Raw genomic sequence first — 128,769 nt, 5'->3', positions numbered from 1 at the left:
GAAAAAAAAAATTCAGCTTGGTTGAATGGGAAAGAGAGAATGAGGGAGGAAAATTAAAAAAAAAAAAATTAATAGAGGACAGTTTAGTAATTTTATGTAATATTTCTTTTATTTTTACTCCAATTTTAGGGTGAAAGCTTCAGTGGCCTCCATGTGAATTCTCTCTTTCCTAACAATTTTATCCGCCTTTAAAGAGGGCTGTCTTTTATAAATTTTTACCAAAATTTTAAGAATATTTGTCTTTCTTCATATATGTGATTGATATCTTAGGCATCTTCTTCCCATTATAAATTATCTTTATTTAATAATAATAATAATGATTAATTATTATTATTATTATTATAACAATAATAAGCATAGGAACCAATGACAATAATAAATAAAAAATAGTACAAGAAAAAATGACAATTATAATTATCATTGATATCTTTTGTCTATGAAAAGAAAATCTTAGTTGGGACCCAGTTCAACAGAATCTCAAATTATTTTGAAGTTGTTGGACTTTATTATCAATATATTTGATCATACATAAAAATCACACAAAGTGATGCATAACAATTACACACAAAGTAAATCATAACCGCGATCATAAAATAGATTCATGCGATAAGAATTAGGTGAGTAGAAAATACAGTTCATTCTAAGAAAAAGAAAATTCGGACACTATAACATTCAATTTATCATCAAGACTCATCGTTCTTTTAAACGGGCGAGCCTCAGCACGAAGTTATCGTTAATAGACACAATCCAACGTATACCTATTATACCTTTAATTGTGGATTGCCAGCTTATTAACCGGTAATATCTCTTATTACACAGTCGAACACATCATCGACAGATTATTGAAAAATTTTATATTTATCACTATCTTTTTACGGTATAAAAAGAAAAGGATTACAGTGTTAAAAATACACTATTCTCTAATACTAAAACTCTAAAAAATTTCTTGCATTCTCTGTACTTATTAATACTGATTTGAACGTCGGAGTGGTTGTAGTGGATATCCACTACCACCTCATATTTTTTTTCTTTGCATATTCTAGTCAATCATAGTGTAACTCCCATTTGACCATGTCATCAATCTAATATCAACATCATCATTTGATTCTGTTGCTGGTAATCCATTGAACTCTATCTGTTTATTTAGATTAAAACCTATCTCTTATTCCTTTTTATTCTAAAAAATGAATATTTCCACTCTAACTTCTCAAAATGGCCGGAATCGCACATGTCATTATGAGAGAGCCAGATAAAGGTAAAGGAAAAAATAAGCGCATGATAGAGGATGTTCTGCTTGTCCATTAAGAATCATAGACCAAGTAAGAGATAAGGTTCAGTCTTGCTGATAAGACAATTGAATTCTTTTAGAACGAACCGCTAGTTGTTAAGATTCTCCTGAACCAATACGAGATAAGACGGATACTTGTAGATATAGGTAGTTTTGTTAATATCGTTATCTGATAAAAGCAATTTTGTTAGAAGTTCCTTAAGTGGAATTAGAAATTAAGATCGTGGCAATACTATATACTATCATTTTTCTTCTGGTATTGGGTGATGAGAAACATAGGTGAGAGGGTATCTTTATTAACATAAATACTATTTATTTTTATTTTGTAAAATTATTGTATCCATAAATAAATATTATTTAATATTTAATATTTTAATAGTATTATAACGTTTGATATTCTATTTATTATCATTAAAATTTTAGTTTTGTAGAGATATTTTTGAACTTTTTATATTTTATTGGGCACTTTATTTTTAAATTTATGACAAGAATAAATAAATAATTTTACTAAGTAAATTTAAATATTCTTTAATAAATTAAATTAAATTAAATTTATTATATTTTATTCTTTATATGTTTTTGAAAATAATTAACAATAATTTATTATAATAATAAAATATTAAATTTTAATATTTATCAAATTAATATAGTATAATATATTCTATAAAAATAATAAGAAAAACAATATTTCAATGAGTAATCGATGCAAAAGTACTTTAACAAGTAATATAAATTTTTAATATTATTAATTTTAAATTTTATTGTAATAATAATTTATTGAATTTACATAAATTTTAATATTTAAAAATAATTAAATTTATAATGTAATATTTATTTAAATTTTAAAGTTATTGGACGAATATTTATATTTTTTATTTGTACATAAATAATAAAAAATAAAAATTTTGAAATAAGATTATTAATAAGTTTTAATTTGGATAATATATTAAATTATTAGATAATATTTTCAATTTAAAAAATAATAAAATTTCAACATAAAAAATATATATATAATAAATGATTCATTTTACTTCTCAATTAATTTTAATAAATTCAAATAAAAGAATATCTAAAATTAGATTTTAAAATAAAAATTATTAAAATAATATATTTAAATATTAACGAATTTAAAAACGTTAACCTTAAAAATTTATCTATTACTTTATAAAATCTCCTCCCCAATAAAATCTAAACAGATATTATTCACCAGTTAAATTGATATTCCAACATCACATCTCAATTATCTATTAAAAGAAATTTAATGGAAAATTTAAAAAATTAAAAATTTTTATTCCATGGAATGATTTCACATTTAATTTAAATAAAATGTTAAGAATAATTCAATTTCCATCATATTGATTACACACATCATCGAGATCAAAGACAATGGTGTATGCATGTGATTGTTAGTTAACCTCACTAACTCTCATTGGACACTGGCTTGTCAACTGAATTTAATAATCTATCTAGTTGGTGGGTTGGTTTCCCTTCACAGTTAACAGTTAAATGATTTGACCGTCAAATCGTCTATCATACTATACATGTTAACTGATCAAAATTATCAAAATATTTTTTAGATATAAGTTTTTTTTTTTTTCGAAATCCATTTAAAGACTGCTTGTGGTTGAAGCAGAGCAGCCTACGAAAGAAGGAAAATTTTTACAAGTATCAGAATGCATATACACTCAATAAATAAATAAAAAAAGATAAAGTAGTTAAAATTATAATAAATTTTGCATTCAAATCGATGACCGTTGAATTTCAGACATCTAGACTATGGTCGAGTGCTCATAAGAAAGTTAGGTCCAAAACCCATCAGAACCCATTACGTGAGCTTGTTTATTAGTATACAATTCCGCCACGTTCAAGGAGGCCTGGCAAATCAGGGTCCGGATTCAACAAAAAGAGATATAACTTATTTGACTTGATGGGTTAGTGAAAAAACCAGATCCATTTGTACTTATGATTTTATCAGCACGAGTGTCGAAAGAAATTATGATGGAAAAAGGGGGAGTATGTCCGTACGTTACATTCAGCTCTGTATGATAGCGATAGGTAATACTATAATAGCGACAGATGACACTGTAAAAGAATAACGGTTATACATCGCTAGAAAACAAATAAAAAAGAGAATAAAAAAAATGGCATGAATCATTCAAGTTAAGCTCACACAGATATATCAAAACTCTATTCTATCTTCTTCTATCTTAACTCATCACAAATTATTCTATTGGCCGAATATATATAGATTCAGCGTGTTTAAAAAAAAAAAGAACGATAAGATATGAATTTAAAATGACAAGGGTAAGGCATGAATGTGAAATGCCAAAGGCAACTCACAAAATTTTAGACAACCAGGGTAAATAATTTCTCAGTTTCGAATTTTTAAATTTATAAGATATATTAAGTATGAATGTTTATTTTTTTTTAATTTAATTAAAATATTTTTAAAAATATTCACTTTACAAAAAATAGAAAACATTAGAATCAAACAAATAACTGGCCATAATAAATGTAGGAACGGAGAGTGATAATGTATGTCCCCACTGGAATGTATGAGAATGGGAAGTATCCATCAAATGCAATGAACATGTTGCTTTCAAACTTAACTCTACAGCTGCACCCATCTCATTCTCATTCATAATTCCCTTTCCTTTCTTTTTCAACTTCATTTGCCCAATTGCTAAAGACAACTGCACGAGTGTATGTGTGTATGTATATATGATATTGTCCTTTACATCCATCAATCTTTTTTTTTAATAATTTGACCTCTCAATGTATTTGTCCTTTCCATGTCATTTCATTATATTTAAATTCTACGCTTTTTTATGTATGGTTGGTCTGTTCCGATCCAAAAATTAAGATTTATCCAAATTGATGACCGCTAGGTTTCTGCACCCCGGTCTGGGGCCAAACCCACGATACCAACCCATTATCTAAGAGACCCTCAAGCCTCATACACGCATCAGGTCCAGGCCGCTCAGCCTGGGAACCGGACTACGACCCATTTGCTCAACCAGGCCAGCCTAGTTCTTTGGGTCCGATGAGCCAATCCTCTCTGGGCTCAACCCACGTCATATCTTCTGATCCAGCCCGGAATCAGGAAGAAGACCAGTTCATCCTTCACGTGGGACCACCAATACGCGCATCCGGGAGAATCAGAAGTTGTTACGCATGGGGCAGTGATCTGATTCCTTTGTACGTCCGTATCAACATAGCAGGGACAGGTGGTCCAATGATACACGTTCTGTTGACATATCACTAGCAGACAAAAGGAAACATATAAAAGGAGAAATACTCTCCTCTAGGTCTATGTCTTTTTTCAGTTTTACAGGACTCATTGTAAAACCCTATTTTCTGAATCTCAGATCATCACAAATTAAATTTAATAAGTAAAATTTAGAAAACAAACTAAAAATTACACTTTTTTTTCAGAAAAAAAAAATTTAAATCTCAGAGAGGGTCCAATGTTAGCATCAAAATGTACAGTTGTATGGATCCTGTCCATGTCCATCAACAAGAGAAGATGACACATTTGAAAAAGACCTAACATTTCCACTACTCTATACCAAACATTTTATACAGTTGTGTGGATCATGTCATCTTATTTACCTCTAAATATATTATACTGCCCTGTACATATGGTGCCAAAAGCGCACGTTAGCTGCCAATCACTATGCAGCCTCCACTGATTATTTCACCCATCAACCGAAACGTTTAGTTAAAGTAAAAGGGATTCGTGTTATCACATTTTATATTTATTAACTTTTAATTATAAAATAATTTAATTCTTATAATGTGATAACGTGTGAATATCACGCGTTGATTAATTCTATTTGTGAAATAAATATAAGTGTAAATCTATTATAAAAATTCTTCCTAAGGTATGATGAGATTAATCCAGGAGAGTATGTCCAGTGTGCAGAGGGTGTTGCATTAGCATGGCATAGCTGCCTAAGTTGGTGGCCTATTTCAATGCAGGAGCCAGGAGGGTATGTATTGTCCAGTGTACAGTGTTGATAAGGTTGCAAAACTGCTGGCTTTTTTGCAAGTTGATGTAGGGACACTTCCATTAGGAGACTGCAATTCCTATAACTATACAGGGAGATCAATCTACCATAAGATTCCCAAAAGGAATAACTTCAACACCATCCATTTTATGTCTAGATTTAGCATTAGATCGAGTATTTATAGATGCTGAAATCTATAATGAGAAATAAAAACCATATAATGTGAAAATATAATTATAAATTTTTATTGATAAATAGTCGATAATTTTATCGTTGATATTTCAAATAATCAGTAAAAATATAATTACGATTTTTTATTACTAAACCGTTAGTAATTTTATCGTTGACATTTCAAATGATCTGTAATTTATTTTAACTATTATTTTTTTGGTAATTTAATTAATAAGTTTTATTATTGTTTTCTTCATTTTCTTGTAATAGGTTAGATTTATCTCTAAATTGAGCATTTTAATAATATTTTAAGGACAACTTTTGATCAAAATATAAAAATTCATATTTTATTATGGATATACAGTTTAAAAAAGGAAATTTAACCTCATAGTTTCTAACGAGGTAAAGAATGAATTTGAGGTTGAGAAATAATGTTGGTATAGAGTTTTAGTTTTATAGGTTGAATAATTGCTATTGAATTCTTTTATATAAATAATTAATTAAATGTAAATTATATTTTTATAATAATAAAATAAAATTTAAACCTACTATATTAACTTTAAATTAATGCTCACTATAATATATTTTTTATTGATTATTAATTAAAATATATGAATTTAATAATTTTTTTAATAATAAGTATAAGAATAATAATTGATGTAATATAACAATTCATAAATCGTTACTATACGATAGAATCATGTGGTAAGAATTTGATAAATTAATATACAGTTCGCCCTTTTCTGATTAGGTTGAGTCTTTATAAAAAGTTATAATATAATATATTTTATTATATTTGCAATTACGTGATTTTCGATTAATTAGCTGGTGAAATCTCCTTTCAATTAGTTGAGATCAATAAAATTTTTAAAAAATATTATAATTAATTCTATCTTATAATATAAAAATTAATTATTATAGATAATAAAATAAATATTTTTATATAATTATTCTTGAATTTAAATAAATTCTTACTTTAATTATTTTCTTTAATTTATTAACTTAAATGCGGATAATTATTATAGGCGCTAAATATTTTACTTTATTTTACTTTTTTTCTTATAAATTAATCAATTAGAGCCCGAATTTAGTTTGAAATCGCTATCTTATTACACGTGCAAATTATTGCCAGACGTTGACATGAAGAATGTTATTCTTTCTCATGGAGTAGCTATTTCTACAAATGTGTTTTGGAGGCTCAATTATATATAATTCTCGATCCTTCATAAAAAGGCATTTTTTTTATTAAAAAAAAAAATATTCACATGCTAAAGAGACATCAGACATCGCATGTTAGCGCCTTTAAGATGATCTCATGATGCCATTTATTTCACTTTTTTTTTTTGAAAATGAATTGAACTAAAAAAGAAAATCCACATTAAAAATATAATTCAAAGATTGAATTTTAATATTATTAAATTTTAAGAAATGACAAATTCCTTCCTTTTTAATCAAGCTTCTCGAGTTCAAATATTAAATAATGCATACTTTTATAACTTAAAAACCAACTTTGTATCCATTTAATAAATTGAATTTGAATTAACTTGAGTTGATAGATTTTAAATATTGAAAAATATATATATAATTAAAATAGCTTAGCAACTCAATTATTTATATAAATAATTTATATTTCGTATAAATTTATATTAAAAATATATTAATATGTAACATGCTTAACATTCTTTTCAAACTTAGTTTGGTATGCATTTAAAGATTTAGTCGTAAGTGCATCTGAATAAATTTGAGAGGTGTCACTTCTATTTCCCCACTCTCCGATTCCCATTTCTAAAAAAAAAAAAAAACTTAGTTTGGTATCAAAAGTTGATTGGATTGTATTATCCCTTGAAGCAACTCAAGAGGGGTGAATTGAGTTTATAAAAAATTTAAAAGCAAAAATACAAATTAGAAGGTAATAAAGAAGAAGATAATCAACACAAAGATTTATAAAGGTTCAGCTATCTCAAATCTACGTTCTCTCCTCAAGACACTCTTTAAGAGTTCAACTCTACTATCAAATCTTCTTTGGGTGAAGATTAAAACCCGTTACAATTTAGAACAAACCTTTGCTCTTTACAATTCTATTTTTCACTCAAGAACTGCTTAATACCACATAGACTACAATAGAATCACTCAACAACCTTCACTCACTCTTAAAAATCAACCAATTACAACTCAAGACAACCTTTCAAGAAATTAATATTTTGGCTTAAGATTTTGAGAGAAAGAGAGTGAAAAATGCTTTAATTTCAATAGATATTTGCTTAGATGGTTGTTGTAACATTTTCATATCAAAAACACATTATATTTATAGTTCAATCATAAATATGGCCGTTGTGGATGCATTAAATACAAATAAAGCCGTTTGTGTACAGAAATAACCGTTATATCGTGCTAAGAAAAACTCAGGTTCGGCGGCCTAAGCTTAAAGTTCGGCAGTCGAACCATTTGAGATGAAGAACATCCTTCTTATAAAAAGACTTTTGGCGGCCAAATATATGAGACTTTCCTCTCTGTCCCTCACTTTCGAAAGCCGAAGTTTTGACTTAGGAAGCATATTGAAAACTCACTTTGGGCGGCCGAAAATCAATGTTCGGCAGTCGAATATATGAGACTTTTGTCTCTGTCTCTCACTTTCGAAAGCCAAACATTTAGTTTAAGGAGTATCTCACCTTTGGCGGCCGAAAGTCAATATTTTGCGGCCGAACATATGAGACTTTCGTCTCTGTCCTTCACTTTCGGAAGCCGAACATTTGGCTTTAGGGGCACAAAAATGTTTAATTAAATTTTTGAAAAATCATAGCTTAGGTTATGAAAATCCATTTTTCAATCCGTTTGAATTTTTGTAACCCATATTTTTAGATCTTTTATTTTGATAAAAAATAATTTCAAAATCACTCCTTCTGAAAAATTTCATTTTGGTTCTTCAAAGACGATTCTCAAAACTCGGCCGTATTTAAAAAACTTTTAGAGTAAAAGAAATCTTGAGCCATCACAATTAATTAATTGAAATTCACAATGCATAAATTGACGATGCATAAACAAAAAAATACTTTCTAATTCCTTTTTTGTGGTATGCTTCCAAAATTGGCGTTTTCACTTTTGAGACTGAAGCAATTTCATTTTAGTAAGGGACCTACAAGTTTAATACAAACACTTTTGAAAATAATTAGTAGCACACCAATTATTTATTAATTATCAAAATAAGGATTATAACATTTAAATCCAATAGATTGTATATTGTAACCACCCATAAAATTATATAATTGAGCAAGTATTGAATTATTTCTAAATAATTATTAAAACAAGAACCATATGGTTGAAATTGGAAGGAAAAAATTGGAAAATAATTTGAACTTAAAAATTACTCATTGAAAAAATAAATAAATAATGAATGGCCAAATATATATAAAAAAGTTGAATTACACCAAAAACAGAAAATTATTATTTAGTTTTTTAATAAAATTAAATAATTAATTTTATATTTTTTAAAAATATATCAAATAATTTTATAATTTTAAAAATTCAACTAAAAGTTTTATATTTTAACTTTTAATATTGTCACTATTAATCTATACGGTAAAATATGAGAAAGAAACTAACGGCAACGATATTAAAACTTAATAGGTGTGACTTTTTAATTGAGTTTTTAAAATTATAAATATTATTTAAAATAGTTTAAAAAATACAAAAATTAATTCATAAAATTTGCCATACTAAATAGTAGTTTTTTAAAAAAAAACTTTGTCAATTTAATTATTTATGCACATTATATCTAGTAATTTATTATTATTTTTTGTTCTTATTATATTTCACAAATAAAACAAAATTGTTATGTATATATAAAAGCTTGGAGAGTTAGTAGACTAGACACAATATTGCTTTTCAAGTTTGTGGAGATCTCTAACATGTGAGTTTGGATTTGGTATTTGATTATTTGAATGATACTCATTGATCACACAAGTGAAGATGTTTCAATCGAAATTATTACAAAAAAAGACAACGTTTACATTATTATGTTCTTTTTTTTTATTTTTTTAATGAGTTGAATGTTTTAACTATCATTATTGATGATTTGAGATTCAAAATAAGATAAAGTTGTGATATGTGTGAGTGAGTTTAATTTCAATAGTTCATGTCTTTCTATTTTATTTTTATTTATCCACATATAGAGTCGTACATATAGATGTACGTTCATTCTCTTTATCGTTAGACGACTATTTAATTCCATTTCAACGCTTGTGCTGATAGGGTCATGGTATAGATTATTCTTCTCTCTATTAACTCATCACGTCATATGAGCTAGGTCCTCTTTGACGAGTCATGACCTTGATCAGCTTGATTGTGATTTGAGTTTTACGCGAATGGACGGTTTGCATAATGAGTTGTGATGGGTTTTAGGTCTAACTTTCCTACAAAGGTTTGATTATGATTTTATCGATGACTATATTCTGCAACTTAGCTATTTTATTATTTATTAACTATTTTAGTAGCTATTAACTAAATATTATAAAAAAAATTTTTTATAATATATTCTTTTAATTTTTAAATAATAATAATATTTTAACTAACTGTTAAAATTTTTGCTGAACTAAACCCATATATATATATTTTCTTTTTGACCTTCAATTATATCCAAATCAAATTTAAGGTACACATTCATCATGAAAATATATTGACCACAAAAAAAAAAAAAATCATTTTTGGATATTTAGCTATCATTTTATAATGCAAGTGGCTATAAAAATTATTGGTATGATTAAATGTTTTTCATTATAATAATTAATGAAATAATTTTCTTTTGGCATATTATAAATAATTAATTTATAAAACAAAGTAAAAGGAAATAGGAAATTATTTTATTTTGTTTTTATCATTTCACATATTATAAATAATTAATTTATATTCATATTCAAAATTAAATTTATATATAGCTATCTATTTATATAATATTATATTAATTTACCTTATGCAATGAGTGTGTTGAAAGCAATCAAAGTTCCATTTATATAATTATAAAAATTTCTAAATTAATAAAAATAGTAATTTTATTTTTCTAAAAAAGAAGAAACAAATACCGGTTTTGCAATAAATGAAAAGTCGGCGGGTCTCACAAACGTCCAAACACACTAATAAGCTTTCTTATGAATTATGAGCTGTAATGCTGACCGTTGATCTACAAGCCTTCCTACTACAACAAATCAACGCCCATGGTTATCGTGGAGTTAATTGAGTGAATTTTTAATTTATTTTTAGTAATATTATTTGATGTTACGAGATTCAACAAAAATATAATTTAAAGAGGTTGAGCGAGTTTGGTTCGGTCCTCCCCACATTTTGTTCATTTTCTCTTATTTGTTAGTGACGTCTAATGATTTTTTTACTACAATGACGTTCATCTCTATCAGATAGATTCGTACTTATAGAAATATCAGTTTTCTTATATAAGACGGGCATTTATTTTTTTTCAGTGTACATGCAAAAAGGAATTACAGAAGAACTGGATCGGTTCATTTATTATCATGTCGGGTCTCTGAACTCAAATACCACTCGGCTTGCTGAACATTTGGTGGCCCACATCTAAACTAATGGACAACCTTATCATAAGATCGTTCTGAGGTCTGAATTTAATATATTTTTATGGACCATGACTTAACATAGAAAAAAATAAAAAGACCAACTGTTATCATTATTAATTATATTTATATTTTTAATATATGTATTCCAATTATGAGCTGTAATGCTGACCGTTGATCTACAAGCCTTCCTACTACAACAAATCAACGCATATGGTTATCGCGAAGTTAATTGAGTGAATTTTTAATTTATTTTTAATAATATTATTCGACACCCTAAAATTAAAAAAAATAAGATTTATAGTAATTGAGTAAGTTTGGTTTGAGAGAAGTGTCTTTCTCTCCTTTTATTCACCTCCTCTTACTTGCTAGTGACACTTAACGGTTCTTCTACTACAGTGACGCCCATCCCTAACAGACATATCCATACATACAGAAGTGCCAATTTTCTCATTTAAAGCGGCCATTTAATTTTTTTTCAGTGTACATGCAAAAAAGGACTGCGGAAGAATTGAGTCGATTCATTTATCATCATATTGAGTCTCTGAGCTCAAATGTGAGTCGACCAGCTGAATATTTGGTGGCCCACATCTGGACTGATAGACAGCCTTACCTAAAATAATTATGAGATTTGAATTTGATTTATTTTTATGGACCCTGACTTAGCTAAGAAAATAAATGAGAGTAGCAACGGTTATAATTATTAATTATATTTATATTTATATTTTTAATATATATATTTTAAAAAATATATCCACCATCAAATTAAATAATTCCCATTTGTTCTTCGGTCCACACATGACGATCCGCTCTTACAATGGAACCAGTTCACTGACAGTCGATAGATTCAGGACTGAGACTCTAGAACTTAGCCCTCAGAGCCAATCACTGGGCGAATGTTGCTTTTAAAACTTCGTGCAAATTCTGTTTTGGTTCAATAGTTGCAATTTAAAGTAGTTTTAGTTTTGATTAGTTCCAGTCTAAAGTTCTTGAAATTATAACTATATTAATATTCAATACATTAGAATACATAAATTTATAATATTTAGATTATAATACATCATTTATTTAATTTATAATTTTAATATTTATAATAATTTAATTCAAATGAGTTAAGTTTTCAAATAGGAGAAATTTATCAGGATTAAATTATCTACTATTGAAAAATAATAACTAAATTGTCAAATTTTACTAAGTTTTTGGAATTATACTGTAAATATCCAATATTTAAAATTAAAAATAAAGAGACGAAAATACCCCTCTAAGATCACCATCCCTACTTGACCCAGACTTATGGGTGACATTGTGGTGCGCAAAACAACTGAGTTTGGATTTTGGGTCAATAGCTTTTTTAAGGGCCTGGGAGACTCTCTCTCTTCCCCCACGGTAACCTTGTAATAAACGTTACCTCAAGTGTCCCACCCTTTTCCATACTGCCATTCTTCCCATCTGACACGTGTTGACATAACATACCTGATTAGAACACGCAATGCTCTGGCTTGCATAGGATTTTAGGTTTGGTGTTTGTCACCGTCCACGTGGACTCACGTGAAACCCATTTCATGAAACAACCATGGTATCGCGTATATTTGACATTCATCCAAAGTAAACTTCTTTGGATGACTCTCTCGCTCGAGTACTTCTCTATTGCCATATAGTGGCGTGGAGCCCAGAACTGGACCTTTGCTTTGCTGGCTTTAAGCTCTCCATTGTTAGTCTTTTATGGGGCTTGTCTGCTAAGACCGGAGAGAGAAAGATAGAGAAGAAGTCAGAGAGATGGAGAGAGAGAGAGAGGGGTTTCAAGTTGGGCCATTCTTTTAATAAAGACTTTCTCTTTTTCTAAAAAGCAGACCTCCATTTTCACTTCCCTTCTGTGTTCTTCTTCAGCAATCTCATCATTTACAAAAGCACTAGCGAAAATCACCTAAAACCCATTTTTATTTTTCTCTCTTTTTATTTGATTTTGATGGATCCACAGATCTAATGCTTTGATACTCATGAAATTCTCCTTCGACTTTAAAAGTTAGTGCCTTTCAAAAACCAGTCAAATTTCAAGGTAAGCTCGGAAATTGTTGTAGTTAGTTGAATTTTAGTTATTGATGGATCATTTCGTTATTCTTGTCATAATAGTTTGTGAGTTTAATGTTTCAAAGGAAACCCAACTCTTTGTTGGGCAAGAAAACGTGGCCTTTGACCTCTCTTTTTTTTTTTTTCGAAATTTATTTCAAAGCTCCACTCTTGGGTGATTGTCTTGATATTTTTTCATTGCTAGTGGCCGTTGTGGTCATGGGTTTTCTTCTTGTGGGGGAAACTATGGTGGATTTGTTGTTACTGGCCTTGATTCCTTCTGTTTTCTTTGTGCTATTCTTAAGTGATTCTAACAGAAAAAGGCAGCTTCTTTACACCTTCAATTGATCTGTTGAATTTGAGAGTTATAACTTTTGATTTCTGAGTGAATTTTTGTTGATTTAATTCAAGTGCAAAAACTGTTTTTTGCTGAGAAGTCGAGGTGGATAGATGCAAAGTAGGATTTTTGGGTAAATTATTTTTTTGGAGCCCTTGCTGTATTGTGACTTTCTTATTTTTTGTTTATTTCTTTAGTATTGAATTTTTAGTTGTGGGATACTGTTATGAGGTGTTGTTTGAGTCCTTATTGTATGCTTGCTAATTTTGTTTCTCATTTGTTGATGTTGTAGTGCATACTCACTGTGTTAGAGAAGTATACAATTTACTGCTGGAGTTTCAGGTACAGAGGTTGTTTTGGCTGCTTATTAAATGTGGATATTTGGAGGTTTCTTTGGATGAGATGAGGGATGTTATCTGGGTTAATGAACTTTTTAAAGGCCTGTTTTCGGCCACGGTCGGATCGATATGTGCACACCAATTCGGATAGCAATGGTCGCCAAGATGGGCTACTGTGGTACAAGGACCATGGGCAGCATTTTAATGGTGAATTTTCAATGGCAGTAGTGCAGGCCAACAATTTACTTGAAGATCAGAGCCAAATTGAGTCGGGCAATCTGAGCTTACACGAGTCTGGCCCATACGGTACCTTTGTTGGAGTTTATGATGGTCATGGGGGACCTGAGACATCGCGTTATATCAATGATCATCTCTTTCAGCATCTCAAGAGTAAGTGATTTATCCTAATATAATGGATTTTTCTGTTTTTATTTGGGGCTCCTAGTTTATGTTACCTTCTTATGCTTGTTGAGAAGCCAAGATTTAATTTTAGTTAAATAAATAAAAGGCGTAGTATAAGAATGTTGCCTTCAGATACTTTTGTTAGCTGCAAACAGGGCACACACACATGCAAGTTGCAGGAAATTGGAGGTTTTCCTGTTATATATTCTTTTTTTATTGTTCCTTCTCAATGACTAATTTGTGGGTTTAATTTTAATCTTTAAAATTCAAGGATTTACTTGATGAATTTGACAGTAAAATTTCACAGCGGGATTTTGGATTTCTATGGACTGAAATTTTCAGGTTTAATACTTTTCTGTAGGGTTTAGTGCCGAGCAACAGTCGATGTCAGTGGATGTGATACGGAAGGCATTTCAAGCGACAGAAGAGGGTTTTCTCTCTGTTGTTACAAAACAATGGCCCATGAAACCGCAAATTGCAGCAGTTGGATCATGTTGTCTGGTTGGTGTTATCAGTGGTGGAATCCTTTACATTGCCAACCTTGGTGATTCCCGTGCTGTTTTAGGAAGAGCTGTGAAGGCAACAGGGGAAGTGTTGTCCATTCAGCTGTCATCTGAGCACAATGCTTCTAGAGAGTCTGTGAGACAGGAGCTTCAATCTTTGCACCCTGATGATTCACAGATTGTTGTTCTAAAGCATAACGTATGGCGTGTAAAAGGCCTCATACAGGTAATTTGTTCACCATGCAGAAACTGGTTGTTCCTAGTGCTCTTAATCATAATCATCCTCTTCTATTCTTTTAGAAAGGAGAAGTAAATTTCATGGCTGGTTAATAGTTATGTTATTGCTATCTTCTACCCCTCTTTGAAATCAAATATTTCACAAGAATTCAATTCAAGCAATTCTTCTGTTCGGATTGAAAGAATTCAATTCTTTTAACTTGAAAAAGCTTTAATTTAATTTAAAGAAGTAGAAATCTTGCATAATTTTGTAAGAATTTATTTGAGTTTTCTTTTGCAAATTGAATCATGCCAAACGAGGGACTAGAGTTAGCAGATTGAAATGGGATTAAGGCTTAATTGAGCTGAGTTGAGTAGATACTGTGATAGTAGGATTTACCAATTTTTAAGAATTTAAAAGCATCTGGTTGCTGGTGTCAAATCGAGTAGAGCAGATTGGAGGTTGCTGTTTTCCCCCCAATCCCCATCTTGCTTGATTTCCATCAATCTCTTGGAGAAAAAGAAATGTATAGGTGATTGAATTGGAATAGATTCAAGTAAAATTATGTAATATTGGCCTCTCAAATTAGAGCGCTATGCATGGAATCTCTTTACATTACAGAAGAAATTGAAGTAAACTTTCAATTCCTCAACAGCTTTATTGTACATCATAGGTGTACTGGAAGCATGCAAAATTTTGTAATTTTTAAATTGTCCTAGGATTGTAGTTCAATTCCTCAAACAGATTTCAATTTTGGAATCTCTGTACCTTGAATTTTCATAATGATTGTAGTTCTCAGGTTGTGCAAGGATAGCACACTTAAGTTTTTAAATTGTCATTAAATTTCATGTATCTGGGTCTAGTCGATGTTGAACTTGATTCTCGAGTTAGATCAGTGGTTCATTGATCGAGAGGAAAGGACAACTAGGGGGTTGTTTGCCACCTCTAACTGAATAGAAACTCTGTTGCGTGAAATGAATAGGCAATGGTTTTTCATAGGATACTTATGTTCCCAGTGGTATTTGTGTGGCTGATAGATCAGTGTAGGACCTTTTCATGCTAGTGCTTGATAATCTAGAACAACTTTACTGATATTTTTAGTGTATCGTGCATATTGATTCGGAACATTGTATTGACTCTCTCTCTCTCTAGGGTAGTTAAAAAAATGTATTATTTGACTTAAAATTGAACTCTAATTAGAAATTATTGACATATGCAATGTGAAGCAGGGTTGAAATATCATGGTGTTACACAAATTCAAATTCCAACAACTTACTTCGATAAGTAAAGAATATAAGAAGATTATCATGTATATGATGTTCGATTTTGACTGTTTGCATATTCACTTGCATTTTTTTTAATTATTATTCTTTTATTTTACTAATTATCAAGATCCGTTTACATTTCAGATCTCCAGATCTATTGGTGATGTGTATTTGAAAAAGGCTGAGTTCAACAGGGAGCCTTTATATACCAAGTTCCGACTTCGTGAACGTTTCAAAAAGCCAATATTAAGCGCAGAACCATCAATCTCAATGCAACAGCTGCAGCCGCACGATCAGTTTATTATATTTGCATCTGATGGCCTTTGGGAGCACCTTAGCAATCAAGAAGCAGTTGATATAGTACAAAAACATCCACGCAATGTAAGATATTTTTGTCTAAGCACTAACACAGTTTACCATATTTTTGGCTTCAAAAATCTTTTATTAGTTCACAGAAGCTAGTTCTAAATTCGTTGCTGTTTGATGTTAGAATTAGGAGTTCTATCTCTCCCTCGTTTGCATGGAAAAAGAAAAAAGTGATGTATGTGTTCACTTGTTTGTTCCAACCTTTTTGTGCAGGGAAGCGCTAGGCGACTTGTGAAAGCTGCTCTACAAGAAGCAGCAAAGAAGAGAGAAATGAGGTATTCGGACTTGAAGAAGATTGATCGTGGTGTCAGACGGCATTTCCATGACGATATCACTGTGATTGTTGTGTTCCTTGACTCGAACCTTGTAAGCAGAGCTAGTTCTGTTAAGGGTTCAAATATATCCGTGAGAGGGGGTGGAATCAATCTGCCTCCATACACACTGGCTCCGTGCACTACGCCAACAGAAGCTGGCGGTACCTGATTATGCTGTATGTCCTATTTTTGTCTCTTGTATTATTCTCATGTGAATACTAGGTAGCTTCCGGAAGAGCGAGAGGAGCCACCCTTCAATTCTTTAATGTACACTGTAACTTTTAACTGGGAACTAATACTTGCATTTAGCTTCTGTACCAAAAAAACTAGTACCGGAGAAGTACAAGATGACAGTTGTTATAGTTATTTCTTGGGAAGTTCCCTACTCCTCCTTTGTTGGTGTTTTTCATTGTTGCGAATTGTACACCTGGTAAATTAAGTTTCTCTTCCTGCTTTGTTGATCTTAATGTTAATTAACGGCGTTAACGTGGAGAAAGGTTTCGTCTGTAGTTGTGCGAGGCAGATCGTTGCATAGAGTTCTATTAGGTAAACGATGTCCAAGGTATGATGACAGTCTCGTGGAAAGTATTCTGATGTGGACTCCATAAAATAAAATTCTGAGTAAATAAAACATAAAAAGCTGATCAGAATCAATATAATTTATCAATGGGCTTTATTCATTGGCAATGGGGTTATCTTTCAGATTTAGAGGTCTAGTTTCACATGGTAGTTTTAGAACTCTCTAGTTCGAACTCAAGTTTAAACTAGTTTCACACTGCTAATTTTACACCTTTAACATGCTGGTTCAATTTTCCATGCAATATCAGCAAATTGATCATATTCTTTAATGGATGTGTGTGCATGTTTCTTTTTTGAATGTGCGTGTTTGGAAGGCTTCTTGTCTCTGCTTTTTTTGTTCCTCGACTGGTGAATGATGGTTAGGTGATGGCTGAGAAGTATTTTCTCATATAGTGCACCACCAACACCTTATTCGACAATCTTATTGGAAGGCTTTCCTTCTTTAACTTGTAAGGAGATCATCGAAGGCATTATTTTTCCTATCCATGGTTGCGTTCTTTAGTCAAGACCTCCAATTAATCTGATGATCTATGTGGTCGATAAGTCACAGGCGTTCCTCTCCTTGAAGACCTGGAATACTTAAGTTGTTTAGCTGTTAGTTTTAACATGTCTTTGTTCTTTGGTCTGTTTACATGCCCTTTGAGTCACTATTAGCAGGATAAATTTCCTTTCCATTGAGTTACCATCTTGCAAGGGAGCGGTGTTCCAGAAGGTCTTCGTAGGTGAGCAGCGCTACCGAAAATTTTCAATCGAGTTAGTTTCGGGTCAAGTGGCTGGGTCAGGTCTCTAGGGTTTTTTCTTCATAAGTTTCTTTTCCTTTTAGGCTTTATGGATCTTTTAGTATTCTTGATTTCAGCCCATGGGTTTATGGCATATTGTAATGGGCTTGCAATCTTTATTTTCGAATGACAAAAATTCATGTATTTTTGTCTCTATTAAACAAAATATATTGTAATAAAAAATTATTAATTAAATTAAAGAGATTTACTATTTAGTATTTGAGTATCATCACTATTAATAAATTAATTTTTATATTTTTAAAAATTTATTAAAATATTTTTATTTTTTTTTGTCAATAAAATAAATTTTTTATTATTTTTTTTCGTTAAAAATAGATGAAAAATTAAATAGGAAAGTTTTAAAATCTAATTTTGCCTTCAATAACCCTTTTATGTTTTCTTGTTCGTTCTTCTTGTGAGATGTTCCATTATCACAATCACATCCACAGTTTACTCAAACGCAAAAGCTAAGCCATGGCCACAATTTAGTCAAACGCGAAGAGAAAGCTAGAGGGATGAGCACCAAAAAGTTCAACAAATCCGAAAGGGCGATGTCGTTGCCTTGCCAATCAGAGTAGTTCAATGGGTTTATAATAACAAAAGGATTCCTCTAGTTTTAGTTGTTGATGACAACACTAACAATCGGAACAACCAGTTTGACCATACGAATACAGAAATAATACGATTTTTCAATAATAAATTGTGGATCGAACTATTTATATATTTCAAAAATTTAATATGAAAAGTTTCAAATCATGGTAAGTCAATTTATCATTATTTAATTCAAGACTGAAAAAATAAGCTACCTCTTTTCAGCACATGTAGACGCACAATACATTTTCAAATCGCGTAATGCAATGGTCGAATTGTACTTAGGATAATTTTATTACTTTAGTATTATAGTATTTTATGAGATTTAATTTAAATTAATTTGATCTAAATTAGAAGTCAAATTTGTGCGGTCCATATGATATTTAATGTAATCTAGATTTAACTATTTAACTTGATATCATTCTTATATTGTAATTACACCTTTCTACACTATAATTAAGGTCTGGAGACTATAAAAACACTTTTAAGATAGTAATTATGAGGACAATGAATAAAGATAATGTTATAAATAATATTTTGATTCTTCTCTATTATTTAGCAATTTATCAAGATCCAACCTTGTAGTGTTCTAATATGAATTTTTTTCATTTTTAGTTAACTTATTAAAAATTTCTTGTGGTGTTCTCAAAATTAAAATCGCTTGATTATTTATATTTCTAAGCACATTCGTTAGCTAGAGGTATAGTAGAACAACTTTCGCTTCATAATCTTCATTTTTAATCACATTGATGGATTAAAAGTGTGGTAAAATAATCTTCTAAAAAATATTTTATCTTGTTGTACGACAGAGTATTTTTTTTATCACATATTAACCCTAGATTTCGTATTAGAATGCCAAAATAAGGACCATATAAAAATCTATATAATGAATTTTCTATGCTTCTTCTAACTTAATTTTATATGTTAACTATTCCAGTTATTCTTCGTTGCTGGAAACCAGCAAGAAGAATTATAGAGCCAGAGAGGTGAATTCGAGAGAGTTGATGTGGCATGGACCCAAGCCAGAGGTCGAGCAGGCGGGAAAGAACTGAAAACGTGATTTCAGGCTTGAACGAGCAGTTGCTAGCTGAATCTTTCAACACCAACACTGGCCTTAAGAAGAAGAAAGAGGAGGAGGTAATTTGGTCTTTTAATATACTTTTCTATATTTCTCAAGTCGCTATTCATTGTCACTGTTAGAGAGATTTATTAAATCTGAATTAATTGAATAAAAAGATCCTAAAATCCCACTCGTTTCAAACAGAAAAAAAAGGCCAAAAGCCCATGCAGAGAGCCTCATATGGCCGAATGCCCATACACAGAGAACCCTGTGTCTAGTGGGTCATCCAACTTAAGAGACAAACCCAGTTCTTCCACCAACCACAGTGTCATACGCAGGGTTTTTTGCCCAATCAAGTTGATATATATAATTGGGTTGAATATATATATATGTGTATATATATATATTTTTACCGGTGCTATAGCATTTAATAAGGGCATTTGTCTATATACAAGAGGTTAAAGGTTAAAAATTAGTCAAAATAAATCAAATCAGTATTCACAAACCAATCAAAGAATAAAAAATAAATCAAATTAAAAATAAAACAAAAGAAAATAAATAAAATCAATAAATCAAATTAAATTAAATTAAACTCAGAAATCAAATGGTATAACATCAACACCTATATCGACTCTGCTGAATCGATCCACACAATATTAACGGCATAATATTGTAAAAACTAAAAATTATAACTTAGTCTCTATTTTTATAAATAATTAATAATTTAGTCCTTAAATTTTTATTTTATTAACAAAATAATCATACAGTTAAATTTACTATTAATCAACCATTAATTAAATTAACTCAAATTGAAGAGATTAAATCATTACAAAGATTAAGACTATAAAGACTAAATTGCTGTAGATTAAATATTTTTTTAATTATATTAAAATAAATATTAATTTAAGTGTTTATATTTTATTTTTTATTTTATATAATATACTTAATAAAAAAATTATATAAATTTTTAAAATTTATTATATCAAAATTACTTAATTTAATAAAATTATAAAATATTTTGATATAAATTAAAAATTAAAAATTTAAAGGTGGGATGAGAGTTTATATAGCAGAAGATATTGCATGTTAAACATGTAATTTTTTTGTCGCATACATCCAAAAAGCTTGGCCGAAGGAAAATCACAACATTGTTGTCTTGAAAAGGGACATTTGCTACCTCCAAAAAGGATTTAAACATCAAAGTTGAGCCAAGTAATATAGTCAGTTTGACTGTATGGAATCTTCCACCGCAGTGTTGAATTAAGGTTAATATTGATATCTTTTTAAACTAGTAACGAAATTCACTAGGTTTTGACTGTGTAGTCCGAGATGCTAATGATAAATTTATGACAGTTAAAACAGGCTGTTTTTGCAGTTAGATAGAGGTTAAGTGTACTGAGACAATGACTTTTCGAGAGGCGTTGAGCCGAATTAAAGAGTGCGGATGGGATTGAGTTCTTTTCGAATCGAATGCTCAGGTTCTTGTTGTGTTCATTAATAATGTTTCGTTAAATGATTTATTATATTTTGATCTTTTGATTCAAGATTGTAAATTGCTTCTATTCAGTTATGAAGAAACAATATGTGGTTTTATTCACAGGTCTACGAATAATGTCGCTCATATTCTAATAATATCGGCTCATTCTGAATCAGGTTAAGGAGTTTGGATTCATGTCTCTGCTCCTCATATAGTTTCTTTAATCGCTTTGAGTTAATGATATTTTTCTCTTTTTTAAAAAAAAAACAATATAAGAATGATATTAATATAAAATTTAAATGAAAAGATTTTATTTTATTATTTAAAATTTTAAATATAAATTAATATAAATATTTAAATTTTTATCTAATAAGCCTACTAACGATAATAATAATATTAATATCATTTATAAAGTCAAAATTTATTATTTTATTCTAAAAATAATTTAAATTTATTGAATATGAAATATCGCCATTTTATGAAAGATAAAAATATGTAAAAATCTCCCTTCTTCACATTCTCTCTTTTTGATTTGCTTTCTCTCTTTGAAGCTCAAAACCCACTTTTATTTATTTATTTATTTATTTTTATCTCTAATATCTCTCAACAAATTATCATTCTTTTAATATATATTTTTTGGTCTTCAAGATCAACAACTATTGACCTCTAACTGCGAACTTGTCCCACTATCATCACCTCTCACCATTTAACCAAACTCACTAAGCAATTTGTCGCTACAACGTTGTCCATATCCTCAAGGCTCAGCGTTGGGACTCGCACTCTATTTGGCTACCATTTGAGGAGGGAAAGAAAACAAATACTTTTTAATCTTTATTTATTTTTATTTATCTTATTTGAGAGAAAAATAATAAAAAAAAAACACTAATAAAGTGAAAACAAAAATGTATTATTTGATTTGAAAATAATCTATAATTTTATAATTTAATTTTTTATATAGATATGAAAAAATATAGAAAAAATTAAATATTTAATTCATATAAAAAAAATTATTAATTAATTTTTCTATTTTAAAGAATATATTAAAATATTTTGAATATTTTAAAAAAGTTATTATTTAATTATTTTATTAATTTTAACAGTTAAATATTTTTAAAAAATTTAAAATACTTTTAAAAAATTAATTAATAGATTTTTTAAAAATTTAAGAGATTAATTAATAAATTTTTTAAAATTATAAAAATTAAATATTTAAATATTTAAAATTAATAAAAAAATTAATTAATAAATCTTTTAAAAAATTTAAGGGATTAATTAATAAATTTTTTAAAATTATAAAAATTAAATATTTAAATATTTAAAATTAATAAAAAATTAATTAATAAATTAAAAAAATTATTATGTAATGTCTATGGCGTTTGAAAACTCACTAATTAATTTATCGAGTTTAAAAAATACATTAAAATTTTTTATTATTTTAAAAAGTTTACTGCTTAATTTTTCTGTTAATTTTATCATTAAATATTTTATTATTTAATTTTTATAATTTAAAAAAAATTATTAATTAATCATTCAAATCTTTAAAAAATTTATTAATTAGTTCTTCCCTATAAAGAATATTTAAAATTTTTTTACGATACTTAATAATTAAAATTAATAGAATAATTAATTAATAGATTTTTTAAAATATTAAAAATATTTTAATATATTTTTTAAAATTAAAATATAAATTTCTTTATATTATAAAAATTAAATAATATATATTTTTAAAAATTTTAACATAATATAAGAATAACGTAATAATTTTTCTAAAATATTGTACGGAAAATAACTCTGCGCTGCTTTTGCTTGAAATTGGTTAGATTACCGAGAGAATTATAAAGGTTATTTTTCTCCTCTTTATTATTTTAACCGTGAAAGTTTCTTTCCTCGTGTATTTTATGTGTACTCCCTTATTTATTTCAGCCCAAGTAGGTTGTCCATCTTGCTAATTTGATAATTATTTAATTTTCTTTTTTTCTTGATTTAGGCAAGAAAAGCGTTGGGAGACATAAACTTGGTTATATGTTGATTTACCGACAAAAATTTAGCTTTATGGATTCAAAGATATAAAAAAAAACTTTTTTTTTCATTAAATAACTATAAAAAAATTTTAAATTTTAAAATTTTAAAAATGTCTCACGATATACTTGAAGTCTTTAGAAGAGTAATTAAAATAATTTTGCAATATTCATACCTTAATGGTGTATTACTTGTATTAAATAAGCTAAAGTGAATAAGTGATAAATAAAAAATAAAATAAAATAATTACATTTAATAATGCTCCAAAGCCTCAAACTCACGTTAGTATGAGTGATAATCACCTTACTACTAGAAAATTGAAAAATATGATTTCCCTATTCAGGAAGTAACCATAACAATCATCTCAATTCTAACGATTTAATAGTATTCGGCGTACAACGGATACTCTTCAAACTTTCTCTTAAACATAACATATCTATAGTATCAAGTATATAAAATGGGCACCCTATCTTTCTCTCACATCATGTCAAGGGTATAGAATGTGTTTTGATCTAAACTTTTATAGCAGTCATATATGAATATATCCTATTATATCATGAGTGATAATGAGTCAGTCTAATATCCATACACAATAATAATTAAATATATAATGCATCATATTTGTTAACCTAATACAGAATAACCTATTCAAATATGCATGACATTTATAATATATGAGCATACTTAAAACATTTGATTTGACTAAAATAAGAATTTAGTTTAGTTCTACTCACCTTTTGTGGACACAAATCCCGCTCTCTAGTAGTTATTTTATTGTTGATTTTTACGGTCTCTCTAGTCCGATTTTACATAAATAGACCTGAATGAGTGATCATAACATTTACAATTCTTAAAACTATCCCCAAAAAGCCCTAGAAGCATAACAAAAAATATGCATAAAGTGAATTGAATAAATCATCTCATAAACCTCGTAAAGTCATTAAAAATACAGGAAACTCTACATGCATTGATATTACACTGAAGATAAAAAAAATGATCCTATTCTATTAGAAGCATGAGTATCAATTGTAACCCTCCACATGGAGAGTAAAAGAATAATTTCTCAAACTCTAAAATGAAAGGTTAAAGATTCATACAACACACTTAAAGCACAGAAGATGGAAGATGATAGAATCTTCCAAAAATCCCACAAAAGAATGTCTTTTAAGCTAAGCTTCCAACTTTAAAGTCAAACCTATTTCTAGAACAACAAATGTTTTCTTTGTGAGAAATGAAGGAAATTGCTTAGAAAATCAAAAGGATTTGAAAACAAAGGCAATAACCTGCGTCTGCCCGAAATGGAGAAAAACCTCTCTCTATTTTCAGGTTGAAAGCTTTTTATAAATGGGTCTGCCAGCTAATATTCCAAGGGGGTTCTGCGACCGAATATTAAAATTTCTGAAATCTTTCTTTTTTCTTAAAATACATACATTTTCAAATATACTTAAAAATTATTTTAGAAAACCTATTTTACCCTTCTAAAATTTTTGGTTCTAAGATTTTAAATTTTAATGGAAATTCCATCAAAAATTTAAAATTCTGATGCTAGAGTAGTCAAGTACACATTCTTCCCTCCTTAAAATTATTCATCTTCGAATATTAAAAAAACATGCCGACTCATGAAGAAACTAAGAATCAACTGCACCGATATCATAGAAATAGATCAAGTACATAGAACTTTCTAGATACTTACTTCAAAAGAGATGAGGGTATTACTTAAGTATTGATTCTCTAGTCTTGTAGGTACATTCTTTTATATTGTGGTAGTTCCATAAAACTTTCACCATCAGGATCTCATCGTTCCTTAATTTTTTCGATTTGCGTGTTCACAATTCGTACTGACTGATAAATATAAGTGAAATCTCCTGAGATTTCTACATTAGGCTCACTAAGAATCTGCCTGAATTTGACTTGAATTTTTGTAACATAGAGACATGAAAATCAAATTGATTTTTCTTCGTAGAACCAGATAAATCTAACTTGTAAGATACATTTTCAACATTTTGCAAGACTTCAAAGAGTCCAATGTATTTTAAAACTAGTTTACCTTTCATTTCAAAGCGAATAATTTCTTTCATAGGAGACACTTTAAGCAATACCAATTAAATTCTTACATCAAATTTTAAGTCATTTTCTTTAAAGAAATATTAATAGTCGAATTGTGAGAGAATTTTTAAATCTCTAAAAATACTCTAATTTTCTTTGTTCCTTACCTCTATATTATTGTTTGGAATGAAATGAGTAATTCTTTTTAGCTTAAAAAATTTACATTTTAAAAGAAATTGAAATCTTGTATTACATGAATTAATAAAAATTTATTTGAATTGTTTTCTTACAAAATGAATCATATCAAATGAAAGGTTTGTGATATGCTTCTCCCAAAAAGAAAAAATATCTTTGATTCGATGACATTCACCTTCGAGGGCTTATCATCATTAGAATTAGAGGAAGATGAAGAAGAATGAATCTTTTAATTATCTTATCCATATGTAATTCGATGGCTAATTCGGTCTCAGTAGCATGGTTAGCCATAGATATTCACCTTAAAAAGAAGACAATACATGTGCCTATGTGATAAAGCCTATATTGCAACCAGGTGATTTCATGTTTCTATTGAAGAGAGTAGGAAAGAGACTAATGGAGTAGATGATGTGTGTTTCTGATTCTAAACAGTATGATTCAATCACTTGGAATTACTTACTATGAAATTCAGAAAAGGGAAAAGGGATTGAAGGCTATGGAGAAAGTGAATACAACATGGGGACTAAGTATTATTTGATAGATAATTATTGATAAAATTAAAAGGATTTTCCTTCACAAATGGCCTATTTAGATTAAGAGTTAATGCTAAAAAAATTTTATACTTTTTATTTTATTACAATTATATTCTATACTTTTTTTGCCAATTAAAATTTACATTTTAAAATTGCTCTAATTTTACCGTGCAGTTGTTATTTATGCGATTAAAAAACTAATGTAATTGCCACGTCACCAAATCATATCAACAAAGTTTAAAATTAATTGTCAAAAAACCCTATACTTTATTTTTATTATAATTCTACCCTATACTTTTATTTTTTACCAATTAAATTCTATCCTTTTAATATCTGACTAAATGCACACTATCGTTACTTAGTTTGATACTTATAAAATTATTAAGTTACCCTTTTTCACTATAAAATATATTTAAAAGTTACTATTTATATTATTATTCAATTTTTTAAAAAATTTTATCAATAATTTTGTAATAACAATTTGTCTTTTATCTTATTTTGACTAAAATTATTATCAACTGATTTTTCTTAAATTTGTCTAATATGATTAACGTTTAGCATTATTTTTAAAACTATCATTAAGAAAATAACTTTATTAAATATATTAATTATGAAGTATTAAAAAATAATTTAAAATAATATTTAACATATTCAATTTAAAAATATTAAAATAATAAAATAATTTTAGGATACTTTTTTTAAAATTATTCTTTTAACTCTCAAATATAATGTTAATCCATTATTTTTTTTAAATTATATTAATATTTAGAGTAAATTTAAAAAATATATATATAAATTAAATATTTAATTATATAATCTCACTTAATTAAATGATAAAAAAATATAATTTATCTGAAATTATAAATTCAGTCTCAATTCCTTCATTTCTTAAAAAAATTATTAAAAAAACTCAATAATTTTAGTTTTATTGTAATTCTATCATTATCTATTTTATTTCAAATTTTACGAGACTTTTATCTTTTAACGGTATAAAATAACGATAAAATAAAATTGAAATAACTTTTTAAATTTTGAGTTTTAATTGATAAAAAATTATAAAATATAATTATAATAAAATCAAAAATATATATTTTTTTACCACCGACTCTTAAATTAATTATAATGCATCTGATGCTTATTCCTATTAGTTGTCATTTACGTTAAATGTCTATTAAAAGTTTGCATAATTATAGATATTGACAAGTAAAATGATCAAAAGGATTATATTAGATAATTTATTTTATATTAGAATAAGTATATAATTATTAAGAAAAATAATTATTTAATCTTGTGGTTTAGTAAAAAATAACTAATTAGTCCCTTTACTTTTAAAATTACACTAAATAATATTTAACTTTTTAGATTGTTAACTATTTAGTCTATTCCATTAACCGCAATGACTAAAAGGTTATTATTTTAAAATTATAAAAAATAAATAATTATATTTTATAAATATTAATTAAAAGTAAGGACATTTTAATTATTTCACATAAATTAACAATTTAAATAAATAAAAAAAATTAAATAATTAACAATTTAAAATAACAATAATTTATTTTTAAAAATAAAGAGACTACATAGTTAGTATCAATAAATTATGAAAACTAAATAATAATTTTTTTTAATTATTCAATTATTATATCATACAATTTATTTTTTCATTTGTAATTTTTGAATTTTTTTATTTAATATGTCATATTTATTTTATTTTTGTAATAGATAAATAAAAAAGATAATATACATATTAATAAATAGGTAAAATAACTTTTTTTTAATTTAATCTTCAAATAATATCAACTAATAGTCAACAACTCCGATTTTTTTCAATTTCTAGAATTATGAGTGTTGTCCCTTGAAGCAACCCAAGAGGGGTGAATTGGATTTATAAAAAATTTAAGACAAAAAGATAAATTAGAAGGCAATAAAGAAGAGAATGATCAACACAATGATTTATAGAGGTTCAGCTATCTCAAGCCTACGTCCTCTCCTCAAGGCCCTCATTGAGAGTTCAACTCCACTATCAAATCTTTTTTGGGTGAAGATTAAAACTCCTTACAATCTTAGAGCAAGTCTTTGCTCTTTATAATTCTCTTTTTCAACTCAAGAGCAATCATTTGCTCAATACCACACCCACTACTGTAAAATCACTCAACAACTTTTACTCACTCTAGAAAAGCCAAACAATTACAACTCAAAACGATCTTTCAAGAAATTAATGTTTTGCCTCAAGGTTTTGATAGAGAGAGAGTGAAAAAGCTGTAATCTCAATAAGTATTTGCTTAGATGGTTGTTGTAACCTTTTCATATCAAAAACTCATTGTATTTATAGTTCAGTCATAAATATGGCTGTTGGAGGTACATTAAATGCAAATAGAGCCGTTTATGTTCAGAAATAACCATTATATCGTGCTCAGAAAAACTCAGGTTCGGCTGCCTAAGGCTAAAGTTCGGCGGCCAAACCATTTGAGGTGAAGAACATCATCCTTTAAAAATGGACTTTCGGCGGCCTAAAGTCAAAGTTCGGCGGCCGAACATATGGGACTTTCATCTCTGCCCCTCGCTTTCGGAAGCCGAAATTTAGACTTCGGAGGCAGACTTAAACTCACTTTCGACGGCCGAAGGTCAATGTTCGGCGGCCGAAAGTGTGGGACTTTCGTCTCTATCCCTCAATTTTGGAAGCCGAACTTTTGGCTTAAGGGGCATACTGAAATCCCACTTTCGGCGGCCGAAGGTTAATGTTCGGCGGCCGAAAGTGTGAGACTTTTGTCTCTGTCCCTTACTTTCGAAAGCCGAAAGTTTGACTTTAGGAGGCACAAAAATAATATTTTAAATCTTTGAAAAATCATAACTTAGGTTATAAAAATCCATTTTTCAATCCGTTTGAATTTTTATAACCTATATTTTTAGATCTTTTATTTTGATAAAGAATAATTTTAAAATCACTTTTTTTGAAAAATTTCATTTTAGTCCCCGAAAGTCGATTGCTTAAAAAATTGATCATATCTAAAAAACTTTTAGAAATGCAAGAAACCTTAAACCATCACAATTAATTAATTGAAATTTACAATGAATAAATTGACAAAATATAAACCAGAGATTTTTTTCCGATCCCTTTCTTGTGGTATGCTTCCAAAATAGACACTTTTTGCTTTTGAAGACCGAAGCAATTTCATTTATATTAGTAAGGGACCTACAAGCTCAATACAAACACTTTTGAAAATAATTAATAACACACCAATTATTTATTAATTATCGAAATAAGAATTAGAATATTTAGGTCCAAGAATGAGTTTGAAAAACAGTTATTTGGTAGTTTTATTAGTTGAGTATAGAGTGGTTCTTGGGTATGTAATGAATTTTTTTTTAATGTATCAAATAGTATTATATTATTTAGTTCAATAAATAATTTATATTTAAAATAAATAAAAAATAATGTTATGAAAAAAAGAGAGTAACAAGTTTAAGATTTATTGAGCGATTTAAAAATTTTATTATTAATTTAATATAATTTAATGAAATATGATATTAATTATTTTATTAAGAGATCAGTAGAGCATATGAACTATCATATATCACTAAAAAATGTTAATAGAATATGAAAAAAAATTGAATTAAAAATAATAATTTATTTAAAATATTTTAAAAATTTAAATACTTTATTTAATATTTTTAAAATTTAAAAGATTTATATATTTTATAAAAATATATTTAATTTATAATTAAAATTTAAAGATTTTATTTAATATATTTAAATAGTTAAAAGATTTATTTGGATTAAAAAAAGTTTAAGAATGTATCTAACGGAATATACTTTAAGGTTAAAATTGATATTTTACTAAAAAAAGAAAAATAAGAAATTTAATTGAAATAATTAAAAAAAAAACTTAATATTAAAAGGGTTTAAAAGAGTTCCCCCTCCTTTCTCTTCTCTCTCTTTCTCGAGCCCCTACCTCTCCTTACCACCTATTGTCTCTGTCCACCCCTTTGCTCTGCCATCTGCTCTCTCTCTCTCTCTCTCCCCCTCCCTCTCTTCATCACCTTTGCTAATCACTTGTTCTGCTGTTTTTAAGTGGGTTTGTTCTTAATACAAGAGAGAAAATCACCCCTGCACAGAAAAAAGTTCCAGTCTTTCTGTTTAAAAATGGACTTTTTCCGTTAAAAAAAAAAATCTTTCTGCTGTCAATGTATTTTTCCTGCCCAGCCTAACCTCCTCTCTCTCTCTCTCTCTCTCTCTGCGCTTCTCTGCGGCCAAGGTAAGAAATGGGTTCTTGTGAAATTTCTCCGAGAGCTAAGTTTCTAAGCCGAAATACGCCTTTCTGCAACGAAAGATGAAAGTGGTTGCTCCGAAATTTATCCAAAAGCTACATTTCCAAGCTTTAATCTCTAGAACTATTCCTCACACACAAACAAAACCCAGCTCGGAAGAGCCCCACTTCCTTTTTGTCCTAAAAGAACACTCGGATTCTCTCAAAGAACCACCTTTCTCGCTTTTCAGTCTCCCGTTTCTCTAAAGGCAGCTTCCACGCCTATTCAAGCCGAAGAAACTCCACCTTTAAACCGTAGAAATCATGGGATGTGTTGCTTCCAAGCTAGAAGAAGAAGAAGAAGTGGTATCTATCTGTAAGGAGAGAAAACGGCAGCTGAAACTAGCTGTAGAGAGAAGATATGCACTTGCAGAGGCACATTGTAGATACTGTCAATCTCTCTATGCTGTAGCAGCTGCTATAAAGCTCTTTGTAGCTCGCCATTCTTCACCAACTTCACCGTTTCTCATCACTTTCCCTCCACCTCCACACCCTGTTGAACAAAATACGATTACAAATCCAATGTTTCTTCAACAAGGACCATCTGAGTCGACAACCCATGAAGCCATTGCCTGCGAGTCTTGTAGTTCCACAACTTCTTCAGATTCTGGAGAGGAAGAAGAGACCAAAGAAGAAGAGGAGAGAGAGGAGGAGCAAAGTTTTGGGTACTTTTACATGCAAATGCCACCACCTATGCCACAGTCACCACAGGCAGATTTTGGGTGGGATTTCTTTAACCCATTTGATACAATGAGACCTGAAATTATTGGTGGTTATATGAGAAGTTCTGATGATGACTTTAGGGTAGTGAGGGAAGAGGAGGGGATCCCAGAGCTAGAGGAAGAAGGGGCAAGAGAAGAAGAAGAAGAAAAAGAAGAAGAAGAAGAAGATAAAAAAGCTGTGGTCATGGAGGAGAAAGGAAAATCAGAGCTTGAGGAAAGTGGAAATGGTGAGGTTAAGGTGGTGGAAGGATGTGCTAATGGGAGCCAATGTGAGCAGAAGGGGCTTACAGTTATTGATACACCAGAGAGAGGTAGAGAGCTATTAGAGGCTTTGAAAGATATTGAAGACCATTTCATTAGAGCTTATGATTCTGGCAAGGATGTTTCACGGATGCTAGAGGCTAATCGAGTTCATTTGCAATCTGGCTTGGAGGAAATAAAAGGTCTATCTACTTTTCATGTACTTGTATTCTTTGTTAGTAAATATCATTTTCTTTCAGTTTTCTGCTGGAAACAAGTATTCTAAGAAACCAATGTTTCTTTTTCTTATTCTTTTTTTTTTTTTCATTTGCTCTATTTCCTCATCTTCAATGTATTTTTCACTTTCCATCCTTTTTTTTGTTAATTTCATTAATGAAAACTTTTCAAGTTATTCTTAACATATTTAAGAGTTTCCAACCCAATATGCTGAGTGAAACTACAGACTGTTCTGGAGGATTTATAAGATGTGATATATATATTTGTCTTTTTGGGTTTCAGGTAAAGATAACATACTCTGTGATTGCATTAGTATTAGTTAGTTTGGAACTGCTATATAGAATTTATTTGTTGGGTGTGAACATTTCCAGTATTGGTTCTTTACATGTTGCTTTTCCTTCATTTTGTTCTACTAATGTAAGTCAATAAATCTTGTCCTTTGTTCAGAAAGGTAGAATATTTGCTATTATTTACTACAAGAATCTTCTTCCAATGCCTTTAAATTGGTTATTTATTGCACATTATTATGCTGATTAAGCTACCAAACCCACTTTTTTCACTTTCTTGAACCAATTAGGTTTGGTATGTCAATTTTTCTTTGTCTCCTTTTGTCTAGGAATTCCTTTGTCTTATTCATTTTCTCTTTTGGTTTGCATGTCTAATTCTTCTCTTCTATTGCTTTGGATTATCTTTTATCTTCCACTGATATTATGACTTTTTAACTCCTATCTTTTTAAAAGATCTATGGTTGGCCTTTAGTTTCTTTTTCTTTCTTTAACACCATATTGTTAAGAAAATATGAATAAGCAAAAGTATATACAAGATTGATTAGTGATAGAAGTTGCGTTTTGCTGACAAAATTAAGACCATCTGCTACATTTGGTTTCTCTGTTATTCCTAAGTTATAACTCATTGTTTGTTGACCTTCTATCTGTATCATGCTTCTGTTTCTTTTCTGCTTCCCCATCTTTTCCTTGGTGATAATTTTGTGGATATTAGAGCCAATATTTCATGAGATATACCTGAGATTCATTAGTGAATTTACACTCTAATGATCAAATTGAATGTTTCTCTTGATTTCTTAGGCTGAGTTTATCTCTCTACTTTCATTCTTTCTCGAGTTTTTCTATCTGCTATTTATGCTATAATTTGTTGAATGAGCCTCACAAAACTAGCCCTTGTGATTTTTTTATTGCAGAGAACTCAACAAAACTCATTCAAGCTATTACATGGCATCGTTCCGCATCTTCATCTAAGCCTTCATCATGCAAGAGTCTTGTGGCTTCCAGTTCTAAAAGTTCATCAACTTGGACAGAATATAAGAATGATCTATTTGATGAATATGGAGGAATGGATTCAGGAAGCCATTCACTGACACTTGGGAGGTTGTATGCTTGGGAGAAGAAGCTCTATGAAGAAATCAAGGTAAATTAAATCACCGTAAACTGTCTTCATATTCTTTGTAATTTATTTTCAATGAGACTAACTTTACAAATTCTTGGATCATTAGTGAGACAAATTAACATGAAGTTGAGCGTCAAATGCTTAGAACCCCGAATGTAGGAGATTTGACAATATACAACACTGTTAGGGTGTGAACATAACATGTACATAATCATAGGCTAATTGATACTAATTGATTGATAGAAGATTCTTAGGAGTTGCCTTAACAAGATCTTGTAATTTGTATATAAACACACCTCAATAGAGAAAACACACAATATTACCCAATTGTTCCTTATCTTGTTAAAACAACAAAATTAAGTGAATTATCAATATAGTGTTTTCTTAGTACTACCACAGTCCTTTAGAGAATTTTTTTGATCCCAAATTATCTCTAGCTTTGAGAATTTCAAGATGAACTTAATTTTTATTTTTCAATTATACCCTTACTAATTTTCAAGTTATTTAATACTAATATTAGAAAAAAATATGACTATCTAAATGGTACTTCAGGCAAATTATTATAAACTTTTCTAAAATTAAGGCTATTAATTAGCCTTATTGTGATTTGGGTGAATAAACCTTAAACGACAGATATTGTGGGACAGAGGAAGTATAAATTGATTCATGGCATTGTGGAGACAACAGAGATGTGGGATCCATTAGCATTATGCAATTTGCATAAACAACAGATGCAGGCGCTTTGAGCAGCACTGTGAAAATAAACATCTAAGTTGGAGCAGAATGCATGTCTACACAGAAGCAATGAGTAAGCGAAAGAAAGAAGTGCCTAGAGGCTCAGCATCAGCACTGAGTCAATAAGCGAAACTCTATATAATTTAGGACATAACAGTGAAATTCATGTGAATGCCAACCCTATAATATTCTCCAGGAAGAAAAAAAGGTTCTATAAATTTCAACTCTGTACATGAGTTCTCTTGACAAATTTTGCCAAGAACCAATATCTTTGACAAACTCCATGGATCACAAAGTCAAATATGCAATAGATAGGAATAAAATTAAATATCCCTGACCATGCTTTTAAAGTTGAATACAAGAGGTTAGTTGGAAAAATACAATTTATGCCATTTATTGTTTAAACAGTAACCACATCCTATAGGGTATCAACTTTAGGTTTCCAGGGTGTTGCTAGAATTGAGTTTCTGATTCGGGAGAATTTGTCCTCTGTTTCTTCTTTCTATTAGTCTGATTGGTTATTTTATTTTCTGTACATCAGGCTGGAGATAGAACATGGAAAACTTATGAAAAAAAATGTTCACGGCTAAGTAACCAGGATGTTCGAGGAGATGATGAACTTGCAATGGACAAGACGAGAGCTGTAGTAAAAGATTTGTATGCTAGGATTTTGGTTGCAATTCGAAGTGCTGAGTCAATCTCAAAGAGAATTGAAAAGCTTAGAGATGAAGAACTACAACCTCAAATAATAGAACTCTTGAAAGGGTAAGTTACTAAGTTACCCTCAAAAAGGAAAAGCATAATCATTTTTCATTCTGGCTTTTCATTTTCTTTAATTTTATCTTCAATAAATGTGCAGCCTAACTCACACTTGGAAGGTCATGTTGGAATCCCATGAAACCCAAAACAAGATTCTCTTTGAAGTAAAATCTTTTGCTAGCCCTGCATGTGGAAAATTCTGCAATGATTCTCACCGGCTTGCGACGCTTCAACTTGAGGCTGAGATTCACAATTGGCGTGCATGCTTTACTGAGTATGTTGGAGCACAAAAAGCATATGTTGAAGCTCTCCACGGTTGGCTAACCAAGTTCTTAGTCCCCGAGGTTGAATTCTACTCGCGACGCAGCAGGAGTTCAGCAGCACCATATCGAGCCACTGGTCCACCATTACTTGTGATCTGCCATAATTGGTTATCTTTGATGGAGAACTTACCAATTAAATCAGTATCATTTGCATTGAGGAGCTTTTCAAAGGATGTGAGGGCTTTGTGGACTCAGCAAGGGGAGGAACAACAACAAAAGAGGAAAGTTGACAATCTTGCAAAACAATTTGACAGAAGAACACTGGCAATGCAAAAGACTGAGACCAAGTTTCTTGAATCCAAGCTTATAGAATTCAAAACCAGTCAAGAACAGGAACATCACAGTGACCACTTGACAGAGAAGAAAGATCAGTTGGACATAGTTAGAAAGAAGCTAGAGATCGAAAAGGAAAAACACCACAACAGCATGCAAGAAACACAGAGGATCACATTAAGTGGATTTCAGGCAGGATTTTCAACAGTTTTCAAATCCTTAACAGAGTTCTCCAAGGCTTCTATGAAAATGTACAATGACCTTGTGAACTGCAGTGAGAGTGCTGGGAAACTAGCTAACCTATCATATATTGAAGGTGCTCAGGTTGAAGAAATTGACAGTTGACAGAAAAAGCTTGAAGATGTGCTTCAAGTATATCAGGTATCTGGATTGCTTGTACATTATATAACGTCGAAGCAGCTCGCTTCGACAAATTAATTTGCATTTGTAGCAAGTCTTTTTCTTACCATGGATTGCTAATTGTTTATTGTGAATGGATGTTGTATTGTGTGGCCTACATTTTTGTTGCAAAGACTTGAAAGTTTCCTGATTTCTTGCTTCTTTATTAACAAGAAATGCAGAGAGGGAAATTCAAGTAGGCACTCCCCTTGTAAGCATACTCTAGTGTTGAGTAGTTTTTTTTTTTTTTTTTTTTTGGTTTACGTGTGTAATTTTATTGTACAAATCAAGGTAGATACTAGATAAGCTATTTCATTTTCTCTTGGACTGAGTTTTAAATTAATGATAGTAGAGTTACATATTTGGTGACTTTTATGTTGTGTTTGGATAAGGTGAAAAGGGGAGGAAGGAAAATATTAAGTGGAAATTAATATCCACAAGACATTTTCCCTTGTTTGGTTTAAGAGGGAAAATTTTTGGTGAAGAGAAAATATTACTTGCCTTTTTTTTAGATATTATTCCAAAATAGTGAGAAAGTTAACTCAAAAAGTGCACAATAAATTGAAAATTTTATAAATATCATTTAGTTTTTATTTGTATTTTTTAATGAGTAATTTATATAATAAGGGTAAATTAATAATTTTTTTCTTTTCATTTATTTTTTTTAAATAAAATAAATTTATTTTTCTTTCTATCTTTCTTTATATGCAAACAAAGCGTTACACTTGCATGTTTTGTTAAATGGTAGTTTTCTTTGAAAAAAAAAAAGTTATTTGCCAAAATAACAAATGGCGGATGATTATACTAAATATCAATTTTCTTTCTTTTTCTTTTCTAGGAATTAATTGGAAAATTCTGTAATAATGACTTGCATGACATTTTATGCCATCATAACTGACAGTTGCAGGATTTTATCTGAAAATAATGAATATTATTTTTCTGATTTGATGGTTTGACTTTTGTTTTTAGTTGAAAATTTTTATTCTCAATTCTCTATTTTTATTCTCTTTATCTTTTAATTTTTTAAAATTTTCTTAATTCTTCACTTTAATTTTTAATTGTCGAATAATCTAATTCCTATAGTATATTACTTAAGTTGTGAGAATAAAGTTATTCCACAATTTAAAAATTAGATAAAAATAAAAATAAAGTAAAATGGTAAATTCACTTCAAATTATGGTGAACAAATCTAGTATACTAGACTTTTGTGGGAAAAAATCTGGTATGCATGCGCTTACGGTATATACTGAAGAATCATAATAGAAAATTATTAGAAAGAAGTGATCCATCACATCAAAGGGCACAAAGTCTGATAAAAACATATGGCTTGCTCTGCAATGGAATTGATAGGTCTCCTAATGGCAACGAGCTTTAATTCTTCGCTTGCTTCTAATTATAATAAAACTGAAGCTTTTCTTCTTTTCCTTTTTTTTTTTTTTCAAATACATAATTTACCATCAACTTTTTATAAAAAATTATTTTATCCTTCAACTTTATTTTTATTTTATTTATAAATATTTTTTTAGTCTCTATTTATTTTAAAAATACTTTTTTTAAGAAAATTAATCAATAGAAAAAAATTTTCTAATAAAAAAAATTAAATTACTTTTAAAAAATAACTTCTCTTTTTAAAAGAAAGTCATTTTCTCCGTTTTGAAAATTTTATAAGAGATATTTAAATTTATTAATATATTTAATTTTTTTTAAAATAAAAATAAAAATAAAAATAAAAAATAAATTATCTAATTGAAAACTATTTTCTAAATACAAATTATTTTTCACGAACAAAACAGAATTATAAAAAGCCTTGCCTTTGGCCATAACATTACAAAAAGAGTAAAACAAATAAACTTTACTCAAGTTGGCAATCGAGGAAGTGGCCCCAAATCTTTTGGTGTAGTGTCCTGACAATTGGTATGCTCTGTTAGCCTTACAGACAACTAGTCAATGAAGCAGTATAAACTATTGAAAAGAACCTAATCATCTCATCCATGTACACTTCATGAATATAATATAGCTTTGGCACACAGTGACTATCAAAACATTGCAACTCAAGTTCGAAATAAGCAGGTAACTAAAGGAGCAGTCAGCTATTGAGTGTTTCATTTGTTAACAGCCTTGTGTTCATATTTTAGAGTACAGAACTCCCAAAAGGATTTGCATGTTTTCCATTTACATCAGTTTTCCCAATGTCCAAAGATGATGGATTTATCATCCTTAAAACACAAAAGAGAAAGTACATGTTTATTGCAATTCTAAAGCAGATTTCACAGATTGATCAAGTTTCTCTACATTCTATTATTAGTTTTGTACAATATGCAATGATACACATCCTAATAAAAAAAAGCTTGGGTATGATCATGCAAATGAATAACTACAAGTTTCACTGTTCAATTACAAGTACAATCTTCCCTTAATCATACCTTAGGTATAGGGAAACTAAGAATTGAGAGAAGAGAATGAATTCACTAACTACAGCAGCAGGAGAGTGTAAGCCAAGAAATGGCACCACGTCCACCTGCAACCAATTCTCAACTGCTGATCCCATCACAGCTCCAGCCACAAGCCCTCCCAAAGTTATTACAGTGGCCCTCCCTGCAGACATGAAAGAGAATCATATTAGAAGATATCCAATTTTCTCAGTCAATCTGAATTTCTAGAGAAATTGGGACTTTTCTAAATTTGTGCAGATCATGTAGCTTCTATTGTAACAAGTATCAGTATATTTCATACGAGATCAACTACTATATTGAAAATCAACCTTTCCTAATTTACAATTAGAGGAAGGGGAAACAAGTGAGAGATTCTGACTTCAGACAAGGTCTTAAACACAAGGTTTCAACTAGAACCATTAGTGCCGTATCCAACCCTTTTTTACATGGGGACACCACTTTAGCCTATGTTCCCATAGTCAACAACAAACATAGGAAAAGAAGGAAAAGAGGACCTTCAAGATGACAGAAAGATCTGACCTTGATGAGGCAAACTCATTAACAGACTAAATAATAGAGAGTAAATCACTTCTACTAAAAGAAAAATGCTATAAACCCCTTCCTCTGTTCATAGCCTGCAGAAACAGCAGGAGTAAGCTACTCAATTTCACATTAGATAAAGAACAATTTACAAAAGGATGTATTTAAAAAACATAATTACTAAAAAGAGGCGTCTAAAAACTTATTTACCAAATGAGGTTAGTTTGAATTCAATCTCAAAGTCATGGTACAAGGACATGAGGTGCAGATGAGAACAAGTTGTGGTTACAAACTATGACTTGACAAAACGCAACATCTTTGGCTTTGCACTATAGTCACGACTAAAAATGTGACTTACAAAGAATCTTTGCTACCACATTAAGAAAATAATGACTCTGCTATGTTGCTTCCTTACATACTCTAATTCTCCGACACTTCATTTTGTCGTGTCGTACCTATGTCAACAGGACACGGCATGGAATACAACACGGAATGTGTCCCACACATATTCATACAGTTGGCAAGTTACAAAGAGAGCTCGTTACCTAATTTCATATTCCTTCTGGTCATGAAGTACAAGGAAACCCCAAAACTTGTAGCTAATATCAGCCCAGGAACATCTGCCCCAGCATAAAGTGTCATCGATGATGTGGTAGCCCCATTAACATAAGTTAAAACCATCAAAGCTCCATAAACTCCTGCTTGTATTCCCAAATCACCAGTTGATGGTGTTTCAACTGAAATGGGTATATTTTTCATAGTTGTCTGCAGCCACTGAGGTACTGATCCCAACCCAGGGCCATTTAGGGGCTTGACATCGGCATACCGGATGGCACTATTTGTGACTTTTCCGGATCGACGTTGAGTTAAGCTTCGCATAAGCAACATATCATATGCAGCCTCAACCTAATACAAAATTAACAACAATATTGATAAGAACCTAATACAAAATTAACAACAATATTGATAAGAAACATAAATCATCTGAACCATTACTATTATTATAGTACTAATATCATCAATATACAACTTTCTCCTGACAAAAAAAAAAAAGCTCACAACAATTAACAGTATGTATTCAACCATATTTATGTTAACATAACGAAATTGCAACCAAAAGGGACTTCCTAAATTAACACGAGTTTTATAGCATGCAGGACTATAATGGGTTGGGTCTACATATAAGCAAAATATTGATAGTAAAACGGTAAAAATTAAATTTTTTTTTTTACACCTTCCAGCAGTTTTGATTAATGACATCAAGAAAACATTGCAGGACTGAGTGAGCTTCATACCATTCGACAATCTTCAAATAATAGACAAATATGAGATGTCAAATTTGGAGCTTAATAAGCAATAAAATCAAGGATATCAAGTTACAAGCGATAAATTCCATAAAGATCTAGTCAACAAGCTCTACAAATTCACAAGACAGTGACACGTTAAATCTCACAAAAGAACTGACATGAACTAGCTAGATAAAGCTGGAATTTCACTAATTCATACCTTAAACAATAGAATTACCCGTGTGAACCATTACACAAGACACAAGAAAACTACCTAAACAGTTCCAGGATCTAACTACTAGCAGCCTAATGAATCAAAGCTGAATAGATATAACAGATAGCAACTTCACTTGACATGTAAGCTTCAAAAATAAATCCAAGGCTCAATACAAAAGCCAATTATCCATTCAAATCGAACTACACACAGATGACAAGATAATTCCAATTATGCGTCAAACTCAGAATCAGATTTCTATCATTTTCTAAGCTAAAATATCAAAGCTCTCATTCTAATTGTACTAATCGCACAAAAATCTTGAAAGTTTCGAATTTAAAGCTAAGAAATGAAATTGAAATGTTAAACTTTAAAGGCACAAATTCAAAATTAACTGAAAGAACCAATTTCTTTTTATTAAGAAAAAGGAAAAGAAAACACAGAAATAACCTGTGCAATCGTGTCCTGGTCATCCTTACACGTAGCGAGAATGGCTTTCCTGGCGCGCAATATGTCATCGAAAGACGCGTTCTCGGAGACGCCGAGAAGCTTGAGAGCGTTCTCGACCGACATCTCAAACGGCGCAGAGTCGTCGGCTCGGGAAGCGGCTCGCACGCCACCCGCCGCAAAAGGGCGGCGCGAAGTGGGGACGATTATAGCCCTCCAAGGCTCATTTTTTAAAGACTTTATTTGGGTAGTTGTTACGGCGTAGTTGTGAAGGTGGACCGGTGGCCAGGGGAAGGGTGAGCCGGGAGGGATGTGGTTGGGCCGGACGGAGAGCGCGGCCGCAGCCATTTTTGTGGACAAAACACTTGGAAGATGTTATTTTCTCGCGTCCAAGCGCTATAGATTTTTTTTAATCGGAGAAATGTTTTGCTGTAGCTGCGGCATTGCTGTTTGTTCCATGTAGATGGCTTGATTATTTTAGTTGTGATGATAGATGACAGGCAGGAATAGCAACAATACTATATAAAAATTAGATAAAAAATAATAATTATTTAGTTGAAAAAAAAATATTATTAATTTACCAATGCTGAAATTTAAAAAATTTAATAATTAATTTTTCTAGTAGTTAAGTGTTTATTATTTGATTTTTAATATGGAGAAATTAATTTTTTAATTTTAAAAAAATATTAAAATATATTTATAATAAGACAAAGTATTATTTAGCTCATAAACTATATATAAAAGTTCATTTAAATTTTTAAATTTTTATAGGTATAAATAAATTTTTAAATTAATTTAAATATATATTTATTCAGATAATTATTTCTTTAAATAATTTTGTGTAATTTATATCTATTTAAATTAGTTTAGGAGTTTATTTGTAACTATAAAAAATTTAAAAATTTAAATGAATTTTTATTCAGGTTGTAAATAGAACCTTATATCTTATTATAAAAATATTTTAATATTTTTTTTAAATTAAGAAATTAATTAATTAATTAAATTAAATAATAAACAATTAACTACTCAAATCTCTAGAGGAACTAATTACTATTTTTTTTTTATATTTTAGCAACGTTTTTAATGTTATTTTTAAAATTGGTAAATTAAAACTCTTATTTGATATGTATTTCTTAAAAAAAAATTGAATTCTATTAATAAAATTCAATTATTTGAAATCAATCTAATTGTAATAGAATTTAATTAAACTCTTTTATATTAGATAAATTAATAATAAATTTAAATTAAATTTATTTATTTATATTTTTATTATTTTTAAATTAAATATAAATATTTATTTTTATAAATAACAATCATTTTTATCATATTTATTGAAAAATTATTATTAATATTTTATAACATTTAAAGTATAAATTTTACATAATATTTTACCATTAAAAATATAAAAAATATATATATATTTAAATTAATAAAATAATATAATAAATTTTTTAATATTAATTATAAATATATTAAATATTAATAGTCGATATTAAATTAAAATAATTTGTGTAAAGAGTAATTATTAATTAAAAAATAAAAATCAATTTAAAATTAAAACAAATAAAAATTAAAAATTAAAAGAAAAAGTTTCTAAAGGGCTAATTAAGTAATTTGATATAAATAAGTGAAATTATTTTTTACAAAATTATAACAATTTTAGGAAGATTTACTTTTAATTCAAAATCATTTTTCATAGAAATTCAAGGAAAATTAAACTTTTACACTATTGGTTTTTTAAATATAATTTATTTTTTTAAAAAATATTTTTTTTAAAATTTTTTAATTTTGGGCCTTCCAAATAAGAGTAAAATTATTGTAATGAAATTAGTTTACTGGTTTTAATAAATCCTGCATTATTATGTCCATTTTTTTTTGTGTAGCATTAATCTTAGTTTTGGACTATGTTCAAAATCAATTGTATAACATGATTATGGTTTATAAATGAAAATTGGCTAATTATATAAGCTGCTTGGATATACAGAAAAGAAGCTTAAAAGTACAAACATAACTTTGCATAACTTGTCCTTTCATTAAACAAATAGAAAAGAAGACAAATGCATACATATGTCTTTTACAATTAATGAGAACAAATCTCATACTACATGAAAAAAAGAAAAACCAATAAAATCCCAAGCCATTTTAATCTATAAAATCACAAAATCCCAATTCTCTAATCCACAAATCTTGAAATTCAATAAAATCTGCCATTATTTAATTAATTTAATCTAAGCTTCAATTGTCATTTTGATGAGTTGCATTACCTCCGATTGTGCATCTTTGCCACCCATGGTACCGGCCCTTCCATCTCTTCTACTTGCATTAGCTCTGTGGGATCCGCAGCAGTAACAGTGGATGTGGTTGAAAAGAAAATATATAATATCCTAACTATATACTATTAAATAATTTAGAGTAATTCCTTTAAGTTAAATAAAAAATAAATTTAACAAATATTTATATCAGTTTAGATGATACGGTTATAAATTTTTAATTGCAGGCATATAAATATAGTGCTGATTTTTTGATGTATTTGGTTTGTGCTTACGATGGTTTATTCTTCTTTCTTCTCCTTTAGCTGTGTTTTAATTGTACTATATTATAAGTGTTGATGACCACCGGGCTTCTTCACCCCGATACAAGGCCAAACTCATGATGACAACTCTAATCTAAGGGTCAAAGGACCTCTTCAACGAGCTGACCTAGACCACCCGGCCTTGAGGTCGGGCCTCCCGTAGACCTCAGTCTTCTCACACCTGGCTCGATTCTGAGGCCCAGGTTCTGAGACCCAGAGTGATAAGGGACAGCCGGCCCATACATCCAGCAGACTTGTTTACACGTATGCCAAGGAGGGAATTAAATAACCGTTTAACATAGAGCATGCATCTGGTATTTTCATACGTCTGTATCCGTATGATAGAGATAGATGACCCAATAGCAATAAGGCCATTAGACGTTATTAGCAGACAAAGGAAAAGAATATAAGGAGAGGGGATCCTCCTCTCAGACTAAATTTACTCGATTATTGTAAAATCCTATTTTCTCTGTATCTCAGTAATCTATTCTAAAGAGAGTTCTCAATGTCTGTTTAATAGGAGTTTTATTGCATGTGTGTGAAGATGGCGGCTTTGAAATTTCTACAGTCGGTTTATAATAAGTTGTAAGCACTCTTGTCGTCCTTTGAGCTGTGTTTCCTCTAGTGTATTTTCCTCTATTGGTTACCTTTTGGTGTCTTTTGGAGTCGCTTGCTCGATCATTGTTTACCTTGAATTGGTGGTGGTGGTCTGGACGGTATAGCTGGAATTTAGATGCAATTTTGCCAATGATTTTTATTTTTGGTTTTCGATTTTGGGTTGGTCTGAACTGGATTTTGTGATCATTAAAAACTTTTTAATATGTCAATAAATCTAACGATACAATTGATAAAAACTCAAAATTAATTTCAGAATTTAATTGATAAATTTTTAAATATAGAGTACAATTATAATTTATAATATTAAAATGTTTGATATTATTAGTATATGTATTTCAGTTTTATTAATTATTTAAGTGTACCAATTTATATTAATCCAATTCCAGACTAACCCACCTCATAAATTATCATTTTATGAAATCTATTCTAATTATTATTTTAATTAAAAATATACATAATTAACAATAAGATTGAAAATTAAAAAAAAAAGAAAGGCTTTGTAGAAAAAGTATATTGAAAGAATAAAATATATTGATAATTAAATTAGTATAAAATACAATTACAATTATATTGTTAATCATTTTTTTAATATTTTTTTACTTTTAATTATATTGCTAATCATGTTTTTTTAAACTATAATAATATTTATAGTGGATTTTAAAAAAATAATTTAGGAGGTAGATTAATATGAAATTGAATTAAGATAAATATGTATACTTAAATTATAGATAAAATTAAAAAAATACTATTGTAATAATAATATAAATTTATATTATAATCAAACAACAAACATCAATAAATTAAGAAAATTTTGACAAGTTTTAACAAAATTTCAATCAAATAAATGCAATGAATCACAAAATTACAAAAACTCAGAATCAAATAAAAAATCCAATAGATCTCAAAATATATAGATATAATAAAATCCAATAAGTAAAAAGATAATAAAATCTAAAATATAATATAATGAAAAGAATATATGATAAGTTGGAAAATCCACATCAATCTAAGAAGCAAACTCACGTTTTGATGATGGTGATAGGAAATTTGCATGTTTTAGAGAATAAACAGCATGAAGAAACGAGATAAAGATGGTCGAGGATGATAAGAATAAACTACAAAAATGAAAAAGAATACCTCAAGTGTCCACGTTCACTTCCTTACCCATCATTTATCTCCGTTTTGGCTTTGATTTTAGGTTGCATCTATATTACCATTTTCATGTGTGAATTCTCTTCAATTAGGCTTTTATGCTAGTAAGGTGATCTCCTCCATGCTCTCTAACGGTTGTGCAATCTGAAATAGTGGGATGTTGATGCGCGATTTGGATAAAAATAAAGAAGAAGTCACAATCTGATGTGGTGGGTTATTTGATGCGCAACTCTAAGAAAAACGAAGGAGATGTAACGACCCGGAAATCCGGACCGCTACCGGCGCTAGGATCCAGATCGGCATAAGGCCGCCGGGACCCGTAGCAAGCCTACTATGCATCCTGTACAGTCAGTATAATCCCCAAACATGATCCAACATTTTCATAAAACATTTAAAACTTTACCTTTAACCAGTTTGACCTGTGTATGCACTATGACTGAACTCATAGAACCCCTAGGGTCAGCATACCCTATGTCAAACTCGGTCCATCACATGAAACAACATAACATAAAACTCATGTACAAAGGGATCATCCAACTCGGGCCAAGCACAATACTATAACTCTGAACATATAACATAAAGTCATATTACAACATAACTCTTTTACATCCTTACATTACATCATGTCCACTACTATTCTATTACATAATCATGACCATGGACGTAACCTGCTGATCTCCTGACTATCTCTGACCCTGCAAACCTGGGGTTAGGGGAGAGGGGTGAGCTAAAAAGCCCAGTGAGTAGAAACCATAAAAGAAAACAGTTCATTTACAAGTATGCCATCACGGAATGCATCACATCACAAACATATCACATCAAGGATGAACTTGTCACCATTACCCTCTACATATCGAAATATGTCCAACTATACCAGGGGCGATGAGGCCACACCTAGTATTCGCTTACATAACTCATATCATAACATGTCCAACTACACCAGGGGCGATTAGGCCTCACCTAGTGTTCGCTTACATAACATAGTACCAGGGGCGACCTGGTCTTTCTATCTCATATCATACCATGGCATATCATATCATATTATCTCATCTCATACTGAGGGCTAAGGATCATCCAATATCCATCCACATCAACAACATATTATGCAATGCATCATATTCGTGGGTTCTAATGCAAAACAACCTAATACATATATCATGGCATGTTATGATGCATGGATCATGCTCTAAAAACATTTAATTTCTTAATTTAAAACATTAGGTTTAGTTCCACTCACCTCTGACTAGCTCTAGGCCGACTCTGCAACTGCTAACACTGCTAAACACCTTGGTTCCTCGGGTCCGATCCTACACAGGTGGACTCTAGTGAGGTGCCAAACACACTCTAAAGAACTCATAACAACTCCCCAAAAACCCCCTAAGGCATCACTTAAACATGCATAGAAAACACTCAAGAAAAGGCTGGACAGGACACTTTCGGCGGCACCTTCGGCGGCCGAAAGTCCTAGACAGAGACGAAAGTCAGGCAGGTTCGGGGGCACCTTCGGCGGCCGAACCCTCTCTCCAGAGACGAAAGTCAGGCACTTTCGGCGGCCGAACATTACCTTCGGCGGCTGAAAGTCTGCTTTCAAGCCAAAACTCAACTTTCGGGGGCAAGGTTAGGTGGCCAATCTCTGCATCATCAGGCAGGTTCGGCGGCCGAAACCACCTTCGGCGGTCGAACCTGAGTTCATCCAGAACTCAGCCCTTGTGCATTTCAAGCCTTCCAAACCTTCCATACACCCCAAAACAAGCACCCAACTTCTCAAACACATGCATACATCCTCAACTATGCACAAAGGAGCTTAATAGCTTGATTAAACTCCAAAAACAACATCAAAACATACCTAGATAGTTTATGACCCACATAGGCCAAAACCATCAAAACAAACCAAACCTCACATACTCTTTCCCAATCATGCATACTCTCTCCCATATGCTCAAGGGGCTTGAAAACTAACCTAAACCCCAACACAAACATCACATAAACATACATTATCATACTTTGGGCATGAAACCCACATAAACCCTAACATGCATATCTACCCATAAAACTCCCATAAACTCACTTAAAACTTCATTAAAACAGTAGAGAAGCAAGGATCTACACTTACCTCTTGAAGATCGAGGGTTGGTGTGACCCAAAGCTTGAGATATGGAGGACCCAAGCTCTACAAGTCTCCAAGCTCTCAAAACCTTGCTCAAAACTTCAAAACTTCAAAGCAAATGGTAGATCTCATGAAAACTTGAAGGATGGGTAGAGAAAAACATGAAAACGACCAAAGGAGGACCAAAACTCACCTGAGCTCGAGAATGGGGAGAAAACTCGCCCATTTTCGGTCTGAGGGGCTTTTATAGGTGGCCAGCCAAACCTCCTTCGGCGGCCTAACGTGCATGCAAAACCCCCCCATGTTTGGCGGCCGAACTTGAGGTTCGGCGGCCGAACCTGGTTTATTCAAACATAGCTTTCGGAGGCCAAAAGCACTCCCGAAACCAACTCATGTTCGGCGGCCGAACTTCATTTTCGGCGGCCGAACCTGGCAAAAACCTCCTTAGTCTTTTCTTTTTCAAAACTCAAATGCTTTTTTCATTTAAAACCATGAAATCAACAAAAATCATTTTAGAAATCACATTTTACACCTCTAGAAGACTCTGGCATCATCAAAATTCCATATTCCAACGGAGATTCCGCCGGAAGGTAGGGATTCCGATGCCGGAATCTAGCCGGGTATTACATTCTTCCCCCCTTTAAGAACATTCGTCCCCGAATGTTCAAACAAACAGGCACAAGCATAGACATAACATAAGCACAATCATAACAACACATAAACTCTAGTCTATAAAGAAACACGGTATTACTGGAGTAGGCACCCTCGGTCTCCCTGGTGTACTTTTCCATCTTAAGGTGATTCTAAGGGACTTTCACTATCGGGATTTCCTTGTTTCCACACTTTCTGACCTGTGTGTCGGCGGTCCGTACTAGCTGCTCAACATAGGTGAGATCCTCTACGATCTCCACCTCTGGTTCCTTTAAGAACCTCACTCGGACCCGACACGAACTCATATATCGTGGAAACATGGAAAAACGAATTGATCTCTTCCATTGAAGTGGGTAAATCTAACTCGTGGGATACATTTCCAAATCCTTTGCAGGATTTCAAAGAGTCCAATGTATCTGAGAGCTAATTTACCTTTTTGCCCATAACGAATCACCCTCTCTTTAGGAGACACCTCCAGTAAACCTCGACTTCCTCGAGAACCTCAACATGCTTCCGCTGCACACTCTGACAAAACTCTTCTCTCTTCTAATACTCTACATGCCTCATTCGGACAACTTCATAACTCTCCTGCTGACTCACAGCAGTTCTGATTCTTCTCATTCTTGGCCACTGACCTTCTTCTTACTGCACTAAGGGATGGGGTAAGCTGCTAAGTGGATTTCCGGTTGAGGGCATCTATCAAAATATCTGCCTCAGCCGTGATTGAACCTTGAAGTCATAACCACTATGCAGTTTTTATCCATCACCTCTTCCTTCGGTTCTTCTTCCTTGACTCAAGATGTGTCGCAAGCTCCTTCGATTTGTAAGGATCTACCCTCATACCTTATACAGGTATCGCCTCCACATCTTGAGTGTAAAGACCACCATCGCCATTCTTAGATCGTGTGTAAGATGATTCAACTCATGCTTCTTCAGCTACCTAGAAGCATAAGCAATCATCCTGCCATTTTACCTTAACACACAATCTAGTCCCACCCGGGATGCATCACAGGACACTGTGACACCTTCATTACTGGCGGACAGAGCCACCACCGGTACTGACATCAACCTTTCCTCCGGCTCTTCAAAGCCTTCTTCACACTGAGTAGACTACACAACTCTCTGGTTTTTTCTCGATCCGTCTGGCCACAGGAGCGGCAACTCTAGAGAAGTTCTAGATGAACCTCCATTAGGTAACCTGCCCAACCCAAAAGTCCCTAATCTTTGTCATTACCATGGGCCTGGGCTAGTTAGCTACAACTTCAACTTTCTCAGGTCTACTTCACTTTCTTTTCTCCGACACACCTGACCCAAGAAGGATATGCTCCTCGACCAGAACTCACAGTGGAGAACTAGGCATCCAAGCCATGTTCTCTCGGGATCTGCAATCCTGATTTCAGATGATGGGCATACTCTTCTGCATTTCTGGAATTCGCCGAGATACCGTCAATGAAGACAATAACGGAGTGATCCAGAAACCGACTAGTACTCTGCTTATGAGATCCATGAATGCTGTAGGGGCGTTTATTAACCCGAACGACATTCCTAGGAACTCATAGTGCCTATATCTGGTCCTAAACACTGCTCTATGAACATCTTCTTCCTTGATCTTAACTGGTGGTACCTGAACTTCAGATCTATCTTGGAAAGGCAACCAGTTCCTGCTAGTTGGCTTAAAATAGATCGTCGATCCAAGGTAACAAATACTTATTCTGGTAGTGACTTTGCTCAACGACTTGTAGTCAATACAAAGTCCTAGGGATCCATCCTTCATCCTCATAACAACACTGGAACACCCGAAGGCGAAGTGCTCAGTCAGATGGGAACCCTTAACTACCAACTCTTACAACTGATCCTAATAACTCTTTCAACTCTGTTGATACCATCCTGTGGGGAGGGATAGAGATTGGTCCAATTCCATGCATTACTTATGGTTTGAACTCTATCTCCCTGACAGGTGGTAGTCCTGGGAACTCATCTGGGAAAACATCTAAAACTTTCTAACAATGGGCACTGAGGCGGGCTCCCTGACCTGACTGCTATATTCTCTCTGAAGAGCTAGAACCCCTGACAACTTTTCCTGAACAACCTACGAGCCTATAGGGTTGATACTGAACCTCTAGGTATCCCTATTCTGTCCCTTCTAAGGACTACCTCTGATCCATCCTGACCTCTGAACCTGACTACCTTGTCTCTGCAGACTAGGTAGTACCACTAGTAGAAGAACCAATCCAACCCTAGAATGACGTCAAACAGTCAAATCTAGAACCGCTAGGTCAGCTGGAAGGCATCTACTCACAACACATACTCTGACTATACCGGCAGACTGACTCTGCCACAGATGGATCACACTTGGGTGCACTGACCCCAAGGGGATACTCTAACCCATAAGCTATCGACCCAACCTCACAAGGGCTCACAAGCAAACAAAGAAAAGAGAAACATCAGGGTTCATGAAACAGACACATCAGAACATACCAGAGTGAGATTACCTGATCCCATCGGGTTCGATGTGTTAGCCTCCTGCTGAGTCATGGCGAAGATCTGCGCTGGAGCTGATGGACCTTCCCCACGGGAACCTGCTGAAGAAGGGGCTATCCCTCTTCCTCTGCCTCTGCCCTGTGCCATGAATGGAGCTACTGGGTGAGCTACACTGCCTGAAACTGTCTGCTGGGACCGTGTCACCAAGGTCGCGGTGGGACACTCACGTGCCTTGTGCCCCTCCTGTCCGCACCTGAAACATGCCGTTGTCCCCACCAGACAGACTCCCTTGTGCGGCCTACCGCACCTCGTACATCTGGAGCTACCCGAACCAGAGCTCGAACCATCACCTAATCCCAGACCAGACTTTATTTGATCCCAGAACTTGCTCTTCTTCGATCGTCTGAGGCCTCTGCCTCCCTTCTTACTTTTTGTGACAGCCTCGCTCAGAGGGGAGAGATTAACCTCACTTGTCCCCGGGACTTTGGAACCCGAAGACTGTGCCACGTACTGCTTAACTGTTCCTTGAATGATGGCACTAGCCTCCATTTTCCGTGCCATATCCACTATAGCATGGAAACTCTCCCTTTCTGCTGCTTGAATCAACGAGGAATACCTGGAGTGAAGCTTCATGACATATCTCCTAGACTTCTTCAGGTCTGTGTCAAGACCTTGTCCTGCAAACGGCAACAGCTCCAGGAACCTGTCTGTAAATTCCTCTACACTCATCTCTTCCGTCTGCCTTAACTGTTCAAAATCGATCATCTTCAGTTCTCTGGAACTATCCAGAAAAGCCCATCCTGCAAACTCATTGGCAAACTGCTCCCATGATAAGCCTTCCAACCTGGGGTCCACATAGTTTTTGAACCACTCCCTTGCCTTCTTGCATTTCAATGTGAACCCTGCCATCTGAATGACTCTACTGTCACTTGCTCCTAACTCATCTGTTATCATTTTTACCGTTCTGAGGTACTCAAAAGGGTCATCTCCTGATTCAAACTTGGGGGCATCCAACTTTAGGTAGTCTATCATTTTTACTTTACCCCCAACCGATGAACCAGGTTTGGGTATCTGGACATCAGGGACTATTGGTTTTGCTGGTGGAGGAGGAGGTGCAGCATTTCCTGGGTTAGGGTTTGCTGGACCTGGGAAAAAGGGTGAGGATGGAAACATGGGGGTACTGTGGGTAAAAGGGAGGATAGGGCATAAAGGTGGGATATGGGTTATAGCTAAAGAAATTCGACGTACCTCCCATCGGATACCCTGGCCCTTGCGGGTAGGGTGGATACTGTGGTGGAACAAAACCCGAGGCCTGAGTGCCTCCTTGGGACTCTCCCATATCCTCTACTGACATACTCATGCCCAAACTACTATCTCTTCTCTGGTTATCCTCCTCTGTTTCCATCACATCCGCTGACATACCTTCATTAACTGATCTCCTCCGACCTGCATTAAAAGACCTTCTAAGGTCCCTTGCTGTACTTTCCCTGATCGTCCTACAAGATCTTGCCCTCTGCAGAGCAGGGGAATGGGCATCCATGCCCTCATTCTCTGGCGGAGCTCCAGTCAATCTTGTAGATCGACGAGTTCCTCTCATCTTGACTTCTGAAAGTATAACATAGCACATAAACATAAGCATCATATGGTTCATGTGAAAACACATGAACCTGCATCACACACATAACATACATATCGTAACATTAATGCACATGCTCATCATCATGGCATTTCACATCATCATGCAAGACAGGACTCCATATCCTATCCTAGTGGACATGATCCTCCTATTGTGCTTGCCCTACTATAACTTCTATGAGCCCGACACACTATAGGTCCGACCATGTGAACCTAGGGCTCTGATACCATTCTGTAACGACCCGGAAATCCGGACCGCTACCGGCGCTAGGATCCAGATCGGCATAAGGCCGCCGGGACACGTAGCAAGCCTATTATGCATCCTGTACAGTCAGTATAATCCCCAAACATGATCCAACATTTTCATAAAACATTTAAAACTTTACCTTTAACCAGTTTGACCTGTGTATGCACTATGACTGAACTCATAGAACCCCTAGGGTCAGCATACCCTATGTCAAACTCGGTCCATCACATGAAACAACATAACATAAAACTCATGTACAAAGGGATCATCCAACTCGGGCCAAGCACAATACTATAACTCTGAACATATAACATAAAGTCATATTACAACATAACTCTTTTACATCCTTACATTACATCATGTCCACTACTATTCTATTACATAATCATGACCATGGACGTAACCTGCTGATCTCCTGACTATCTCTGACCCTGCAAACCTGGGGTTAGGGGAGAGGGGTGAGCTAAAAAGCCCAGTGAGCAGAAACCATAAAAGAAAACAGTTCATTTACAAGTATGCCATCATGGAATGCATCACATCACAAACATATCACATCAAGGATGAACTTATAATACCCGACTCGAGTCCGGCATCGGAATTCCTGTAGTCCGGTGGAATCTCGGGTGTCGGAACCCTCGAGAAGGGTAATACATATGTTTTCCAAGGTAGTTTCACTTGTTTTCATGTTTTGACATGTTAAAAGCATTGAGTTTTGAAAGAAAAGCAACAAGGGAGAAATGCAAAGGTTCGGCCGCCGAAGGTCACTTTCGGCCACCGAACATTTCATGGTTGCGGCTTCACGTTCGGCTGCCGAAGGTGGTCTGGCCAGCCACCTATAAAAGGGCCAAGGGTCGGTGGAAGGAGGTTATTTCTCCTCCACTTGCAGCCAGAGGTGCGTTTCAGCCTCTCCCACGTTGACTTTCATGTTTTCCATGATTTTCATCAAATCTTTCAAGAGTTTTAAGAGTTTTGGTGACTTATGAAGGTTTTGAGCAAAAGAACCAAGTTTTGAAGCTTGGAGCTTTGGAAGAGCTTTTCTTCATATCTCCACGTTAGGATCCTTCATCCTCAAGTTCTTTAAGAGGTAAGTGAAGATCCTGAGCTTCTTTGCTGATGTTGAAAGGTTTTATGAAGTTTGTATGGGTAGTATGCATGTTTAGGTTTAGGTGAGGTTTTTGGTGATTTGTGGTGTTCCAGCATGGTTAAGTGTTATGTGCTAGGTTGTTTGGGGTTTTAGGGTAGTTTTAGACCCCTTTGTGCATCTCTATGTGTAGATGCTAGTTGGGAGTAGTTGCTATGCATGTTTGTAGGTTTTTGGGCAAAGTGTGCATGAAACAGAGCAGGGTTCTGCCCTTTGGGCAAAACCAGGTTCCGCCGCCGAAGGAAGGTTCGGCCGCCGAACCCCTTGTGGAGGCAGTTTCGGCTGCTAAAAGTTGCCCCCGAAAGCTAGGCTTTTGGTTTAGAAAGAGACTTTCGGCCGGCGAAAGATGGAGTTCGGCCGCCGAACGTTGGTGCGTTTCGTCTCTGGAAGAGACCTTCGGCCGCCGAAGGTGCCGCCGAACATGCATGAGTTTCGTCTCTGGAGAGGGGTTTCGGCCGCCGAACTTGCCGCCGAAAGTGCCCTGTCCAGCTTTCTTTAGCATGTTTTATGTGATGGTTTGAGGATTGTTTAGAGGGGTTTTGGGGAGTTTCTTAGAGATGTTCTTGAGTGAGTTTGGTCCCTCATTTGAGTCCACCTGTGTAGGTACGGACCAGAGGAATCAGGGAAGTCAGCAGTGAGTCCAGTGTCAGAACCTGCAGAGTCCGTTCAGAAATAACTAAAGGTGAGTGGAACTTAACTTGTTTTAATAGGACAACTGAATATTTTATCATGCTTCATGCATCATGACTATGCAATAGGGTGAGTGCATTAGAGTACACGAATATGACGCATTGCATGTATCCTTGTACTTGGCATGGCTCCTTGTACATTGCTTATGTGAGACGGCACGGACTTCGTGAGGATTCATTAGCCCTCAGAGGAAAGACTTGGAACAGCCCTACGGGGACCAGGCACAAAGACCTGGAAAAGCCCTACGGGGACCAGGCACATGGTACTCCGGTACCCCAGATGAGATAGAGGGAGTTTTGATCCGTCCGGCCGAGGTGCTGTGATTACTTGTGATGTGATGCATTCCATGAGAGCATGTTTTATCACCTGTAATTTTCTTACTATGCTACTCACTGGGCTATCGTAGCTCATCCCTCTCCCCTAACTCCAGTTGTGCAGGTTCAGAGGTCAGAGAGAACTCAGCAGGGTACAGGAAGAGTACAGAGTGGTGTAATAGCTAGTGTGGACATGTAAATGTATAGAGATAGTGTATATGGACAGTGTATAGAATAGTGCTTGACTTATAAGAGTTGTAATCCCTTTGTGGAGTCACATGATCAGTTTATGTATGTTTCTTTATTGTTGTATGTTTATGAGCAAAACCAGGCTTAACATTATGAGTTTGATCCGCCTAGAGCCATGAGGAGCTCTAGTAGGGATTAGTAGAGAAAAGAGAGAGTGCATGCACAGGTTAAGCCTTGGAATGAAGAAAAGTTTTATGTTTTGACAGAAATGTATGATCATGTATGGGATTTCACAGGTATACAGATAGGATAGCAGGCTTACTACGGGTCCCGACGACCTTAAGTCGATCTGGATCCTAGTGCCGGTGGCAGTTCGGTTTCCGGGCTGTTACAGATTGGTATCAGAGCCCTAGGTTCACATGGTCGGACCTATGAGAGAGAGTTGGGCTCATAGAGAGGTTTATCAGGTCAAGCACCATAGGAAAAACATGTCCACGAGGATAGGATGTTGTGCTGATGTGCAATGCCATGAGTTATGCATGTGCAGGTTTTTGATGTGTTGCTGATGTGTTATGTGATTTGTTGTTTTCCAGAGAGTGAAGATGCGAGGAACTCGTCGATCCGCGAGATTGACTGGAGTCCCACCTGTAAGTGAGGGTACAGCTGCTCGTCCACCTGCCTTGCCAAGGGCAAGATCTCACAGGTCAAGCAGGGAAGGAACGTCACGAGACCCTAGAAGGTCTTCTGACGAGAGCAGGAGAGGAGTAAGCAGAGGGGGAAGGTCAGTAGAAGAAAGAGGTGTGATGGAAGAGGATCAGAGTAGAGATGTAAGCATGGGTGTAGGAAGGTCAGAAGAAGGTATGGGGGAGTCCCAGGGAGGCATGCAGGCCTCGGGGTTTGGCTATCCACCCTTTCCTCAGGGCCCAGAGTATCCGATGGGAGGTGCGTCGGATTACTCCAGCTTTGCCCCATATCCACCCTACATGCCATATATGCCCTATCCTTCCTTTTATCCATCATATCACATGTATCCACCCCCACCTGTTCATCCAAGTCCAGTACAGCCTGTAGTGAGGGAACCAGTGCCTCCACCACCACCTCCTGAACCAGTAGCCCCTGTTGTGGAAGCACAGCAACCCAGTTCTTCAGGGGGAAGTAAGGTGAAGATGACCGAGTACTTAAAGTTGGATGCTCCTAAATTCAATACAGGAGATGATCCCTTTGAGTATCTCAGTGCAGTCAGAATGATAACAAGTGAGTTGGGAGCTGATGACGGTAGAGCCATTGAGATGGCAGGGTTCACTTTAAAGTGCAAGAAAGCTAGAGAATGGTTCAAGAACTATGTGGACCCGAGACTTGAGAGTATGACATGGGAAGAGTTCGCCAACAAATTTGCTGGATGGGCTTTTCCTGACAGTTCCAGGGAACTAAAGGTTGTGGAGTTTGAGTAGTTGAGACAGACGGAGGAGATGAGTGTTGATGAATATACAGATAAGTTCCTGGAATTGTTGCCATATGTCGGTCAGGCATATGATACAGATCAGAAGAAGGCAAAGAGATATGCCACAAGGCTTCATCCCAGGTATTTCTCTTTGATTCTTCATGCGGAGAAGGAAAGTTTCCACTCTATTGTGGATGCTGCTAGAAAGATGGAGGCCAGTGCCATAAGTCAAGGTGTAGTCAAGGCACAGTCTTCTGGTGTTAAACCCGGTTCCTCCTCACAGAGTACAGCAAGTGCAAGTAAGAAGAGATGGGAGAAATTCAGAGGAAAGAGAGGCAAGTTCTGGAACAGGCTTAAGTCGGGTCTGGGCATGAGTAGTGGCTCCAGTTCTGGCGCAGATTTTCCAGTGTGCAAGAGGTGTGGCAAACAGCATAGAGGAGCTTGTCAGTTGGGATCCACCGCCTGCTATAGATGTGGGCAGGAGGGACATTATGCACGAGAATGTCCTCAGGCGACTTTAGTTGCACCATCCCAGCAGATGAGTACGGGCAGTGTAGTACAGCCAGTAGCTTCAGCCATACCACCAAGCAGTGGCAGAGGAAGAGGAAGAGGGGCAGCCTCTTCATCAGGGATGGGTTCCCGAGGTGTAGGTCCGTCAGCCCCAGCACGTATTTTCACCCTGACTCAGCAGGAGGCAGACACGTCGAACATGGTGGTGTCAGGTAATCTCATCATTGGGTGTTCAGAGGTGTATGCTTTAATGGACCCCGGTGCTTCTCACTCTTTCATTTCTTCTAGAGCTGCAAAGAGGTTGGGTCTGATGGTGTCTGAGTTAGAGTGTCCTCTATGGGTCAGTGGACCCAAATGTGATCCATCTTTGGCAGAGTCAGTCTGTCGGTTCAGTCCAGTGTGCATAGAGGGTAGATACCTTCCAGCTGACCTGGTGGTTCTAGAGTTGACAGATTTTGATGTCATTCTAGGGATGGACTGGTTATCTACGTATGATGCTACCCTGAACTGTAGAGACAAGGTAGTCAGTGTCAGAGACCAGGATGGGTCAGAGTGTGTCTTCAGAGGAGACAGGAGAGGGACACCTAGGGGTTTGATATCAGCCCTCCAGGCTCGTAGGATGTTAAGGAAGGGGTGTCAGGGGTTCCTAGCTTATGTGAGAGAGCTAGACAGTCAAGTTAGGGAACCATCCTCAGTACCAGTTGTTAGAGATTTCCCAGATTTGTTTCCTGAAGAGCTTCCAGGACTGCCACCGGATAGGGAAATAGAGTTCGAGATTGAGTTGATGCCCAATGCCAGACCGATCTCTATTCCTCCCTATAGGATGGCACCAACAGAGTTGCGAGAGTTGAAAGAGCAGTTACAGGATTTGGTAGCTAAGGGTTTCATCCGCCCGAGTACCTCACCCTGGGGTGCTCCAGTATTATTTGTCAGAAAGAAGGATGGACCTCTGAGACTTTGTGTCGACTACAGACAGTTGAACAAAGTCACTATTAAAAACAAGTATCCGTTACCCAGGATCGAGGATCTATTCGACCAGCTGGCAGGAGCAGGTTGTTTTTCTAAAATAGATCTGAGATCCAGATACCACCAGTTGAAAATCAGGGAAGGAGATGTATCCAAGACTGCTTTCAGAACCAGATATGGGCATTATGAGTTCCTTGTGATGCCGTTCGGGTTGACTAACACCCCTGCAGCATTCATGGATCTCATGAACAGGGTTTTCAGGGAGTACTTGGATCGTTTTGTGATCGTCTTTATTGATGATATCTTGGTGTACTCCAGGAATGCAGAGGACCATGCCCAGCATCTGCGGATAGTGCTGCAAACCTTGAGAGAGCATGGCTTGTATGCCAAGTTCTCCAAGTGCGAGTTCTGGCTAAGGAGCATTTCCTTTTTGGGACATGTTGTATCAGAGAACGGTATAGCAGTAGATCCCAAAAAGGTAGAGGCAGTAGCCAACTGGCCTACACCCACTACAGTGACAGAAATCAAGAGTTTTCTGGGTTTGGCAGGCTACTATCGGAGGTTTGTTCAGGACTTCTCGAAGATAGCTGCTCCTATGACCAGACTGACCAGAAAGAATCAGAAGTTTGTGTGGTCAGAGGAATGTGAGGAGAGTTTTGCAGAGTTGAAGAGACGGTTAACTTCAGCACCGGTGTTAGCTCTGCCGATCAGTGATGAAGATTTCACAGTGTTCTGTGATGTATCCCGAGTGGGATTAGGTTGTGTGTTGATGCAAAATGACCGAGTGATAGCTTATGCTTCTAGACAGCTGAAGAAGCACGAGCTGAATTACCCGACACACGATCTTGAGATGGCAGCTGTTATCTTTGCACTTAAGATGTGGAGGCATTACCTCTATGGGGTAAAATGTGAGATCTATACGGATCATAAGAGCCTGCAGCACATCTTAAGTCAGAGAGAGTTAAACTTGAGGCAGAGACGGTGGGTAGAATTGCTCAGTGATTACGATTGTAAGATCCAGTATCATCCGGGCAAGGCTAATGTTGTAGCTGATGCCTTAAGTCGAAAGTCACTTGGCAGTTTATCCCACATTGCAGTAGAGAGAAGACCGGTGGTGAAGGATTTCTACAAGCTCGTGGAAGACGGGTTACAGTTGCAGTTATCTGGTACAGATGTTTTGCTCGCACAGATGAGAGTGACACCAGTGTTTCTAGAGCAAGTGGCTCTGAAACAGCACGAAGACCCCGAGTTAGTGAAGACTGCCAGGACTGTTCAGTCTGGCCACAGTGCAGAGTTCAGATTTGACGGTGAGGGGATTCTTCGGCACGGTAAGAGGTTATGTGTACCAGATGATAGCAGTTTGAAGGCAGACATTATGAGGGAAGCTCATAATACGCGGTATAGCATTCACCCGGGAGCCACCAAGATGTATCAAGATCTGAGAAGGGTGTATTGATGGCCAGCAATGAAGAGAGAAGTGGCACAGTTCGTGTCAGCCTGCGAGACATGTCAAAGGGTGAAGCTAGAGCACCAGAAGCCGGCTGGAATGCTTAACCCACTGCCGATTCCAGAATGGAAATGGGAGAACCTAGCTATGGATTTTGTAGTGGGGTTACCGGCGACGTCTAACAGACTAGACTCCATATGGGTGATTGTGGATAGACTCACTAAATCTGCTCACTTCATTCCAGTCAGGAGTAACTACTCTGTGGACAAGTTGGCGCAGGTGTATGTAGACGAGATAGTAAGGTTGCATGGAGTTCCAGTGTCGATCGTATCAGATCGAGGACCTCAGTTCACCTCCAGGTTTTGGCGGAGTCTGCAAACGGAAATGGGCACCAGGTTGGATTTCAGCACTGCTTTCCATCCACAGACAGACGGTCAGTCAGAGAGAACCATCCAGACCATTGAAGATATGCTGAGAATGTGTGTGTTAGACTTTGGCGGTTCTTGGAGGCAACATCTACCTCTGGTGGAGTTTGCCTACAACAATAGCCATCATGCTAGCATAGGGATGGCTCCTTATGAAGCTCTGTATGGGAGGAAGTGCCGAACACCTGTTTGCTGGGAAGAGGTAGGAGAGAAAACTCTTGCAGGGCCAGAGTTAGTTGAGATAACCAGCAAGTTAGTGCCTATCATCAGAGAGAGGATCAGAACAGCTGTAAGCAGACAGAAAAGCTATGCAGACATCCGTAGGAAGCAGATAGAGTTCCAGGAGGGGGATATGGTATTGCTTAAGGTGTCTCCGATGAAGGGAGTGGTTCGGTTTGGAAAGAAGGGTAAACTGGCCCCACGGTACATTGGTCCCTTTAAGATCTTGCAGAAGATCGGGCCTGTGTCGTATAAGCTAGATTTACCGGCTTCTATGGAACGAATTCACCCGGTATTCCATGTTTCTATGTTGCGGAAGTTTGTGTCAGATCCAGAGAAGGTTCTTAGTGAACCTGAGGTGGAAATCTTAAGTGATCTCACCTATATAGAACAGCCCGTGCGGATCCTTGACACCCAGATCAGAAAGCTGAGAAACAAGGAGATACCAATGGTGAAAGTTCTGTGGACCCACCACAACCTAGAAGAGTGCACTTGGGAGACTCGGGAGTCCATGCTCCAGCAATACCCATATCTGTTTTAAGGTTAGTTTTTCCTTTTTCTATGTGTTTATGTTGTGTTAGGGACATTCGGGGACGAATGTTCTTAAGGGGGGGAGAATGTAATACCCGGCTTGAGTCCGGCATCGGAATTCCTATAGTCCGGTGGAATCTCGGGTGTCGGAACCCTCGAGAAGGGTAATACATATGTTTTCCAAGGTAGTTTCACTTGTTTTCATGTTTTGACGTGTTAAAAGCATTGAGTTTTGAAAGAAAAGCAACAAGGGAGAAATGCAAAGGTTCGGCCGCCGAAGGTCACTTTCGGCCGCCGAACATTTCATGGTTGCGGCTTCACGTTCGGCTGCCGAAGGTGGTCTGGCCAGCCACCTATAAAAGGGCCAAGGATCGGTGGAAGGAGGTTATTTCTCCTCCACTTGCAGCCAGAGGTGCGTTTCAGCCTCTCCCACGTTGACTTTCATGTTTTCCATGATTTTCATCAAATCTTTCAAGAGTTTTAAGAGTTTTGGTGACTTATGAAGGTTTTGAGCAAAAGAACCAAGTTTTGAAGCTTGGAGCTTTGGAAGAGCTTTTCTTCATATCTCCACGTTAGGATCCTTCATCCTCAAGTTCTTTAAGAGGTAAGTGAAGATCCTGAGCTTCTTTGCTGATGTTGAAAGGTTTTATGAAGTTTGTATGGGTAGTATGCATGTTTAGGTTTAGGTGAGGTTTTTGGTGATTTGTGGTGTTCCAGCATGGTTAAGTGTTATGTGCTAGGTTGTTTGGGGTTTTAGGGTAGTTTTAGACCCCTTTGTGCATCTCTATGTGTAGATGCTAGTTGGGAGTAGTTGCTATGCATGTTTGTAGGTTTTTGGGCAAAGTGTGCATGAAACAGAGCAGGGTTCTGCCCTTTGGGCAAAACCAGGTTCCGCCGCCGAAGGAAGGTTCGGCCGCCGAACCCCTTGTGGAGGCAGTTTCGGCTGCTAAAAGTTGCCCCCGAAAGCTAGGCTTTCGGTTTAGAAAGAGACTTTCGGCCGGCGAAAGATGGAGTTCGGCCGCCGAACGTTGGTGCGTTTCGTCTCTGGACGAGACCTTCGGCCGCCGAAGGTGCCGCCGAACATGCATGAGTTTCGTCTCTGGAGAGGGGTTTCGGCAGCCGAACTTGCCGCCGAAAGTGCCCTGTCCAGCTTTCTTTAGCATGTTTTATGTGATGGTTTGAGGATTGTTTAGAGGGGTTTTGGGGAGTTTCTTAGAGATGTTCTTGAGTGAGTTTGGTCCCTCATTTGAGTCCACCTGTGTAGGTACGGACCAGAGGAATCAGGGAAGTCAGCAGTGAGTCCAGTGTCAGAACCTGCAGAGTCCGTTCAGAAATAACTAAAGGTGAGTGGAACTTAACTTGTTTTAATAGGACAACTGAATATTTTATCATGCTTCATGCATCATGACTATGCAATAGGGTGAGTGCATTAGAGTACACGAATATGACGCATTGCATGTATCCTTGTACTTGGCATGGCTCCTTGTACATTGCTTATGTGAGATGGCACGGACTTCGTGAGGATTCATTAGCCCTCAGAGGAAAGACTTGGAACAGCCCTACGGGGACCAGGCACAAAGACCTGGAAAAGCCCTACGGGGACCAGGCACATGGTACTCCGGTACCCCAGATGAGATAGAGGGAGTTTTGATCCGTCCGGCCGAGGTGCTGTGATTACTTGTGATGTGATGCATTCCATGAGAGCATGTTTTATCACCTGTAATTTTCTTACTATGCTACTCACTGGGCTATCGTAGCTCATCCCTCTCCCCTAACTCCAGTTGTGCAGGTTCAGAGGTCAGAGAGAACTCAGCAGGGTACAGGAAGAGTACAGAGTGGTGTAATAGCTAGTGTGGACATGTAAATGTATAGAGATAGTGTATATGGACAGTGTATAGAATAGTGCTTGACTTATAAGAGTTGTAATCCCTTTGTGGAGTCACATGATCAGTTTATGTATGTTTCTTTATTGTTGTATGTTTATGAGCAAAACCAGGCTTAACATTATGAGTTTGATCCGCCTAGAGCCATGAGGAGCTCTAGTAGGGATTAGTAGAGAACAGAGAGAGTGCATGCACAGGTTAAGCCTTGGAATAAAGAAAAGTTTTATGTTTTGACAGAAATGTATGATCATGTATGGGATTTCACAGGTATACAGATAGGATAGCAGGCTTACTACGGGTCCCGGCGACCTTAAGTCGATCTGGATCCTAGTGCCGGTGGCAGTTCGGTTTCCGGGCTGTTACAGAACTTGTCACCATTAGCCCTCTACATATCGAAATATGTCCAACTATACCAGGGGCGATGAGGCCACGCCTAGTATTCGCTTACATAACTCATATCATAACATGTCCAACTACACCAGGGGCGATTAGGCCTCACCTAGTGTTCGCTTACATAACATAGTACCAGGGCGACCTGGTCTTTCTATCTCATATCATACCATGGCATATCATATCATATTATCTCATCTCATACTGAGGGCTAAGGATCATCCAATATCCATCCACATCAACAACATATTATGCAATGCATCATATTCGTGGGTTCTAATGCAAAACAACCTAATACATATATCATGGCATGTTATGATGCATGGATCATGCTCTAAAAACATTTAATTTCTTAATTTAAAACATTAGGTTTAGTTCCACTCACCTCTGACTAGCTCTGGGCCGACTCTGCAACTGCTAACACTGCTAAACACCTTGGTTCCTCGGGTCCGATCCTACACAGGTGGACTCTAGTGAGGTGCCAAACACACTCTAAAGAACTCATAACAACTCCCCAAAAAACCCCTAAGGCATCACTTAAACATGCATAGAAAACACTCAAGAAAAGGCTGGACAGGACACTTTCGGCGGCACCTTCGGCGGCCGAAAGTCCCAGACAGAGACGAAAGTCAGGCAGGTTCGGGGGCACCTTCAGCGGCCGAACCCTCTCTCCAGAGACGAAAGTCAGGCACTTTCGGCGGCCGAACATTACCTTCGGCGGCCGAAAGTCTGCTTTCAAGCCAAAACTCAACTTTCGGGGGCAAGGTTAGGCGGCCAATCTCTGCATCATCAGGCAGGTTCGGCGGCCGAAACCACCTTCGGCGGCCGAACCTGAGTTCATCCAGAACTCAGCCCTTGTGCATTTCAAGCCTTCCAAACCTTCCATACACCCCAAAACAAGCACCCAACTTCTCAAACACATGCATACATCCTCAACTATGCACAAAGGAGCTTAATAGCTTGATTAAACTCCAAAAACAACATCAAAACATACCTAGATAGTTTATGACCCACATAGGCCAAAACCATCAAAACAAACCAAACCTCACATACTCTTTCCCAATCATGCATACTCTTTCCCATATGCTCAAGGGGCTTGAAAACTAACCTAAACCCCAACACAAACATCACATAAACATACATTATCATACTTTGGGCATGAAACCCACATAAACCCTAACATGCATATCTACCCATAAAACTCCCATAAACTCACTTAAAACTTCATTAAAACAGTAGAGAAGCAAGGATCTACACTTACCTCTTGAAGATCGAGGGTTGGTGTGACCCAAAGCTTGAGATATGGAGGACCCAAGCTGTAACGCCCCGTTGAACAGCCAGTACGGATCATGGACACCCAGATCAGCAAGTTAAGAAACAAGGAAATCCCGATGGTGAAAGTCCTGTGGAACCACCACAACTTGGAAGAATGCACTTGGGAGACACGGGAGTCTATGCTCCAGCAGTACCCTCATCTCTTTTAAGGTTAGATCCCTATGTGTTTATGTGTTTTGCATGTGTGTTATGTTCTTAGCTCATGTGAGAGAGCTAGACAGTCAGGTCAGGGAGCCGGCCTCGGTGCCAGTTGTCAGAGAGTTTCAGGATGTCTTTCCTGATGAGCTTCCAGGTTTACCACCTGCTAGGGAGATAGAGTTCGAGATAGAGTTGATGCCTAGCGCCGGTAGCGGTCCGGATTTCCGGGGCGTTACACAAGCTCTACAAGTCTCCAAGCTCTCAAAACCTTGCTCAAAACTTCAAAACTTCAAAGCAAATGGTAGATCTCATGAAAACTTGAAGGATGGGTAGAGAAAAACATGAAAACTACCAAAGGAGGACCAAAACTCACCTAAGCTCGAGAATGGGGAGAAAACTCGCCCATTTTCGGTCTGAGGGGCTTTTATAGGTGGCCAGCCAAACCTCCTTCGGCGGCCTAACGTGCATGCAAAACCCCCCCATGTTCGGCGGCCGAACTTGAGGTTCGGCGGCCGAACCTGGTTTGTTCAAACATAACTTTCGGAGGCCAAAAGCACTCCCGAAACCAACTCATGTTCGGCGGCCGAACTTCATTTTCGGCGGCCGAACCTGGCAAAAACCTCCTTGGTCTTTTCTTTTTCAAAACTCAAATGCTTTTTTCATTTAAAACCATGAAATCAACAAAAATCATTTTAGAAATCACATTTTACCCCTCTAGAAGACTCTGGCATCATCAAAATTTCATATTCCAACGGAGATTCCGCCGGAAGGTAGGGATTCCGATGCCGGAATCTAGCCGGGTATTACAGGAGATGTGGCAATCTGATGTGGTGGGCTATTGACACGCGGTACTAGAGAGAAAAAGCCTGGCCAAAGTTGGTTTGATGAAAGGAAAGGTTTCGACGGTTGGCATTCCGCATTCCCATTGAATGTAAGGGTGGTATTGCTGGTATTAAAAAGATTACTTATTGGAATTAGGAGAAAAGTTTAGGTGATTGAGGAAGAAGAAAAAATTAATTAATATGGGTAATTTGATTATTTTGTGATCTTTCAACAGTAGAAATGTGAAAAAATAAAAGTAAAATTTAAAAATATTTTAATAAATTTTTAAAAATATAATAACCGATTTCTAAACAATAATATATTTAGAAACTAAATTATAAATTTCTCGAATAGTCTATTTATATATATAGAGTAAGCTATTCTTCACAAGAAAGCGACATTTGATAATATTTTTGCAATTGAAAAGTAATATATAGAGCTCTCTATTATTAACAAATTAACATGTGACGTGTATTTCTATTAATTAAATTAAATTATATTTATTGTCTCTTTTATCACTATTTGATTAGTTTTAATTATTTATAGTTATTTTTATTTAATTAAAAGTAAAAATGTAATTTAAATTATTATTATTAATATTTATTCATAATAAATATTTTAAAATTATTAATGAATTGTTATTACCAATATAAATTTAATATATTTATATTATAAAGTATTACTTTCTATATCTATCATAAATTTTCAATAAATACTTAATTATGTTTGATATTTAAAAATAATATATTAATACACATATTACAAATTTTTAAATTTATAAAAAATATTTGCTTTCACATTCCAAAAAATCTTATAAAAAATAATTTTCAGTAATTTAAAAATGAAAGATTTTAAATGAAAAAAAATTTAAATAGTGATTATAAAAAATATTAATTAATTCTAAAATAATTTATTAAATAATAAATTAAATTTTAAAACAGTTCAACTTTATAGTTTTATTAAATTAGAAAGTATTATAATTTAACCCAATTAATCGAATTAAAAGTTTAAATAAAAATTAATTTAATAATAATAATTATTATAATAATAATATTATTATTTTAAAAATCAACCATATTGACGCAAGTTTCTCTCTGTGACTCGATACTCTCGCCATTTCCTCTTCCTTAAACCTAATTTCTTCTTTTTTCTTCCTCATAAAAACGATTTGCGTCAATTGACTATCGATAAAAAAGAAAATGTTGTTATCCCTATTAAAAATTTCAGAAATATTTCGATCGTCACTTATGATTTCTGTATGGTGGGAATGTTTCTCACATACAATCCAATCAATTTTCAGAATATGCAAACATTTTTTACAGATTTATGGCATTCTTTAGTGGGGTATCTATTATGGAATTAGATGTAAAAAGATATCTGTTTCGATTTTTTAATAATATTAATTTTGAAAATATAGTGAACGGGTTCTTGGTTGCCCTCTCCATATTCCTTTAACTCATTCTGATTTTTGGATTCTGATTAAAGACCTTCCTTCTGGTTATTATAACGAGATGTTAGCTAAATTGATCGGAGATTTTGAGCTTGATGAGGAGAGTGCAACCCGAATAAATAAGATACTAAAAAAAGGTCAAGAAACACTAAACATAACTTTATTACAGGTTTTCCTTCCTCTCAATAGGATGCCTCTAACAACACCCCTGTGAATGTTAATTTGACAGACAACAGTGAAGGTCGGGATAGCCGAAAGCAATGATCGTCCTGTGTTGGAACTGTCGAGGACTCGGCAATCCTCTGATAGTTAATGCATTGAAGGATTTGGTTACTAGTTATAAGCCGAACTTTTTATTTTTGATGGAAACAAAAACTCTTAGTTATCGTATGAAATTTTTTCGTAATTTTTAACATTTTGATGGTTGTTTTAAATAGATAAGAATTGGGAGGAGACCTTTCATTAATGTGGAAGAGTCTTGTATCTCTTTTTGGGTTGACTTTTCTTAAAATTTTATTGATTCGCTTGTTTCGGAAGGTAATGTTGAATGGAAGTTTACCAGCTATTATGAGTTTCCAGAATCGCAATGACGACATCAGTCATGTAACCTTATTCGAGTTTTATCTCGTAAAAACTCTGTTCGATGGTTTTATTTGGGAGACTTTAATGATTTATACTCGAGAGATGAGAAATGAGAAACATTTTTGCCAAATTATCTTATGCAAAGGTTTAGACAGGCATTTGAGAAGTAATTTTACAAAATTATTTTATGCAGGAGTTTGATTTTAAATGATTGTAAATCTTTTTTAGACTCTAGAACTATATTTCTGTTAGATGTGTTCGTCGCAATACTACTCTATATTTTGGTTAGAAAATCTATTAGATATAATCATTTCTATATTTGGAATGATATATTCTTTATTTGATGAAATTTTATTAATACAGCCAGTAATTTTGCATTAAAAAAAAATAAACTTCAAAATAAATTAAAATAAAAATAAATATTAGTATCATCCATAACACATATAAATTAACCTACTTAATTTTATTTTATTTATAAAAAACCTCTTTAAATATTTTTTAATATTTAATAAATTTAATGTTTTAAGATAAATATATTATTTTAATTAAAAAATTAATAAAAAAATTATTTTTTCAAATAATATTATTTAAAGAGGAAATGAAATTAAAATATAAAAGTAATTATAATTAAAATATTAAATTAAATAGTTCAAATCATAAACGTGGATAACGGGTATTTTTCTAGTAATAATAATAATAAACCAATTTGCTAATGTCTTCTTTCTCCTTTTCAGCTTGGAAAATTTATGGAAAGAAAAGGGCCTGGATTAATTACCATATATATTTACCATTAACAAATCTAAATTTCTTATTCGTCCACAGATCTCAGTTTATTCATTTTTCTTCTGAATACAAATAATTAATATCCCCCCCCTCTCTCTCTCTCTCTCTCTCTCTCTCTCCATCCTTCCGTGGCTACTTCACTGCTTCCCCCTTCTGTAGATCCAGAACCCTTCACTTAATCATCAATTGCTCGCACCCAATCACGCTTTCTCTTCTTCTTCTTCTTCTTCTCGTTTCAATTTTGATACCGAACAGTGAGTTATGAATCCGTAATCATATTTTTCAATTTGGGTTTTCTTTATTAGTTTTAATTTTTTTTCGATAGAAATGTTGAGAGGATCATTCCTCAATTGGCGATTTCTTGATTACTGAGTTTTTTTTTTTTAAATCCTGTGAATGAAGATTGATATAAGAATGGGCGTGGCGCAAAACAATTTCGACATGGAGGAGGGAACGCTAGAGATCGGCATGGGTATGATTATGTTTGTATAGAATTTGATTCGATAATGCTTAATTTGGAATCTGATTTGGAATTTATCTCCCGACTTGTTCCCTATTTTGGTTGTGGGTGATGATTTCTGTTTTCTTTTCTATCCTTTCCTTATTATTTTTCTTTGCATTGCAGAGTATAGAACTGTATCTGGAGTTGCTGGACCTCTTGTTATACTCGAGAAGGTTAAGGTAAGAAGATGGTGCTTTTTTTTTAAAGAATGAAAATTTTGTTATAATTATTATTTTATTTGTTGGTTTTTTTGCTGCAATTTTTAGTGATAAGCGATACATTGTCTGATTCACTCTGTTAGGGACCAAAATACCAAGAGATTGTTAATATTCGTTTAGGGGATGGAACAACCCGCCGTGGTCAAGTCCTTGAAGTTGATGGGGAGAAGGCAGTCGTTCAGGTTATTTCTATTTCACGTTCTCCATTTTTCCCTCATTAATAAATTGAGTTCTTGCAAGAATTTTGAAACATTGTGTATCTGTTAGTACTTTAATTGTGATATTGTATGTCTATTGCTCTAAATGGTCGGTGCATGGAAGGGCCAAAGAGATATTTTTATGTTAATTTTTAGTGGGAATTTTCTTTACGTGAACAATTTCTTTGGGCTGTGGCACAAATGGTGTATCTATTTATTTGCAGTAATATATATCAATTTTCTGCATTGTGGTTCAGGTTTTTGAAGGAACATCTGGGATTGACAACAAATACACAACTGTGCAATTTACAGGAGAGGTATGGAGTTCTATTTTTATATCATTTAATTAATTTATTTTGACCTTTCGCTGTCAAGAAACTGGGAGTAATTTGTAAGTCCACACCAGTGTTTCCATTACCGAAACACCTCTAATCATATGAATGGAGATGTGGAAGTTTTCTGGAAGCTTCTTTCAACAACTTGCATAAAATATCTTCATGCCCACAAGGTTGTGCTAAATGAAAATTATGCATAATGACTCTAATACTACTTTTAAATTGCACTATAACTAAAGTCTTTAACAAGTAATAAAGTCTCTTGTAAGTGAGACTCTTGTGAAATACTAAAGCAATGGATTATTTGCTATTATACTGAATAAACACCTGTAATCTGCTGAAGTTTATATCGCCAATAGTCATAGTAATAGTAATTACTCAAGATGCACCTATTCCTTAATTTTGTGATGGCTTTGGACCTGTAAATTCCATCTATAAAGTTGGAAATGGATATTTACCTCAGTTGGAAAATATCCTGTTCTTGTGGTGGATGCTAACTGTTTATTGAATTAGTCTCAATAAATATAGTTTGAGGATCAGGCGCTGTTTTGTTTCTCAAAGATTCTTGCCTGTGGAAATACTCCTTGCTGTCTGGTTGTAATTTGTAATACTAGGAATCAAACAAAAATAATTTTTTAACTTTAGAGAGACCAGAAACCCTTTTCTTTTTAAAGAAAATAAAGTAGAAGATCATGAATCCTGAGAACTACGAGGTCTCTATGTTTCTATATTTATTTATTTTTGTTAGGTACTTGATTGGAAGAGAAAATTGCTCTAAAAGATGCAGATTCTGGCACCAATGGCAATTGGGACTCTTAGCAAGGTTATTAGCCTAAGTGGTGTTCTTTCTACTTATTTACTGTGCTAGTGAGAAAGAGGGTGTGTGTATTGATGGTGGTGGTGGTTGTTCTCAATTCAGTGGCAAAGACTGTGATAATTAGGACTGAATTGGAGAATGGTTGCCAGAAAGACAATGATATTAGTGGTGGTGGATTTCAGTTGTTTTTGCCATTTGATTAGACAGAGAAAGGGAGGCTAGATTCATCTAGGTTAAGAGTTTTTCTTTTTTCCCAGTGTAAAAACTTCAAGTGCTCTTTCCACATTTTTTGTCCATATGAACATGCCACATGCCCCTTAATTGGCAGATACAATTGGAACAAATTCCAAAGAATATATAGCAAATTAATAAATGTTTTGAATTGGATAAAATTGGAATTCACGAAAAGGTTAAGATGAACAAGATCATTGGGCCTTATATACTTTGTAGAAGTGTATGAATTGACTTCGTTTTGATAGGGACTTGTTATCCTTGATTTGTTTGGAACCTTGGGGAAGATGGGAGTGGAAAAGAGCAAGGAAGGTCACTATAGAGCTGAAAATTTTGGCAAATCATGCCTCCTTTTGTAATGATTTCCTGGTTTTAATAGAGTTTCCATGTGCTTGTCATTATGTGGAGTGTTGCCATTGCACTTGAGCTTGAAGCTGTGGACAGATGAAATCCAGAAATCCAATACACCAATTACATGAAATAATTTAGTGTATGGATAGCATCTTTGTGGTAAAGGCTATATATGTTTTTACTTATTTCTTTTTATTATTTTGGGTGTTCATCAGGAGACCCATCAGGCCTTGGGCCGCAAAATATGAGCCAATCCTCTCTCCTCCCTAATTGCCATCCATTCCAGTCTTATTTAATTTCATTGATATGTGGTGGATCTTGAACTGGAGGTTTCTCTTTCCAAAACCTTGAAGGACATTGAGAGATTAATCATGTAATGCATGATTGATGTTGTTGATTACCATTATGATTTTGTTGTGTTGCTGACATGTATTTTAAGTATCTTAGCGATTTACATGGAACAAAAGAAAATGTCTCTTATTAAGGAATAAAACAAAATGACATTTTGATTTCAAAATGAAGAAAATATATAGATTAAATTAAAGAGATAATGATTTGATGATAATAAATATGATTCAACCAAAATAGTGATGGTAAGAAGTGCAGGACAGATTTTCATTCTCCCCTGTTCCAGGTAATATTCACTACCCACTGTTTAAGATCACTGAATTTCACATCTATGAAGAGAAAATGCTGCCCTCCTTTTCCTTTCCCCACCTAGAAGGTTTGCAAGCCAAACAAGTTGTGGAGGGGAATCCCCTCCATTTTTGTTCTTTTCTCCTAATTCCTCTCTTCACCATACTTTACAATTAGTACCCTCTTTAACCTAAAAATGTATTTTGAATGATTTTCCCATGTGCCATAACCACTGAACAATGTGAAACATTTAAGGAAATATTGCAGTAGATAAAAGCTATATTCTTGTGATCTAATAAATAAATATATATTTTGGTATATAATTCTTGGCAAAACATTACTTGATATGAGTTTTAGTTTGCCCATGCAATCTTTTGATTCTTTAAATGAAATATAATTACCTTATATCTCTACTTATTTGACCCTCATTGTACCCTTTCCCTATCCTGTTTTGTAGGTTCTGAAAACTCCTGTCTCAATGGATATGCTTGGACGCATTTTTAATGGTTCTGGAAAGCCTATTGATAATGGTCCTCCAATTTTGCCCGAGGCTTACTTGGACATTTCTGGTAAATGATATATTAGAGCATGTAAACTTCAGTTAATTTATGCTGCTTGTTATGTATCTCGTGTTCCTCAATTTATTATATGTCTATTACAGGGAGTTCTATTAACCCTAGTGAGAGAACCTATCCAGAAGAGATGATACAGACTGGAATTTCAACAATTGATGTCATGAATTCCATTGCTAGAGGACAGAAGATACCTCTTTTTTCTGCAGCTGGTCTTCCCCATAATGAAATAGCTGCACAAATATGTCGCCAAGCAGGTTTGGTGAAGCGATTGGAAAAGTCTGACAATCTTCTGGGGGTATATTTAGCACACCTAAATGGCTATTTATGATTAAAGATTCAATAACTTTGTATGAGTATGGTAATTTAGCAATGGAAGGTTTAATGCTGTTATACAAATGGTCATAGTTTAATTGATATAGCTTATATATTAGTGATGTAGATTTGTTTTTAGACTGAGCTGAATGGTGAAAAAAGATCCATATGGCCAATCTTAACTAGTTTAGTATTAAGGTTTAGTTGTTGTTTTATATTAGTGAGGTTAATGGAGAAGGTAATTTTTTTCTTCAAAATAATTATAATGGAATGTAGTAGGTCTAGGTTATAATTCCTTATTCCTTTGCATTTCTATTGTGCTATGACAATCCACAACCTAAAACTTAATTTTGTTTTTCTTGAATGAACTTGTGATTTTGTTAGTTTAAAGTGGTACTATTGTTGCCCTTAAAACAACATTTCTTTTTCACCTAAAAACATAGTCCGTTATTATTTGGGCAGCTGTTTCATTTTCACTTATTTATTCTTTCTTTCTAAAGTTGAGTCTGTAACTGCACAATGAACCTATCCTGCAACTTTTTCAGGATGTAGAAGAGGACAATTTTGCCATTGTATTTGCAGCTATGGGTGTAAACATGGAAACTGCACAGTTTTTCAAACGTGATTTTGAGGAGAATGGGTCAATGGAGAGAGTGACACTTTTTCTGAACCTGGTAACTTTTTACATCAGCATCTAATTTCATTGTCCTTTGATGTACTAGAGAATTGATTTCTTGTTTGTTAATCTTATAAATTGTGTTTGTTCCTGAAATTTGATTCTGCCATGCTGTCATGCAGGCAAATGACCCCACAATTGAACGTATTATCACACCTCGAATTGCTCTTACCACTGCAGAATATTTGGCATATGAGTGTGGAAAACATGTTCTTGTCATTCTTACAGATATGAGTTCTTATGCTGATGCTCTTCGTGAGGTGAGACAAAATATGGGTCTTTATTTTGCTTTGTCATAGGCAAATGTTAGTGCAATATTTACAAGTAATAATAACACAAACTTTGTGTATATCATGTAAATTTATTATCTTCTCTCTCTTTCTTTATTTTTTTTTTCTGGTTGCTTAAATATCAAGTATGGTTGTAAATTTTCCTAGGACTTCAATTTCATTTGTTTACAAGTCATATATTTGTTTTTTTCTTTTTGTGGAAACAATTTAATGAAATACTTACTAAGGTGTTAACGGTCTTAAGATTGTATGACACAAAGCAGTGATTGCTGATGCAGGTGTCTGCTGCTCGAGAGGAAGTACCTGGAAGGCGTGGATATCCTGGGTATATGTATACTGATTTGGCAACCATATATGAGCGGGCTGGAAGGATTGAGGGGCGGAAAGGCTCCATCACACAGATTCCAATTTTAACTATGCCAAATGATGGTAATGGTTCAGAGGCCATACAATCTCCTGCCCATATTATTCTTCAGTTGGAATAGGTTGCTTTAACTTAATTTTATTCTATTACCAGATATTACACATCCGACGCCAGACCTTACAGGATATATTACAGAGGGCCAGATATACATTGATAGGCAGCTTTACAATAGACAGGTAAGATTATGAGATTTGTCACTTGGAATCTAACTCAAAAGTCAAGCTTGATCCATGTTGACTATAGGAAAAGGCATTATTTGTGCATGTTAATTTGTAACATGCAAATTTGGTATTTTATATTTTCCTTGATTGCATTACTAGCCGAAGGATCCATATAGCTAATCCCAACTAGATTGTTACACAGTCCAGCCAAAGTTAAATTTCTGCAATGAATTTAATACTAGAACATGCAACATAACATTTGAATCTCAAACAGTATGATGTTTAATTGCAATGTAGCATGGTAAGAGATTGATATTTGATAAGACTTTTGATCCATTTGAATTGGGCAGATATATCCTCCAATCAATGTCCTCCCATCTCTGTCTCGTCTGATGAAGGTAAGAATTGATCTCCTAGTTGGGTTCTCAATACATTGAGCTGAAAAGCATATCATACTGAACCAGTAGAAGCACAGTACAGGAGGCATATGCTAAACACTCACATTGGTTTTTATTGCAGAGTGCCATTGGTGAGGGGATGACTCGCAGGGACCATGCTGATGTGTCCAACCAGGTCTGATTTGACAGTCACTGTTGCTAGCTTTTCAGTTAAATTTCTTGTTTTATGCTATCTAACTCCTTAAATGTCTGACCTTTTGACTCGCAGCTATATGCAAATTATGCAATTGGGAAGGATGTCCAGGCAATGAAAGCTGTGGTAGGAGAGGAAGCTCTCTCTTCTGAGGACCTGGTATTGCACTTGTTCTCTTGCTCATTGAGAATTTTATATTGTTATATCATTGAATACTTAGTACACTACAAGGGAACTGATGGTATTCCTCTGGAATAAACAGCTGTATTTGGAGTTCTTGGACAAATTTGAGAGAAAATTTGTTTCACAAGGAGCTTATGACACTCGCAACATCTTCCAGTCACTTGATTTAGCTTGGACCTTGCTTCGAATCTTCCCTCGCGAACTACTACACCGTATACCTGCAAAGACTCTTGACCTGTTCTACAGCAGGGATTCATCTCATTGAGAAAATGAAGATTGCTTGAATTGTTTTGGTGGTTCTATTCTCTATTCCTAGTTTTCTCTCATTCATGCAGAAAATAATAAAAGAAGCTGTTTCCATTTGGGATAAATTATATATTCTTCCAGTGAGGAGTGAATTGAGCTTGTAATTTATTTATTAGTTGGTACACTTTTTTGAGAGTTTTACTCAAGTGGAATTGGGCGCAATGTTTTGTAAGTTTCAAACCTATGTATTTTTGTTTCAAGTAATTTATTCTCTCTATTTTTAGTACAGATTTTTAGTTCTCTCACGTCTCCTTATATTTGCATTTTTCAGCGATTCGTCATTTTGTATGTTCGCTTTTCCTAAATTTTATTTTTATTTGTTATCACAAAATCCATTAGATTTCTGATAACACTTGTATATGGCAGAGCTACACTAAAAAATTAAATTAAAAAATATTAGATTTCTTGTATTAGTGCTACACTACTTGAATTAAAGAGTAAAAATGAGAAGCAAAATCCGGAGAGGTTAAATGCCTGCTTGCGTTATCCATTCAAATGGTGAGAAGCTAGTTGAAGTACACCGGAGGGGAGGGATTTGCTTGTGTTTGCTAACTAGTAACCTTTCAACAATGATTCTCCCCAAAATTTATATAAAAGAAGAAATCCCTAAGGTTATGATCATTTCCCTCTTCCTTCCCAAATAATGTACAAAACTTTCAAAAGTCTCCAAGTTCTATCTAATCAAGAAGTTGATAGATTAAGTTATTAAATAACCATTTCAAAGTTCACAAGGTATTATAACAAAAATATATATAACGTAGAACTCAGCCTGCTTTGGATGTTCTTACAACAGGTGGCAAGACAACTGAATCAAGGTCTCCAGGATATGGAGTCCATAGTCCTAACCCCCCTCTGCTCTCCTTCATACTGCTACCACTCCCCTTAAATTCGCTTAAGCTTTTTACCCATTCTACCTTTGACGAATGCTCTCTCGTGTGCGGATGCAACACAAACAATGAGTAGTACTCGCAATTTGGAAACATAAAGAACTTGAATGCACCTCCTAATCTGTACACAACATAGCCAAAACTCAACTGGTCTCTTGGAGTGAAGAGGTTGACTTCATTGAACCACAAGCAGCTAAACAGGTTACTCATTGCTGTATGTTCCCTTACAATAATAGCTCCCTCTGGCACATCTGCAATGAATGAATTTTCAGTATCTGGAAAAATAGCTGTATCACTACTTTTTCATTAAATGCAGCCTTCATAGGTATCATCATGAAGTACATTATTCTAAAAACATTAATGGGATGCCTAATCCACCCAATATTACATTCCTTGACATGCTAATTCAAGCATTATTTTTCTTATTCCAGAACTTCCTTTCCAATACAGTGCTTGTGCGAAGGATTTCAGGTGATAAAATCGTTGGTGTGTCATCAATGCCTATTGCCTAAAGCCTAATAGTTGTCAAGTGCAAGGTGCACAAGTTACCCGTGCCTACGTATGCATGCGCAACAAGGATAAAAGGTGCAATTTGATAAAATGTATATGCATTGCTTGCATACAATTTGTAGGTGGTATTCAATGGAAAATACCTATGAATTCATAATAAGAAATTACTAGAACCAAAATTAGTTTAACATAAATAATGTGCACATAAACATTAAGAGCATAAAAGCAAACTCTGAATTCTACTCTCAGGGTAACACCTATATTACAAACATGATGACAAATAAGATCAGTTCAGCAATGTCATTTGAGAACAAGAGTATGCAGAAAAAAGCAACTACTAGTAAGCTTGGCTTTATACACACACAAAAAAAAGAGATCACAATAGCAAATTCCAAATTCGATCCTGTTCCTAGAAATTAATAGTATTCATATCACCATCAATACAAGATTACTAAACCTTCTTTTCTCCCAATGGAGTGTAGCCCCTCTGTACTTTTCCCCTTCACCTACTTCTTCCAATTTAATCAGTTCCTCATCTACATCACTAATGGAGCAGCTCAAAACCTAGAAGCACTTTTTATATGTTATTCTGTTGTCATCTAATTAATCAGACTGAGTAAATTATACATTGTTCACCTAAGAGCTAATTTATGTAATTTTACTTATTCTAATGGTACAGTAGCATCTATGGTGAAAATGAAACATATATGCATGTATACACATCTTTGAGGATACAAAAAAACCAAAATAAAGCCCATTCTTAGTTTCTTACCACTAATGGTGCTTTTCTTTAAACTCCAAGGCTCCATTCCCTCATAACGATATATTTTCATGTGAAGATCAATAAGTGGTCGTGCATATCGTTTCCTCCGCTTGTTTGCATCAGCCTCCTCATATATACTGTGATGGTGTTTGTGTTGAGCAATAGCAAAGGTGTTCTTCCCACGCCACAAGTATCTGTACAATAAAGATGGCTAGTATTTTGTATAGTTTATTTGCTTGTATTTAGTAAAAATGCAGTGACAAAACTTCAATGTGTAAGACCTACTCTTCCATCAAAAGGAAAATGACCAACTCAGCAGGATACTAATCTTGGATAGATTTTCTAATAATCACTAGAATAAAAGACTATCAGCCATCAACCATCTCTGTCTATAGTCTGAAACAATAAAAGACTAGAATAAATAATCAACAGAAAATATAATCATTTGGTAGTACCTTTCGAGGATTAACAATGGATCAACTATCAGCTCCATTTTACCATCAATCCAAATGCTGTACTGTGCTTGAGGAAATAACCTGTGGGTTAAAATCTTGGGAACTTTACCATTCCTTCTAGGCTCATCATAAGGTGGATGCTTCAGCAAAACAAGACGCCATATGCCAACCCATAGTCCCCCATTAATGTCCTTCCTTACAGTGGCATTTTCCTTTATGAAATCAAGAGAAATCTCATCCACCACCATAAGAAAGCAGAACAGTTGCTTAGAACGATCACTTATATTTGAAGGCTGATGAGGTACATCATATCCATCAAAGATTCCAGATGCAACCACAAACCTACACTTACTGACATATTTGATATCCATGGGATCCATTTCAGCACCACCACCATGCATAAATCCACAATGAACCTGCAAAGCAGAACATGGTAAACAATAAAAAGCCAAATTAAATTCATGAGGTAAGAAAAAAAAAAAGTGCTAAAAAAAAGACTTTAAATAATAGGGAAAATCCTAATTATATTAAGGGGAATTTTTTTTTCTCTCCATTAGCATTTTCTTTTTACCGGTAATAGACTCAAAGGAAAGAAAACAATGACTCATTTTTATTCTCAAATACAAGTGTAAAGAATTAAGAGACAAAATTTGTAGCGTATTTAGATTTTGCCTTCATAGAAGATTTTAGTTTGAAACTCTGCTCTCTTTGAGACCAGCTTTCATGTCCTCCAAATAATGGGGATGGCTGAGATCCATTATTCACTAGCTCGTCCTCCATGAAGTATGATAAATTTTTAACAATATCGTCTGAAGATCCTCTTTCTGGAATAACTATTTTGTCAGGATTATTGGCTACAGGGATTGGGCAACCTAACAAATAGCAACATAAAAAGTATTACTCACTACAGCTAAAGAAGAAAACTTCAATAAAGATGAGGAAACAAAGTCTTACGGTGTTGCTGTGCAACAAATCCCCATGAGTTTAAAACGCTATATACCTTGCTTTCTTTATTACAGATAGCTGCATGTTAAATAGAAGTCATAATGTTAACCACTCACTTCAATTATCTACTTTTAAATAAGATAATTTGACTTTCACATGACATTTTTACTAGAGCTCATATAGCATGATCTCATCATGTTAATATAAAAAATTAATAAATCAATGAAGAGTTGCAGCATAACTGCTTGGAGAATTGAATATATACATATATATATATAAAAAGAAGCAACATCACCAATGTGTGTGTGATTGTGTATACATGCTAACTATGCTCTATTTGGCTGCCAATATCACGCAGCAAAATTGAGTGACATAGATTCCAATTTCAAACCATTGATTTGCTAACTCTTCTGGATCCAAGTAGATATGAATCTCCTGTAAACTAAACAGGGATGAAGTTTTCATCTTTGAACAAAAACAGAAAAAACAACAGGGGGCAATTCATACATGAAACAAAGTAAATATATAAGTGGAAGAAGAAAAAAAAGCAGGATTCACATGTTTAGAGTACCTGAAAAGAATGAGTAAGAAGACTGGCAAGACCAAACATGAAATAACAGTACAAGTAGAATCAGCAACATCCACAGTATGCCCGCTACAAGAACCAAACGAATAAAACCACGCTTCCACATTATTCTCATTGGATAATCACTAGAAAACTTCCCTGATGAAAAGAATCCACCTTCACCATCTGGGTTACCACCACACAAGTCATAACAAATAAAATCAGCCTCTACAAGCAAATCAACACCCAACACCAACGCTCCAAACTCTCAGAAAATATCTTTTAGAAAAAGTTAAAATTATAATCTTTACCTTTAGAATGCGACATTTGATTACTCCTTTCTCCTCTCCGGTTTATCCGCGAGGAAATGGCCCGTTGGATCTCTTTCTCCATAGTTAACTTACTCTGCTCACCTCCTTCTACTAATCACTTAGAAAACAGTAATTGAAAATCACAGACGGAGTGTTATATTAGCACCGACCAGATCAAAGGAGTGATTCACAGATTCAGGTGCTTAGATACTAGAATTTCTAACTATTTTAAGAGATTTTTCGAAAAGATTTACAATATATAACCAAAAAGGCATTACAAATTGAAATAGCTACGGATAAAGAACTTGATTAGATGGATGAGGGTTCCTTGCTGCAACAGACGTCGGTGGAGGAACAAGCGAATTTGAGTAGGAGCTCTAAGAATGTTAAGTTGCGTGATGGCTCGTGCGAGAAGTCGTCGGGAGATGGTGTGGGCGATTTGTTAACAATGCAGATGATGGCGATACGCGGCGGACAACATTCCGGGATGCCCTGAATGGCAAGTTCCGATTAGACTCTGTTACGTGGGATTTGGATAACTCCCCGCTCGGTTGGTTTTATTAATTATGGCCTATGGGGCTTAAATCTGGGGTTGATATGATTGGTCTTTTGATCTGTTGGTTCATGGCTAGGGATGTAAACCGGTTTGCCAAAATCTTCACACCTAAATTTGAACTGATTCCTAAATAAAAAAAAATAAAATAAAATAAAATAAAAAAAAAAATAAAAAAATCACATTTTAATAAATATACATCAAATTAAAATATTATAAATTAATCACCAAAATTTATTTATACTTTTCATTAATTATCATTAAGTTTAATAATTAATTTAATAGAAATATCATGTCTTAATTAATATTAAAAATTAATATTTTAATATCACTTAAATAGATAATTATAAAAAAATTTCAAAACTTTCCCGTACAAAAAAAAATTTCAAAATTTATTAATTTCAACTATTATATTCTCAATTTATTTTTAATAAATATATTTTAAATTAATTTTTAATCTATTTAATTTATAATATTAATTTAATTATAATTTTAAATAACATATTTCTTATAATTTTTTATTTAATTATCGGTTATAAATTATCGATTATAAATATTATGATAATAATAATACTAATACATCAATAATATAAATTAATTATATTTATCTTATCTATTTTAATTGAACTGAAAGTCAACGATTAACATGCATTTAATATAGAATATAATATGTTATATCAAAATTCCAATAATAAGAATAAGAAAAATGTGCATTTTTGTGAATATATATTAAGAATTCTTTGAGAATCAGTAAATAATTATCTTTTATCATATTTGCCAATGTCATTATTATCGCCAATATACATTAGATACAAATATGTCCATATATATTATGAAATTCATAAAATCAAGTATTAAGTTTTAATAAAGTTATCGATCCTAATAAACACATATTATAATCAATAATACTGATAGGCGTGTCAAACGTTAGACTCAAAAGCTGAAATGTAATAGTAGGATTCTACGACGATGCTTATGAGGCATTTGATATACATTCTCATATATAGATCACCGTGATGATAGCAGCATTATAAACTTTGAATATGTATATGGTATACTATGCCCTTAAGCTAATGCGACTCCTACTGAGTTCACTAGGGCGAAATATATTTAGTTTTAGTATATAATCTTGCACAGATAAAAACATATGTCATTTGATATTATTTCGAGTCATTTTCTAAATATAATATAAAGTATCATAAATAACAATATTACAAATTCATATTAAGCAGTACATAATTTCATAGACTTGACATTCCAATCAATATATAAAATAAATTTGGTTTTTGTATTTCAAATCACCAATAAGTATAGAATAACAAGTCTTACTTACCTCTTCTTATATAAAAGGTTTGATTGGCAAGCAAGCACGTGCGTAAAACAAGCATGTCAAGCAAACACATGCATAATTCATATTGATTAAGCAAATATGTCAATTTTTATGCATTCTAATCTAAGAGGAGCTGCATTATGTCAAAATTTGCACCTAATTTTCAAGTATCTTAAATAAAAATGGACCTCATTTTTATTAAGTACAAAATTAGTTATAATCTAAAAAGTACAGACTGTTCTAGATGTGACTGCTCTACATTAATTTTAATATTTCTTAAAGTTTACACTAACTCAAGTTTAGAATCAAAATTTAGTCTTTCCCTAAAAATTATAGAATTATGTCTTAGCTTTTATTTGATGCATATTGGACCTCATTTGAACAACTACATATTAAAATACAGACCAAATAACACAATCTGTTAAGTAAGTCTTCAATTTGCTAAGTTAAGTTTCACACTTTCATGCTTTCTAAACATATTTCAACTTACTCAATTATCATTCCAGCATATGTACAACACTTTCACATATTCAATATAGTATTTTCAATAATTAAATCCAAACCCTAACTAAGAATAAGCATAAGAAATTCAAAGAAAAATAGAAAATCAAGTAAACACTAAACCTTTTTCACTAAGTGCTTCAAGAGCTTGGCTTATACCTTTCCTAAACCTTTTCTTTGCCTTTATCCCTTGAAACACCCTCCTCCTTATGGATGATTAGAAAAAACTAAAATTTCAATTTTGTTTTCTATTAGAAAGTAAATAATTGTATAAAATTTCATGTTGTCCTAACTCAATCTTCCTTAAAACACTATTTCTTTTCTTACCTCTTCAAATACCTTTCCTTTTTATCTTCTTTTCATATATGGCTGTTCTATTTGCTCTTCAACTTAGGAATTAATTTGGATGGAAAGAGCTATCAATTTTGCTTGAAGAAAGGAGTGAAATTTAGGAACGAAGGAAAAAATCATGTTTTTTTTCGTCTTTTTCTTGGATGTAAGGTTTGACCATTCTTTTGTAAATGAAGAAGACAACTTATTTTTTGCTTATTTATTTATTATATGTTTTTTTAGATAGCATATAAAGGGTTTAGATAAAGTGGTGAAAGAATGGAGGATTAAGATTTAATTTCACTTTTAAACTTTTCATATTTACACTTTAACCTACTAAATTTTTTAACATATTTTAATTTAGTTTTTAAACTTTCAATATTCATATCTTGACCTACTAAAATCATAGATTTTAATTTTAGAAGCCCATTTCATATAGGTAAACACATCAGATTTAACAAGCGCCTCAAGCTACCATGTCGAGAAACCCCTAATCACCTTCTGAAAAGTGACTTGTCTTCAATTTACTAATTATACTATTTACTTTATTTTTGGATATGTCCATTTTTTATTTGAATTTTCTATGATTAAGTTATTAGGACTTAAATATTAAAATATTATTATAAATCATTTATAATCTCTATCTTAGCATATTTAATTATATATACAATGCAAGATAGACTTCTAAGTAAAACTTTTGACGTTGTATTTGTAGGTAAGTTATGTGTCAAACAGCTCAGGATTAAGCTAGCGCCTTCCTTAAGTAGCTCGGCATAAGCTAGCACCTCTCTTAATACCATTTACCCTAACAATGGAAAAGCTTAACTCAGATCTACTGGTATCTCTATTCGTACTCCAAGATTTTGGAATGTGATAATTACCTTCTTCTTCTTCTCTTCTTATTTATCGTTAAAAGGTAGGAAAGAATTTAATTTTTGCAGTAAAACTGAATAATCATACAGTGATTATTAGTAAAGCAAGGGTTGGCATGGTGGAGAGCCATATAGTGCTTAATGATTGTTTAAATAATGCTCAATTTGATCATAGAAAGGTGCTAATGGATGCTAGGGTATTTGTGAAAATTATGAATGTCAATCTAGGATGTTTTTATAATGGAAGAAAATGATGGGTCCTTATTACTACTATCTCATGGATCATGACGATAGTAGGGATTCAGACCTGATTGAAGTTTAATGGTGTTTCCTGCCTCGTTTTGTAGTTGCATGCAATGTTTTGGTCCATCTCTTTTTGTTTATTTGAGATGTTCAGGATATCACAAGCAAGAGAAACCAACGAACCCTTCATCTATCTTTGTTTAGTAGCGGTATGTATGCCTTTGCACTATCTTAGTAAGGGTGGTTAGTGTTTTACATGCTCATTCTCAAGTCATCCATTCTAGTATGGATAGTGTTGATAAGGGATTTTGACTTTTTACAGTCATCTTTGACAGTTTTAGGATCATTTCAGACTTAGGATGTTTTCTGTACTTTTAGATTGTCCTTAGCTTTTGTCTGATTATTTTAATTGTGTTCTTTCCTTAAAAGAAGCTACTAGTCCAAATGTTAATCTTTTAGATATGAACTTTCTAGGATCCAATTTTACATGGTGGCATGAAAGGTTTGGATCAAGTTTTATGCAACTAAGTTGGATCGTAGTTTCTATTATTCTAAATACTATTTTTAAAATTATTTTCAAACAAAATCTATATATGGATGTGAAAAAGTGGATTTTCCATTCTTCTAGTTATAGTCATCAATATATGACTTTTGAGAGCTTAGATTTTGGTTATCTTTCATTTTTTACTGAATTTGAGCTTGTATCTAAACCACATAATTTACCATAGTTAAAACATAACTTGAAAATTATTTATAGTTTGAAAGTTAGGGCAAAAGAAATAACTTTGTATTTGGATAAGAGAATTTGAAATATAAAATTTGAATTTGATAAAATTATATGCTTTATTCTTAAATATAGATCGTGATAACCAGTGATTCACATAAATATAGAATCTAGATATATAACGAGTGTAGTGCTTCTAAATCAGGTACTGAATCGTGTGAGTGGTATTAAATGTGTTCAGTTAATATATCAATACTAATTATAGGTTTAAAGTATTTAAAATATTTAGGGAAAATTACTTCTTAGTCCCTCAGGTTTAACGTAATTAGCACTTCTGTCCCTCTATTTTGGCGACCCAACACTTAAGTCCCTCACTTTCTCTTCCGTCCAAATTCGTAGTCCTTCCGTCCATTTAAACCGTTTGGTCAAAGAGTCAAAAGTGAGAGGTGATAATTTTTTCCAGAAATACCCTTCTCTTAATGTGAAATTCCTTTGTTTTTTTTTTTCTCTTTCATGCTTTCTTCGGTTGAAGAAGAAGAAGAAGAAGAAGAAGAAGAAGAAGAAGAAGAAGTTGCAGAAAAGGGTAGGAAGAAGAAGGAGAAGAAGAAGAAGAAGAAGAAGGAGAAAGAAGAAGAAGAAGAAGAAGAATAAGAAGTTGCAGAAAAGAGGGTAGGAAGAAGAAGAAGAAGAAGAAAGAAGAAGAAGAAGAAGAAGAAGAAGGAGAAAGAAGAAGAAAAGAAGAAGTTGTAGAAAATGGTAGGAAGAAGAAGGAGAAAAGAATGAGAAGAAGAAGAAGGGGTATTTGGGTTTGGGTTTAGTGAGGGTTAATTTTGTCAATTCACGTGTCCCAAACGGCTATTTTGGACGGAAGGACTGTGAATTTGGATGGAAGAGAAAGTGAGGGACTTAAGTGTTGGGTTGCCAAAATAGAGGGATAGAAGTGTTAATTACGTTAAACCTGAGGGACTAAAAAGTAATTTTCCCAAATATTTATAATTTTTAAGTAACAAAAGAGTTACGAAATTTAATAAAATTTAATAAATAATCCTGTTTCGATTTATGAATTGAAATTATTCAACTAATTGTAGTTTTAAATTTAAATTTTAATTCGGATTTGGCTACTCTATTAAGGTTTTAAATAACATGGGTGTATATAGAGGTAAAACTAAAATTTCACACTCTAACGTTCATTTGATCCAAAAGCAACTTGTTACCTATTTCAATTAGCAAAAAAACTCAACATGACCTGAATTCCAATGATTTATAAAATTGAAAGTTGAATTAAATGTCAATTTGACAATCCGAATGACCACACCCAAAACTGACTCATTAGGATTGAATTGATGGACTTGAAAATTAACTTTAAAAAAAAAATACTCTTTACTTGAACTTCACGTTTCTCAAAATGACAAAACCATTTGCACAAAGTCATCTCACTAAATAGCAACTCAAAATAGCCCCATTCGAATCATATTAAAGAGCAAGATTCAAATAATTTCCGACTCAAAATAACACGAATTCAAATTAAATATAAATTTACTGTCATTTTTTAAATTTAAATTAGCCTAAAACTTTCAATTGAGCTCAATTAATTATACTCAATAAACACAGAAAAAATTAAATATTTATATAAAACCTTGTTAAATTCACATTCATAGTGGAGTGTGCATATATGGAGAATTTTATCAAAGTTTTCAAAATTTTATTAAAATTATCATAATTTTATCAAAATTACTAGTGTTGACATATTCTATTTTTGAGAAAAAAAATACTTTTAATTGCCAGAAAAAAGTATTTTTAATTGTCAAAATTAGAATTGATGTTCCGTATATAGCCTTTTGGAGCACAAATGATTTCATTTTAAATAATTACCTCAATGACCCATAAAATAATACTTTCTATTATATAATTTTTATTTTTTAATTATTTCAAAATTATTGTCATTTTTTTTAAAATTATAGTATCATATAAATTGATTATTATGATCCTATTTAATTTTATTTTATTTTTAAAAAAATTTTCAAAATATTTTTTAATATTTAATAAAATTTAATATATTTAAAATGAATATAATTAAAAAATTTTTAAAAATTATATTTTATGAAAAAACAAAGTGAAAAGGAAAAAGTACTTGAATCACATATCTCCCAACTTTAACCCTTAAGTTTTAGGATTAAACTGAGAAATACCAATGCTCAAATCAATATAGCAAGAAAATATTGGTTCACATGAGGAATGTTGCCACACATAAAGCTGCAGTCTTTTGCTCATTGAAAGCCAAAAAGCCAAATAATCCATTTATTCCAATTAATTAATACAAACCCATATTGCATTAAGTATGAAATCAATACAAATGCAGGGTGTTTTTCTCAAAAAATTATTTAATACAATCATTACATGTGCAACAGCTAAATATTGAACATTGATTATTATGAGACTAGCATGAGAACCATCATAATCAGTGACAATAATACAACTGTTGTACGTAAAATTTCTTGTCCCACTCCCCAACCCCCACCCCCTCCACCCCAAAACTCGGTTGGAATTTTGTTCCCTGGATAACATTTTTTTGGGCTAGCAATGCTAAGAGGGGAATAGGCTTTGTAAGCAGGCAAGTGAAGGCAAGAACATATATGAAAAAGAAGTGGCTGTTCTTCTATCAAGCTGTCCTCCTAAGAAGCAAAGCCAACAGATAGCATAGGACAGAGTCTACCGATGAAAGCACAACAATGAGCAGTGCCACAATAACCAGGGTAAGAGTTGCTGTCTTCAGCTGCACACATCAATTATGAAATCTAAGACTATCTCAAAATCACAACGGCTTTCAACCAAGAATATTTTCATTAGATGGTGCAATAAATGTTCATCCAGATTCGAAAACCTGCAGTGTATGAAAAATTGGCAATGCATTTGGTGGTTTTGGCATCATCAGCCATGTTCCAGATGAAATAAAATCTTACAACTTACAAATGACGCGAATTTATGCTACATACCGTGCTTTGGAAGCTTGGCCATTCTAAGTACTTTAGCTGACTAGGCTGCTCAATCAGAAAAGAGAATAGCCATTTCACACCCCTGGAAAGAAGATTTAACATCATTGCTTTCATTTCTGCTAAATTCTGTCAAATGTGAAACCATGCCAAGCCTATAACTTTGTTGACATATCACTATTCCTTCCAAATAGAGAAGCATATAAATATAAATATACCAGACAACTTCCTTAACAAGAGTCAGAACAAAAGGTTCTGGAGGCATGTCATCTTGATAGCTCCATTGATACTGATTCCTTCCTGCAGACAAAACATACTTGTTGCTAGAAGGCTTTGCAGGGAAATATTGAGTGCTTCCTCCAGAAATCTATTAGAACAAAAAAATCCATTCTCAAAAACTAGAAACTGGATACAAAATCTTTAAAAAGAATTTTAAAAAAGGGCAATTAAACCAGGAAGAAAAAAGAAACTCACCCTTTGAGATAGCTTAATGACATTGTCATCATTAAATTTGATTCCATTGCATCTTCGAAACCCAAAAGGTTGTTTAGGATGATTAACCAAACCTGTGGAAGACAAGGTAATGAATTTCAAGAAAATTTAACACAAAAATTGATTACAAAAAATGATGTTTATAATTTAAGCTAGTTTAAGGCAAAAGGAAATGGACCCAATTCACCTCATTTCAAGATTTCCTTTCCTATTATTGCACTTTAGAGCATCAAATGATACGACAGAAATTTCTAGAATAATAATTAAAATCTGGGTCCATCTAGTCTTATCTAAATCAATTGAACTCCTTTATTAAAACAATTACATTTCAATTTGATTTCTAGAACTAAAGAAATAGACCCTGATAATCATGGAAATGCAGCAGAGAGAGAGAGAGAGAGACCTGAAAAGCTTCTTGGACATCCAGAAACAACGACCTTCATAGTAGTACGAATGTTAATTATTCATCAATCTGCATAAAAGATTGGGAATATTTCCTATCAAATTACAAGAAACCGAAAACCACACAAATCCAATATGCAGTAATTCATTATGAAAACTAGTTTCTAACACTGAAATACTAAAAAAGTTAACTATGAATTCTAGCCCTAAGCAAAGAAATCATCACAGAAAATCCAAAACTTACGGAAAATGATAAGACAAGGATTACAATTTACAAGTACTCTAGTTTATTTCTATCCAAAGTTAACTAATTTTAAGCTCCACGAAGAAAATTATCAAACTGTTGAAGACGAAAGAAATAAATTACCGGTTTGCAGTGGGTGCTGTTAATGGGAAGACGCGCCGAGGAAGAGTTGCACAGATTGAGAGGGAGAGGGGAATACGGCGACGAACCTTAGAGCCAGCCCATTCGGCGAACACAGAGGATTAAAAGATAAAATTTTTAGGGAAAAGTCCAAAAAAATTATGATCAATTCATTATAGTACATTAAAATTTTTAATAAATTAATAAAAATTTACAAAAATTAAGATGATATCATTAATAAATTAATAGAAATTACAATATGATTCGGATTAATTTAAAATAATATGAAAATTTCATTTTATATTAGTCATAATAATATTAGAAATAAAATTTATATACAGACTTAAACCATCATATAATTATTAGAAATAAATTAAAAAATTTTCCGTACATTTTAATTTTTTATACATATTTAAAAAATTTTTAATTATATTTATTTTAAAATATTAAATTGTATTAAAAAATTTTTGAAAATAAAATAAAATATAATAGTAATTTATATATTATTATAAAATAATTAAAAGATATATATAAAAAAATAATGGAATGAATGAGCATTTGTTAATAACAGATTTAATATTGAATATGAATTTTTATTTTGTTTTGAATATGTGGATTTTTATTTTAATATTTTTTTATATTTTATTTCATATTACAATAAAAGAATTAATTAAATATAATTTTGTTAGTAAAGTTTTTAATAAATTTGAATTTAATTAGGGAATCAATTAAATTAAAAATTTTTAAATAATAATATTATTCTTATATTGTTTCTGGCTAATCAAAAGAAGACTAATTTATTATTATTAAATTTAATATTATGAATATATAAAATAGATTATGTATTATAAATAGTAGATAAATATAAAAAATATTATAAACGTATTATTAATGTAAATTTGAATTTAATAAGGTTAATATTTAATTAAATAATTTATATTTAATAATTTAATATATTATGAAATTTTAATTTAATTAAATCAACATTTAGTTAAATAAATTATATTTCATTTCTAAGTTTATATATTATAAACTTTTAATTCCCAAATAAATAGTGTTAAATTTATTAATATTGTGAAAATCCATTTTCAATAACTTTTACAAGAGAAAGAAAAAAAATATTTATAATTTATTTTACAAAATCCTATTAGAATTTTGGAATTCTTGAAGCAAAAGTTTTTTAATTGTATTATTAACAAAAACTTAATAAAAAGGTATTTTAGTAGATATATGATTAAGAATTTTAAATATATATAAATTCTATCATTAATATAAAAAATGTTCTTAATGTTCCTCGCATCATTAAAAATTTTCTCTGTTCAAAAATTTGGTACTCATAACTCATGCTATTTTGAATTTTGGCCTTCTCATTTTTTGATTAAGGATCGGCGTATATGAACTACTACCTCTCAAGCAAGCTTTCAATGCTACAGTGCCGACCTTGAATGAATGGCATGCGTGTTTGGGTCACCCAAATCATCACAAGTTGTCTTCTTTACTAAAAGATAAATTAATTTCTAGTTCCTTAAATTCGTTGTCGCGTTGTTCCAATTGTTTATTAGGAAAATTAGCTCGTATTCCATTATTTTATTTTAAATATAAAAATACATCTGTTTTTCAAATAATTTATTTAAATGTTTAGAGATCAGCCTTATTAATAAACATTGTTATTTTATTTTATTTATCAATGATTATACGCGTTTTACATGAGTGTATTTTCTTCGCAATAAGAGTGATGTTTATTAAACTTTTTGAATTTTGAAAAGATGGTTGAGTAAGGGCGTCTCAATGGTTCACTCGATTGTCTCTTGAGTTCAAACAATCAAAATTCGAAGTATCTGTTTTTTATCTATACCAAGATACACTAAAATTTTTTATTTTGGTATACATGGATGATATTCTATTGACTTGTTTAAATTCGAATAAGCCGAATAATATCATCAATCATATGGTTTCAGTTAAATATCTTGACCCATTGCATTATTTCTTGGGCATACAGGTGCATAAACAATCCATGGGTCTTCTCTTGACACAATAAAAATATTTAGAGGGTCTACTGTATAAGACAACGATGCAAAATTGCAAACCTTGTATCACACCAATGCCTACAATGCCAACTTTGATCAAGAATATGGGAACACTTTCGTCTGATCCAGCTCTATATCGAGTATTTGGGTCTTCTTATCATTTTGGATAATTTTCTTTTTGTTGTATTTATCTTATTGATATATTCATATGTATAAATAGTTATGTAAAGCTAAAATACAAGATAACTAATAAAACGGATTTTCTCCCATTCCTTCTTATTATTGCTTTTTACACATATAGTTCTATTTTGGCCCATCAAATATACTTTTACCATTAGACTAAAAAAACACTTTTATTCATTTATTTTTTTTAAAAAAAATAAACATGTTCTTAAATATAACTTTTCATCTTTTCATCAAATTCTAACAATTGAACATATGGAAAAATGAAAGTGTAATCAAAACATAGAAATGTTTTTACGAGTTCTTTTAATCGACTTAACATTATTTTCTGTAAGAGAGATTGGGCGAGTAACCCTAATTTCCTCCAATAATATGTTCCCACCAAAGATTTTAGTTTGAAAATGTGCCCATCATTCAGAAACACACAGAAACTGCAGTGGTTGGTTGGGGGAACTGGTTCTTGGCTGCTTCCATTTCACCACAGGAAACCTACCTCTTCCATTACTAAATTTGCCATCTTCACAAAATTTTCACCCTCCAATATGTATAATGGGTAAGGATTTGCCCATAATTTGAATTTTTTATTGGAATAAAATTTTATCAAATAAAATAATATAACATTAAATTATACCTACTTTAGTTAAAACATTCCATACTTAACGTGTGGGACTCAGCCACAAACATAGTTAGGAAGGATAAATTAAATAATATATAAATTATAGTATATAAACTATTAAATAATTTAAATTAATTATTTTAAATCAAGTGTAAAATAAATTTAAAATTTATTTGAATCAATTTAAATTGGGTTGTTACACAAAGTCCTCTCTCTAAGCCATTAAATTTACACACACATCAAACTCAAAACTCTTATTGATTAAAATTACTTAAATTAATTCTGTATCAGATAATTTTTTTAGATTTGTGAAATTTAATTTATTCAAAATCCAATATTACAGTACTAAATAAATTTCATATTTATAATTCACATTGTATTCCTGCAAATAATTTTACGTAATGCCATTTTGCCAGATGATCAAAAGCATAAAAAAAATTATTTCAATGTAAATGTCTCCATATAAAAAGTCAAGTAAATTTTTATCTTTTCGTTACCTTTTCGTTATTAACTTTTAACGTTTAACTTTTATAAAAATATAACTATTTAATTAAATACGAATGATTTATATATTTTAAAATTTTAAAATTAAATAATTATATTTTATAAAATTTAGTAGTTAAATAATTACTTTTTATAAAAGTCAAATATAAAAAATTTAATAATCAAAAGCTTTAAGTGTAAATATGAAGTGTCAAATTATGTATTTAGTTTAAGTAAATAATCGATGAGAAAAGAAATACTGGAAAGGTTGCTGCTCACCCAAAAGATTACCTGCCAGTTCCAACTGTTGGAGCATCTTGCAACTTGGGTGCATAGAGGGCAAAGCAAACTTTCTATAATAATCATGATCCGTATTGTTCACAAGTTCCTTAGTCTTGTCTAAAGAAATAAGAGTTCTTAATAGTATTTGATAATATGAGATCCAGAAAATAGTATTTTACAAGGATTTTGTGAATTTAGAAAAATTTAGTCCTAGAGGAGAGTATCTCCTCCCTTTTATCCTTTTTCTTCCCCTTCATGCAAGATGGCCTCTCCGCTATAGGACCACTTACCCCTGGTGTAGGTCCGTACGTAGGAGTGACCCCATGTCCCTCCTTGTATCAGGCAAGCATTTAATTCCCTCCGGCGCGTGCGTGGACATGGCTGCGAAATGACTGGACCCGCAGTCTTTTCTTCTTGTGACCGGGTTTGAAGGAAAATGACCAAAACCTAAGAAAGGGCTGGCTTTAAGGCTGATAAATGGGCTGGGCCAGTCTGAGTGAGTGACTTAAATAGGAGTCCGATCCGGAGGATGGACGAGTTGAACCTGACTTATTCGGGGGCTTAAGAGCCTCCTAATTGTGGGCTGCTATTATAGGCTCGATCTTGTAAAAAAATCCAGCGGTCATCAATATTTAATAAATAGCAAAATAGTATACAACATTTTTTTCTTTATAATAAGTGAAACGACACATTTTCTTTATCATCATTTAAAAAAATCAAATTAAACGCTATTTGAAATAGTCGTTCAACTTAATTTTTTAAAATTATAATAAATAAAATCTATCATTTTATTGATTTTAAATAAAAATTTATATTTTATTTTTTATTAGATATTATCAGACTTTCATGGAAGATGAGAGAAAATAAAATGTGCAACTAATAATATATAGCTCCAAACCCACGATTTTATCATTTAAAATTTCTTTACCCAAATCAATTAAGAAAAATATTAAATATAATAAATTTTAATTAAAATTAAAATACAAAATATATTTTGTTTCGGTTAAAATATCTATTCAAATATAATGAATGGAAATATTACCCTACTTAAAAGAAAAATAAACATATTTAATTAACTATTAAAATTACAAAATATCATTTATTTAAAATAAAAAATTTCTAAATGACAAATAAAATAACAAAGAGAATATTTTAATTAAAAAATATTTTTAAGTAATTCTTACATTTAGGTAATGTATGTATCTAATTAATATAGTTAAAAAAATTCATAAATATACAATTTATTTTACATAATATAAGATAAACGATATAATCTCAAGTGTATTCTCATTGGAATTTTTTTGTTTTTAATAAAGAAAATTAATATTATTAAGTTTAAATAGTATTATTGTCATTATTATTAACAAAAAATGCATTGAGAAAATAAAAGCTAATGTAATTAAATGATTTTATCCCATAAAATGCATTGAGAAAATAAAATGTACAACTAATAATATATAGCTCCAACGCCCTCGATTTTATCATTTAAAATTTCATCACGCAAATCAAAAAAATTATTAAATATCCTAAATTTTAATTAAAATTAAGATAAAAAAGATTTCAATTAAAATGTTTATTTAAATATAATGAATTGAAATACTGCCCTACTTAAAAAGGTAAATAAAAGAAAAAAAATATTATTTAATTTTTTATAATATGATAAAATTTATTAACTTTTTATTTTAAAAAATATATTAAAATATTTTTAATTTTTTTTTAAAAAATTATTAATTAATTTTTCATTAATTTTAGCTATTAAATATTTTATTATTTAATTTCTATAATTTTAAAAAATTTATTTATTAGTCATTCAGATATTTATTTATTAATGAACATTTTAGTACAGGGCATTTTAAATTTTTTTATATTAGTTAATGTAAAAATTAATTATTAAATTTTTTATATTTCTTATAAAGGTATTTGCTGCTTCTTCCTCTAATTAGCTGTTAGTTCAGTGCTGTTGCAGGGAATTAGCTACCTCTCCTCTCCTCATCATTTCACAACATCCAAATGAATATGAAGAATGACCAACTGAGAACTTGAATCTGCTTAAGAAAATCAACAACGAAAAATACAAACACACAATTCATCTCCATCAAATAATTAAATGTCAGCTTACAGTCGCAGATCCACTATGGCTAATCAAAAAGCAATCTCAAATCCAAAAGAGGAGAAGGGTAAAAAAAAGGGAGCAATAACCAAAGAATATGCTCAATAGTAACAAGCAAACAAGAAACAAAGCCAACAGATAATTCATCCACTTTTGAAACGTAGCATCACCCATCACCGCCGCTACTTTCCATGGCAGACACATGCACTGCTACCGCAGCTACTCCGATGGCATCATTGCTGGAAGCAGTCGTGGTTCCCTGATGGCTGCTGCCTTCTGTACTGTGATCACCCGGAATCCCAGTAGAAAAATCCCTTTTCTTCTCGTCCTTTGCACGAGATTTACGATGGGAAGATTTATCCGAGTCTTCACTCTTGCTTTCTTTGCGCTTAAGACCTGGGATGCAGGAACATATCTGACCACAACTTCTCATACTTGCAGACTTACAATAAGGCAGCTAGCTTAATTCAGACTTCCCTCTCCACTCTTGTTTCTTCCACAAGCACAAGCAAATATAAAAGGGGTTCCTTAATTTTTAATTATTAATTGTTATGATTGCGTGGTAAATAAGCATTGTTGATGAACCAAATCAAGGAATTATTGCTGGACCATAATACAAATAACCAAGAGTTGAAAGCCTTGATTTACCCTGCCCCACACAAATAAGGATCTAACTACTGCTATAAACTAGTCAAATTGTTTGTAACTTACTCGAAATTTACCTCGATAAAATATTGACCGGACTTGATTCGATTTTTTAAATGAGTTAAACTCGAACTAAATTTTTGGATTCGTTTAGTAATAAACTTGAAGTATATAGTATTCGACTCATTAAAACTCATGCGTTTCGGTTTGTTTTCGAGTTTATGAGCAAACTCGCGAATATACTTATAAACCGTCTCGTTAAACAGACTGAAATTAATATTATAAGAGAAGTAAACTCAAATCATGCATATATTTTAATGAGCTAAACTTAAATTCTTTAAAATTCAGCTCTGTATAATCTAATTATACTCTTAAAACTTACATATACTTAAATCATTAAGATTTAAAAGCTATCTTTTTAAGTTTACGAGCTAATTTGTATATATATTTATTTAACTAAAATTATTTAATTTTAAATTTATTAATTTTAAATTATATACATGTAAATAAATTAAATTCTTTGTACTCTTTATAAACTATTGGAGACCAAACTCGATAAAAACTTAACTCGTCTAAATTCATTTGTTAAATGAATTAAATGTGAACTTATTAATATTTAGACTCGAATTTAAAATGAGTAATACTAAAAAAATTTTAAAGAATCAAATTTGAAGTATTCAAATCTCGGTTTGGTTTGCTTTGTTTACCCATTTAAATCTAATCAATGAACGTGGAAAGATGCTTGGCCAAATTTAGATTAGCTGTGTGAGAATTTGGAAAGGATATCTACAGGCTGTAAAGTGTTAAAAGGGGGGGTGGAAGTTAAAGTTAAAAATCTAAGAGATTCCTTTAGAAGTTGAAATCCATGAATGATTGACTTTAACATTGTCGGAGAATGAAGCAAGTGCAGGGGAGACCATGTCTCCATACTCTTCTATATTTAAGAATCAGCCGTATTTAGTTGAACCTATAATCCAACTGAATTAATTTAAAATTTTAATTTAAATTTTTATTTATTTGAATACGTTTTGATTTTTAATTATAAAAATTTTAATTATTTTAATTCAGTTCAGTTTTAATAAAAAAAAATCAAAAAAATCAAACTGATATTAGTGATAATAATATATTATTTTTGATAATACAGAGATATTAGATTATAATTAAAATTAAAATATTTTAATTAGATTTTAAAATATAAAAATAAGGTATAAAAAAATAAAAAATTTATTAAAAAATCTAATCAATTAAACTGAAATGAACCAAATTAAATCAGACCAATTTAATTTAATTTAATTTTATAAATATTAAAATTTTAATTTTTAATTTATTCCGTTTAATTTAATTTTAAATCAAACTAACTAAATACTAACCTCTTACATCAACCATAGTAAACAATTATCAAATTATAATCATCTTGTTCTTATTAGCTACATGTAAAGCTATATAGAATAATTAAAATCATTGCCAATTAATGTTTCTTTTACTCCATTTTTGCCTTTTTGTTATATTTTTTAATAATTTTTTTTATTTTGTTTGAAAGCTAATGTAATTAAAAAAATTCATAAATATAAGATAAATATATAATTGCAAGAGTATTCTCATTGATTTTTTTTATTTGCATTACTTTTAATAAAGAAAATTAATATTACTAGATTTAAATATTATTATTGTTGTTATTATATAAAAAAAAAATGCATGTTTTTTTAGGAAGATCATAAGATGGACATATTGGGGCGAGAATGAGATGGGTGTCATTGTTTTCTTATTCTTACAGTTCCTATAATTTTATGAATTATTATTAATAATTATTTTATATTTGAAAAAAAAAATTTTCCAAAAGTAAACAGTAAATGTCTGAGCCCGGGTTCGAACCGGGGACCTCTAGTGTGTGAGACTAGCGTGATAACCAACTACACCACCCAGACGAGGACGTCCCATGACCTGCACAAAATCTTCAAATAGGCTTCGTAGTTTCCATTTTTATTCAGTCTCCCTCCTTTTAGAGGGAAATCTTGTGCTGCCAGAGAAAATTCCAAATCGAGGTCTCAGGAATAAACTGAGGGAGAAAATTCAATATATCGGAATTCGCATTCCTCTTCGCCATGGAAGCTCGTCACGCTTCTCTAGTTCGACGAACGGTATTCATTTAATCAGTAATCACCATCTGCATGCGCGCATGCATGATGCATCCGTGTTTTTTTTTTTCTTTAAATTAATATTTAACGTAATCTCATTTTCATTTTTCTTGAGTGGATATGGTGCCTTGCAGTTGGAAGAGATTAGACAAAAGAGAGCAGCTGAGAGATTGAACAGAACGTCTTCTGGACCATATCTCACCAAAGCTCCAATCGCTAATGGTTTATTTCTTTTCTAAAGAGTATTTTGGTTTCGATTGATGCATTTATTTTGTCATTTTTTAATCTTTTCAAATATTTTTCGGCAGATAATATAGGAACAAAAATTTCAGAAAGCACAAACAGACTCTCTGAGGTGGGACATTTTCTCCTTGGAGCTGCGGTTGAGGGGATTTTCTTAAATACAATAGTAAGAAAATCTTAAAAGTTAATTTAAAATTATTTTTGACATGATAGTAATAACAAAAAAAATTAAAAAAATTGCTTTTCCTGGTGTTTTTTTGAAAAGTGCTGTTCTGACCATCCACCCTCAATATATGATTGCTGATGGTATTTCTTATAAAGTGTCTGCAGATCTAGTTGTGTAGAAATGTGATATATCATTTCATTGATGTGACAATGTAGGAGAAAACTAGAAGGAAAGCATTAGGATTTTTGGTTCATGCTTTAAGCTTTTTGTTAAATAGTTTACTCGTGGTAATTAAGCCATTATTATGGGCTTTTACATGCACATGAAAAGAAATTATTTCAGTTATTTAAGCATGTTTTGTATTGGTTGCAAAGAAATTTAATTTGAATAGCCAAGCAATGGACATAATCATGTTAGCGTTTTTGTGTGTATATTTTTATAGCTTGAATGGCTTGTGCAGACAACGTCAGTGGATTAGTATCTCAGCTGAAAGTTCTGCAGAAAAAGAATGCAGATCTGGAGGAAAGCAACAAGATTTTATTGTTGAATGTATAATTGTATGATGCTCGTTATATGTATTGTGTTTGTAGTTAACCAATGAAGGACTTTTAGATAATGCCCATCAAGCTCACACATTATTTATCCCACTGCTTCAGATTCATACAAAAGATATTGAGAATGAATCACTACAGATTCTTTTCCTCCCCTCCCATTCATACTGCATGTTTGGCAAATGAATTTTTGAACTAAACTTCATTGTTCTGTTCTTTTTTTTTTCGGTTGTGATTTACAGGAACAGAATACTCTACCATCTTTAACAAAAGCGCTCAAGGATGTTGCCTTGGAGAAAGATGCAGCAGTTGTTGCACGGGTAAGCAATTATTAGCTTTCTACTTGTTTGTTTGCGTGCTATATTTATGTTGCTTTTCTTTCATTCTTCAACCTAAACATCTGATATTTTAGTGTAGGAGGACCTCTCAACCCAGCTTCGCACCCTCAAGAAACGTCTAAGGGAAAACAGCACAAGAACAATGCAGAGTATGGATGCACATTCCGGCTATTTTATATAGTAGCAAAGCTGTTTCTATATTCTCATTTGGTTTCTATATTGAATAGGCTGAGGAAGACGCAGCCACTTTAAGAGTAGTGGAACTGTGAAACCATCGATGATACTTCCCCATATCTCAAGCAGTTCTCCAATCTCACTGTGCTTCTCAATCTCAAATATAATGTAAGAAGACTTCAATCATTGATTTCCTCATGAATGAACGGTAGAAAGTGAACCTTGAATATATATAAACAAGATGCAGATGGGGCCATATGTGGATGTAAGATCAGAAGCATGTTCTTCATCTTCCAGTAGGTCTCCAGTGAGAGCATTATTGTGAGGAGGCAGAGGCTTTTGGAGAGTTCTAAGAACATTCATCATCTCTCTCTCTCTAGTTTCTTCCTGCTTTCATGTGCTCAGATTGCTGCTTATCAGGACATGCAGAGATGTGGATTTATGTTCTGAAAATTGCTGAAAGAAACAGAGAGAATGTGTTGAAGTTGTCTTCATCATATTTATTTCTTGTTAATTGATCCAAGAAATGCCAGAAAAGACAGCAATGTTTTATAGACGAGGAGAGATTGGAATATCCAATTATTGAACATAGAATTTTACCCACAAGCAAAAAGATATCTGGGTGTTTGCCACTTGTTACCCTTTCAATATATTGTAAGTTGGTGGGAACTGACAGCTTGCTGAATATCACATGGAAATAGAAGCAAGAAAAGTCCCTTAATAAATTTACAATTAATCTAACAAAAAGTAAGGATATGCATTTAGCAATCCTCCTCAATAGCAGATGAACAATGTAGGGACAGGGAAACAGAAATGGTAGACTTATACATCAGTAAATGGTGATCTATTTCTAATCCACTGCTTTTCCTTTTCAGACCTTTTCAACATGATAAATATGCAAAAATCAAATTTTAAGAGACCATAGAACAAAGGAGATTCACAGAATCACAGCCTTAGTGAGACCCACACCATTTCTCTCATTTGATTTGATTTGATTTGCTCAACTGAGTGGAAGTGCTGTATATCATAATTTCTAGTTAAAAAAAAAAAACATTACTGCACAAAAAGAGGATACATTGAAGTTCAAATTCAGGGGAAAAAGAAAGCATCTCAAATATATCTGATTTGTAAACTTTTCAGATAAAAAAGCAGAAGTTGGCCTCGAAGGAAGTAGTATCCATTAAAAGAGAATTTGCATCTCCAAGCAGCAAAAATTCCACTTTTCCAGATCACCTCACAGAAGTCATCAGTGTTCAGATAGATTTTAGAAGACAGCAAATGAGGCTTTTAGGCCTAATTGATTTGAGCAAACCCAAACCTACATGTCATGAAATTCTAATCCAACTTTATTAAAATTCAATTAGAAGTTGGCCTCAAAGCATTTGTCAAGTTACTGATGGACATGGTTAAAACAACAGGAAATTTAAGCATTGAATAGCATATGCATTTCGTATGCACATAGAACTGGAGAAGGAAACCTTTACTGAGCATTCATGGTGCATTACGCTCGTAATAAGTGGAATAGATGTCTGCAATGTTAGAATTCTCAGAGAACCTAAACCACCTCTTCTTTGCAGCATACATCAAACAAGGCTGCATGGCGAGCCCTAAAATCACCGTGAAGATGCTAATGGCCATGACTTTGAGAGAAGCAAGTGCTAAGACTACTAAAATTAGAAGTGTTGGAGGAATGCAGATCAAAATTGCTCCAGCTGTCCCAACAGGTATTGTATAAGGCCTAGGTGCTCCTGGGTATTCTATCCTCAATTTTACAAATGCTATAAATTCCATAATCATTCCAAAACAGTATAAGAAGTTCTCTGCAGCTACAATCTCCTGAAAGCTCAACCATGAGAGCAAAATCACACCAGATGCAGAGAATATGATCCCAGCTACAGGGGTTCCATAGCTAGACCTCTTGCCAAAGAACTCAGGAAGCATCCCTCGCTCTGCCATTCCCAGAAGTTGAAAGGAGTCGCTGCTCATCTCAGCCACAAACATGCCCATGTTTGATAAAGCAGAAGCTCCCTGGATCCACGTTCTTAACCATATACCTCCCAGAATTTTTGCAATATCTGAGAAATATCCATCAGACCATAGTTCACGATCGAGTGGAACTGCTCCAGTACCAATCAAGATAGGGAAAAGGTACCCTGAAACAACCAAGATAACAGCATAAAACAGAGCTTTGGGAAGAGTTTTACTAGGATTTTCCACCTCCCCAGCAAGAGTACTAATCGAGTCCCAGTAATTAAGATTCCAAAAGAGAGTGTTTAAGTATAAACCCCAGTCCACATTATCCAAATCCATCACAAGCCATCTTGAAGGCTTCAATTTCGGGATTGCAACAAGTCCCATGAACACAAAAGGAAGAAGAGAAAACACCCCTAAGAGTATAGCAACCCGTCCCACTATTGTTAAACCCCTGTAGTTCATATAAGTTAGAGCAATAGTCAGTGCCAGAACAGCTACTATTCTAGGGAAACCACTCTCAAGTGCTGGTATTGCAGATTTCAGATAGTCTAGAAACAAAACCGGGTATAAAGCATTATCAATAACCCCACTTAGCCATTTCATCCAACCTTGTTGAAATCCCCAATAAGGACCCAGAGCTGATGATACCCATACTACATACCCACCATTCTCTGGAAACATGGTACTCATTTCTGCAGTTATCAAGGCTTCTGGAATGCTCCATATAAATGGAAAAAGAAAAAATCCAAGAAGAGCTAAAAGGGGTCCAGCTGCCTTGACACTGTCTTCAACACCAAATGGCCCTCCAGAAACTTCATAAAATATCAAGAAAATAAGAGGAACGATTGAAACCTTCTGGATCTCATCCAACCTAGGAGAAGATGCTTCTCCTAGCACTACATACTCGGCATTGTTGGGTTCCACCATTGAGCAGAATGTGGTTTAGTCAATAAATTCCTCTGTTTCTGCAGTAAACATCAAACAAAAATTCATAATAATGGTTATCTAAATGCCAAAACAATGTCATAGAGACAAAGTTGAAGTTCCACTTAGGGTGGCAATGTCTTCAACAGTACCACTAACAAGACAAAATTGATGTTCACATTAACAAAAAGCACTTAAGCTGTTTGGCTCGCTCTGTACATGACAATGAACACTAACTACTATATTCTCATAATTAGAATTGGGTATTATACACTGGGAAATCCAAGTATTAACAAGAGAAAGTCAAATTAAATCGTTGAGTGTAATTTTCAGAACTACCACTAAACCATGTTTAATCATCCAAAAAATAAAATAAAATAAAAAACAGATGGAAAGAGTCCCGAATTCATTCAATTTCTAAATCGAGCCAAATGGGCTTCAAGTATCTGTTCTTAACAACTTCTTAAATAAGAAGAACAGAGCATGACTACGTAGAAACTAACTGTGAAGAAACAAAAGCGAGCCCAAGAACACATACCGCAACACAGGAGCAATGCTTATAAAGACTATTAAAAGGCACTCACGCTAAACTTCAAAAATGGACAATGATCTCAGCACAGTGCAAATTTGAAATCTTTTGTTGTTCCCAGAGCCAGAGGAGCTATATGGCTCTCACACAAGAAGAAAGAAGGCAAGAGCGATGATGAAGGGTAGCTCTCCTACGAGTTAACGGAGCCGCAAAATGACAACCCACCACCGTTTTCACATCGAGAAAAGAACCCAAGCAGCGAAATTGTTATCCGCAGGCGATAGCTACGCATGTCAGGGAGGATTATGTGTCGGTTTCTGAGCGAGGTAAGGCCAAACAGATCACCAAGCGTCCTCTGCGAATTGCGATTCTGCACGTTATCATTTCTATTTTGACTCGACGTACATACCTTTATTCAACATTATTATTACTTAAAATTTTCTAAAATTTATTATTTATAATATTTATATGATTTATTCAACGTACATGTAAATCTTTTACAAAATTAATTATTTAAATTTTTAAAATTTAACTACAAATATTTTTTTATAAATTTTTTGATTTCTTTTTCTTTTTTTAAATTTTTGTATGGAAAATAGTTAAAATCATATAAATTAAATAACAGATTAATCTTTGAAATTTTAAAATTAATTATGTATTATTTTTTGTTAATAGTTACTAGATTTTACTAACTTGATTTCCACTTGCATTTATGTGTTATATTCACTATTTAATTTGTATTAATTTTTTATACATATTATAATATAATATTATTCAAATATATAAATTTTAATTTTTATTAATTATAATATTAAAAAAATATAATCATAAAAATATTATAAATAATTTACTATTTAGTACATATAATATAATAAAATTTTTTAATTTTAAAAAATATATTAAAATATTTATAAAAAAAAAAATTTATTAATCAGTCGACCGTTAATTTTAAATATTAAATAATTTATTTTTAATTTTTATAATATAAAAAATTTATTAATTAATCTTTAATTTTATAAAAATAAAAATTAATTAATTAATTTCTTTAATTAAAAGTATTTAAAATTTTTTTTAATATTTAATAGATAGAATTAAGAGTGAGACTAATTAATAAAAAATTTTAAAATTAAGAAATATTTAATATTCGTTTTAAAATTAAAAGATTAAGGAGAAACTAAATAATAATTTTATCAAATTATTATGAGATAGTTCTCGCTACTTTGCATGAACTTCAAGAGCACTGGAATGCCTAAGGAGGTGCAAAGAAGATTTGATTTGGAAAAATCCGGATTGCTAATTATTTCTCAAATTTACATTAAAATTTGATTTGAGATTATTGTGAAAATTATGATAAACTTTAAAGGTTGAATTTAATTATTTAAAATTAAAAGTGTATAATATTAATATGAATTGATGAAAACTATTGAATTATTTGAATTAATAAATTTATTTTTTTAAATATTGTAGATATATACTGAATGCACTAAATACTTTTTTTTAGCATGCAAATCTCCGTTGCATTAAAAAGTTCAAAAGTGCCAAAAGGATAAGAGCCTGATTCCAGATAGTGAGCCGGTTGCCTAACTATACACAAGCTCCGACAAAGGCCCAACAACACAGTAGGCTGCCACCTAGCACTCAGCTTTGCTGTTGGAAGAAATGTCGCTGCAATGCCATCGCAGATTCTGCCTCTACTAAAGCCAGCAATCTTGCCTCAAGGTAACCAAAAACATCTTCAATATAGACATGTAAAACTACAAATAATTAGGTCAATTTTAAAAGTGAACTAAACTGGTTAAACTTAATAAATTAAACATTTTAAAATATAAAATCAATTTTCATAAAAATCAAATCAAACTAAATTAATTTGATTCGATTTAATTTAATTCAATTACTTTTTAAAAATTAATAACAAAACATAAAAGGCTCAATTCTCAATTTCAAATCAAAAATTCAGTTCTCAAACTCAAAAGTTTTAAAGATTAATATCATATAAATCTCATCAACAACCACGTAAATTTTGATAACTACCAAAATTTTTTAAGAGAACGCTCATATTGAAATTCACCTTACAACCATTACAAAACTCACTACAAGATTTTTCCGGAATAATAACAGATTTTTTCGTTGCTAATCAATGAAAAATCCATTATTAATCTGTTTAGTAACGGATTTATATCCGTTACTATGAACCTCGTTGCTAATACAATAGTAACGGATTAGCAATCCGTTACTAATTTTGTAACGGGTTTAGTAACGGATTTAATAACGGATTTATAATGAAATTTAGTAACGGATTCAAAATCCGTTAATAATTTAATAAAAATTTTAATATATATATATATACATATAAATTAAATCCATTACTAAATTTAGTAACGGATAGAAATCCGTTGCTAATCCGTTACTAATTTGATAAAATAAAAAATAAAAAAATATATTAAATTTATATTCCATTATTAAATTTGTGGTTAATTTTTAAGAAATATTTAAAAAATTATATTAAATTATTAATTTATTTCATTATATTTTACATTAAATAATAATTTAATTATGATAAACTATTAATTTTTTCATTGTATTTTACATTAAATATTAACTTTAATATTTTAAATTTTATTAATTTTATAAGAAAATTCTTATAAAATTACATGAGAAAAATCTAAAAAATGAAAAAATGAGAGAGAATGAAAAAAAAAGAGATATAAAAGAAAAAATAAGAAAAAAGAGAAAATAGAAGAAAATAATGATAAAAATGAAGAGAAAATAAGGAAAAAGGGGAAATTAAAGAAAATGAGAAAAAAAGGAAGAAAAAAGAGAAAAAAAGAAAAGAAAATGAGAGAAAGATGAAGAAAAAATAAAGAAAAATAAATAGAAAATGAAGATATAGAAAAGAATGAAAAAAAAAGTTAGAGTATATATATGAGAGAAAAGAAAGTAAATGAATGAATAATGAAAGAAAAAGGAATGGAAAATGATAGAATGTGGAAGAGAAAATGAAAAAAATGGAAGAAAATGAAAGAAAATAGAAGAAAATGAAAGAAAAAAATATGAGAGAAAATAAAGAAAATGAAACAAAAATTAAGAGATAAAAGGAAGATTAAAAATGAAAGAAAATTGAAGAGAAAATGTAAGAAAATAATTGAGAAAAGAAAATAAGATAAGGGAAAAATGCAGGAATGAGGAGAGAAGAAATGAATGAATGAGGAGAGAAGAAATGAATAAAATGAAGGGAGATGAGAGAAGAAAATAAGATAAGGGGAAAATGAAGGAATGAGGAAAGAAGAGGGGAAAGAAAGTGAATGAAATGAAGATAGATAAAATGGATGAGTGTATAAATATGCGAATTAGTAACGGATTCAGTAACGGATTGAATCCGTTACTAAATTTAAAAAAAAAACGCGGGCAAATTAAAAAAAAAAAGATGGTATTTTTCTCCAAATTTTAGTAACGGATTTCTTAATCCGTTACTTATTTTTATATTAGTAACGGATTCAGTAACAGATGTTTTCCGTTACTAAATTAGATATAAAAAAGGCGAGATTTTAAAATAAAAGCGCGGTATTTTATTCTCTAAAATTTAGTAACGGATTATAAAATCCGTTACTAATTTTCGAATCAGTAATAGATTATATCCGTTACTAACTTAAAAAGAAAATATGAATCTTCAAAAAATAAAAAGTAGATTTTTTGTTAAAAAAATAGTAACGGATTTAATCCGTTATTAAATCCGTTACTAATTATATAATAGTTTGCATTCTGTTATTAAATTCGTTACTATTTCATTCATTTAATTTATTTATTTAGTAACCGATTTAATAACAAATTTAATAACAGATTAAAATCCGTTACTAATTTTTATCTAATTTAGTAACAGATTTATAACAGATTTCAAAATCAGTTATTAAATTTATAAATAATTTTATTAAGTAACAGATTTAGTAACGGATTTATTAATCCGTTACTAAATAATAAAAATTAGTAACGGAATACAAAATCCATTACTAATCTGTTACTAATATCCGTTACTATTCCGACAGATTTTTGTAGTGACTCAAGGTATACAGATCAATATGAAGCAAGTCTCATTATAAAATTACATGCAAATTTCAATATTATATCTCATAGAAAATTGTAATAAAATTTTAGTAATATAAACGCTTGGACTCCCATAAAACTCTAATACATATTCTTCTTCTTCTCAAAAAATAATGGAGAGTTGCATCATCTTCCGGTCCATCACCACCATGCCATGAAGTGTCAGAGAGAGAAAGAGTCACTTACAACTTTCAGGGAGAAAGAAGGGCAAAACCAAAGAAAGCAAGATTGACCAACAACAAGTATTCACGGTGGAGATTAGTTCATGGCCCTTTGCTTACTTCTATTTTATACTAATTTGTCCTATTATTTTTTTTTTTTGAAAACTTTATTGTTAAAAATTTATAGTTTTGGTCTCTGAAATTCTAAGACCCTAACACTTATTCTGCCAGAGGCAAGAGAGGTTGTCCTCGTATGCAGATGAAAAAATTGCTTAGCCAAACTAAGAGAGAGTCTAGGCAGAGAGAATTTCCTTCCCTAAAACTTAGAATTTTTGTTTAAGGATATTAGTTTTAGAAAATGTATATTAGATTCAGTCTACTATAAACTAAGATATTTTCAAAGAACAAATAAGTCAAAGTACATTTTGACACTCATTTGAGACCATGCGGCACTTGATTTAAATGCTTTCAAGTCAAGTTAGCCTTAAAAAGCACTTGATACTCTGTGAATACGAATAATTTAAATTATATAAGCAAACAATGAAGGCAACGAGTATAATTCATTCAGAAGCCTCACAATAATCATAAGAATTCATGAACTTAATACTTATTTTATTTTAGGGGCAAAATAATAATTATACATTATCATCGATACAATCGTTATAATAATTCTTACCTCCCTTATAGTTCGGGATAATCTATAACGAGTTAAAACATAACTCAAAAACTCCATAACTCTTATGTAGCCAATTAAGAATTTCTCTTATTTATATGCACACAATAAATCTATCATGCGTGAGTGTATGGACCCAATATTCTCTCAAAGCAAACGTTGCAAACATTTCATATATATACATATAACCAAACAAAATCAAATTAATTCTTACGTTAAAAAATAATGAAATAATGAAATAAGCAAGACTGTTCATTTCTTAATGGCTCGTGCCTTCCACTCTCTTCCCCTGAAAGTGAAACTTTCCTGTTCTTCCGTCACCTAAATCTTCCCCCCTCCTAATCTCTCTCCTTTTCTGGGCTCCAAGTGCACCTACTCTCTTCTCTTCCCTCTAATTCTCTCCAACCACACTAAACATTCTAAGACCAAAACCTTTACACATCTCTGTCTGAATTTCTCCGCTAATTCTACATGGAGACATCACCAACCAAAACGACTGTCGGATTGAACTCATCAAGCTTTCTCCTCCAAAATGGCTTTGATCATTGTACTCAAATTTCCGACATAGAGATGATAACCATACAGTCCGTGACCTACACCAGCTTGAAGGACCTATTGTCGGTCTCGCCTCCTGCGGTCTCCTCACCCACACACAACTGTAGCTCGTACGAGATCCCCATCAAGAACCCGTTGGTTAAGCAGGCAGCTTTGTCTTACTTGCAGCCCATGTCGAGCCCGCCAGAGGTCGGGGATAAAGGTTTTTTTGGGAAAATGAGAGAGATGTGTTGCATTGGATGGTTGAAAGACGTCGTGTTCAGGTGTTTGAGAGAAGCATTTTGGGAGAGAAGAGAAGAGTTTGGCGATGATGAAGACAAGGTTGACTGAGACTTGCAGTTTGACTGGTAGCTACGAGCGAGAAAGCTGAGTGAGGCTCCTGTGATTTATACTACAGTGGCACAACTTGTAAATTCTTGATTTTTTTATTATTTTAAAAAAATTAAAATATTATGAGATTTAAAAAGAATTTATTTATTTATTTTTTACAAAATAAATCATATAAAAGGAAGGAATGTCTTAGTTGCAGTTTTTGTCTCCATCTATTGTTGGTAAATCAAAATTTTTCATTGTAGAAAATACATTCTTTGTTTCCCATTGCTATATGCTCTCCAGGCATCGTCCTAGCTATTGGTTTGAATCAAAATCAATGATTCAGGTTTTAAGAAGAAAATGAACCGAAATAATTAGACAGTATCAATATGACTTTAGTTGATTTCGATCGGGAGTTTAATTTTGAATTCGATTTAATGGTCCTGTTCAAAAATGGTTTACTCTATATGGCATCATCTAAAACTGTCATTTTTTTTTAACAAAAATTAAATTAAATTTAAATCAAGACAAAATTAGCGATTTAAATTGTCAATCTCAATTTAATTTTAAGAATAAATTATATTTTAATTTTTAAATTTTTATATAATTAATGATATAATTAACAAATCAATCAATTTATTTATAAAATTAGAGACTAAAATATCTTTTATAATAAACTTGTCAAAATTAAAAGTTTTCTTATTTATAATTTTATTATTTAATATATAAAATAAAAAAATATTTTAAATGTTTAAATATTTTTATAAATATTTAAATTTCTGTTAACGTGAATAAAATATTTTATTTTAAATAAATTACACTTTATTGAGTTTAGAATAATTAATAAATATTTTCAAAATTAAATTTTTAAATTTTAAATTTTTTTATATTCAATCCGTCTAGAATTACTGTCTTTACATCTGTTCATTATAGATGTTAATTAAAATTAGTCAATAATCAATCTTTTATCAATAAAATTTTCTTACTAAAATATTTTTTTATAAAAATTTACGATTTACTTAAAATAACTTGACACTACTAATTAAAAATGAATTTATATACTCAATTTAAAAAATACTGACATTGATTTCTTAATTATACTATTGATTTATGTATTATAATTTATTTTAAATATTGTATTATATATTTATAATTTTTTTATTAAATATAAATTTAAACATATTTTTCTAATATAAATTAGCTGAATTAATTTACTGTCTCAACCTTTTGTGCCGATAACATAGAGCAAGAGTAAGTATTTGGACTAAATTTTTTAATCACTGAAATATATTAAATTTCTAAAAAAATGTAAAATCAAATAATATTATTTGAACAATTAAATATAATCAAACGTACATGTCTTTTTATTTTATCACAATAATCAATAAAATATAGTCTATAATAATTATTATTAATTTAAAGAATCCTAATAAAAAATTATATTATATATATAATAAATAATTTACTAATCCATTTTTTTTTTCACTTCCAAAACTAATCACCAAAATATTTTCAAAATTCTAACCAAATAAAACTAAATTTTCGAAAAGCAACAAGAAAATAAACCCAATCTCATTTTGGTTTATTTATTTATTTATTTTAAATAAACAGATAATGCTTACCCTAACAGTGTAATAAAAATTAGGAAGAAATAATAAATTTATCATATTGTTTTAAAATACTTTTTAACTTTAAAATAAGACATATATTGTGATTTACATAAAATTTTAGGAGCAAAGTAAATTTAATAATTTTTTACTTATAAATTAAATGTATAAATTTAGTAAACCAACTCTGAGTAGATACTACCTGCATCCCACTATAATTATTACTATTTTAGAAATTTTTTTTTCTAAATTATTTATCATTTTGAAAATTTCATGATAATGTTAATTTTTATTTTTCATATATATTATTCTTTTAAATTTTTAATATTAATATGTAAAAAAAATTATCTAAAGGGTATTTTAGTAATTTATTATATTTTTTAAAATTAAAACTATTAATTAATTTCATTAATTTGAGGTATAAATTTTTAAATTATAGATATTGTGGAGCGAAAGTAATAAATAATAATAATAATAATAATAATAATAATGTGTTATTATTATTAAAGGTGTATATTTAATGTGTATATTAAATGTGTATAACAACGATACTAAATATACACATTCAATAATATTAACGCATTTATTATTATTATTGATACGACATCACTTAAAATAAGTTAGGAGCTGTTATCATACAATAAAATTAAGTATTAGAGTAGGCTTTTTTTATAGCCAAATGGATGCAAAGTGTATTGAAACTATGGCATTTTGGGAAGCATTAAGCTGGATTAAAGAGTGTGGATGGGATCGAGTCCTTTTCGAATTGGATGCTCAGATATTTGTGATGTCAGTTAATTGTGCTTTGTTGGATGATTTATCGTCTTTTGGCCTCTTGGTCTAAGATTGTAAACTGCTTCTATCTAGTTATGAGGAAGCAAAGTGTGTTTTTGTTCATAGATCTGCGAATGATGTCGTTCATGTTCTAGCAACATCGGCGCATTCTGAGTCAGGTCAAGGAGTTTGGATTGATGTCCCTCCTCCTCATATTGTTTCTCTGTTCTCTTTGAATTAATGAAGTTTTCTTATCCTTTCAAAAAAATACTTAATATGTTAATACGAGATTAATGAAGTCTCATCCATAAAGAAGGCCAGAACATCGTAAATTCAATATTATGTTAAGACTCGTCCTCTCTTGAGCTGGTCAAGTCTACCATAAAAACTTACCATTAGCGGTATAATCTAGCAAATTCCTTTTACGCCAATAATCACGGGATCCTTTATTTACTAGTCAATACCATTCAAATTTTTGGGAGATTCAATAACTAACTCCATCTTCTTACAGTATAATGGCAAAAATGCACATAGTTTAATATACGTATTCTTACACACTCATTCTAAACTCAAAACAATCTATTACATTCGCCCATTCTATCAACTTATTGATTTGAGCGTCAGAGTGGCTGTCCATAGGCGCCAACCACCTCATTATTTCCCTTTTGCAAATTGACCAATCACAGTTCAACTCTATTTCTAGTCACAATCATTTGGTTCCATTACTGGAATCTCCAATTAAATTATTCTTGTTCATTTGGATTAAATTCGACTTCCTAAATCACTTTCTCCTAAAAAAATACTTTTCCTTTATTCTTCAAATGGCTGATAATGTACGAGTTGCTGCTAAATCCACTGCTAACAAGGGGGCCATCATCTCTTCCACTCCTGGTAGTGGACAAAACACTCCAACAAAGCAGATCTTAATAACCTGAATAATAAGCAGATGCTCCAGTACATTAAAAAGCTGTAGGCAACTCTCGAGCAATATAAAATTCGGGAGAAGGCCTCATTTATAGCTCCCAGAATAAGTGTAATACCCGGCTAGACTCCGGTATCGGAATTCCTACCGTCCGGTGGAATCCCGGATGTCGAAAGCCTCTAGTAGGGTAGAAACATATTTTCATAAAATGTTTTAATGTATTTCATGATTTTAAGTAAAAAGGAAATGAGTTTTTGCATGAAAACAACCTTGGAGGAAAACTCAGGTTCGGCCGCCGAACCTCAAGTTCGGCCGCCGAACATGCATGCGTTTCGGGTGTGCCTTAGGCCCCCGAAAGCATAAGTGAGGGAAACCAGGTTCGGCCGCCGAACCTTATGATCGGCCGCCGAACATGGCATGCATGCGGAGGCACTTTCGGCTCCCGAACGTGGCCTGGCCAGCCACCTATAAAGGGGTCCCTTAGCCGAAAACGGGCGAGCTTTTCTCCCCATTTTCGGCCAAGGTGAGCTCTCCGCCATCCCTCGCCGGTTTTGAGTTCTTTCCTTCAAATCTTTCTCGATTTTCATTAGTTTTACCCTTGTTTTGAAGATTTTGAGCATTTGAGCAAGTTTTGGAGCTTGGAGGTTCAAGGAACTCTCTCTCTCCCATTTTCCGAGCTAGGGTCGTTCACCTCTCGATCTTCAAGAGGTAAGGGTCGATCTTGAGCTTATGGCATGTTTTAAGTAAGTTTTAAGTAGATCTATGGGGTAGAATGCATGTTTAGCTCATGGTTAGGTTTATGGGTTTATGTTATGTTTTTGGGCAATGTGGATGCTTGATGTGTTGTAGATGGGGTTTAAGATAGTTTGATGCCCCTAGGAACTTGTATGCTTGAGTATGTATGTTGTAGATTAGGAGAAATGCATGTTTGGTTGGTTTTGGGAGGCAAATGTGCATGAGGAACCAAGTTTCTGCCCTTTGGCAGAAACCAGGTTCGGCAGCCGAAGGACTTTCGGCCGCCGAACCTGCCTGGGAGGCCAGCCTTTTGGCTGCCGAAGCCTGCCCCCGAAAGAGGACTTTCGTCTCTGGAGGGCAGTTTCGGCCGCCGAAAGTGCCGCCGAACATGCATAAGTTTCGTTTCTGTCTGGGAGTTTCGGCCGCCGAAGGTGCCGCCGAACCTGCCTGACTTTCGGCTCTGGAGGGACTTTCGGCCGCCGAACCTGCCGCCGAAAGTGCCATGTTCAGCCTTCCTTTGCATGTTTTGGCATGATTGTTTTGAGGTGTTTTAGGGGGTTTTTGGGGATGTTTTTAGAGTTATGTTCTAGTTGTTTGGTCCCTCATTTGAGTCCACCTGTGTAGGTTCGGACCCAAGGAGCCGAGGACCCCAGCAGTGAGTCAGCTACTCCAGTGTCTGGTCAGAGCTATCCAGAGGTGAGTGGAATAACTCATTACGTTTTTAAAGCAAATAATGGACATTTAGCATGATTCACGCATCATTAATGCCATGAGATATACTAGGTTGTTTGCATTAGAATTCACGAATATATTGCATTGCATACTCTACTGTTGTTGTTATGGATGAATGTTGGATGACCCATAGCCCTCGATCTATGATGTGACGATGTGATATGTACGGTACGGAATGTAAGACCAGTGGGACCCATTCTATGTTCGTTGGCACTATGTAAGAGAAAGACCAGGACCCATTCTACGTTCTGGCACATTGAAATATTATGTTATGCCATATAAGAGAAAGACCATGACCCATTCTACGTTCTGGCACAGTTGAACTATGTAGAGGACTATTGGTGACAAATTCATCCTTGATGTGATATGATTGTGATGTGATGCATTCCATGTTATCATATGTTTTAAATGTTTTATTATTCTGCTCACTGGGCTCTAGTAGCTCACCCCTCTCCCAAATTCCCCAGGTTTGCAGGTACAGGGTAAACCAGGAGGTCCGCAAGAGTAATGAAGTCTTGTCTATGTAATAGATAGTGTGGACATGATAAATTGTAAAATGATGTAAAGTTATGGATAGTAATGTATGTAATGATATTGAGGATTAGAGATTGTGCTTGACCCAATGTGTAAGGTATCCCTTTTTATACATGATCTTAGAGGTTTTATGATGTTTATGTAAACCAACTCAACATATGTTACATCGCCCATTGGGGCATTGATGAGATCCCATAGAGGGGTCAATGCTTATGATTATGACTATGTTCAGTGCATGCACAGGTTGAGTTTGGTGTATGAAAGAAAAGTTTTAATTTTTATGTAGTTTCTTGATCATGTATGGGATTAAACAGGTTTACAGGTTTTATGTCAGGCTTGCTACGAGTTCCGGCGGCCTTAAGCCGACCTGGATCCTAGCGCCGATAGCAGTCCGATTTTCGGGTTGTTACAATAAGGGAGGAGGCTTCCTTCGAGACCCGGAGGACTCAGACGAAAGCAATTCAAACACAGTCCAAAGGGAAGGCTAAATTGGAAGATGAGAAGTTGTCAGATGAAGCTCCAAAAGACGTCGATTGGAAGTTGGTCCGTACTGTACAAAGATACTAGAAGGAGTAAGAGAAAGACTATGACTTGGCCGATACTTTACTCCTATCAGAGGAGATCCTTGTAGAGATCTTTCTTACAAAATTCAAGCTGCCTAGTTTGGATAAATATGACTGGACAATAGACCCCAGAAGCCATCTAGCTATCTTCAGAGCAATAATGCAGCTTTATGACGTCAATGATTTTGTGTTGTGCTATACCGAGTCTTCCCGTCCATACTCACAGGATTGGCTCAGAAGTGGTACCAACATCTGATCCCATATTCTATTCACTTTTACACAGTTTGCTATGTTGTTTAAATCTAAATTTGTTACCTACATACCTCCTTAAAAGCTATCCTTAGACTTGCGAAAAATCCAACAAGGAGAGGACGAGTCTTTAAGGAGTTTCATCTCACGTTTCAATACTGAGGCAATACAAGTTGAGGAACTAAATCATGAGATAGCATGTGAGCATTAAACAAAGAGACTCGCAATATTAAGTTCATGAATTCTGATTAAGAACCCAGCGGCCACTTATCAATAGTTGATAAATAAGGCCAAGAAATACATACGGTTGGATGATAAAGTTCCAATGTTGAGAGAGGACAAGAAGTTGGGCCAAAGTAAGACTCAGAGGTCAGATAAGCAAAGTTATAAAAGTGAAAGGAGTTATCCAATGTCACGCAATTAGAATGACTCGAGGTAAGTTTAGAAATTATACTCCACTAAATGGCTCACAAATACACATACTTATGTGGATAAAAAAAGGACAAAGAGGTGAAATGGCCTGCCAAGCTTAACCTGAATGAAGCGGGCATGTGAGATAGAATAAAGTATTCATGAGGATCATGGACACACTACAAAAGAATGCAGGCAACTAAAGGATGAGGTTGAAAGACTCATTAGAGATGGAACCCTAAGGAGATTTGCTATAAAAGATAGAGAAGAAAGGAGGTTAGAACCTAAGGTAAGAGCACCGATTAATCCTGATGAAAATGAACCTGTAGAGATTATTCATGTAATTGCAGAGAGACTAAATGGCAATAAGGGCCTATAGAAATGGAATATCATAGATATTTAGCTCCTGAGTTAAACCCCCGAGTCTTTAACATAGAGGATGGTAACAATGGGGATGCCCAGTCTGGTGAGTTGGATGAGAAATAAAAGGGACCATATGGTTCCAGAAATTATTCATCCTAGTGCTTATAAATTAGTCGAGTAAGATGGCTAAGTCACTTTTTACTATTGGGAGTATTTTTTAATTCAGAAAATTGTTATTAATAAAATTATGATGTATTTTTCAAGTCTTTTTGGAGTCTAAATCAGAATTATAAAAAATGATGGATTGATGAAAGCATTTGGACAAGAAATGTCACAAGGCGAGTAATCGCCAGACAAGCTACAAGGCGGGTAACCTCTAAGCATTTGACCGGGTGTTAATCCCAAAGGAAAATGATTAAGGCAGTTTTTGTCGAGAAACGCCACAAGGCAGATAACCGCTAGGCGAGCCATAGGTATCTGTTAGGCATTCGACTGGGTGTTAGTCTCAAAAGATAATGATCAAGGCAATTTCTGCCAAGAAACACTACAAGGCGGGTAACCACCAGGTGAGCCACAATGTAGGTAACTGCCAAGCATGCTACCGAGTGTTAGCCCCGTCAATAATTTTTCTAAGGCATTTTATACCAAAGCCACGAGGCGGATAATTGACAAACTCATGATCGAGTGTTAGTCCTATTAATAAAATTATCTAAGGCATTTTATGCAAAACCATAAGACGGGTAACTGCCAAGCTTATGATCAGGTGTTAGTCTCGTCAACAAAATATTCAAGGCATTTTATGCCCAAACCACTAGGCGGGTATCCACCAGGTATTCGATCGGGTATTAGTCTCAAAGATAATGATTAAGACAATTTCTGCCGAGAAATACTATAAGGTGGATAATCGCTAGGCGAGCCACAATATGGATAACTGCCAAGCATGCAATCGGGTGTTAATCCCATCAATAATTTCTCTAAAGCATTTTATGCCAAAGCAACAAGGCCGGTAATTGTTACGCTCATGACCGGGTGTTAATTCTGTTAATAAAATTATCTAAAGCATTTTATGCCAAAATCACGAGGCGGGTAACCGCCAGACTCATGACCAAGTGTTAGTACTGTCAACAAATTATTCAAGAAATTTTATGCCCAAACCATGGGCAGGTATTTGCCAAGCTCTTGACCAGATGTTAGTCCCGTTAGCAATATTATTTAATTCATTTTTTAAGCCAAAAGGTGAGTGCTACCAAGCATTCAATCAGGTGTTAGTTTCGTCAACTAATTATCTAAGTTATTTAAGTTTTATTTGACGATTGATCTATGAAAATAATTGGACGAGAGTTTCGATTATGTTTATTTTTTGTTGATTCTTTTTCAAAGAGCAGAGAGAAGTTGAGAGCAAAAGTGGTAATTGAAAGAGAACAAGGGTTTTTATAATGTGATTTCGACGGTAGGATTTAATGCGTCTCGAGAAGCAAGACAATCATTATTTATGTCTAGAAACAGGCGAAGAGACGTGGGTATGAAAAGCTAATCTGGGCATGTGACATGTCCAAGTTCGTGAAAACAACTGTAATCTTCAAATTTGAAGAGTCGAAGTCCAGTGGAAAGACCTCTAATACGACATAATAATCAGCCACAGAACCACATGGCAAGGACCTAATAAGTTGACATGAGGTCACAAAAGTCTCGCCCATAAGAAAGACCCAGGACATCATAAACTCGATGCTCCGCTAAGACTCGCCCTTTTCTAAACTGGTGGAGTCTACCATGGAAAGTTACCCTTGGTAGATACAATGTAGCAGATCCCGATTATGCCTATAATTGCATGATTTTTTATCCACTAGTCGATACCAGTTGAATTTCTAGGAGATTTGATAATTAACTCTATCTTCTTACGGTATAAATGCAAATATGCACAGAGTTCAAGATACTCATTCTTATACACTCATTATAAACTCAAAACAATATATTACATTTGCTCATTCTATCAATTTACTGACTTGAGTATCAGAATAACTATCTATAGGCGCCAACCACATACTTTTTCTCTTTCTCAGATTGACCGATCACAGTTCAGTTCTATTTCCAGTCACATCATTATTATTAATATTATTATATTTATTTGGAGCTACTAGTTTATTAAATGTGTATATTTAATTTAGGAAGATTTACAATTTAGTCCCTGGGTATTGCCATTATTAACAAGTCAGTTCCTGTATTTTTAGAAATCTATTAAAATGTCCTTATGTTTTCTTTCCATCAATGAAATAGTCATTCCGTCTATTTTTGCCGTTAAAAATATAGTAAAAGACCAAATTACCCCCTTTTTTTCCTCCTCCTCCTCATCCTTCCTTTTCTTCTTCATCAATTCTTCCTCTTTCTTCTGCTTCTTCTTCTGCTTCTGCTTCTGCTTCTTCTTCTTCTTCTGCTTCTGCTTCTTCTTCTTCTTCTTCTTCTTCTCCTCCTTCTTCTTCTGCTTCTTCTTCTCCTTCTTCTTTTTCTTCTCCTTCATCATCTTCTTTTTCTTCTCCTTCATCATCTTCTTTTTCTTCTCCTTCATCATCATCATCATCTTCTTCCTTTTTGAGGAGGAGGAGGAGGGACTATTTCGTTGACGGAAAGAAACGATAAAGACATTTTAATAGATGTGAGAAAAGATAAGGACTATTTCATTGACGGAAAGAAACGATAAGGACGTTTTAATAGATATGAAAAAAGATAAAAACGTTTTAATAGATTTTTGAAAATGTAGGGACTAACTTGTTAATAATAGTAATATCCAAGGACTAAATAAGGGGTTTTATTTGAGGGCAAAATTGAATTTTAAAAATTTTCTCTCTCCTCCTTTATCTAATTTTAACGGAAAAGAGGACAGAAGGACTATTTCGTTGACGAAAAGAAAACATAAAGACGTTTTAATAGGTTTCTAAAAATATAGAGACTGACTTGTTAATAATGGCAATATTCAGGGACTAAATTCTAAATCTCCCTTTAATTTACAAGTAAAGAATTATCAAATTCACTTTGCTCTTAAATTTTTATGTAATTTGCAATATAGTTAATTTAATTTAATAATAAAAAATATTTTTGCATTATTTTTAAGAGAACGTATAAAAAAATATCATATGGTTTTATCAATTTTTTATTTCAATGTTTGTGATTCAATTTATATTAAAATAGATATGCGGTGCTGTTAGCAAAAAAAACAATTTTAAAAGCCATAAAAAATATTGATATGAAAATTATATTACCAATTAAGTGAAATTAAAATATACTTTTTTATATTCTCACTTTTTATTAATAATTATATTTTAATTTTTATGCCAATATTTCTTGAGGACGTTAAAAAATTGTCGACATAATAACATAAATGCTACTTTAATATAAATTGTAAAGTGAAAATGAATGAATCTACAAAGTATTTTTTTTATATTTTTCCCTTATTTTTATATACTAAATCTGTTGTCAAAAGAATCCTATTACTTTTTTCTTGAATGAGTTTCTTAACCAATAATTCTATTAATTAGATCTAAAATCAAAAGTATAGATACAAAACTAATATGCAACATAGTAACAGGTGTGTCTAACATCCAATGACTGTAAACCCAAAAATTAAAAAATGAAAAAGGGAGAAATTAGACTCACCAGTTGGTAGAATGGTGAGGCTTGTACAAATAGAAACTGATCTGTAATTTACATGTGATAGAGAACATACAATATTTAATTCAATTTTGTGAAATTTACATCAGCAGCTGCTATACATATATTGTGCAGGCTTGTACAGGGAAAACTTGTTAGGCTTGTCTACATTGTCCTCTTCTTCTTCTTCTTTTCATAATTTTCCTTTTTTTTTTTTAATAAGCAAGGAAAAGTAAATGAAGCTGAAGCAACTGCACTTACCAATAATCGCCACACGAGCAACACCCATCCTCAAAGTGGTGAAAAATTTTTGAATCTCCCACTATTATTTTTCTTTTAGTAACTTGTGAAATCTTCTTTGCAGCACCGTGGCAATCTTTACATATTCTTGTGTTCTTTCTTATAATGATAGGATTTCCAATTGCAGTAGAGATCAAGCCAAAGCAGATAGCTATTTTCACACAATGATTCGTTGGTGAATTCGTTTTCTTATCAACCAAGTCTTCTGGTATGAACTTTTTAAGGGAATCAACATAGATGTATTCCCCAATCTTCTTCAAGATAATATCCAAAACATCATAAATCATGTTTATTTGGTCATGAGACTTGTCCTGATTGACAAACCTGTGACTTTTACCGTTTCCCTCAATCATACAGCAAGCAATTGTCTTCACTATGCCTTTTGTCTTCATAAGAAATTTAATCTGTTCTGCATCTTCCCACCTTCCAGCTTCTTCATACATATTAGAAAGCAAAACATAGCAACCTGTATTGTCATGGTCCAAGGACAAAATCTGCTTAGCTGCAAATTCAGCTAAGACTATGTCATTGTTGTTCCTACTTGCAGTTAGTAAAGAACCCCATATCCTGGCTGTTGGGGCCAAAGGCATCTCTTCAATGAACTGCTTGGCTGCATGAAGATTTCCAGTGCGTCCAAGAAGATCTAGCATACAACCAAAATGCTCTATTCCATGATCAATGTTATAGTCCCTTTTCATAGAATTGAAGAACTTCCATCCTTCGTCTACTAGTCCAGAGATGCTGCATGATGATAATAGGGAAACAAAAGTACTCCCATTGGGTTTGATGCCCTTTTCCCCCATTTTGAAGAACAACTGTATGGCAGTTGTTCCAAACCCATGAATAGCATACGCCATAATCATTGAATTCCAAGAAACTACATCCCTAAATAGCATCTTGTCAAAATACTTTCTTGCGGACTGAAGATCACCACATTTTCCATACGTGTAAACCATGGCATTTGAGGTGAAAGTATTTGAACTAAGCTCTAATTTTGTAATATAAGCATGAACCTGTCTACACTCACTCACTGAGGCTAATTCAGCATAGGCAGGTAGGATGCTTGAAATTGTAACTGTGTCTGGTTTGAAAGGCTCATTCTGAAGGCGATGAAATAATTCCAAAGCTTCTCGAGTACATCCATTTTGTACATAAGCAGCTATCATGGCATTCCATGATATCAAGTTTTTTTCATTTAAATGACCAAATACACATTCAGCGGACTTCAAATCTCCACATTTTCCATACATGTCAATTAGAGCAGTTTCCAGCACTATATGAGGGACAAACATTTTTCTAATGGCAAAACCATGGATACATTTACCTTCCAATAGAGCTCCTAATTGTGAACAAGACGGAAGCAAATTTATCATTGTAATAGCATCTGGAATAAAGTTATCCTCTTGCATTCTTTTCAAGCAAGCAAATGACTTGTGAAAATGTCCGTTTAGAGTATACCCACCAATAACAGCATTCCAAGCTACTAAATTCCTTGATGAAATTCTATTAAATACACTCTCTGCATGATCCATTTTACCACTCTTGGCATACATATCAATAAGTGATGTCTGCACCATTATGTCCAATTGAAGCCCACTTCTAATCACTTGGCAATGAATTTCCTTCCCACCATGCAGACAACGCTCAATGGAACAACCGCCAAGAGCACTTATCATGCTGGGTCTATCGGTTTTCCATCCAGAATTTAACATTTCCCTAAAGCACATCAGGGACTTCAACCCGTCACCAACCATTTGATATCCGCTAACCATAGAATTCCACGAAACTAAGTCCCTCACAGGCATTTCTTCAAAAATCTTCTCTGCATACTCGGTAAGCCCAAGTTTGAAGTACATATCAATAAGGGAATTACAAACGTAGAGATCAACATCCAATCCATTCTTAATCAACTTGCCGTGAACCTTTTGCCCATCAAACAAAGATAATAGCCGGCCACAGGCTTTGATCACAAAAGGAAATGTAAAATGATCAGTTGTAATCCCTTCAAATTCCATCCTGCGGTAAAAATCAATAGTTCCTTGAAACAACCCAATATTGGAGAAACCTCTAATAATAACATTCCATATATAGGTTTCCGAGTGATTCATTTTCTCAAACAGATAGAGAGCATTATTCATGGAACCAGAATCAACAAAAGCACAAAGTGCCCTTATGAGATTGAGATCGTTGGACCTAATAGAACGAGATTTCGAAGTCTTTGATTGCTGTCTATAAGTACAAGATGATTTTGCGGCTGTTGGATTGACGACGCGGTCGGGGATTGGAGTCGATTTTGGTGATCCCAGTTGTTTTCGACTAATATCTTCAGGAGAGTAGGGATAGGAGAAGTAGCTACACACAAGTCTTGCGGCCATTTTGGATGCTTTCGATACTTGTTGAGCTAGAGAAATGAGATTTTCTTCATAGAAGAATCATGGCGTTCTGACTGGTGAACGTTAGCTGCTGCGTTTTTGAAGGCAGAGTTACACTCGGGTTTTTTTGGGCGGTTAGATTGCATTCTATTTCTATGGTTAGAAAAGCACACAAATATAATTTTTAAATTAATTTTTAATATTTGTAATTAATGTATTTAAGATTTTTTTTTTCTCATACTCTCGTTTCATTTAGTAGGGTTGGGGAAAAAAATTAAATAAATTTTTATAAAATTATATAAAATTTTTAATTTTTTAAAATAAAAACTTTTAAAAGTAAAAAAAAATATAGAAGGATAATATGTAAATTTAAAAGAAAAGTCACATTTATATGTTGTTTCTTATTTTCACTCAATTTTTCTTATTTTCTATCTGAGTTGAGGAGAAAAAAACAAAAGAAGAATAAAATTAATTTTTTCAAAAAAATAATTATAATTTTTTATTATTTAAAATTTTTTAATTAATCATTTAATTATATTATTAGTCTATTTAAATTTAAATTAATTAAAGAAGTTCTTGATTAAATTTTATTTATTGAAGATATTTTTTAATATTTAATTTCTATTTATTGTAAGTTTAATTATATATTTTTAAAAAATAATGAAGTAAAAAGAATTCGGATATAAACTTATAAAAATAAGTAGTTTATATTAAGAATCAAAATTTTATATGATATATTATATTTAGAAATAAAATAATAATTTTAATATTGATTTAATTAAATTATTATTATTAATAAATTTATATATTTTTTATTATTATTTATTTTACATATAATTTATCTGTTTACACTATCTATACAAATAGGAAAATATGGAAATATTAGGATTGTCAATTATATTTTATATTGTTTATTTATTTACTATATTTTAAATTTAAAAATAAACAATAATTTTATTATTTAAATAATTTTAAATTAATAAATTACTTTAAATATCATCTAAAATAATTTTAGATATTTTTCATTTAAAATTAATGCATATTTAAATTTTTTATTTATTAGTTTAATTAATTTTATTTATTAATTAGATTAAAAATTAATTATTTTGATAATATTCAAATTTTAATAAAAAATAAAAAACTTTTGAGATAAAATTATTAAAATAATAAATTTAAATATTAATAAAAATATTAAAAATACTAAATTTAAATATTAATAAAAATATTAAAATAATTTTCAGAATATTAAATTATTAGATTTTAATTTTTCAATTTTTGAATTTAATTAATTTTCTTTAGTAATTAATTAATATTTAAATATATTTAATAATAATTATCTTAAGCTTTTTTATATATTGATATTTTTTAATAAATTTAACATTAAATTAAATAATAAAATCTTTATCCATAATAATATAGGTTTTTATTCATATATATATATGTATAATTAAAAATTATAATTTTTTAAATAAGATTATTAAAGAAACAAATTTAAATATTATATATATGATAAAAATAATTATCACAATATTAAAATATTAGTTAATAATTTCAAATTTAAAAAATAAAAATGGTAAGATATACCAAATAAAATTATTCAGAAATTAATAATTTAAAAAATGAAAATAGTAAAGTGAATATTTTAGTTTTAAAAATTATGTTAAATTTAAATATTAATAATTTTAATATGATCTAAATATTTAAAATTTGATTTTATTTCGTAATTAAATAATATTTAAATATAATTTAATAATTATTATCTTAAAATTTTCAAGTTTGTTGTATTTTATACCTTCAAAATTTTGATAATTTTTTTTAAATAGAAATTGGTGATCGAAGAAATAAAATTTAAAATCTTTTAAATTTATTTGGATGTACATAATAACAGACTAAATTGGTGAGTTCAAATTTTGATAATTTTTAATAAATCTAACACTAAATTAAATTAATTTATATATTTCAAAATTTTTAATAAATGTATTTAAAATTTCAAATAATTTTTTTATAAAAACAAATTTGATAATTTTTTTATATAATATTATTATAATACTTTTCCTTTTTTTAACAATATATATGTATGCTATCTTCTATTTATTTAATTCTTTTATTTTAAATAAAGTTAAATTATAATTTCTAAAAATCATGTTTTTCCTTTAAGTAAACAAAAAATATAATTTAAAAATCTCGTAATTCTTTGCTTGATAAATGAAAATTAGTATATTATTATAAGATTATAATTTATAAAAAATTTTAGATAATAAATTATAACTAGTATATAAAACGTGGAATACACATCCAATAAAATTAGATATTTATTTATTTACCATCCTTTAAATTTAAAAATAGTCAATAATTTAATAAATCATTTCAAATATCACCTAAAATAATTTTAGATTTATTATTTAAAATTAATGTACATTTAAATTTATTACTTCTGAGTTTAATTAATTCTATTTGATAATTACATAGGTGTATTAAAAATTGATAATTTTTATATTAAAATTTTGAGATAATATTATTAAAATAACAAAGTTAAATATTAATTAAAAATGTTATAATAATTGTCAGTAGTCCTTGGCAAATTGCCTTGGAACTAGAAAGACAAGTATAAAAGCTACGGAGCCAAGCAGTTAAGGTGACGGGAAAAGCATGTTTATGAGTCTTTTGCATAGGGTAAGCAAGGCTTAGAGGCTCAAATTGCCCAAGATTGAGCCATTCAAAATGAAATATTTGTACATAACCAGGCCTGGAGAGAAAAGATCTAATCCTTGCAATTGCGCTTGAAACAACTGGAAGGGGAGTTTTATCACGCTTGAAACAAATTGGAAGTGGAGTTAAACTCCTAAACCCCCTAACTCAACAAAAGATGGTACTGAGAGCCAACTACATGAAGCCATGGCCTGGGTTGCTATACTGGAGGAGACTAATCCCCAAGTGCCCTAGCTTTAAAAGGACCTTAATTAGTTGGTCTCAACACATTTTAGAACAAGCCTGACAGAAGCTGCCAGTTGCCCAAGCAAGGAGAGACAAGTTGGAATAGCAAATTTTCGAGATGGAGTCACCCTAGCGCCTAGCTTTACAGACTGCAGGTGCGTTGAGGGAGAGAACGGATAAAGCTATTGAGGCGTGTTTAAAGGCTTCCTTGAAGTCAGATATACACAAGCCATAGTATATGCTATCGTAATGCATTTGTAAGGTTGTAGTTTGAATGCCGGCTTAAAGACTGCTAGAGATTACTAAAGGACTCTTCTGAAGAAGCTCAATGCCTAGGAATATGATACCAACAAGAAGAAGGTGATTTGTTGAGAGGATGACATGCCAATTTAGAAGACCAAGCCTTGTCCTCCCTTATCTTTTGGTCTTAAGCATTCTAAACAAGCTCCTCTTGCCTTAGAAAACTCAACGAATCCACCGCCATCTCCTGCTCCTCTTGCCTCAGAAATAAGCTAATTCTTGTTTGCAGGTTGCAAATGAATCTCCCCTCGTTCCTCGCATTCTCAATCATCACTTATGGGCTTCATCGCTTGGTATTGTTAGACCGACAGGGTGACTCGGTGGCATTACTTGCTCCAATAGAGGAGAAAGGGGCACTACTTGCTCTGCTAGAGGAGAAAGAAGGGGGTCGAGTAGAGAGGATGTTAATGGTGAAAACGAAAAACAGGAGATGTTACAACCTTTGTTCCAAAACACCATATTTCTTTTTTTTTGGATAGTCAGGAAATAATAGTTGAATATCACAATTTTTTTTTTACTTTTGTTTATGAAAAATTTACAATAAACATCAATAATCGCTAAAAATTTATATAAAACTAATAAAAAAAAATCTAAGCATTTGCATCATTTATCATTTTACATTTTAATTTAAACATTTAAAGTTTAGATAAATTTATCAAACGTAATTTAAAAAAAATTATAATTAAAAATTAAGAATTATCAACTAAATTATTAAATATATAATTCACACTTCAATTTTATTTTAAAATAATAATTATAAATATTTTATAACAGATATATTATTTAATATAAAATAGTAATATATATAAAATAATTAAATTAATATATATGTTATAAAATCTTCATAATTACTATTGCAAAATAAAATCTATTTATCGTTGAAACTATAGTTGAAAATATATAATTGAATTATAATTAAGTATGAATTTATATTATTTTTATATATGTAATTAGTTTATATTTAAAAAATAATAAAATATTATATTTTATATGCCATTTGAATTTTTACATTTAAATTTTTTAATTAAAATTATACTTAAAATATAAATATTGAACCAATTTACTTAAAATATTTGAATTTAAATATAAAATAATGAATTTTTTCGAGCGAATTGGCCAAAAATTAATTATATTATTTACTTGTATTTGAATAGTGAAAATGAGATTTGGCAGAAGGTTGGCTAGGTTCTAATATTTATATCATATGATTTGCTTAGTTCAGTTAGTATTCTGAATTGGTAACTAAATTTCAGTTATGAACAGATTTATGCTTGATAAAGTTTTAAAGGGTATAGATGGATAAACTGCAAAGTTAAGGTCAAGGGTTTTCTATAAATATGACTTAGATTTACTCCATTTTCATAAATTAGATTAATTTTTATTTTATTAGTCGTTAATTATAGTTATTATCTTTCTTTTTTTTTAAAAATTTATTTATTAATTTATTAATATATTTTATTCTCTTCGTCTCATAAATTTTAATTATTTTAAAATTATTATTCAATTTTTTTACACTATAATCATTTATAAATTAAATATTATATCTTTATTTAATTTTATCGTATTGTTAAAAAATCTCTAAAAATATGTTTTATTATTTAATAAAATGTAATATTTTTAATATAGATATAATTAAAAAATTAATAAAAAATATATTTTTTAATATATATAAAAAATAAAATGGTAAAAAATTATGGAATGAAAGGAGTGTTTATTAATTTTAATTATAATTTAATAATAAAATAATATGAGTAGAAGATGTATTACGAAAATGATATAAAATTTATTAAATAATTCATATTAACTATATTTCTTAATATAAATAAAAAAACTATAAATTTATTTATTTTTGAAATGGATGAAATGTTATTATTATTATTTTAACATTTTTTTTTCTTTCGTTCGTGTTAACAAGTTCAAATATATTGTTGCTAGTGTTTTTTTTTTTTTTTTTCCCTCTCATTTCTTTCTGAAAAAACCTTTTATTCCTTCATCAAGAGCATATTGCTGGTACATAGAGTAATTGGTGGTGAATATTTCAATTTAAATGATTGATAAAATATTTATTATTATTATTATTATTATTTGATGACCGCCGGACTTTTTTTGCCCTGAGCGAGGCCGGGCCCAAAAGGAGAATAATGGCCCAAAACCTATGAAGTCCTCCTTAAGCAAGATTGACCCACCGTTTCAAGTTTCGACCCGAACACGCGGGGTAGGCCAGATCCACCATGAGTCCGAATCCAATAAGAAGAAGTCCAACCCAGTGAAGTGAAGTGGGAGAGAATAGTAGGCCCAAACACCTTGCAGCCCTACCCGCATGCGCACCAGAGAGAATTAAATGGCCACCTAGCGTGGGGAGGAGTCTGACACGTCCGTACGTACGAGCCTGAGTGATATAGACACGTAGCATAATAGCAGGAATGGGGCAGGTAAAAGGGGGAGTCTTCTCTTTCCGGGGATCTGCTTCTTTTCTCCTTCCTGAACTCTATTTTTATTTTCTTTCGGTAAATCTTGCCTAAAAATACTACTCTTATTCATAAATTCTGACTTGAACGTCGGAGGGTCTCCACCGGGATATTTTCGGTAGATCCCTGACCGTTTTTCCTTATTTTGCAGATTCTTTTATCAAATATAACATTGAGAGATCCATTTGATGGATTTATATGATGAACCAGGAAGAAAACCAGATCTATCATGATCGATTTATCGTTATTATTATTATTTTATAGTGGTGCAACTTTGCCGGGTTAAAATCAAGCTTTGGTCCATTAAGCGGATCACTCTTCAAATTAAGTATTCAATTAATATTAAAATAATTTGTATATAGCTTATTAATCATATATAAATGACTTTATCCTTTATTTTCTCGTATATAAATCGTTTGAAATTAAAATTTGGCAAAAAAAATTTAATTTAATTATTTTTTCTTGTAATTTTTTATTTAAAATAAAAGAATTTAATTTTTTTTAACTTGAAAATTTTTTATCAAAAATGAAATCATGTATTATTTTATAAAAATTTCTTTAAATTTTATTTTTAAGAAATCATTTATGTCAAAAATCATTAATTTCATATATAAATAAAGAAAATACAACAAAAAATTGATTTTATCAGAACGGATTGACGTTGGTCTCAAGGGATGTCATGGCCCTCTAAAAATTTTCGTGTTTATATAGTTTTACATATACCATAAAAAAATTACTACTAAATTTTTATATATTTAAAAAATTTATTAATTAGTTCTTATTTTAAAATTATTCAATTGAAATATTTTTTAATTTATAAAATTAAAATTATTTAATTTTTTTATCAAATAAATCTTTATCGGTCTTGAATGTTGTTCGGTACATTTAATTTTAGTTGTTGTTCGGTTTATTTAATTTTAGTTGTTAATTTTATTTTGTCCCTCCTATTCTGTATTTTTTTCAATTCAAAATTTTATTTTTCATCCTTAAAATTTTACTTTCAATAGATATTTTTTTTTAAATTATTCATTCCTTACATAATTTAATTTTATTCGCTATTGCTATTTTTATTATTAAGACATAATTATTTCACTTAATTAATTTTTAATTTATTTATATAATTGAAATTATTTAAATATAGAGAAATAAATTTTAAATTTTTATAAATAAAAGTGTTTAGTAATAGTTTATTAATGAATGAGTTTGATGGAATATTTAAATTTTAAAAATAATTTAATTTTAAAAATATAAATTTAATAGGTAATGGATTAAATAATTTAAATTTAAAAATAATTAAATATATATAAGTTATTTTTATAGATAATATTTTAAATTATTTGAATGGAGGAAAAGTAAAATGGAAATATTGTTTTTAAACTAGATAAGGTATCAAAATCTCCGCAAACAGTTAATCTGGTAGGTTGAAAAAAGTAAGAAATCTAGGAGATTTTGAAACCTCTAAAAACCTTATCTCGTTTAAACTACTTCCTTTCCAAACAAAATAAAATTACATTCTTTACCTCCAAAAACTTCCTCTTCCTCCCAAATATGGCAGGCAATGTTCTGAATCTACATTAACAAGTTGGAATATTTTTCTTAATTATCAGAATTCAGAATCAGAACTCTTCAGGAATGCTCTGAAGTTGAGGAGTCCAAGAACGTCTGCGGCTTTCCTTGGCTGCTGCATTGGCTCTTAAAAGCTGCTTCTTCCGCAGAAGATTTAACCTCTGTTCCACAGACAATGACGAAAAAGATTGCTGTTGAGAAATATTCTTGCCATGGCCTCTCATCACTTCCAGCATTTGCCTTAAATCTTGTTTTCTCACTAACAGCTTCATCCTCACAACCCCATCTTCATTTACCTGCGAAACTACACTTCCACCATTGGCTTGTGCAATGGATTCCAATAGATTGTTCCTCAGACTGCGATGATTTCGAGCTCTAAGTGAACGGATTTCTCTCTTTGGAGAAGAAGCCTTGCCTTCTGCAACTCTCAATTCCATCTTTAGCTGGCTGTGCAGATGATACTGTTTCTGTATATGTGCACTACCATCTGCTGTAGCATTGAGGCTTATATAGGAATTGATTGGAAATCAATCTAAATATTATATTGATTTTGACTTTGTTAGCCACATTCCACTTACCAAACCAGATAAGCAAACAACAAAGATGCTTCTCTCCTTCCGGAGAGAGAAAGGGTTGAGAGTTCTTCTCACATACGTCAAATGGGTGACTTACAAAAAATTGGCTTGATAATGTCATATGTTTTTATAGATATTACAATTCAAGTATAGTTATATATTAACGAGTGATAAAAAATATTATTTCAATACAAATTGAATAATCGATCATAATATATTAAAATGAGTAAAGTCTTTAACATACCTAAAATTTATTATATTTTTGTAAATTTATCAAATTTATAAAGTATCAACTTACTAATAAATCTAATACCCATGAACGTTTTTGTAAATCACCTATGTCAAATAAATAATATATTTATTTGCAACTTGAAGGAAGCCAAAAAAGGAAAATTTTAATCACGTGTGTAATAGCAGACATGTAATATAAGAGATATTCACCGACCCATCACATGCAAGCCCTGATATCACGCAGGAATTAGGTAAGTGATATCAGGAATTAGGTAAGTGTAAACTGTAAAGGAGCTGGGTATATAATTTTTTTTAGACAGTCTATAATTACATGAGATTTTATATGGACATCATATTGAAAAAATAAGATAACGATAATAAAATTTGAGTCTGTGTCGACACTGTTTTTAAAATTTATTTTGTAATTTTTAAAAATTAAATAAAATTTTTTAAAATTTAATTTTTAGGATTAGAACATTGAAACTTTATCTCTGATTTATAACCCATAAAAAATTATAGAGAAGAGAAATGTGATTATATTTTCTTATAAAATAAAACTATTTATAATAGAAAAAATGGCTGAAATGGTTATAAAAATTTTTGAATATTAAATTTAAATATTAGATCTACAATAACAAAAAAAATCTCATAAATAAAATCTTTAAGAACCATTTAATCTTTAACGACCACAATATCTTTTAAAATTTAAATTAATTTTACAACACATCATTGGTGGGTACGTGAGAGAATTTCAACTTAGTCAATGCAAGATTAATTCTATCTTCCAGAATGCAGCAAATTGTCAATGGTATCTTGAGCTGGTTCTAGCCTGTCATTTGTAATCAATCATTTCTTTCTTTTATATATTGCCTTATATAGCTTCCTGGAATCCTTTCTCATCATCTTCACAGATGTTCTTTTAATATGCTGTAGGAGAAGAATAACCACCTACCTCTTCTTGCTTCTTGGGCTATCTCCACGTGTACTGATTAATCCAATCCCATTTTGTAATTTCGAGAGAAATTCTTGCCTAAACCGAATTATATGGACCTGAATAAAAATATGAAGTAATTTTACATATAATTTTAGACGTTAGAAATGTTCAA

General features: G+C 32.4%; 9 protein-coding genes and 1 non-coding gene across 18 annotated transcripts; 4 read left to right on the top strand and 6 right to left on the bottom strand.

Annotated features, from left to right (window-relative positions):
- Positions 1-12,767: 12,767 nt before the first annotated feature.
- LOC110613721 (probable protein phosphatase 2C 60) lies at positions 12,768-17,236 on the top strand. Its single transcript, XM_021754978.2, has 5 exons — positions 12,768-13,098; positions 13,739-14,174; positions 14,548-14,915; positions 16,316-16,552; positions 16,751-17,236. The coding sequence occupies exons 2-5, from the start codon at positions 13,856-13,858 to the stop codon at positions 17,018-17,020; spliced, it is 1,194 nt and encodes a 397-aa protein (XP_021610670.1). The 5' UTR covers positions 12,768-13,098; positions 13,739-13,855; the 3' UTR covers positions 17,021-17,236.
- Positions 17,237-30,075: 12,839 nt separating this feature from the next.
- LOC110613250 (protein ALTERED PHOSPHATE STARVATION RESPONSE 1) lies at positions 30,076-35,846 on the top strand. Its single transcript, XM_021754289.2, has 4 exons — positions 30,076-31,599; positions 32,832-33,058; positions 34,314-34,537; positions 34,632-35,846. Exons 1-4 carry the CDS (start codon positions 30,699-30,701, stop codon positions 35,470-35,472), a joined length of 2,193 nt encoding a protein of 730 aa, XP_021609981.1. The 5' UTR covers positions 30,076-30,698; the 3' UTR covers positions 35,473-35,846.
- Positions 35,847-37,743: 1,897 nt separating this feature from the next.
- Positions 37,744-40,897, bottom strand: LOC110612511 (protein CHAPERONE-LIKE PROTEIN OF POR1, chloroplastic). Of its 2 annotated transcripts, none has more exons than XM_021753281.2 (3): positions 40,449-40,895; positions 39,044-39,404; positions 37,744-38,121 (listed from the first exon to the last, which is right to left on the bottom strand). In XM_021753281.2, the coding sequence occupies exons 1-3, from the start codon at positions 40,791-40,793 to the stop codon at positions 37,940-37,942; spliced, it is 888 nt and encodes a 295-aa protein (XP_021608973.1). In that variant the 5' UTR covers positions 40,794-40,895; the 3' UTR covers positions 37,744-37,939. The 2 variants fall into 2 exon arrangements, with proteins under 2 accessions (XP_021608973.1, XP_043811498.1); XM_043955563.1 differs by lacking the exon at positions 37,744-38,121 and adding an exon at positions 38,182-38,593 and having other exon boundaries at positions 40,449-40,897.
- Positions 40,898-67,196: 26,299 nt separating this feature from the next.
- Positions 67,197-74,197, top strand: LOC110613118 (V-type proton ATPase subunit B2). Of its 2 annotated transcripts, XM_021754076.1 has the most exons (15): positions 67,197-67,418; positions 67,567-67,636; positions 67,790-67,845; positions 67,968-68,066; positions 68,339-68,398; positions 70,909-71,020; positions 71,113-71,321; positions 71,884-72,012; positions 72,137-72,274; positions 72,583-72,733; positions 72,822-72,904; positions 73,240-73,287; positions 73,409-73,462; positions 73,556-73,639; positions 73,743-74,197. In XM_021754076.1, exons 2-15 carry the CDS (start codon positions 67,579-67,581, stop codon positions 73,926-73,928), a joined length of 1,467 nt encoding a protein of 488 aa, XP_021609768.1. In that variant the 5' UTR covers positions 67,197-67,418; positions 67,567-67,578; the 3' UTR covers positions 73,929-74,197. The 2 variants fall into 2 exon arrangements, with proteins under 2 accessions (XP_021609768.1, XP_021609767.1); XM_021754075.1 differs by lacking the exon at positions 67,197-67,418 and having other exon boundaries at positions 67,561-67,636.
- Positions 74,198-74,415: 218 nt separating this feature from the next.
- Positions 74,416-79,043, bottom strand: LOC110613117 (probable hexosyltransferase MUCI70). Its single transcript, XM_021754074.2, has 7 exons — positions 78,406-79,043; positions 78,101-78,280; positions 77,539-77,607; positions 77,257-77,456; positions 76,585-77,000; positions 76,139-76,323; positions 74,416-75,107 (listed from the first exon to the last, which is right to left on the bottom strand). The coding sequence occupies exons 1-7, from the start codon at positions 78,485-78,487 to the stop codon at positions 74,734-74,736; spliced, it is 1,506 nt and encodes a 501-aa protein (XP_021609766.1). The 5' UTR covers positions 78,488-79,043; the 3' UTR covers positions 74,416-74,733.
- Positions 79,044-85,292: 6,249 nt separating this feature from the next.
- Positions 85,293-87,337, bottom strand: LOC110613177. 2 transcript variants are annotated; one of them, XM_021754182.2, is made up of 6 exons: positions 87,210-87,333; positions 86,844-86,912; positions 86,423-86,514; positions 86,167-86,315; positions 85,952-86,033; positions 85,293-85,731 (listed from the first exon to the last, which is right to left on the bottom strand). In XM_021754182.2, the coding sequence occupies exons 2-6, from the start codon at positions 86,881-86,883 to the stop codon at positions 85,618-85,620; spliced, it is 477 nt and encodes a 158-aa protein (XP_021609874.1). In that variant the 5' UTR covers positions 86,884-86,912; positions 87,210-87,333; the 3' UTR covers positions 85,293-85,617. The 2 variants fall into 2 exon arrangements, with proteins under 2 accessions (XP_021609874.1, XP_021609875.1); XM_021754183.2 differs by having other exon boundaries at positions 85,637-85,839; positions 87,210-87,337.
- An 8,066-nt stretch (positions 87,338-95,403) lies between these two features.
- TRNAV-CAC lies at positions 95,404-95,477 on the bottom strand. Its single transcript has one exon. It is a non-coding gene; the product is annotated as a tRNA-Val (tRNA).
- A 98-nt stretch (positions 95,478-95,575) lies between these two features.
- On the top strand, positions 95,576-97,791 carry LOC110612917. 5 transcript variants are annotated; one of them, XM_021753774.2, is made up of 6 exons: positions 95,576-95,690; positions 95,822-95,909; positions 95,996-96,096; positions 96,890-96,967; positions 97,065-97,134; positions 97,213-97,791. In XM_021753774.2, the coding sequence occupies exons 1-6, from the start codon at positions 95,655-95,657 to the stop codon at positions 97,215-97,217; spliced, it is 378 nt and encodes a 125-aa protein (XP_021609466.1). In that variant the 5' UTR covers positions 95,576-95,654; the 3' UTR covers positions 97,218-97,791. The 5 variants fall into 5 exon arrangements, 1 of the variants encoding a protein (XP_021609466.1); XR_006350380.1 differs by adding an exon at positions 96,557-96,645 and having other exon boundaries at positions 95,584-95,909; positions 95,996-96,042; positions 97,060-97,134; XR_006350381.1 differs by adding an exon at positions 96,557-96,645 and having other exon boundaries at positions 95,584-95,909; positions 97,068-97,134.
- Positions 97,792-98,164: 373 nt separating this feature from the next.
- LOC110612916 (probable polyamine transporter At1g31830) lies at positions 98,165-100,963 on the bottom strand. 2 transcript variants are annotated; one of them, XM_021753772.2, is made up of 2 exons: positions 100,596-100,963; positions 98,165-100,098 (listed from the first exon to the last, which is right to left on the bottom strand). In XM_021753772.2, the coding sequence occupies exon 2, from the start codon at positions 100,058-100,060 to the stop codon at positions 98,651-98,653; it is 1,410 nt and encodes a 469-aa protein (XP_021609464.1). In that variant the 5' UTR covers positions 100,061-100,098; positions 100,596-100,963; the 3' UTR covers positions 98,165-98,650. The 2 variants fall into 2 exon arrangements, with proteins under 2 accessions (XP_021609464.1, XP_021609463.1); XM_021753771.2 differs by having other exon boundaries at positions 100,642-100,963.
- Positions 100,964-116,978: 16,015 nt separating this feature from the next.
- LOC110613419 (pentatricopeptide repeat-containing protein At4g35130, chloroplastic) lies at positions 116,979-119,726 on the bottom strand. Its single transcript, XM_021754527.2, has one exon. It carries the CDS (start codon positions 119,590-119,592, stop codon positions 117,175-117,177), a length of 2,418 nt encoding a protein of 805 aa, XP_021610219.1. The 5' UTR covers positions 119,593-119,726; the 3' UTR covers positions 116,979-117,174.
- Between the last annotated feature and the right edge of the window lie 9,043 nt (positions 119,727-128,769).

Source organism: Manihot esculenta, chromosome 4 (assembly GCF_001659605.2).
Source record: "Manihot esculenta cultivar AM560-2 chromosome 4, M.esculenta_v8, whole genome shotgun sequence".
In the NCBI taxonomy this organism is placed as follows: domain Eukaryota; kingdom Viridiplantae; phylum Streptophyta; class Magnoliopsida; order Malpighiales; family Euphorbiaceae; genus Manihot; species Manihot esculenta.
Note: the sequence above shows the minus strand (reverse complement) of the source record. Positions and strands in the feature narration are given on the sequence as shown.

Bases quoted from the DNA above. Each gene is read 5' to 3' on its own strand.
- LOC110613118 (XM_021754075.1), top strand. From the start codon at position 67,561: ATGAAGATTGATATAAGAATGGGCGTGGCGCAAAACAATTTCGACATG. The intron at 71,021-71,112 runs GTAAATGATATA...TGTCTATTACAG, and splicing joins GGCTTACTTGGACATTTCTG to GGAGTTCTATTAACCCTAGT. The intron at 73,640-73,742 runs GTATTGCACTTG...TGGAATAAACAG, and splicing joins CTCTCTCTTCTGAGGACCTG to CTGTATTTGGAGTTCTTGGA.
- LOC110613117 (XM_021754074.2), bottom strand. From the start codon at position 78,487: ATGGAGAAAGAGATCCAACGGGCCATTTCCTCGCGGATAAACCGGAGA. The intron at 77,457-77,538 runs GTAAGACTTTGT...GCTATTTGTTAG, and splicing joins ATTTGTTGCACAGCAACACC to GTTGCCCAATCCCTGTAGCC. The intron at 77,001-77,256 runs GCAAAATCTAAA...TCTGCTTTGCAG, and splicing joins AACTAAAATCTTCTATGAAG to GTTCATTGTGGATTTATGCA.
- LOC110613177 (XM_021754182.2), bottom strand. From the start codon at position 86,883: ATGAAGGTCGTTGTTTCTGGATGTCCAAGAAGCTTTTCAG. The intron at 86,515-86,843 runs GTCTCTCTCTCT...TGTCTTCCACAG, and splicing joins ATGTCCAAGAAGCTTTTCAG to GTTTGGTTAATCATCCTAAA. The intron at 86,316-86,422 runs GTGAGTTTCTTT...TTGTTCTAATAG, and splicing joins TCATTAAGCTATCTCAAAGG to ATTTCTGGAGGAAGCACTCA.
- LOC110612917 (XM_021753774.2), top strand. From the start codon at position 95,655: ATGGAAGCTCGTCACGCTTCTCTAGTTCGACGAACG. The intron at 95,691-95,821 runs GTATTCATTTAA...GGTGCCTTGCAG, and splicing joins CTTCTCTAGTTCGACGAACG to TTGGAAGAGATTAGACAAAA. The intron at 96,968-97,064 runs GTAAGCAATTAT...ATTTTAGTGTAG, and splicing joins ATGCAGCAGTTGTTGCACGG to GAGGACCTCTCAACCCAGCT.
- LOC110613419 (XM_021754527.2), bottom strand. From the start codon at position 119,592: ATGGCCGCAAGACTTGTGTGTAGCTACTTCTCCTATCCCTACTCTCCT.
- LOC110612511 (XM_021753281.2), bottom strand. From the start codon at position 40,793: ATGGCTGCGGCCGCGCTCTCCGTCCGGCCCAACCACATCCCTCCCGGC. The intron at 39,405-40,448 runs GTTATTTCTGTG...ATTTTGTATTAG, and splicing joins ACCAGGACACGATTGCACAG to GTTGAGGCTGCATATGATAT. The intron at 38,122-39,043 runs GTAACGAGCTCT...TCATGTCTGCAG, and splicing joins CAGAAGGAATATGAAATTAG to GGAGGGCCACTGTAATAACT.
- LOC110612916 (XM_021753772.2), bottom strand. From the start codon at position 100,060: ATGGTGGAACCCAACAATGCCGAGTATGTAGTGCTAGGAGAAGCATCT.
- LOC110613721 (XM_021754978.2), top strand. From the start codon at position 13,856: ATGTTATCTGGGTTAATGAACTTTTTAAAGGCCTGTTTTCGGCCACGG. The intron at 14,175-14,547 runs GTAAGTGATTTA...ACTTTTCTGTAG, and splicing joins TCTCTTTCAGCATCTCAAGA to GGTTTAGTGCCGAGCAACAG. The intron at 16,553-16,750 runs GTAAGATATTTT...CTTTTTGTGCAG, and splicing joins TACAAAAACATCCACGCAAT to GGAAGCGCTAGGCGACTTGT.
- LOC110613250 (XM_021754289.2), top strand. From the start codon at position 30,699: ATGGGATGTGTTGCTTCCAAGCTAGAAGAAGAAGAAGAAGTGGTATCT. The intron at 31,600-32,831 runs GTCTATCTACTT...TTTTTATTGCAG, and splicing joins TGGCTTGGAGGAAATAAAAG to AGAACTCAACAAAACTCATT. The intron at 34,538-34,631 runs GTAAGTTACTAA...ATAAATGTGCAG, and splicing joins ATAATAGAACTCTTGAAAGG to CCTAACTCACACTTGGAAGG.